Source organism: Mustelus asterias, chromosome 4 (genome assembly GCF_964213995.1).
Source record: "Mustelus asterias chromosome 4, sMusAst1.hap1.1, whole genome shotgun sequence".
Lineage (NCBI taxonomy): Eukaryota > Metazoa > Chordata > Chondrichthyes > Carcharhiniformes > Triakidae > Mustelus > Mustelus asterias.
Window position 1 is genome coordinate 94,825,948 of NC_135804.1, and position 144,179 is coordinate 94,970,126.

At 44.4% G+C, this 144,179-nt stretch overlaps 1 protein-coding gene across 1 annotated transcript; it reads right to left on the reverse strand.

Annotated features, from left to right (window-relative positions):
- Window positions 1-16,136: 16,136 nt before the first annotated feature.
- Window positions 16,137-96,713, reverse strand: las1l (LAS1 like ribosome biogenesis factor). The gene is made up of 13 exons (XM_078211378.1): window positions 96,524-96,713; window positions 90,483-90,608; window positions 88,690-88,759; window positions 85,677-85,758; window positions 70,426-70,581; window positions 68,964-69,010; window positions 58,953-59,062; window positions 54,246-54,331; window positions 52,338-52,550; window positions 49,476-49,623; window positions 46,600-46,937; window positions 45,023-45,170; window positions 16,137-16,684 (listed from the first exon to the last, which is right to left on the reverse strand). The coding sequence occupies exons 1-13, from the start codon at window positions 96,664-96,666 to the stop codon at window positions 16,594-16,596; spliced, it is 1,758 nt and encodes a 585-aa protein (XP_078067504.1). The 5' UTR covers window positions 96,667-96,713; the 3' UTR covers window positions 16,137-16,593.
- Between the last annotated feature and the right edge of the window lie 47,466 nt (window positions 96,714-144,179).

Consider the following 144,179-nt stretch of genomic DNA (forward strand, 5'->3'; position numbering starts at 1 on the left):
TCTCCCCTCAAAAAAGGAGGGAAATGCATATGTGTTGTTGGATAATAACAGTTGGCTAGATGACTAGCTTAACATATAAAGCCATCGGTTCAGGTTTAATCCCTATACCGGCTGTGATAGTTCATGGTGTTCATGTGTTCTACACTTGATGTGGAGTGGTGTCCCTCAAGCTATATAAACAATTGTTCCTCTCTTGTGGTGAGGCATTGCCTGTGGTCCTTCATGCACTATTGCTAATTACCTGCCTTACCTACCTGGGTAAGGACAGGATTAGTCTGAGCATTGATCTCTCCTACAGTTGCATAGCTTCCCAACTTTCACTATTGCAGCCACTTCAATTAGTTTACACAGGGCTGCTGCTGCCCAGGGAACCATATCCTGGCAAGAGTCATAGGATCATAAAGTACAGAAAAGGCCCTTCGGCCCATCAAGTCTACACCAACAAACTGCACTAAATCTACACTATCCCACCCTTGAGTCAGCACCTTCAGGACAGTTGATTAAAACAAAAACACATCTATTTGTTACATATAATACTAATTTTGTAGCTTACATTTTAATACAGCAAACAGCAATGCCTGGAATGATCAGAAATGACCTTTGTTTGTTGATACAAATTGTATCTCTTTTCTTGATTGTAGAAAATTATTTATTAAATGTACAGTTATCATCGGTAGAATAGCTTTATCAAATCTTGCCACAATGTTTGTGACACTGTGTGTCACTGGGAGTAGCCCATGGGTATGTATGAATTTTTACTGGGCACAGTAGTTTGTAGACCTGAATTTTTAATTCATATTCTTCAGATGTGCACACATAGTGTACAGTACTGGCATCATTATTTGTAATGTATTTATTAGGATTAAAAAATATTGTTTCCAATAACAGCCAGATGTAATTCAAAGTTGTTTTAATGCTAGGCTATTTTAATTGGAGAACTAAATAGCTATATCCAGTATCCAGTTGTCAAATTTAATTTCAACCACACCAGAATGTTGTAAATTTGAACTTTATTTAAATATACCTGCTCTAATCATTTGTGCTTACAATATAAGATTTTACATCCCCATTCTCCTAGTATTTCTCATCTTTTCCCCACTTCTGTCCCCTTTCATAGATTGATAGCCCAACCGATATTTCGCTCACTACCAATGCCACTGCTTTCTTCCTTATTGTCAATGACATTCTGTCTCCATTGCAGGAGGATAAAAACAAACAGGGCAACTAATTCCATACAATTGCTGAGGTTAATAATCATTGGGTACGAGTATACGATTGGAAAAAATTCCAGTTTAAGTCGGTACAGTTTGACCTTTTTGTTACGGTTTCTGTGATATTGATCACCTCCAATCATTCCTGCAATTGCCACCATCAAGTAGCTAGTAACTGCAACTAGTGGCTCTTCAATGTAGCGCAAAAGGCTCTCTTCAATACGCCCTTTTCTGAAAAGGGGAGAATTCATTACAGTACCTCTGGGTGTTTTTCACAATTCAGTGAAGAGAGTATGAAATTTCACACACTATTACACTTAATGAAATTGTCAGCTTTTCACTCCCCGAAGATAGAACACAGTGTTCTATCTAGAAACTCAATTGTGAATTCTGAAATTGAAACTAATATTCAACAGGTAAAAATTATAGGACTGGGACTCTCACTACCTCCTCATTGGGAGTCAAGTATTTAACCTTTGGAAAATGAGGAGTGAGACTCCCACGTTTTATTTGAAAACATGTTCTTGATTGTTTGCATTTCTCCAAAACATTATGATTCTTATCCATTTCTTGTATATGTAATACATGTTAATTTCCTGATGTTAGCCCAGCCGTTATTTAACTAAATTCTGTTCAGTTGGACTAGGTCACTACACTCACTGAGTACCATAAATAAGTATAAACTGCCAATTAAAACCAGTGATAGCTTTAATGGAAGCAATATTTTTTAACCTTTTTGCCTGCATAACCTAGTTCTTATGATGATGTAGAGGGCCCCTCTCCTCTGTAAAAAAAAATCTGAAAAGTGTTTCTTAAAAGAAACATGGCTAAGTTTAAGCTACAGCCTCTCATTTTAGTTGAATTGAGCAGAATATCAGACTGCAAATCTGTGTCGCCTCTTCAAACATTTTTTAGGATGACCATTAAAGATTTTCAGTAATTAAAAATTAATTTGGAAAGCAATAGTCTAGGCTCTCAAATATTACTGCACAAAAAAAGCCCTGTATAAAACTACTTATAAGAATCCATAAGAAGTTCTGTATAGGTTTGAAACTGTCTGGTGAAGGCTGACAAATGGGATGCTGCAGCTTTTAGCAACATTGTGGATAATCAGGATGGGATTTTCTTCTATTAGATTTACATAGAGCATTTTGTATCCTCACCCGCCTGCCCTGTTCTTTGCAATGGTTCAGAAATCTAACAAAGGAGCAATCATTCAACTTTCCTAAACAATTTAGGAATCTTTTGCATAAGGAATGTAGGGTCTCTTCAACCAGTTGCAAGAATGATGGTCATCGGTGCAATGAGCTACAGCTAAATCTGGATTATCAGAGAAACACCAATAAAATATTTTGAGTGACATTAAGTTATTCCTGGTCACTGCTTTTGTTGGCTGCATCTTGTCTATTAATGGGAGAATAAACTCAATGACTTCTGTTTTTCTCCCTGTAAAAAAGACTTGTAAAAATTATTTGGCTTGATTAATTGCTTTCGCTTTGCTACGTATCTGGGGTTTGTACACTTCCCCAGATGTGATCTAAAATATGTACCATATTCAATGAAACTTGTTTGAAGAGATCATACAATTTGTTGTAGATATACTGTGCTTAGCTTGTGTACAGATAGCTTAATATTGTGTGAAAATATAAATAGTATATATAAATACATATATTTTATTAGATTAGTCCAGTTGTTTTATTGATCTAATTTTTGTTCTGTTCCTTACATAATGAACATGTTGGCTTTTATCTGTAGTAAAACAAAAAACTCTTTGGGTTTGTAGTCCCAAACAAAATGTAAGTCTTAATGACAAAATGTGTCTCTGTCACTTTGAGAATTAAAAAAAGGCAAATGTGTTTTTAAGCACGCTATATAATCAGTACCTTTTAATGTGCAACATGTATGGATAATGTGTGATAAATTGTGCCAAGTGTTGAATGGTATAATTATGCTTTTAATTTTGAACATAACTAACTCTAGCTGATACTTTGTGTTAACAGATGTAACAAAGCTGCTATGACTTAAAATCATCAATTTTCATACTGTTGGAACACATCTTACGTATTTTGGTTTTAGTTACTGTCTAAGCAGCTTTTGTACAATGTAAATTGATTTAAAATGGGTGCATTCATAAGATAAGTCACTACAGTTTATGTACACAAATACTGCACAGCAGAGCAATTCTTTCAGTATGTTTCTAGTGGCTAGTTCTAAATGAAATCATGCTGTCAATAGCTTATTAGTACATTGGTACCAATGCTATAGCTAAAATTGTCCTTTATCGGCTATGCTATAATGTTGTGCAATACCTTTCTCGTGCGAGACTCCATCTCGCCCAACAGCAATGCTAGACCTGTAATGTTCAGTATAGCTTAAAATGCTGTGTACAGACAAAACCCATTTTAAAAGTACAACTCCCTATAGTACTGTATGGTGTTTTCCACACTTGTACAAAAAGCAAACATTTTTCACAGCCACCAGTACAATTTACGCAAGTCCTTGAGAAAGCACTGCAAGATCAACTATCTCTTCAACATTAACATTTTTGCGCGATATGTATGTGGAGTTGCAAATGTCTTCTTTGACATTAAAGTGGCCTTTAAAACCAATTTTTCATTAACCGTTGATTTTGCAGTGTTGCCTTCATTGGATCTGTAGAGTTAGAAGTGAACAGAGAGATTTTACTTTGAAAGTGGTATGAATATGAAGTGTATATTCAGGTAATTAATATTCAGATTTTTGACGAGTGCACTCTAGGAGTAGCAGGGTAATGAAATTGATTTATGTGCCTTTTCAAACAGGATTATGGACACAACTTCAGATGGGTTGGTATTTCTGTGCATTGGAACGTGTTCCATATCAGGTGTGCAATTTAAGAATGTTTTAAACTTAGTGTTTAACGTTTGCATGAAGGTTATAAGTACCAAAAAAAACCTGCCCTATACAAACGTTCATGTTTATTATTAGTGCCAAATGTAACCAATTTGTAGTAAACAAACAAAATTTACTACACAACTTATGTTACATGTATTCAATAAAAGTTACTTTCTAGAAATATATGTTGATTTCTTGCATTAGTCATTCTACGGGGAAGATGAAGTTAATATTTCAGCATATCACTTTATATTTGCCGTTAAGTAAACAGAGGCTTTATCATGACTTTTAAAGGATTTTTTTCATGAGATCTGGACATCGTTGGCAAGGTTAGCATTTGTTGCCCATCCCTAATTACCCTTCGACTGAGTAGCTTGTTAGGCCATTTCAGAGGGCAGTTATAAATCAGCCACATTACTGTGGGCCTGGAGTCACATGTAGACTAGGTAAGGATTTCCTTCCTTAAAGGAGTGAACCAGATAAAAGCAAATTACTGCAGACGCTGGAATCTGAAACAATAACAGAAAATGCTGGAAAATCGCAGCAGGTCTGACAGTGTGCGCAGCAAGAACAGAGCGAACATTTCAAGTCTGGATGGCCCTTTGGGGAACTCGGACGAAGGGTCATCCAGATTCAAAACATTAATCCTGTTCTCGCTCCACAGATGCTGTCAGACCTGTAGAGATTTTCCAGCATTTTCTGTTTGGTTGACTGAACCAGATGTGTCTTTAGGATATTGCTGATTGTTTCATGGTCACCATTTTGGAGACAAGCTTTCAGTGAACTGAACTTAAATTCCACCAGCTGCCATGACGGGATTTGAACACTTGTCCCCAGAGCATTAGCTTAAGACTCTGGATACCAATCCAGTGACAATTATCACTATGCCACCATCTGCCCAATTGCACATACATCTATTACAATTAATTATTTGCTTATAGCACAATGATGAAAACACAAAAATGAGTACATTACAAGACCCTTTCAGCCCATCCCTCCCAGGTTTTCCTCATAGCATCTAACAGCCTGTTCAGTTACTAACATTTTTGCTTCTACCATCTTACGTGCAAAACCTTTTGCATGATTTTACTATTGAATCCGTCAGTTTGTACCCTCTTGTTCTTTAATATGTGTGGTACCCTTTATTTCACCTACTTTCAAAGCTGAAAAAGTGAAGTGCCCTGCTGGGGAGAAGCAGGGAGGCAGGTGCGTGCTTGTATTTTGTGCTGCCAGCCAGCATGCCAGTTTCTCAGCTCCACCCCATCCCCAGGCTATGTTTCCCCAGAGGCTGGTTGAGGGAGGGATGGCAGGGCTACTCACCCACAAGCAGTGTGTCAACCAATTAAGCTAATTAAAAGTCTATTTTCTGAAGCCAACTCATTTCAGTCTGCCTCCATATCTAGTAGTGGTCAGGGAACAGGGCAGCTTCCTGAAGTCAGCCTCTCTGGCTAGTCCCCCTCCAAAATGGTGACCTGATGCTGTGGAGGTTTTTTACTTTAAAGTTATAAAAGTTGAAGACATATCCATCTTAGAACATAGAACATTACAGTGCAGTACAGGCCCTTCAGCCCTCGATGTTGTGCCGACCAGTGAAACCAATCTAAAGCCCATCTAACCTACACTATTCCAATATCATCCATATGTTTATCCAATGACCATTTAAATGCCCTTAATGTTGGCGAGTCCACTACTGCTGCAGGCAGGGCATTCCACGCCCTTACCACTCTGAGTGAAGAACCTACCCCTGACATCTGTCCTATATCTATCACCCCTCAATTTAAAGCTATGTCCCCTCGTGCTAGCTATTACCATCCGAGGAAAAAGGCTCTCACTATCCACCCTATCTAATCCTCTGATCATCTTGTATGCCTCTATTAAGTCACCTCTTAACCTTCTTCTCTCTAACGAAAACAACCTCAAGTCCCTCAGCCTTTCCTCATAAGACCTTCCCACCATACCAGGCAACATCTTAGTAAATCTCCTCTGTACCCTTTCCAATGCATCCACATCCTTCCTATAATGCGGTGACTAGAACTGTACGCAATACTCCAAGTGCAGCCGCACCAGAGTTTTGTACAGCTGCAACATGACCTCCTGGCTCCGAAACTCAATCCCTCTACCAATAAAAGCTAACACTCTGTACGCCTTCTTAACAACCCTATCAACCTGGTGCCAACTTTCAGGGATCTATGCACATGGACACCAAGATCTCTCTGTTCATCCACACTACCAAGTATCTTACCATTAGCCCAGTATTCTGTAATCCTGTTACTCCTTCCAAAGTGAATCACCTCACACTTTTCCGCATTGAACTCCATTTGCCACCTCTCTGTCCAGCACTGCAGCTTATCTATGTCCCTCTGTAACCTGCAACAACCTTCCGCACTGTCTACAACTCCACCGACTTTAATGTCATCCGCAAATTTACTAACCCAACCTTCTACGCCTTCATCCAGGTAATTTATAAAAATGACAAACAGCAGTGGCCCCAAAACAGATCCTTGCGGTACACCACTAGTAACTGAACTCCAGGATGAACATTTCGCATCAACCACCACCCTCTGGTCTTCTTACAGCTAGCCAATTCCTGATCCAAACCGCTAAATCACCCTCAATCCCATGCCTCCGTATCTTCTGCAATAGCTTACTGTGGGGAACCTTATCAAACGCTTTACTGAAATCCATATACACCACATCAACTGCTTTACCCTCATCCACCTCTTTGGTCACCTTCTCAAAGAACTCAATAACGTTTGTGAGGCACGACCTACCCTTCACAAAACTGTGTTGACTATCCCTAATCAAATTATTCCTTTCTAGATGATTATAAATCCTATCTCTTATAATCCTTTCCAAAACTTTGCCCACAGCAGAAGTAAGGCTCACCGGTCTATAATTACCAGGGTTGTCTCTACTTCCCTTCTTGAACAAGGGGACAACATTTGCTATCCTCCAGTCTTCTGGCACTATTCCTGTAGACAATGATGACCTAAAGATCAAAGCCAAAGGCTCTGCAATCTCCTCCCTAGCCTCCCAGAGAATCCTGGGATAAATCCCATCCGGCCCAGGGGACTTATCTATTTTCACACTTTCCAGAATTGCTAACACCTCCTCCTTATTAACCTCAATCCCGTCCAGCCCAATAGCCTGTATCTCAGTATTCTCGTCGACAACATTGTCTTTTTCCTGCGTGAATACTGATGAAAAATATTCATTTAGCACCTCTCCCATCTCTTCAGGCTCCACGCACAACTTCCCACTACTGTCCTTGACTGGCCCTAATCTTACCCAAGTCATTCTTTTATTCCTGACATACCTATAGAAAGCTTTAGGGTTTTCCTTGATCCTACCTGCCAAAGACTTCTAATATCCCCCCCTGGCTCATCTTAACTCTCTCTTTAGGTCCTTTCTGGCTAACTTGTAACTCTCAAGTGCCCTAACTGAGCCTTCATGTCTCATCTTTACATAAGTCTCCTTCTTCCTCTTCACAAGAGATTCAACTTTAGTAAACCACGGTTCCCTCACTCGACCATTTCCTCCCTGCCTGACAGGTACATACTTATCAAGGACACCCAGTAGCTGTTCCTTAAACAAGCTCCACATTTCAATTGTGTCCATCCCCTGCAGTTTCCTTCCCCAACCTATGCATCCTAAATCTCTCCTAATCGCATCATAATTTCCTTTCCCCCACCTATAACTCTTGCCCTTCGGTATATACCTATTCCTTTCCATCACTAAAGTAAACGTAATCGAATTGTGGTCACTGTCACCAAAGTGCTCCCCTACCTCCAAATCTAAATCCTGGTCTGGTTCATTCCCCAGTACCAAATCCAATGTGGCCTCACCTCTAGTTGGCCTATCTACATACTGTGTCAGGAAACCCTCCTGCACACATTGGACAAAAACTTGACCCATCTAAAGTACTCTAACTATAGCTTTTCCAGTCAATATTTGTAAAGTTAAAGTCCCCCATAACAACTACCCTGTTACTTTCGCTCCTATCCAGAATCATCTTTGCAATCCTTTCCTCTACATCTCTGGAACTTCTCGGAGGCCTATAGAAAACTCCCAACAGGGTGACCTCTCCTTTCCTGCTTCTAACCTCAGCCCAAACTACCTCAGTAGATGAGTCCTCATCAAACGTCCTTTCTGCCACCGTAATACTGTCCTTGACTAACAATGCCACACCTCCCCCTCTTTTACCACCTTCCCTGCACTTACTGAAACATCTAAACCCTGGAACCTGCAACAACCATTCCTGTCCCTGGTCTATCCACGTCTCCGAGATGGCCACAACATCGAAGTCCCAGGTACCAACCCATGCTACAAGTTCACCCACCTTATTCCGGATGCTCCTGGCGTTGAAGTATACACACTTCAAACCAACTTCCTGCCTGCCAGTACACTCCTGCGATGTTGAAACCTTATCCATGACCTCACTACTCTCAACCTCCTGTACACTGGATCTACAATTCAGATTCCCATCCCCCTGCTGAATTAGTTTAAACCCTCTCGAAGAGCATTAGCAAATTTCCCCCCCAGGATATTGCTACCCCTCTGGTTCAGGTGTAGACCATCCCGTTTGTAGAGGTCCCACCTACCCCAGAAAGAGCCCCAATTGTCCAGGTATCTGAATCCCTCCCTCCTGCACCATCCCTGGAGCCACGTGTTCAATTGCTCTCTCTCCCTATTCCTCTCCTCACTATCACGTGGCACGGGTAACAAACCAGAGATAACAACTCTGTTTGTTCTAGCCCTAAGCTTCCACCCTAACTCCCTGAATTTCTGCCTTACATCCCATTCCCTTTTCCTACCCATGTCTTTGGTGCCTATGTGGACCACGACTTGGGGCTGGTCCCCCTCCCCCTTAAGGATCCCGAAAACACGATCCGAGACATCACGGACCCTGACACCTGGGGGGCAACACACCAGCCGTGAGTCCTTCTCGTTCCCACAGAATCTCCTATCTGTCCCCCTAACTATGGAGTCCCCAATAACTAATACTCTACTCCTCTCCCCCTTCCCTTCTGAGCAACAAGGACAGACTCTGTGCCAGAGACCTGTACCCCATGGCTTACCCCTGTTAAGTCATCACCCCCAACAGTATCCAAAACGGAATACTTGTTATACAGAGGAACAGGGGATCGCTGCTCTGACTGCTTCTTACGCCTTCTAGCCGTCACCCACGTATCATAATTTCTAGGAGTAGCTACCTCCCTGTAACTTCTATCTATAGCTGCCTCTGCCTCCCGAATGATCCTGAGTTCATCCAGTTCCAGCTCCCTAACACGGTCTTCAAGGAGCTGGAATTGGGTGCACTTCCTGCAGGTGTACTCAGCCGGGACACTGGTGTCCCTCACCTCAAACATCCCACAGGAGGAACATTGCACTGCCTGCACTGACATCCCTGCTACTTCCCTTACTAAGAAACAAAAGAGAGAAAAAAAACTTACCTGCTCTCACTCCGAATCTTTTTTTTTAGGTTAGAGGAGGGGGGAGGGTGGGGGACTCTACCCGTGTAGAGTCTCGGGTTACCTCCCCGTTCAAATTTATTGGGCAAAAAAACACCTTCCCAGGCCTCCCCGCAGCCTACTTCCAGTTTCCCGTTTAACCGAAAACAAAACTCCGCTAAAAAGGTAAAAAAAAATCACTCTTGCCTTTAGCCACTACTGACACGAATCGCTCCCTCTCTACTTTGCTCCGGTGGAACAATGAGCTTGGGGCACCGTCCTCTCACTTACCTGGAAAGGCAGCCTGCTACTTCTTTAGTGGCTCATGAAGCTGGCAGTCAATCGGTGGCCTTCCACCACTAAAGATGGTGTAATCCAAAGCCTGCGGGGAAAGTCTTGCCCTATGCTTCTTCATAACAATCTTCTGCTCTGACAATTGGCCTTGCACCAATGCTATGGTTTAGGTGGTTCGTTTATGTCAATGACAAAAGTACAATACTAGGATCAAAAGAGATTGGGGATATTAGCATAGATTGAGAATTGGTTAAATCCACTTTGATAAATGCAGGTAAACAGGCTGAGTCAGCATGGTTTTGGGAAGAAAATCATTTAACAAATTTATTGGAGTAGTGTGCTGTGGATAGATATACACATATTTCCAGAAGGCATTTTAAAAGATGCCACAAATGTTATTTTGGAAAATAAAAGCTCATGATGTAGGGGTGTAGTACATTGGGATGGAGAGAAGATTGGCTAGCCAACAGAAAATGGTAGACACAAATAGGTCATTTCTGGATGGTGTACCACAGGGATCAGTGCTGAGGCCTCAACATTTTATAATTTATATAAATCATAGAATCCTACAGTGCAGAAGGAGGCCATTTGGCCCTTCGAGTCTGCACCGACCACAATTCCACCTAGGCCCTATCCCCATAACTCCATGCATTAACCCTAACTAGTGCCCCTGACATTAAGAAGCAATTTAGCATGGCCAATCCACCTAACCTACACATCTTTGGATTATGGGATGAAACCGGATCACCCGGAGGAAACCCACGCAGGCACTGGGAGAATGTGCAAACTCCACACAGACAGTGACCCAAACCGGGAATCGAACCCAGATCCCTGGCACTGTGAGGCAGCAGTGCTAACCACTGTGCCGCCCCAAATGACTTGAATGAAGGGACCAAATGCATGGTTACTAAATTTGCTGATGACATAAGAATAGAGTCATAGAGGTTTACAGCATGGAAATAGGCCCTTCGGTCCAACTTGTCTATGCCGATCAGGTAGGTAGGAAAGTAAGTTGTGAAGTGCACGTAAGGAGGCTACAAAGGTTAAGTAAGTGGGCAAAGATTTGGCAAATAGAGTATATTTTTTGGAAAATGGGCCATTGTCCATTTTGGCAGGAAGCATTATAAAAAGCATATTATCCGAATGGTGAGATTGCAGACCCAGATGCATAGGGTTTTGGGTATCCTAATACGTGAATCGCAAAAGGTTACTATGCAGGTACAGCAAGTAATTAGGAAAGCTAATACAACGTTATCATTTATTGCAAGGGAAGTTGAATGCAGAAATAGGGAGGCTATGCTTCAGTTATACAGAAAGCTGCAGATGCTCAGTTGTTGAGCATATTTAGGATCGAGTTTGTTAGATTCTTCCAATACTAAGAGATGTTGGGGAGGGGAGGGAATGGCTGGAAACAGAATAAATGTGAAAATTCAACCATAGCTTGGACTGAATGGCAGAGCAGGCTGCTGTTTATGTAGCTTGACCAGAGCATATTAGTCACAAAAGCCTCAGAATTGCATTAACTGAATAAACGTTTTTGTTGATTGCCGCACTGCAAAAACTGGACATTCGAGCCTCCGCACTAGCAAATTTATTTTGCAAATTAGATTTCTCAATTTAACCTCTGGGACACTGGTGGAAAACCAGCATGATAGCCAACCTTGATTCTTGAGCCACCCAAATACAGCTTGCTAACCTGATGTTAACTAATACTTGCTTTTCTTCCAGCAGTTCTTTAGTCTCTCCCCCCATTTATATATTTCAGCATGTCATCTTTCATCGAAGTTGTAGAGTACAATATTAGGCTTTCCATTGCCAAATTGGAACGTCTTGGCCTCAAACCTCAACAGGTTGTCAAGAACTCCCTTCTGAAACAATGATGACCGCTGTTTAACAGGAAAATTACACGGTGATAACATTTTTGCCTAATTGTTTTCATGAATTAGTCAATTAAAACTAATGGACCTTAGTTGGCCACTTTTCACGCAAGTAGAATTTTTTTTTCTCAAAGGCAGCCGGGAGTGTAAAACCGGAAGTAGGCCCCAGTAAATATTTTGAGTCGGAGCAAGGGAGGCAGCGAGTGGAACGCGAGACTGCGCAGGCGCCTGACGTCAGCCAGTAGCACGCGGAAGGTTTAAAAAACAGGCCACTCTATCCAGAGGGCAGCGTTGTAAGAGGGAGCAGAGTGGGACGGCTTTGGCTCAAACAGGCTTCGGCGTGAACAGGCAGAGGCGAGGGTAGGTTCCGGTAAGTTGTTTTTGATTCTTCAGAGTAGAAAGAATGCCAGGCAGGATGTGGGAAGTCAGGGTGACCTCCGGTGTCCCTGACAATGACACCTGCAGGAGGTGCATCCAGCTGCAGCTCCTAACAAACCTCGTTAGATAACTGGAGCAGGAGCTGGATGACCTCCGGATCATTCGGGAGAATGAGTAGTTTATAGATAGTAGCTTCAGGGAGGCAGTTACGCCAAAGTCACAGAGCACAGGTAATTGGGTTACCGTCAAGCGAGGGAAAGGGCAGGCAGAGCAGGGTTCCCCTGTGGCCATTCCCCTCCTCAACAGGTATACCGATTTGGATACTGTTGTGGGGGATGCCTTACCTGGGGCAAGCTGCAGCAGCCAGATCTCTGGCACTGAGTCTGGTTCTGCAGTGCAGAAGGGAGGGTGGAAGAAGAGGAGAGCGGTAGTGATAGGGGACTCCATTGTCAGAGGTACAGACAGGAGGCTCTGTGGTCATGACAGAGACTCCCGGATGGTTTGTTGCCTCCCGGGTGCCAGGGTCAGGAATGTCTCTGATCACGTGCACAGCATTCTGAAGTGGGAGGGTGATCAGCCAGATGTCATGGTACACATCGGTACCAATGACGTAGGAAGAGTGAGGAGGTCCTGGAGAGAGTATAGAGAAGTTGGTAGGAAATTAAAAAGCAGGACGCCGAGGGTAGTAACCTGTGCCACGTGCCAGTGAGGGTAAGAGTAGAATGCTCGGGCGGATGAACACGTGGTTTAGGAACTGGTGTAGGGGGCAGGGTTTCAGATTTCTAGATCATTGGGACCTCTTCTGGGGCAGGTGGGACCTGTACAAGAGAGACGGGTTATACCTGAACTACAAGGGGACCAATATACTTGCAGGGAGGTTTGCTAGTGTTATTGGGGAGGGTTTAAACTAGATTTGCTGGGGGCTGGGAACCAGAGTGCCAGAGCAGACAGTGGAGCGGGGGTGAAAATAAATGTTAATAGTTCATGCAAAATCACAAATAGAAGGGTTGTGTGCGGTGGTAATAATCTTCTGAGGTGTGTCGATTTCAATGCCAGGAGTATTGTGGGGAAGGCAAACGAGCTGAGGGCGTGGATTGACACATGGAATTATGACATTATAGCCATTAGTGAAACTTGGCTACAGGAGGGGCAGGACTGGCAGCTCAATGTTCCAGGGTTCTGATGTTTCAGACGTGATAGAGGGAGAGGGATGGCATTGCTAGTCAGGGAAAATGTTACAGCAGCGCTCAGGCAGGACAGATTAGAGGGCTTGTCTACCAAGGCCATATGGGTGGAGCTGAGAAACAGGAAAGGTACGACCACATTAATGGGGGTGTATTATAGACCACCCAATAGTCAGCGAGAATTGGAGGAGCAAATCTGCAGAGAGATAGCAGACAACTGCAGGAAACAAAGTTGTGATAGTAGGGGATTTTAATTTTCCACACATAGATTGGGACTCCCATACTGTTAAAGGCCTAGACGGGTTAGAGTTTGTAAAATGTGTTCAGAAACATTTTCTAAATCAATATATAGAGGTACCAACTAGAGAAGATGCAATATTAGATCTCCCATTAGGAAATGAGTTAGGACAAGTGACGGAAGTGTGTGTAGGGAAACACTTTGGTTCCAGTGATCATAACGCCATTAGTTTCAACTTGACCATGGATAAAGATACATCTGGTCCTCAGGTTGAGATTCTAAACTGGAAAAAGGCCAAATTTGAAGAAATGAGAAAGGATCTAAAAAGCGTTGATTGGGACAGGCTGTTCTCTGGCAAGGATGTGATTGGTAAGTGGGAGGCCTTCAAAGGAGAAATTTTGAGAGTGCAGAGTTTGTATGTTCCTGTCAGGATTAAAGGCAAAAAGTGAATAAGAATAAGGAACCTTGGTTCTCGAGGGATATTGGAACTCTGATAACGAAGGAGAGATGCATGACATGACATAACAGGGAGCAAATAAAATGCTTGAGTATAAAAAGTGCAAGAAACTACTTAAGAAATCAGGAGGGCTAAAAGAAGACATGAGGTTGCTTTGGCAGACAGAGTGAAGGAAAATCCAAAGAGCTTCTACAGGTATGTTAGGAGCAAAAGGATAGTGAGGGATAAAATTGGTCCTCTTGAAGACCAGAGTGGCAGACTGTATGGAACCAAAAGAGATGGGGGAGATACTAAATGGTTTTTTTGCATCCGTATTTACTGAGGAAACGGGCATGGAGTCTGCGGAAATAGGGCAAACTGGTAGGGAGGCCATGGAACCTTTACAGATTAAAGGGGAGGAGGTGCTCGCTGTCTTGAGGCAAATCAGAGTGGATAAATCCCCAGGACCGGACAGGGTATTCCCACGGACCTTGAGGGAAGCTAGTGTTGAACTTGCAGGGGCCCTGGCAGACATATTTAAAATGTCAGTATTCACGGGGGAGGTGCCGGATGATTGGAGGGTGGCTCATGTTGTTCCGTTGTTTAAAAAAGGTTCCAAAAGAAATCCGGGAAATTATAGGCCGGTAAGTTTGACGTCAGCAGAAGGTAAATTATTGAAAGGAGTACTAAGAGATAGGATCTACAAATATTTGGATAGACAGGGACTTATTAGGGAGAGTCAACATGGCTTTGTGCGTGGTAGGTCATGTTTAACCAATCTATTAGAGTTTTTCGAGGAGGTTACCAGGAAAGTGGATGAAGGGAAGGCAGTGGATGTTGTCTACATGGACTTCAGTAAGGCCTTTGACAAGGTCCCGCATGGGAGGTTAGTTAGGAAGGTTCAGTCGCTAGGTATACATGGAGAGGTACTAAATTGGATTAGACATTGGCTCAATGGAAGAAGCCAGAGAGTGGTAGTGGAGGATTGCTTCTCTGAGTGGAGGCCTGTGACTAGTGGTGTGCCACAGGGATCAGTGCTGAGTCCATTGTTGTTTGTCATTATATCAATGATCTGGATGATAATGTGGTAAATTGGATCAGCAAATTTGCTGATGATACAAAGATTGGAGGTGTAGTGGACAGTGAGGAAGGTTTTCAAAGCTTGCAGAGGGATTTGGACCAGCTAGAAAAATGGGCTGAAAAATGGCAGATGGAGTTTAATGCAGACAAGTGTGAGGTATTGCACTTTGGAAGGACAAACCAAGGTAGAACGTACAAGGTAAATAGTAGGACACTGAAGAGTGCAGTAGAACAGAAGGATCTGGGAATACAGATACATAATTCCCTAAAAGTGGCATCACAGGTAGAAAGGGTCGTAAAGAGTGCTTCTGGTACACTGGCCTTTATAAATCAAAGTATTGAGTACAGGAGTTGGAATGTTATGGTGAGGTTGTATAAGACATTGGTGAGGCCAAATCTAGAGTATTGTGTGCAGTTTTGGTCACCTAATTACAGGAAGGATATTAATAAGGTTGAAAGAGTGCAGAGAAGGTTTACAAGGATGTTGCCGGGACTTGAGAAACTGAGTTACAGAGAAAGGTTGAATAGGTTAGGACTTTATTCCCTGGAGCGTAGAAGAATGAGGGGAGATTTGATAGAGGTGTATAAAATTATGATGGGTGTAGATAGAGTGAATGCAAGCAGGCTTTTTCCACTGAGGCTAGGGGAGAAAAAAAACTAGAGGACATGGGTTAAGGGTGAAGAGGGAAAAGTTTAAAGAGAATATTAGGGGGGGGCTTCTTCATGCAGAGAATGGTGGGAGTGTGGAATGAGCTGCCAGATGAAGTAGTGAATGCATATGCCCTGTTTGTGAACAGAATTCCCACTCACCTGAAGAAGGGGCTTGGAGCTCCGAAAGCTTGTGTGGCTTTTGCTACCAAATAAACCTGTTGGACTTTAACCTGGTGTTGTTAAACTTCTTACTGGGAAAATCAATACATTTGTGGATTAAGCTGGTCATTTCTCCCTTCTACATATTAGATTTGCAATTTTCCCAGCGGGAAAGAAAGGGTGAATCCATACCTGCTTGTGGCAAGGGAAAGGGCGGAGAAAAAAACGTTTAAGAGGTACTTTTCTCTTAGGTGAAAAATGAGCATGAAGAATAAAAAAATGAAACATACGCAAAAAAAAAAGACCCAGTTAACTGTCGGGGTTTATTTTTGGCTATATAAAAAAATATGGTAGCCTCTTACCAGTTTACATGCATATCACATTGCAGAATTGTATAAACACAATTGATTGAGTTTATGAAAGGAACTTCAACATTAGTTTGAAGGGAACTGGTTTTAGGGCAGATCATAACTGGTGAAATATCATTTCATTCTACCCAGTTTACCAATTCCAAACCTGAGACTGCCAATGAAGAAAATCTTTATTGAGAGCCTATCATAAATAAGCTTGAACAGAAATGGGAAGTATTGGAAAAATACAACAGGCATGTGAGCATCAAGGAAGAAAAGGCAAGTTCATGTGGAGACTCTTCAACATTCGATACATGCATGTGCAACGACAATGGCGCACATGTTTAAGGGAGAGGAATAATAAGTCTCAAAATGGAAAATAATGAAACATTTGAAAATAAGTTTTCTTCGCTAGAACAATTTCAATCCAGCTTTCAGTCTGTGCAGGTCATTCTGCGTCCACCATAAACCTTCCGCGTCGGCATAAGGTAATCCTGTGGTACTGTAAAGGGAAAAACAAACATTTTTAAGTTTGCCATCAGAAACACAAGTTAAAGGATAACATGCATGCACACGGATCACAGCTACTCACTCCCATTCTGAGCAGAATGAGCTGATCTCAACTGCATGCAATACCTGGGGTAAAGGAGGAAGAAATAGGGTTTAAACAAAAACTTGCAATCCAGTGACTCCCATTTGAAAGTGAATCTGTAGAACTCAACCTAGCACAGGATTCTCCAAAGAATCAAATGGAATGTAGATCGACTTAGAACATAAAAAAAATACAGCACAAACAGGCCCTTCGGCCCACAAGTTGCGCCGGTCATGTCCCTACATACCTAGGCATATATATAGGCTTACCTATAGCCCTCAATCCTATTAAGTCCCATGTACTCATCCAGAAGTCTCTAAAAAGACCCCATTGAGTTTGCCTCCACCACCACTGACGGCAGCCGATTCCACTCACCCACCACCCTCTGTGTGAAAAACTTACCCCTGACATCTCCTCTGTACCTACTCCCCAGCACCTTAAACCTGTGTCCTCTCGTAGCAGCCATTTCAGCCCAGGCAAAAAGCCTCCGAGAATCCACCCGATCTATACCTCTCAACATCTTGTACACCTCTATCAGGTCACCTCTCATCCTTCGTCTCTCCAAGGAGAAAAGACCGAGCTCCCTCAACCTATCCTCATAAGGCATGCCAACCAATCCAGGCAACATCCTTGTAAATCTTCTCTGCACCCATTCAATCATTTCCACATCCCTCCTGTAATGACGCGACCAGAACTGAGCACAGTACTCGAAGTAGGGTCTGACGAGGGTCTTATAAAGCTGCATCATTATCTCCCGACTCCTAAACTCAATCCCTCAATTGATGAAGGCCAGCACACCATACGCCTTCTTAACCACGTCCTCCACCTGCGAGGCCGATTTAAGAGTCCTATGGACCCGGACCCAAAGGTCCTTCTGATCCTCTACACTGCTAAGAGTCTTACCCTTGATATTATACTCCTTCATCCCATTTGACCTACCAAAATGGACCACTACACATTTATCCGGGTTGAAGTCCATCTGCCACTTCTCCGCCCAGTCTTGCATCCTATCTATGTCACGCTGCAGCTTCTGACATCCCTCCAACCTATCCACAACACCACCAACCTTCGTGTCGTCGGCAAACTTACCAACCCATCCCTCCACTTCCTCATCCAGGTCATTTATGAAAATGACAAACAACAAGGGTCCCAGAACAGATCCCTGGGGCACTCCATTGGTGACCGACCTCCATTCAGAAAAAGACCCATCTACAACCACTCTCTGCCTTCTGCAGGCAAGCTAGTTCTGGATCCACAAGGCAACAGCCCTTTGGATCCCATGCCCTCTCACTTTCTCGAGAAGTCTTGCATGGGGGACCTTATCGAACGCCTTGCTGAAGTCCATGTAAACCACATCTACCACTTTTCCTTCGTCAATGTGTTTAGTCACATTTTCAAAGAACTCCACCAGGCTTGTAAGGCATGATTTGCCTTTGACAAAGCCGTGCTGACTACTTTTAAGCATACTAAACTTCTCTAAATGTTCATAAATCCTGTCCCTCGGGATCCTCTCCTTAGACAGGTACCTACACCTGTGAAATCACAGCTTAGCCAAGAATCAGTGCTTTCAAGACAGGAGGGAAGAAAATTGATAAAGAATAGGTATAACACCAAAACTATTAATTCCCCAGTGTGCTCTCCAGGGTCAGTGGCTCTTTTTGAAATATGACCTAGACTTGGGTATATACAACAAAATTTAAATTTTCAGATGAGACAAATCTCAAATGTTGTAAACAAGGTGATGAATAGTAACAGACAGATTGGTGAAATGGACTGACACATGGCCAATGAAAGTTAATGCAGAGAAGTATGAAGTGACATTTTGGGAGAAGAATGAGGACAGACATATAAACAAAATGATATTATTAAGGTGGTGCAGGAACAAATCTTTGAAGGTGACAGGATAAGTTAAGAGGGCTATTTAAAAAAATATGATTCCTTGGCTTTATTAATAAAGGAATATAGAGTACAAGAGCAAGGAAGTTGAGCTAAACTTTTAAGCACTAGTTAGGCTTTAACTGGAGTATTAATAAATACTTCAGAAATATTGTCAAGGCTTGTGAAGATGCAGAAGAGATTTGCTAATAAGGTATCCTGGATGAGAGATTTCAGTTATGTGGACAGAGTGCAGGTTGTTCTGGTTACAGCAGACTAGAAGTTTACCAGATTTGAAATCAAAAAAGGGAGAGATTTGAAAAGGAGAAACTGACCCAAATTTTTCAGTTTCCAGATCATCAGAGGCCAGAAGATTCTTGTCAGGACCCAGTGGAATTCCTGATGAGTAGACCTAACCGGTGTGATGATAGTGCGCTATTGATATATGTTATGTTTAAGGGGAATGTTTTAAAATTCAGCTTTTTTTCTACAGGTAGTCAGTATGTTTAGAGGGAATGCAGCTCAGATGCTGGGAGAACAGGATAATTATTCATTTTAGCCATGTAGTGTTGACTTGAGAGAGCTAATGAATTTTTGTTTATAGATTTCCCCTGAGGTTTTTGATTAGGTCAATTGACAGGGTCATATAATAATGTGGTTAATGGGAGGAGCTAGATTTGTAGCAGAAGAAAAACAGCTTTCAGTTCTGGCTGGGGTTTGTTTAAAGACAGAGGTCTGCAAGCTGCTCTGAAACTCAAAACCTCTCAAAGCTTCCAGGTTGTCTACACACCTTATAGCAGGTATATTTATGGCTGCTAACTGTATTTAAAGTGGAATATTAAGTCTGTAAGAGAGTGCTGCTTATTTGGAACTGAAACAGTGATCAGTTCGAAATTGAAGTTGTTTCCTTCCATTTGTTAAATATTGTTCAACTGTTAATAGTTGAGATGTTTCCTTTGTTAGAGTTATATTTAAAATGTCTTATGAATAAAACTTCTTTTGATAAAAAATCCCTAATTTTGTCAGTGGAAATACTCTTGGAGCAAAGCACCCTACCCTCACATTGATGCCAAAATAGAAAAGTTGTTGGGGTCTAGTGTGGCTTCATAATGTACCTTGGGATTTGGGTCCATGACCCTCACACAGGGAATCTGCCCAGAATATTTCAACTTCCTATGGGCATTTCCCCTGCTTCCTGGGACCCTCCATGAATGTCTCCAGCATGGAGTTAGAGTCGAAAACTTCGGACAATTACATGGTACTTACCTGGTTACCTGGATAGTTAAGCCACCACCTATCCACACAAAAATTCAAACTTGGCCTTTAACCTAGTGCTGTAAAAAGGGAGTATGTTCAGATTTCTTCCAACTCTACTCTTCAATGCAGTTCCTCAATGCACTAACTTTTTGTGGAACCATACTCAGAAGGTCCGGGTAGAAGTATACAGCAGTGTCAAGTTGGGGCACTAAATGATTGCAATGGCATCATTTCCCCTGCTCGAAAGATCCAGGCCACTGTTTCCAGTGGCAGAAGGATCAGTAGACAGAGGATACAGATTGATGGTGGTTGGAAAATGAACCAGGAATAACACAAAAAAAAACGCAGGGCGTTTGGATTATTTGGAATGCATTGCCTGAAAGAGTAGTGGAAGCAGAATCAAAACTTTTGAAAGTGAATAGAACATAAAATTGAAGGGAAAAAAATACGAGGCTACAGAGAAAGAGCAGAAGTATGGGATTAATTGGATAACTTAGTCAGCACAGGTATAACTGGCCTCACTGCCACCTTCAAAGCTATATTTTTCTGCGATTGCAGTTACATCCACTCAAAAGGATTGTAATACTTACCGTAGCTGGCCAAAATCCTTCCTTATATTTGCATTTACAATTTCTGGATCACCATCACCAATAAGAGGAGGGTGCAGGTTTGAGATGAGTAGCAGATTGGAGTTATCCTCACCTGACTGAAGACTAGAATACAGAACTGAACCCACTCCAATACAGTGTCCCCTTCTCAAACCCTCAAACTGTCCAGCTGGAGCTCAGAAACACCGGATACCATCACTCACCGACAAAGTGAATATAAACATACATTGCACTAAAGCTTCCCAAGAGCCAAATCAGCTGCTTCCCAGGGACTTGCCACAAGTGGTGCCAAAACATGACATGAGAAGGGCATCACTGTCCCATCCGTGACAAATTACGTTCAGCAACTTAGCAACAAATTCCTAGTATAACAGGGATTTTTCAGCTGAACCAAGGTCATAAAATACAAGATGTTGTACTGACAACTCAAGCTCTAAAACTGGACAGGCTGGGCTGGAACACCCTGTAGGAAATTATTTTGCCTCAAGACAGTATCATCCTTCACACCATCATTAAAAAAAACACTTCCAAGTTTCCAGAAGTGGCAACTGGGCCGTCTAGTTCCACAACAACAATAGAAGTGGACCTCCACAGCTTCAACACTTTGTGTGAGGGTGCTAGGTCAAAGTAATCCACTGCACATACTGTACTTTATAAAATTGCTGATATGGTCAGATGATTACTGGTGAAAATATGGCATCGATGCCAAACTCCAACATGCATTCATTGTCATATCCCATGAAAGACCAACAAAGTTACCAAGATCCCTCCAAACTCAATCGCTTACCCAATAAGCCAACTGCTAGTTGGACAACCAATGCAGCCAATCACAACTATACCCAGCCTGGTTTTAACTTTTATGGGAAGGCAAAAGTATAAGGGTAATGCTACTTGACTAGTAATCCACAGGAAAAAGCTCTGGGAACATAGCTTCAAATCCCACCACAGCAGCAGATGGAATTTAAATTCAATTAATAAATCTGGAATTAAAAGCTGAACTAATGGCTACAGAATCATTGTCAATTGTTGTAAAACCCATTTGGTTCAGGGAAGGAAATCTTCCACCCTCATCTGGTCTGGCACACAAGACTCCAAACTCACAGCAATGTAATTACATCTTAAATGACCTCTGAAATAGCCTACCAAGCCACTCTATTGCCTCAAAATGATACGAAGTCTAAAGGGAATAAAACCTGAACCGACCACCCAGCATTGACCTCGGCACCGGAAATGTCAATGGCACACCCAGCCTTAACAACCCTGCAAAACATCTGGGGCTTGTGCTAAACTTGGGAGAGCTATCCAAAAGACTGTTCAGGCAATGACTGACATAGTCAGACTCACGGAATCATACCTTACAGACACTGTTCCACCAACAGGACAAACCTCCCAGAGGTGACAGCACAGTGGTGTACAGTTGGTAGGGAATTGCCCTGGAAGACCTCAACACTGATTCTGGACCCATGAAGTGTCATGTCAGCAGGTCAAATATGAGTGGAAACCTCCTGCTGTTTACCACCCAGGGTCCTCGCTCAGGTGATGAATTAATACTCCTCCATGTTGAACACCGCTTGGAAGAAGCACTGAGGGTGGCATGGGTGCAGAATGTACACGAGGTACTCTAGGGGATTTCTATGTCCATTACCAAGAGTGGCTCAGTAGCACCACCACGAACTTAACTGGCAGAGCCCTAAAGGACATAGATGCTAGACTGGGTCTTCAGCAGGTGATGAGGGAACCAAGAAAGAAAAAACTACTTGATCTCATCCTCACCAATCTACCATTACTGTCATGACAGTAATGGTAGAGATGACCACTGCACAACCCTTGTGGAGACAAAGTTCCATGCGATATTGAGGAAACCCTCCATCATGTTGTTTGGCACCTTCATTGTGCTAAATGGGACAGATTTCAAACAGACCTAGCAACTCAAGACTGGGCATCCAAGAAGCACCAAAGGCTATCAGCAGAATTGTATACAAACACAGCCTGTGACTTTTATGGTCTAGAAAATCCCCCACTCTACTATCATGAAGCCAGCGGATCAACCCAGGTTCAATGAAGGTGGCAGGTGGGCATGCCAGGAACAAAGCCAGCTATACCTGAAAATGAGGTGTCCAACTGGTGAAGCTATAGCAGAGAATCACATGCGTGCCAAACAGCAATAGACAGAGCTAAGTGATTCCACAATCAATTGGTCAAATCTAAGCTCTGCAGTCCTGCCGCATCCAGCCATGAATGGTAGTGAACAATTAACTCCCTGGAAGAGGACACTCCACAAATATTCCCATCCTCAATAACATGGCAACCCAGCACACCAGTGCAAAGTTGAGGCTGAAGCAATTACAGCCATCTTCAGCCAGAAGTGTCAGATGCATGATCCATCTTGGCCTCCTCAAGTCCCCAGCACCACAAATACCAGTCTTTAGCTAATTCAATTAACTCCACATGATATCAAGAAACAGCTGAAGACACTGGTTACTGCAAAAGCTACGAGCCCCGACAACATTCCAGCAATAGTACTGAAGTCTTGGGCGACAGAACTTGCTGCGTCCCTAACTAACTTGTTCCAATACAGCTACAACACTGGCATCTACCCAGCAATGTGGAAAATTGCCCAGGTATGTAGTCACTACAAAAAGCAGGACAAATCCAATCTGGCCGATTACCACCCCATTAGTCCACTCTTGATCATCAACAAAGTGAAGGAAGGTGTCGTCAACAGTACTGTCAGGTGGCATTTACTCAGCAATAATCTGTTTACTGACACTCAGTTTGGGTTCCGTCAGGACCACTCAGCTCCTGAGCTCATTACAGCCTTTGTCCAAATATGCACAAAAGAGCTGAATTCAAGTGACGAGGTGAGGTGAGAGTAACTGCCCCTTAACATCATGGCCGCATTTTGCTGAGTGCAGCATTAAGGAGCCCTGGCAAAATTGGAGGCAATGGGAATTGGGGAGGCCCTTCCACTGGTTGGAGTTAGACCTAACACAAAAGAAGGTGACAGTGGGTGTTGGAGGTCAATCATCTCAGTCCCAGGACATCACTGCAGGAGTTCCTCAGTGTGTCCTATGATCAACCATCTTTAGCTGTTTCATCAACGACCTTCCCTCCAACACGAGATCAGAATAGGAGATGTTCACAGATGATTGTGCAACACTCCGCACCATTTGTCACTCCTTAGATACTGAAGCAGGTGTCGACAGTATTCAAGCTTGGGCTGAAAAGTGGCAAGAAACATTCACATCACATAAGTGTGATGACACTGTGCCTTTAAGAAATGTATTTTAATCATGTTTTGTTGCAAGTTTTTTCAAGGAGTTCCTAGCATTTTATTTTGGTGCCATCTTGTCTGTAGCCGGTGTCCTCTAATTGTTACTGAAACAATATAATGGACATCCTGTTGATTTTTAATCTGAACTAATGCAGTGTGCTGGGGTTTTATGATCCCTTTGGAATTGCTGGGTGGAGCTTGATTGACAGGTCAGTTGCTGCCTGGGGGCAGTTTTCCCCCCCGCACAGAAAAGTCCAAGGTTTTTAGTTTCGGTTTAGTTGCTGTTAAAAGCTAGTTGATGAAGGCAGTATGTTTCTCTCTCTCCAGAAGCATGCTGAAAGTTCCAGGACTGGGAAGCCTCAGATTTATTGCAACAGTCAAAGGACCAATTCATAGCAAGTGTTAAAAAGCGGCAAAATTCAGCATCATGTGAGCATATTGCTTTTTGTGCCAAGTCTGGAAAGGGGTGTATGTTTGTGGGATGTTGCTTGACTTGGAACATCATAGTTAGATTTGATTTATCATTAGCTGTTTTGATTTATTAGTTGGCTAGATGTTAAGGTTTATACTCTATCATGTTTGATTCGTGCAATTGGTAAAAGTTGTGCTAAATTTTTAAATTATATTTTAACTGTGTTTTATAAACTTTGTTTGATAAAAGCGTCCTAATGGGTCACTCGAATCAAATGTAACTCTCCCTGGAGTGAAACATCTTATGCTCACCCATGCCAAATCCAAGGGTAAAAACTTAGGGTCGAGGCTATCTTCATAAAACACTTTGGAGTTTCTGGCCTGAGTCATAACACAAGTTCAACAACTTGTATTTGCTTCTGCTTCCTCCATAAACCGTTTTTTTAAAAAAAAAACAGGGTCCTCCTTTAATTAAAAAGGTTCCTTTTTTGTGGAATGTAATTTTTGGTCAAGTAAATGAACCAGACAGCATGAAATACCATGTGACAAGTCTCAGTAGCTTCCAATACGTACAGAAGGCAGAGGTTCCGTCTTCTGGTTTCTCCTAAACAATGCTGTATCTGTTTTTCTATGAAATAATATCCATTTCACTATTAATAGTATCAGAAACTGCATCAAGTTGATCTTTCTCTACACCCTAGCTATGACTGTAACACATTCTGCACTCTCTCGTTTCCTTCTCTATGAACAGTATGTATAGCGCGCAAGAAACACTGTATTAATACATGTGACAATAATAAATCAAATCAAATTTCATTGTCATTACCTGAAGCCAAATAAAAATACTTCTAATGTTAAAAGCTAAATACTGCAGATCTGGAAATCTAAAACAGAAACAAAATGTTGGAAATACTCAGAAGCATCAGTGGAGAGAGAGGAACAGAGTTAATACTGAGTCGTAACTCTCCTTCAGAAATGTAGAAATGTGGTGTGTTTTATGCTACTGAAAAAGGAGAGGGGTTGGGGGGGGGGGGGGCGGGTGGAAGAGAAGGAATAGAATAGAACAACAAAGATGTCATGGCACAAAAGGAAAAGGGAATGGCAATGGTTCTGCCAGTATCCAATCTAACTGGCTGGACATTGCCTCCCAGCAACTGCAGGCCACTCGGTAGAGGGATAATCCCGCATAGTGGTCACCCAGTTGCAAAAGGCATTTTTAATTTAAACTTTAAAAGAATTGGCCTCCAACCCTACTTGACACTGTATCCCCCTATTGCTTTCAAACGTGTGGGCGTGCGCACGTGCATCTCCCAATCCACCCATGATCCCTTAATTGGATGACAAAACCACCCTCTGACCATTAATTGGCCACTTTTGGAAAATTATGTGTGACTGTTCTCCCACAGTGCAGGTTTCTGACTCACATTGAGCCTGATGGTTGGGTTCAGAAACCTGCAGAGACAAGTCTTCCCATCTTCTTGTTCAATCCACCTGGTTATAACCCCCAAGATCAAGTTCACATTCTCAACCCTGCTGCACACCATGTTTGTGGTTTCGTAGACTCTTCTCACTAGCCACACTGCAATCTAATTTACATCCTCACTGCTTGCGTCCCTTTCCTAGTCTCATTAACTTGCACTTATGCATGCTTCATTATATTTGCAACTCACCAACCCAATTTACTAAACGTACACAGGTCACATTGTGTCTATTTTTTAAAAATACACTGTCTTTCACATCTTCAGCACATCGCAAAACATTTCAAAACCATTTAATTACTTTTAATCTGTAGTCACTTTTAAACAAATATTTTAGCCAACATGCGCACAGCAAGGGTCTCACAAACAGCAAAGATGATAAAATGACAAAATAAATTATTTTCATCGACTTAAATTAATGCCTGTTCTTCTCCAAAATTGTGTCATGGATTGTTTTTTACATTCACCCTAACAGGTACAAGAGATCTCAATTTAACATATCACTTAAAAGGTATCACCTCTGACAACGTAACACTGCTTCAGTGCTGCACCAAGGCAATACCTCAATCACTTAATAGACAACTGGATGCTGTGATGATGAGGGAAACTCAAGGTTGCAACTGCCCCTCCACCTACGATTATTCATCTTTCTCATCCATTTAGCTTATGATTATTTTTTCCCATTTTGTTTTGTTCAGTTTTACCAGGACACGCAAAGCCAGCTTTTAAAAAAATGTTCACATCATCTTGTGAACAGGACATACAAAAATATTGCCCTGAAAACACAGTTCACCCAACTGTCATGTACTTTCCACAGAAGCGAGTGATCTTCTGAAAGATAGTTAAATTAGCCTTTAGGTGAATTTGCAGGAAGCAGCTGCTTCCGATGTTTTGTCGAGTGCTAAGTAAAAGAAAGCTTTAAACTCATAGTTAACTACTTCCTTCAGGAACAAGCCCATTTCACCCATTATCAAGTAATATTTTAAACTTTTCTTTGCACCAAAATAGATGTATTGATTTTAAATTGAGTTTTCTCACCTCCCAGCTTCTCTTTTGAGAACCCATATTCTTACTTTGTCCACTAGCAATCCCAGCCCTCTGATATCACACCCAAGAAACAATTATTCAATAAAGAGGGAAACTTCACAGGCTATTTGACAATAAAGGGTATTAGAGCCAGGTCAGATCCTGCCTTCATGCAACATAGGAACAGAAATAGGCAAATTCAGCCACTTCAAGCTTGCTCCACCATTCAGATTATGGTTGATCTCTCCTTGGTCTCAAATCTACTTCCCCACCTGTCCCCCATAGCCAGTGACACATGCACTTCCCATGTGTCACTGGATGGATAATCCTTTGTGCACAGTCCCAATGAATCTTCAACGATTCAACTACCAAAGCCCCAGGCATGTTCAGACCAGCCATAGATTCAGCACTAATACACCTTCTGAGATCAGTGAAACTAGTAACCTTTCTTCTATGTGGTTAGACAGCACAACGGGTTGCAATTTCATACCACCCCTCAGGAAACCTTTAAATGTTTCAGGAGCAACTTGCAAGATATGCTGACATTCAGCATAGTAGTGAGGGAATGCTACACTGTCAGGGATGCTGAAAGAGCCATCTCTCCTCTCAAGCGAATAGAAAAATTACAGAGCATTACCACAACCAACTAATACTTAGTCTCTGTCATTTGTGGGGCCTTGCTATGCACAATTTAGTTGCCATGTTACTCTAAATTACAATAGCGATTAGACTTCAGAAATATCCTATTGGCTGTACAGGGCTTTGGATTGAAAGGTGTTATATAAAAGTAATTTTTTTTTTAAACTGATCTTAATGCAAGTCTTAAATTGAATCAAATTGTTTATAATTTTACACGGGTATATTCCTGGATAACTGCACAAAAGTACAATTGCAATTATGGACTTAAAAGCAATTCTAGTTTTATGAACTTTCATCGCAAGACAACACTTCAAAAATGTCGAATTGCATTGTATTGCCACTACGTCAACTTCTACAAGAGCAAATCCCACAGAACATAAATTAAGCAATGACAATGAATGTAAAAGTACACTTTTTAAGCAGTCAAAATTAAATAACTGCACATGAAGTCTTATCTGAACCAAAGGTATCATGTATCTTGTCAGCGCCAACAAAACTCATTTCGTTCAAAAAGTTGAACTCAAATGGCCTTTAAAAAGTTGCGTCAGGAAAGCCTGTTAATGGCAGAGGAAAAATCCTAACCACTGATCACTTCAATCTCAAGACTGAAGTATTAACCACTGGATTGGTTCCAGACTTCTACCTCCAGTCCCCAAGCACCTACTCAAACAAGTTCATTAATCATACACCCTGTGATTTATTCACGTGAAAATAATTTCTTACTTCCACTATAAAAAAATCCCTCATGCCCCCGTCCCACAGAACATTATACTCCAGCAGAGTTCATATCTTGCCATTTGTTTAAGGCCCAAGTCATGAACTATATAAACCTTCTGATCTGCTGTGGGTGTTCTCTGCGGTGACACCCAAATATTCCCTCATCCTCCACTTCTGGATAATATCTCATGTTTAATGTGGATGGCTGGACATCCTAACTGTTTCTTGCATGGAGTGCTTTGGTAGATTTTTAATCACCCAGGATGTTGGTTCCCTTCTCAAAAGGTTCTTTCCATCCACAATCCCAGCTGAAACTGAAATCTTAAATCCAACAGAAAGCTCAAAAGCCATCTAACCTTGCTACGTTTCATTAATTCCCCTGTTCACAGCAACGTGTCTCTTAACTCCAGGCCCGATTTGGTTTCTTCACACATTCATTGAAGGCACCACTGCCATCCATCCCATGCTCACCTCTACCTTAATACCCTGTCGTAAGTAGGTAATGAGCAACAGTGAAGGTAATTAGACAGTAAAACATCCTGGCCAATTACCTCTCATCTCAATCTTGCCCACACAGCATTCTCTCCCCCCTCAACTTCTCCACATCACAACCAAATGCTGCCAACTGCTCCTCTGTAAGGGCCCACTTCCTGGGACCTTTCATTCCACAACTCAAGATTCCAAAGAATAAAATGTTCAGAGTCTCTGCCTTCACCATCAATTCAGGCAGTGAGTTCCAGGCGCCCACCACCCTCCGTGTAAAAATCATTTTTCGTCATGTCCACTCTACACCTACTTATCTTGAATCTATGTCTCCTGGTTCTAGAATTCTCTACTAAGGGAAACAATTTTATTCTGCCCACTCTTTCGCAATCCCTCATAATTTTGTACACCTCTATCAAGTCACCCCTCAGCCTTCTTAGTTCCAAGGAAAATAATCCCAACCTATTCAATCTCTTCTTATAGCTACAGTTTTCTAGCCCTGGCAACATTCTTGTAAACCTCCTATGCAATCTCCAGAGGAATAATGTCCTTCCTGTAATGTGGTGACCAGAACCGCACACAATACTCCAGTTATGGTCTCACCTGTGTTTTATACAATTCCAACAATATATCCTTACTTTTATAGTCTATAGCTCTGCCAATGAAGGAGGAGAGCATTTCATATGCCTTCTTTACAACCTTGTCCACTTGAACTGCTGCCTTTGTACCAGTGTGCTTGTACGCCAAGATCTCTCACTTCATCTACCCCTCTTAGGATATTCTCATTTAATCTGTATTCCCTATAACTGTTTGACCTCACACTTCTCTATGTTAAAATCCATCTGCTACTTTACCACTAACCGATCGATATGGTTTTGTAGATTTATTCTTGTACACCAATCCCCTTGCAATAAAAGTCGACATGCCAATTGCCTTCCTAATTGTTTGCTGCACCTGCATGCTAATTTTCCACATACTTTGTACATGCACATCCAAGTCTCTTTGGACATCAATACTTACAAGTTCACACCTTTTAAACAATATTCTGATTTTCTACTCTTAAAACCAAAGTGAAAAACCTAACACTCCAATGCATCATACTCTATCTGCCATCTTGTTGTCCACTTACCTGTGAATAGTGGAGACCCACAACGATCAGTGCTGAGGCCTTGGCTGTTTACAATCTATTTAATGACTTGGATGAAGAGACAGAGAGTAGTGTGCCAAAGTTTGCTGATGATACCAAGCTGGGTGGGACATTAAGCTGCGGGGTGGACACCAGCAGAGTATAACACATGGGAGGGTGAAGTTGTGAAGCTGGGAGGCAGTGAATTGCCATATTCTTGGCATTCACCATTCCTGCTCCCAGGAACCATGCTTCCCTACAAATATCAGGACTATAATCTTCATCCCATTCAAATGTCATTGTATTCAAAACACCACTGCTTGCTACCTGTCTTAAACCAAGTCCTGGTTACGCATCACTCCTGTACATCAAAACTTCATTTACCCTGTTCAGTTCCGAAGAAAAGTCACTGACTCAAAACACTTTTTTTTCTCTCCACAGATGCGGAGTTTTTCCACCACTTATTTTTATTTCAGATTTCCAGCACACTCGATATGTTGCTTTTATTGCCCCTTTTACTCACTGTCCCCGAACACTCACCAGGTCCAAAATCCATGTTCTCATTTACAAATGCATCCATAGTTTTGTCTTGGCTTTTGTAATTTCCTCCAGCCCTCGCCAGTCCGAATTGCAGTCTTCAAGCTCCAGTCTCCTCTTTATTCCTACCGTTGTTGGCAACAATATGTTCCAATTGCCTCAGTTCCACTCTCAAACACTCCTTCAAACTCCTCCGCTTTGCTGTTTCTCTGAACTTAAATATACTGCTAATGCTCAAATGGGGCAATTTCCTACCAGGAACCAACAAGAACAAGTGGAATGCTGGTTTTACATCATGAATTAAAAGAAATGTAATATTTGACAGGGTGTAAGAGTAGCATTTCCCATCTGATCAGTTAGGTTAAAACAACCCCTGATGTCTGGGCTTACACTTGTATAATGGCCCTTTCTCACATCCTCAAGAAGTATTTATATTCTTTTTCTTTCCTTGCCAGAAGGCATTGCTTTCTTCCTGGGATAGGATCCAAGTTCATGTGAGCCTAATCAGTGGCACCAACACAGCTGAGCTCAAGCTTGTCCAAGGAAAAAGAAAATGTGCTCATATTGCACCTTCCACGCCCTGGAGATATCCTAAAGCACTTTACATTTCTGTCAGCAAAAATATCAGCACACTATTGAAAATGCAGTTCTGTATTTTTTTTAATTGCATAAAGATATTTGCAACTTTTATCAACGATTCACATTTGTTCATTCACTCACTTGGTCAAGGTTTTAATTTACTATCTGCTCATTGATACAAGGTTTAAGCAGATGAGCAATAGAAAATAGCTATACAAAATTTCATGTTGCATTCAAGCTTCATATACAATTAAAGTACATAATCTATAAAAATACTCCAGTGGAGTTTAAACTTTACAGCATCTATTTGCTCACTGGCATCGTCTGTGGGATCTTGCTGTGCAAACTGGCTCCCACATTTGCCTATGCAACAATGGTGACTACACTTTAAAAATAATTTACAGGTTGTGGCATCCTGAAATGGAGAGGAACTACATTAAAATGCCAGTTATATTTTTCTTTCTTTCCTGCCTTTTCCTACCACTGCCCCTCACAATGCAGTTTCAGAGGACACTTCTACACAATCAGCATGTACAAACGTAAGTGCGTGTACACGAGAAACTTCGATATCTGAATGACCCATTATATTAGGGCATTTTAAAAAAATTGCTATGCAGGGAGTTTCAATGCAAGTTACAATACATAATCACTAAAGTATCATGTGAGTGTACCTTTAATAAAGGTTTTTCTTAAAAAATCATGCAGCGATATCATTGGGGGTGGAGCTAAACTGTAGCAGTCAGGTGATAGGGCTTTCAGTTTCATTTATGACAGGTGATGAGAGTTCTTTCCTTTGGGCTTTCAGTTTTGTTTTGAGTGTGTTGTTGGAAGCAGTTTAGCAGCAAGCTAAGAAGCAGTCTCTTTCTCTCCCTGTTCGGTTCTGAAACTATTCTCAGTTAGCTGAAGGAGAGGCTTATTGCCATCCTGCCTTAAAGAAGCTGTGTTTTGGGAAACAGATTCAACTACAACATTTTCTGAGTTTCTTCACAAGGGATTTTCAGCATTCAAACCCAGGAGGCTGGATAACAAGTGGGCATTAACCTATGCTGTATTGTGCTTAATTGGAGGGTTGTGTGTATTGGATGTTGGCTTTGGTCGGAACACATTAGAGATATTCCTTAACAGTTATACATTATCGTGGTTGTTGTGTTTCTTGCTTGTAATTGGAAACGTTCTTGCTAATTGTCTTACTATACACATCAACAATATTCTTAATTAAACTTTGTTTTTGATAAAAGCTTTTTGTGGGTCCATTGAATTACACCTGAGGTGAAACCTCTCATGCTCATCCTAGCCAAATTCAACATAAAACGTTACAGGTCAGGCGAGCTTCATAGAACACCTTGAAGTATCCAACCAAGCTTGTAACAAAAGGTAAATTTCTCACCTTTAGAAGGATTCACATTATGAACCTTGTTGGGTTGCTCATAAAGATGTGCACCACATGGAGCTAGCCAACACAATTGAGGAAAATCCCTCAAGTTCATTTTTCCAGATAGCCAAGTAACCCACCCATTCCTTCATGGAGCACAAATAATTTTGTTAATAAATGGATTGTCTCCTTTTAATTATTTTCAAAAAGCTTTTACATAATCTAGCTTGATACTATTGCAGTTGAGTGATCAGACACACTACCTGTACCTAGCATGTTACCACTAAAGCATGTCGCTGCCAGGGAGCATTAGGGACCACCAGTTGTGACCATCTCACATTTTGAAAGGTAGATTAGGAATTCTCCTCTACTTCCTGGCCATTATTAATCCCTCAAATCAATATCACCAAATCATATCATGTTTTATCTGGTCACAATCACACTGCCGCTTTCAAAGCCTGCAGTGCACAGATTAACTACCATGTTTTCTATATTACAACAGTCACTACACTTCACAAGTACATCATTGACTGTAAAGCGATTTAAGACATTGAGATCGTGAACGATGCTACTTAAACGTAGTTTTTTTTCTTTTTATATTACTCAAGATATCAAGAATTGAGTCAAGTTTGTAGTTTAGTGGCCATGTTGCTGGACTAGTAATCCCAAATCAGAAAATAATACAGAAAATGGAAGTGCAAATCACACCATGATTTCAGTATTAATTCATTTTTAAAATTCCTGAGATAAAAAGCTAATTCTTAAAAAAGTGAATATAAAAACTGAACTGGTTCATTATCATCTTTTAGAGAAGGCAGTTTACCCAGTCTGGCTAATGTCAAAACCCTCTGTAGTCACCTAATAAACCTTGCAGTTGTGCCAAACCCATGCTCAAAATTCTGGGATTCTTGTGCAGGAGAAAAAGGTTAAAAACTCAATATTATGGGCAAAACAGGAAATGCAGTGGTTGGAATTGCGTTTTGTAGTATCTATGATAATCTATTTCAATTAAATTGCTTTTTCTATAATTTTAATAAAGATATTAGCCTGTTAAAAATAGGCTTAACCGTTTGCTAAAATAGCAAATACTGATTTTAATTCAGATTAGTATTTGAATACATTTGAATGCAGACCTACAGGTTGAATGATCAACCTACCCAAATAAATGGATATTTTTGCTACTCATTGGAGATAGAATCCTACAATGCAGAAGGAGACCATTCGGCCCATCGAGTCTGCACCAACCACAATCCCACCCAGACCTTATCCATGTAACTCCACGTATTTACCCTGTTAATCCCCCTGAAACTAAGGGGCAATTTAGCATGGCCAATCCACTTAACCTAAACATCCAGGGACTGTGGGAGGTAACCAGAGTACCCAGAAGAAACCCACGCAGACATGGGGAGAATTTGCAAACTCCACACAGACAGTGACCTAAGCCAGGAATCAAACCCAGGTCCCTGGTGCTGTGAGGCAGCTGTGCTGTGCCACCGTGCTCCCCCAAGTACTCCAGACATTATTGACGAACACCAGGAATTCTTACACGCTAATTATTCCATATAGCTGGCTGTCTCATATCCTGTATAACTACTCTATGTGTTGTCAATGTGAGACGTACTTAGCATATCCAGCCAATGTGGCTTTTCTGGATCGGTCAGCTCTCAGGCCAGCCTCAAGTGATGGCCACTACTGTTTTGAATAGAGCTGTTCCATAAATAGAGGATAGAGATGGCACCAGTCCGGGACTCCTCAGACCCAGCATAGCAGCAAGATAAAAACTGACCTACAAATTTGATGGTAGGGGAAGGAGAGACTTGGAGGTGGGGGAGGTAGTCAGAAGAGAGCCTGGGAGGGGGTAGGATTGTTACACAGTAGGGATTCAGAGTATGTCTGTTCAATACGGGATTGTGCAAGCATCAAGGACTGTCTGGAAGCATGGACCTTAAAAGAGCTACAAGAGTTTTATCATAGATATATGGAAATCAGTGCAGGATCGACCATTCAGTCCCTCAAGCATGCTCTGTTATTCAACTAGATCATGGCTGCTCTTTCACCTCAATGCCATTTACCTATACTATCCCATCTTGCTCATTATCTTGAACAACTGGAATTCTATCCATTTCCACCATGAACATACTCAATATCTGAGTCTCAACAGCCCACTGTGGTAGGGAATTCCAAAGATACACCACCCTCTAAGCGAAAAGATTCCTCCTCATCTCAGTCCCAAATAAGAGACTGTCTCCTCGGTTCCAGACTCAGCAGCCAGGGGAAACATCCTTCCTACATTTACCCTGTTGAGCCCTGTAAAAACTTTGTATGTTTCAATGAGTCATCGCTCATTCTTCTAAACTCTAGAGAATACAGGCCCGGTATTCTCATCAGACAATCTCACCACCCCAGCAATCAATTGGGTGAACCTTTGTTGCACTCCCTTCAATGGCAAGTATATCCTTCTTTAGGCAATGAGACCAAAACCACAAATGATACTCCAGGAGCAGGCCAACTGCTCTGCATTTAAGTCCTCCTACAATAAAGACCATCATTGCAATTGCCTTCCTAATTGCTTGCTGCATCTGCATGTTAGCTTTTGGTGACTCACGAACAAGGGCATCCAGGTCCTCTTTTGAAAAATCAACATTTCTGAACCTCTCACCATTTTAGAAATACTCTCCTTTAGGGTTTTTCTGACCAAAGTGGATAAACTCCACATTATATTGCATCTGCCATATATTTGTCCACTCACTCTCTGATCCAAATCCCCTTGAAGCCTCCTTGTATCCTCCTCAACTCAGATTCCAACCTAGTTCTGTCATCAGCAAACTTAGGAAATATTAAATTTTGTCCCCACATCCAAATCATTGATACAGATTGCAAGCCGCTGTGGTCCCAAATATTGATACTTGCAGTACCACACTAGTCGCTGTCCGCCAAGCAGAGAATGACCCATTTATTCTTACTGTTGTCTGTCCGGTAACCAATCCTCAATCCACATCAATATATTACCTCCAACCCAGCGCATTCTAATTTTGCTTACTAACCGCTTGTGTTGAACCTGATCAAAAACTATCTGAAACTTCAAAAACATCACATCCACTGTTTTCCCCTTAGCTATTCTGCTAGTTAACCCCTTAAACAACTCCCAAGTGGTCTGTCAAACATAATTTCTCTTTCATAAACCATGTTGAGTCCGTCCAATCCTATCATCGTTTTCTAAGTACCCAGTTATCCCATCCTTATAGACTCCAGCATTTTCCTACGACTGATGTCAGGCTAACAGGCCTATTTTTGCTCTCACTCATTTCTTAATTAATGGGGTAACATTAACTACCTTTCAATCTACAGGAACTATTCCAAAACCTGTAGAATTTTGTCAAATGAGCACCAACGCATCCACCAACTCTACACGCACATCTCAACACTCCGGGTTATAGATCTGGTCCAAGAGATTGATCAACTTTCAGGTTGACTCTCAAATGGAGGGCAATTAGGGATGGGCAATAAATGCTGGGCCCAGCCAATGACACCCAGATCCCATAAAATGAATAAATATAAAAGTCCTATTAACTTCTGTGCTAATTTTTTTACTAACAATATATTTTTTTCTGGTCCTCAGTCTCACCAGTCCCTTGGTTCTCTGGTAAAAAGTTCAAGGAGCCAGACTTTAGTAAAAGAACATTACAGATAGAATGATGTGATAGACATAGTCTTTTACCTGAGAAACTCGTACTGGCCTCATTGACACTGGTGATGCTATTTGTATGGCTACCTTGTACCACACCACCACCCCCTCCCTCGCCCTCAGTCCTGTCAACCCTCACTGGCCTTCTCAGCCTTACCCCCATTGCCTGCTCCTCTGGTCCCAACAATCACCCACCACGTTCTTCTAGCCCTGTGAATCCACCCCTATGGTCTGGCTTCACAAGTCACATCTCCCACACCACCCACCTTAGTAAATTCTCCCCACTCCCCCACCACTACCAAGTCATCATGACAGATTACAATTCTTGTAATTCTTCTGGTTTTGCATCACCGCACTGCAAACGGAACGGCAAACAGGATTTTCCTCATTCATTTGAGCAACAGCAGAAAAGAACCTTTGTACGGCCAGCATAAAGAAAGGAGCAGGGAGTTCACATACAGGAAGCCTGCTAAGCTCCAATTCCTCTTATGAAACAGGAAATAACTGCTTCTGCCACTGAATACAAGATAGAGACAAAACAATGACAGAAAAACATGAGAAACTTTTACCCCGGATACTCGGTTGTTCTGTAGCTTTTAAAATTGGATAGGTATCGGTGAAAGTGAGCATTGTTTTTTGAAATCCTGAAACTAAGGCCCATGAACCCAGGCCCATGAAATTCAGTTTCTTCAAAAATTAAATACTCATCATTACCAGGAACACAACTCAATGTTGCAAAATAGAGAGGTGAGCAATATAAAGCTGGGTTTGACAACAGTTTTTTATGTTTCCAATGTTTAACCAAGAAACAAGAGTGAAAACAAATCATTCAGCCACTTGAGGCTGCTCCAACATTCAGCGAGATCATGACTGATCTCCGTCTGAATTCCATTTCCCGCCAATTCCCCTTAACCCTCGACTTCCCTATAGTTTGAAAATCTGTACCTTAGCACTGAATATATTCAATGGCTCAGCCTCCACAGCCTCTGGGATAGAAAATTCCAAACATTACAACCAAAGAAGAAATTCCTCATCGCCATCTTAAATGGACAAACACTTATTCTGAAACTATGTTCCCTAGTTCTAGATTCTCCCACCAGGGGAAAGCATCCTCCCAGCATCTTCTTTGGAAAGCCCCCTCCGAATCTTAAATGTTTCAATAAGATAACTTCTCAATCATCTAAACTCAATGAGTATAGGCCTAACCTGCTCACATTAAATCCCCTTCATCCCAAGAATCAACCTAGTGAATCCTTCTATGAATTTCCTCCAAAGGATGTATATCCTTCCTTAGGGGGCAAAACTCTATATGGTATTCTAGCTTAATTTCACCAATGCACTGTATAGTTGTGACAAGACTTCCCTACTTTTATACTCCATCCCCTTGCATTAAAGGCCACCATTCCATTTGCCACCCAAATTACCTGCTGTGCTTGCATGTTAACTTTGAGATTCATGCATGAAGATGCAGATTGCTCAGTCCCACAACATTCTGCAGTGTCAGTCCATTATATTACTATTGTGTTTTTCCATTCTTCACGCAAAGGTGGACAACTGCAATTTCCTAGATTATATTCATCTGCCAAATTTTTGACCACTGACTAAACCTATCTATTTCCCTTTGCAGACTCTTTGTATCCTTCTCATGACTTCCTTTCCACCTTAATATCAGCAGCACATTTGGCTACAATACAATTGATCCCTGATCAAACACAATTTCCCTTTCATAAAACATGTTGAGTCTGTTTGATCCTATTTCAATTTACTAAATGCTCTGCTATTACTTCCTTAACAATGGATTCCCAGTGTTTTCCCAGCGGCTGATATTAGACTAACTAGCCTATTTTCCATCTTCATCCTTTTGTGAATTAAGATGTTATACATTTACAGTTTTCCAATCCGCTGGGACCTTTCAGAATCTAGGGAACTTAGGAAGATTACAAACAATGTTTCCACTACCCCTGCTGACATTCCTTTATGTAGACCACCAGGTCCAGAAGCATGTCATCTTTTATTCCTTTGTTTTGAAAGTAGTTTCACTCTAGTGATAGTGATTTTCTAAAAAATTCCTCTTCTTTTGCTCCTCGATATTCTTTTACTCCTGGGATGCTGTGTGTCTTCCACTGTGAAGACAGATGCCAAAAGCTCGTTCCAGCCTCTGCCATTTCCTCTTTTCCCATTATTAATTCCTCAATTTCATATGCTAAGAAGTTAATGATCTTTTTGCCTTCTTTTTTCCCTTTTTCTATATTTCTAGACACTCTTACCATCTGTTGTTATATTTCTTACTAGTTTACTCTTATACTCCAAGGGGAAAAATGCTAATAGGTTAGTAAGATTTTTAAACCATTAGACATTTATACACTAAGACACTGACAGAACTACCAACATCAAGTTAAATGACTTTAAAACAGATTTATAAGCTAACAAGAAAGTAGTTTACACACATGAAATGCAGTAAGAGTGATTATGATTAAAAACATATGCTGATATTTTGAATGTATTAAGGCGTCGTATTCAGTGTTCGCCGTCTGGTCGAAAGTGATGACGAGAAACACACAACAAAAACATCCTCCGGGGCCAGCATTTTTAACCAAAAATGTATTTTTAAGAATCATTGTTCACTTTAGCCAAAGGCAATTTGCTGCAAAGCATCATGGTAAAAGGCAAAGCCATATTCAGAGAGAATGTTAAAGCCTTGAGAGTATGTAAGTTTTATCAGTAGAGTTTCTAATGGAGAGAACATTCTGAACACTTAATCAGACTTTATGAATAGGGTTTATTCACTGTCCAGATAAGATGAATGTATGCCTAGACATCGAGACATGTGTTAATCTGGTTTGGCAGTGATCTGTAGAAGAACTCATGGGAATATACCCTTTGAACTTTGGGGTTGGCGTCTGGTTACTAAGGGATACAGGCAACTGGTTTAGCCAAGACAGGAGTTAGCATCCAAATTCTAAGGACTAATAAAATGCCATTGTGCCAAAGGGTAAAATGGGCAGCACAGTGGTTAACACTGCTGCCTCACAGCGCCAGGCTCAATTCCGGCCTTGGGTCACTGTCTGTGTCGAGTTTGCACTTTCCGTGTCTACGTGGATTTCCTCCGGGTGCTCAGGTTTCCTCCCATGGCCCAAAGATGTGCGGGTTAGATTGATTGGCCATGCTAAATTGACCCTAGTGTCAGGGGGATTAGCAGGGTAAATGTGTGGGGTTACAGGAATAGGGCCTGGGTGGGATTGTGGTCGGTGCAGACTCGAAGGACTGAATGGCCGCCTTCTGTACTATAGGAATTCTATGATTCTAAAATGCGATTGGCTAAGGTATATGACAGGTATAATTGTTGATTTATGTACATGGGAGGTGATTGATTTAAAGCTCATGAAAGGCAGGATGTATTGATAAGAAAACCTATAATTGATCGGTTTTGAATTATATATGCCAGATTTCAATGGAGAGGTCTAGCTGCTCTATCTTGGAGCTGTCCCAACCCTTTAGTGATTTCTCCTGGTGGCCACGGGTCAAAATAAAGGTTACGTCTTTAAACAGAGACACTGGCTTTGAGAGTATTGGATTGTCTGAGATTCCTGACGATATCCGGCCACCTCGAAAACCCCAACAACATTCTCTAATTTCTCTCTGCATTATTTTTGTCATCCTTTGTTGGTTCTTAAAATTTACCCACTCTTCTGCCTTACCATTAATCTGTGCAACACCGTGTGCCTTTCTTACCAATTTAATGCCATACTTATTTCACTCAGTTAACTACAGATGGCTCACATTCTCCTTTGAGCTTTTCTCAATGAAATATCTTTGTTGAAAGTTATGAAGTACCTCCTTAAATGCCTGCCTTATCTTTTAATCCATTTTCCCCAGCCATTGTAGCCAACTGTGTTTTCGATCCTCTATAATTGTCTGATGCAAGTTTAAGACAGTAATTTCAGACCCAAGTTTCTCATCCTAAAACTGAACATGAATTTCTTCTATCATGTTATGATCACTCTTGCGTCAGAGAGGATCTTTTGCTATTGTATCATTAATTACCCTGTCTCATTACACATTACCAAATCAAAAATAGTCAGTTCTCTGGTTGGTTCCACAATATATTGTTCTAAGAAACTCTCAAATATTGACTTCATCTTCCAGGCTATCTTTGCCAACTTGATTCATCCAATCTATATGGACATTAAGATTGCCCGAGATTATTGCAGCATTTGTTTTACAACTCCCCATTATTTCTTAATTTTTATTTTGTCCTATGCTGGAGCTGCAGTTTGAGGGCCTATAAACTATTCCTACCAGTCATTCTTTCCCTCATGTCTTATTTCCACCCAAACTAATTCTACGGCCAGAATCTTATCACCATTCACACTGGCGGGATTTTCCCATCCCACTGCAGTGAATGAGGATTTGGCTAGACGCCAAATTCTCTGACCTCATTGCAGCAGAAGCATGGCATGAACGGCAGGCAAGATTGTGCCCTATGTCTTGATTTTCCAAGTCAAGATTATTTCTCATTTACTGTACTGATATCATTTATTAGAAAAGCAACTCTAATCCTTTTCCTTTCTTTCCAAAGTTCCCAACCTTGGTCACCTTGCAACCACATCTCCATAATGCCGGTCATATCATGCCCATTTATTTGAATTGATGCTATCAATTCAATCTAATTATGAATACTGAGCGCATTCAGAAAAAGAGCCTTCAATTCTGACATTTTAACCAATTTGCCTTACTCTGATCCTATTTGCTGGTACATGTTTGTATGCTCTGACCCATCCTACTGCACTTCGGTTATTACCTAAAACCTACCCTATCCCTTCTCTAACTTTCTAAATGTCCCCTCCCCCACCCGACTATTTAGTTTGAAGCCCTCTACAGTCCTAGGTCCCTGGGCCTAGTGTGGTTCAAATTTTTGTTTTCATTTATTCATGGGATGTGGGAGTCATTGGCCAAGCCAACATTTGTTGCCCATCCCAATTGCCAGACCAAATAAGGACACATTCGTGAACCTGATTTTTTTTTTAAATGACAATTGAGAATGGTTTCATAGTCACCATTATTAAAGCTAGTTTGAGATTCCAGATTTATTAATTGAATTTAAATTCCACCAGCGGCTGTGGTGGGATTTGAACCAATTTCCCCAGAGCATTAGCCCAGCGACATCACCACTGCCTCCCCTAAAGCGAAGGTCATCCCAATAGCAGAGCTCCCTTTCCCCAGTGCTTTGTGGATCTAAACCCATTTCTCCCACACCAGTCTTTGAGCAGCATATTCAACACTCTGGATTATTACCTGAGCCATGAACAAATTGGCATAAGTAAATAAGATCAGAGATTACATTGTTTGTGGTTCTACTTTTGAATCTAGCCCCAGGCTGCTCACATTTCCTCGGTAGAACATCTTTCTTAGTTCTGCCAAAGTCATTGGTATCAACATGGAATCATGACGACTGGATCTTTCCCCTCACTCAACATTCTTCTCTGGTTCCAGCTAGATATCCTTAATGCTGGCACCAGGCGGTAACACAGCCTTCAGTTCTCATACACTCACCTGCAGATAAGTGTCCATACCCTAAACTATATTGCCTCTGTCACCTCACATTCCTTTTTATTCCTGTCACATGAATAGCCCATTGTACTAGGGTGTTGTAATCAGTTTGTACATCCTCCCTGCAGTCCCTGTTCTCATTCACAATGTCCAGGAGAATTGTTAACCTGCTGGGCCATGCAAGGGTTGAGGCTCTTCTCCTGTTACCTTTTGGATACAGTAAGAGTTTTAACAACACCAGGTTAAAGTCCAACAGGTTTATTTGGTAGCAAATACCATTAGCTTTTGGAGCGCTGCTCCTTCCTCCTTTGAAGGAGCAGCGCTCCGAAAGTTAATGGTATTTGCTACGAAATAAACCTGTTGGACTTTAACCTGGTGTTGTTAAAACTCTTACTGTGTTTACTCCAGTCCAACGCCGGCATCTCCACATCATGATCTTTTGGATACTCATACTCATACCTGCCTCACTTGTAGTCACACCTTAACATAGACAAAATGGGAAGGCGTGACTGCCTCCTGATGCACTGTGATGCAGACTCAAGCTCATCATTAGAAATATCACTCAGCTATTTAATGTTGCATCAAGCAGTTTAACTAGTTAAACTATAAATGCAATACTGTACTTGTACTTCCCAGTATTAGTTTAGGCAACTGATCCAGTTTAGAGAAGAAAATAAACATTAAAAATCAAGGATCATCTATCTGCACACCTAATTAATGCTTCCAAACTTCATTTCTTACTATCTCATGTGCACTCTTTCAGACCATCTTTTGTTCTATAAAAGACCAAAACAGCACCTCTTCCCCCACTCACCAAATTCCTAAGTACAATACTTTGCTCTGCTGGCCTCCGTGCTACCTAATGTGTTAGCAATACATCCTTGTTTTATACTAGCTAAAATGCCAGACTGTGTTGATTGGGAAACCAATTTAGGAGAAGACGATGGCATTGTACAATCAGTAGACTAGTAATACCAATGCACAGGCTAGTACTCTGGAAACATGGGTTCAAATCCCAACCCAGCAGCTGGTGAAATTTAAACTCAATTAATAAACTGGAAGTGAAATCTAGTCTCAGTAGTGTTGACCATACCAACCATCATCAATTGTAAAATCCTACCTGGACCACAAATGCCCTTCAGGGATGGGAATCCGCCATCCTTACCTGATCTGGCCTACATGCAACTCCAGGCCTACGACAATGTCTTTTAACTGCCCTTTGAAATGGCCTGAAAGCTACTCAGTTCAAGGACAACAAGGGATGGGCAACAAGTGCAGACCTTAACAATGGCACCCACATCCCATGAAAGAATAAAGAAAAAAGGTTCTAATTAATCAGTGGCAGTGCCCAAAACAATTACTGCAGCAGAAATGGATAAGACATGTCAAGACTCTATGGTTCATACCAATCACAATGCACAGTTGCAGGGACAAATGTCAGCTCAGGCTTAGTATCATCATACGGTTAAAAACAAGTTTTGTATATTATCTGAGGAGGTAGTGCAAGTTAAATGTTTGCTTTACAAACTCTTGTTACAATCGCCGTAGAGACCAATAGCTTGTTAAAAAAGATATCCAAATTTCCAGTGACTAACTGGAAGGATCACATGACAAAGTTTTACGACTTCTACTGTAATAAACTTCTATTGTAGATTACAAAAAGGATTCCCCCATTTAAAACAACCTAAAATTCCCCTCCATAGTTCATCTGCTTACTTTACTTTGTCCCTTAAGAGCAGACGTCATTCTCCAGGAACCAGTCCAAAGCCATTCTCAGCTCCCGATCGCTTGCTTCCTTCTCCAGCTGGATAACTTCTAATACTCAAACTCATTTTCACGGCAAGAGGTACCCTGGAAAAATCCTCCCTTTAGCCAAAGCTAGGCCACCTCTCACTATCTCTCCCAGAATTAAACAAAGTTTATTTATGAGCATTTATAAAGCCTTAGAGACTAAAAGTCTATCCACCATCAGCATTGCTGTGCTGATCATTGTATGCAGGTATGAACATCTCACACCTTCTTCCCAGTAAGGCAACCTGGGTTCCCCTTTAACAACTAAGCCACTCAAGTTTTTTATTGGGCAGAATCCAAGACAAATTACATGATCCCATTCACTCCTCCATTTTACCTTAAATTAAAGGATGTGATGATACTGCACTATTAATATTTTGTGTTAAGGGGGGACTGCTTTAAGAGGCAGTGTTTTCTACAGAGTCAGTTTGTCTGGAAGGAATGTAGCAGATGCTGAGAAAGCAGGATAATTACTCAGTTTAGCCATGCAAGTGTTGATTTACTAGAAGGCTAGTAATAAAAGTAATAAGCTGAGTTAGGTAAACAAGGACAGAGTAATGTGATACTAGAAATGGGAGGATCTAGCCTTGTTGCAGAAAAACAGTTTCATTTTCAAGAAGGGTATTGCTGACTGCAGCTGATTAAAGGCAGAAGTCCGGAGGCTCTCCATCTCTCTGAAGAGACCTCTTTCAAAGCGCCAAGGCAGTTATCCAAAAAAGCAAGTATGCCTGAATTTACTAACTATTTTTAAGGAGAGGTTTCTCTATAAGAGAAACATTGCTCAATTGGAACTGAATAGTAATAAATTAGAAGAGGAGTTTTTTTTTTCATGTTTAAAGATTTTTCAACGGTTAAGGGTTAAACTGTTTCATTTTGTTAGAGGTGTATTTAAACTGTGTTATGAGCAAAGTTTGTTTTGATAAAAAGGATCTCCAATTTGTCAGTGGAATTACTACTGGAGTACAAGCATCCTTTCCTCACAATAATGCCAACATAGAAAAATTGTTGGTCCAGCCTAGCTTCATAATATACCTTGGGGTTTCGGATTTGGCACCCCAACAAGAGACAGCTGCAAAATAATCTTAGAAACTTCATATTTTTAAACTATTTCCTAATCAAGCTATAATTTAACTCATTCCATAATTTGTAGCCCAAACTTACAAGCCAACAATGTTTATTCTACAAAAGTCTAAGACATTGCAATAGGACTTGGAATTCCCCAACATGACTCCTGGACCTACTTTATGGACTATAAATGAATCACGGGAAGCAAGTAGTCACTTACTATAGTGATCTTTGGATTGAGCATAAGAAAGGTATCGGAGGCCAAAACCTCAACACCATAACAAGGACCTTAATTGCAGGAAATGCACTTATCAGCTTTCCCTCCAACACTCCAGGATACGTTAGCTCACTATTGGGGTATAGTTACAAAAGCATATATAGCCCTCTGGCACCCAGTAGCATGTCAAGCAACATGAACAAATTTGCTTCCACAAACTCCACTGTTTATTTAAAATATTATTGATGTACATGATTTCATACTGGGAGCTAATCTAATGCTGATGTTCAAATAATGTCAAACTGGGACACAAGGTTTAAAGATATTCCATCAATTATGGGAGATAACCTTGTGATCTAACTCAGGGATTCATTATCCTAATTCTACAGTTTCAACTATTCAACCTACGAACACAATAAGGAGTCACCATGTTTAAACAAAATATTGCACATGAACCAACAGCTCTGTCTTCAAGCTGCCCACCATTATCATCACCATGTTTCTTGCCACGGATTTACAAGTTGTTAATGACAATAGTAACTAGATTTGATCATTTACCTTATTGCAGTATTATGCTCTAGGTTGTCCTCAGTTATTGGTTGATGCAATACAGGCATCATGGTGTAATGGTCTACAAAAAAGCAGTTTGGATCTTCTTTTTGGCCCGGTACTTTACCTAGGGGGTAATCCTTCCAGGAGGTTTGATCTGCAAAAAAAAAAATCATAACTTTACTGTAGGACTGCACAAATCAGCCAAGCACAGAATTGGGAAAAAGGTATAACTGACAGGAAACTTAACACTAAAGCTGCCTTTCCTGGGAAGATTTATTTTGTACTCTTGAATGCAGCAAGCTATCTTCATCCCATTATCCCTGCTGTAGCTTTTAAGCACCATAGAAAAACAGACAGCATGCCCCAAAAAATTCACCTCCTCAATCAAACTTGTATAAAGGTCAATGAAAAAAAAAGGAATGGCGATTTCCAGTTAGAAAAAAATACATTCACAATTCATTCTTTTTCCTATCCTCATGAAGATTAATCATAGTTCAGTTCCATAGATACTTCCAGCGCTGTCATTCCCAATATGCAAAAACAGTCGATTTTGTTAGGAAGCCTGACCAGAGAGCGAATCACGACTAACTCTTCACCCAACAGACACAGATTCTTGTATCAGTCAGGAGACAGCAGTCAGAAACAAGAGCCCTGGATGATTTCCCGACTAATCCCGAGGCGCTATCATCAGTTGGACAGCTGTCCTGTCTGAAATCAGCAAATTCAGCTGTGATCAGGCTGAACCAGACCCAAGGCCTTCTAGCAATTATAAATTAATACTACACTGAGCAGCATTTCAGCATTGGGGAAGGCCAATTAACATTTTAAGTGATATAAATATAGACGTATTTTTCCTTTAATTACAAACTTGATTGCCTGCTCACAGTTAAAAATACTTTAACATGATTAACATTCAACATTTAATGACAAACTACTTTGCCACACACTCAATAATAAACCTTGCAAGGAAAGGCTAGCACTGCCAATTTCATTTTAAAACCAATGTTAAAACTGAGCAATTTGAAATAAAAACATGATATTGACAATATTCCATTAATTTTCTATCACTAAAATGACAACCTAGAATTAGGATGAAATCAATCTGTTGCATCTACAAAGATTTGGGATTTAAGTTTTAAATACAGCAACTATATCAGTGGGTCTTTAGTTGGGAAAATTATTAGATTGAGTTCAGCAAGGAGCACAGTGGCATCGCTCGAGTTTAATTTCCTCTGGAAACACTGCTCAATGTTTACATAAAATTCCTTTGTGACTTGTTATTGTGGTCATTAATTTGTTTACTCAAACTGAACAACTTCAGTAATTATTTCATGCAAAATGAGCCCGGGGCGTCACAACCTCCGAAGCCACAGATGTGTGAACTATAAAAATAACACATCTGCTCTTGAGGTTGGTGCAGTGTTTCAGTCTATATTTTCCACACTATATTCAACCAGGGGGGTTTTTGATGTAGTCACTAAGTACCTAAATTCCATTCACACAAGCATAAAATCGACAAAAATAAAACTATTTGAATTATCAACATAAACTTGAAATAAAAGAGTTTCAAAGTATTAGCATACCTGTGCATAGCTGCCAATCTGATCCCTCCAGAGCTTGAATCTTCTCAGTTAACATCTCAAGATCGACTGTTTGTACCAATTCCTCTCCAGAGGTCGGGGCCATCACTGAGTCAGTGTCCTTTCTGAACTCTGTGTGCACCATACCAGATAACTGGCTTGGAGACTCAATTCCACTCTTCAATTGCAAGTTTTCCACAGTGTACACTGGTAGCTGGCTATGACCAACCGGAAAGTCAGATATACTGAATGATCCTGGTTTCTGATTGTATATAGAACACAGCTGGAGTAGTTTCTGTTGTGTCGCAATGGGCAATGGATAGACCATATCAGTTAAAATCCTGAAATTGTACAATAAAAATCAGGTTTTATTTTGCTTACTTCTGTATCAGGGTTCTAAAACTATGTACAAAGTTATAAGCTGGCATAACTAAAATTGCAACCTAGTAGACCTTTGCTGATCTGCTATAAAAAGGGTTTCAGATATTAACAAAGGATTAGTAAATTACAAACAAAAAGAGTGTAAACTCACGATTAAGGACAAAAACATAAAGACTGAATAATTAAAAGATCTATTTTTCCATGGAAAGGGATATTATGATACAAAAAGTGACAAAGCCAAGACTGGTTTTTCAAATAGATTCAGAATTCCTTTGAGGTGGAACACCACATTAATCATTTTTACATCCAATATTCCAGAGGAATTTTACATTTAGCACATTATGCCTGACTAGTTCCTCCAAAATAAGTTACATTTTTCCTATTGCCCTGCTCCATACCTTTATAAAGTTGTTTTCTTCAAAAGTACACCTGTCCTCTGCCTTTGATGTTTTAAAATTTAAATTCTCTAGTTGCTGATTCACTGATCAATGAACGTTTGTTCTGATTTATTTCATAAAGGCATCTCTATCAGATCTTCTCAATCTTATTTCTAATGAAAAGAGCCCCAGATTCTCTAATCTTTCCTCCCCACCAAAGGCTATCATCCCTTAAAATCATGCGAGTGCCATGGTGTCAATATCATTCCTGAAATGGATACACTATTCTAATTGCTGCCTAATCATGGATTTGTATATTTCAACACTATTTCTTTCCTTTTATATTCCATGACTCTTTTGAGAAATTAAAATCCCACGTTTAAAATGAACAGTTTCACCAATTTCTCCTTCCATTTTTACGATGTGGATATCAATGGCGACACGGTGGCACAGTGAAGTTAGCACTGCTGCCTCACAGCACCAGGGACCCGAGTTCAATTCCCAGCTTAGGTCATTGTCTGTGTGGGGTTCGCATGTTCTCCCCGTGTCTGTGTTGGCTTCCTCCCACAGTCCAAAAAGACGCGCTGCTTAGGTGCATTGGCCATGCTAAATTCTCCCTCAATGTACCTAAACAGGCCTCGGGGTGTGGCAGCTAGGGGATTTTCGCAGTAATTTCATTGCAGTGTTAATGTAAGCCTACTTGAAACACTAATAAATAAACTTTTTAAAAATCCTGCCCACAACAACCTCTGCTCTTGTATTTCCTTTTCAAGCTTTAGTATTTACCACGTGTCTCTTTATTTTGCTTTGCAAAATACATCACCTCTCATTCTCCCAGATTTAATTTCATCTGGCATTTAATCTGTTCAATCTGCTAATCAATACCCTTTTAAATTTAACCAGACTCCCAATCATTCATACAAAAAAAATCAGTAATCGAATCAGACAGATCTGTAACCCCCACGACTTGCCTGGGTTTGCAAAATCTCACTAACTGTCCTCGCTGGAGACAATACACACTTCTTTAACCTGTGCTTGGCCCTCTCTCCACTCACATTGTCTGTACCTTTAAGACTTGATTACCTGTAAAGACTCGCATTCCAACCATTATCTTGTAAATTGAGTTTGTGTCTGTATATGACCAGTTTGTGAACACAAGTCCTCACTCACCTGATGAAGGAGCTTGAGACTCCGAAAGCTAGTGCTGCCAAATAAACCTGTTGGTCTTTAACCTAGTGTTGTGAGACTTCTTACTGTGTTTACCCCAGTCCAATGCCGGCATCTCCACATCAAAGGTAAAGTCACCATAGTCCCAGATGACCATAGGCTGCTCTTCCCTTTGAGGGGGAAGAGCCGGTTGGTGGTGATTTAATCTGAGGAATACTGCATCTCAGGTGAGGGGCAAGGTTTGGAAGACAGGCCTTCATGAATAACCTTAGCAGGTACAGGAAATGAACTCGCACTGTTGGTGTTGCTCTGCATCACAAACCAGCTGTCCAGCCAACTGAGCTAAACAGACTGATATGTAGTTTATCATTTACTACATTTTTGAACGCAGGTATTCAATTTGTAAACCTCAAGTCGTCTAGCATAATCTTCATAAGAAAATATACATTTGAATGATTTTAGTCACATCTTTTGTCAATTCAATTCAACCTCCCCTTGTTTTAAAAAGCTCCAAGCAGGGATGAGTATCTTTTCCATGTGAGAGCCAATCTTTTCAGTACTATTTCCTCATCAGTTGTCATCCTATCTAACTGCTCCAGTTCCTTCTCTTGCACTCTTTTTTGCCCACAACCAGAACGTTTTGTGCAAAGCACCTACTATAAATTTCAGCCAAGCATTCACAATGACTTTTTTTAAATCATCTATTACTTTTTTGCTATCCTTTACATATCAGGAACTTTACAAGTTTCAACCTACCTTCCAATCTGCCACCTTACCCCCCAAACTGTTTGTGTCCTTTCTACATTCATGGCAATTTTCTTTTATATTATTAGTTCTGGTTTTGTCAAATCCCTCATTTTGGTTTAAGTCTGTCTGTCAACGCAAAGCATTCACTGACACATCACCATTACTTCTTGCAGAGAAAAAAAAGAACCAAGAGCAATTTATACTGACTGTTGAAGAAGATGAGGTGTAGCCTGGCATGGTGCTGCAAGGCAGGCTTCTAGAAGATCCTGCCAGTCCAACGGACATCGAAATAAAAACAACTGCCACATGCTTCTTTTTATTTTCTGGCTTCGTGGTAAACCTTTGAATGTTTTTCCTACACAGAAAAAGCACAACACAATAAAAGCGATGATAGTCAAATCCTTAAACTGCCTTTGAAAGGAAATCACAAATGCAGCTGCTGGAAAGTTACTTTCTATGACTGAGTGACCTGGAGGGGAACCTCCAGGTAGTGAGGTTCCCACATATCTGTTGCCCTCGTCCTTAGAGATGGTAACAGTCATGGGATTGGAGGTGTTGTCTACCGAGTCCCTGCAATGCATCCTGTAAGTGGTGCACACGGCTGCTACTATGAATCGAAGGGGGAGTGTGAATATTTGGGGGTGAGGTGCCAATCAAGGTGACTGCTTTGTCCTGGAAGGTGTCAAGCTGCTCGAGTCTGACAGTATACCACCACACTCCTGACTTGTGCCTTGTAGATGGAGGACAGGAGTCAGGTGGTGAGTTACTCACCACAGAATTCCTAGTCTTTAACCTGCTCTTGTAGCCACAGTTTATATATGGCTCGTCCAGCTCAGTCTCTGGTCAATGGTAACCCCAGGATGCTGATAGAGATGTGGGGAAATTCAGTGATGGTAATGCCGTTGAGCGTCCAAGGGCAATGGTCATTACCTGGAACGCGAGTGCCATGAATGTTACTTGCCACTTGTTCCAAGCCTGAACGTCACCCACGTCTTGCTGCATATGGACACTGACTGCTTTCATATCTTTGAATGGTGCTGAACATTGCGCAATCAGTAAATATTCCCACTTCTGACCTTAAGAAAGGTCATTGATGGAGCAGTTGAAGGTGATTGGACCTAGAAAACCACAGAGGAACTCTTGCAGTAATGTCCTGTGTCTGAGATGATCGACCTCCAACAACCACAGCCATTTTCCTTTGTGCAAGGTTTGACTCAACTAACAGAGACCCCCTCCCCACCCCCAACCACCGCACCCCCTCGAATCCCTCAAATCCAGTTTTGCAAATAATAGCACAAGTGCTGTAAAAACACTGCAGGTCTGGCATCATTTGTGGAGTGAGATACAGTGTTAAAGTTTCAAGTCCAATATTTCTCTTCTTTGGAACCCCGAGTTCTGAGGAAGAGCTATTAGACTCAAAAAGTTAACTCGATTTCTCTCTCCACAGTGCTGCTGGACTTGCAGAGTTTTTGGAGCCTATTCCAAACAATTGAATGCTCAGCAGTTTAGCCTCATTACTTGCTGATCCTTCTAGTTTACTCTTTCTATCACTTCCCAATTCTTAAGGCTCCCTATAGTAACAAGTGGCCCGACTGAAGCCTGAATCTTACAGCATTATTGTTTACAGTACTAGAAGACCCTAGGATTTTTAGATTGTGGGCAAGGCAATTTAAGCTTCCATTTAAGGAGCATGATGCTTAATAAATCCTGACATTACACAGAATAAAGCAACTGAGATATTACTAGTTAACTGCAATTCCATATAATATTACATGTGTTACATACGGGGAGACAATAGTGTAGTAAAGTCACAAGACCAGTAATCCAGAAGGCCAGGCTAAGGCTCTAGGTATAGATGCTCAAATCTCACCATGGCAGAATCTGAATTCAATTAATAAATCAGGAACTGAAAGCTAGTTTCAGAAATGGTGACGAGGAAACTATCAATAGTGGTAAAAACCCATATGATTCACTAAAGTCTTTTGGGGGGTGGGGGGAAGAGAGAAAGAGATCTGCCTTCCTTACACTATCTGACTATGTGGGGGTAGGGCCTGGGTGGGATTGTGGTCGGTGCAGACTCGATGGGCCTAATGGCCTCCTTCTGCACTGTAGGGTTTCTATGATTCTATGACCTCCATGTGACTCCAGCCCCACAGAAATGTGGTCAACTCTAAACTGCTTTTGGAAATAACCAAGCTCAAGGACAATTAGAGATGGGCAACAAATGCTGACCGTGTCAGCAACGCCTACATCCCATTAAAGAAAAAAAATGTAATTGGGATCTTGAACAATCCAAAAAAATTTAAATCCTTCTTTCTGCTATTAAGCTTTGTGCCAATTATAGACTTCTGAAATGACATTCTCCCAGAAAAAAACGCTGAATGCATCATTTACCTACTTACTTTCCATTACCTAGGTCCTCCTGTCCATATTTTTTAAAATGTCAGGAATTGCAAACCCTGATGTCAATCAGCTACAAATCAATACACAACATTTTGAGTTATTAGGACATTAGGAAGCATGATAACTGATACAGCTGCACCACAAATCCAATTGAGTCGGCTCCCACTTGGTTCTTTCCTCCTCACAATAGCTTTAACACTCTTGAGGGAGATTTCCACAGGCACAGCGAAAAGAACTTCAAACTCCACTTAAGTAGCCATTATGCATGAGTGAACTCACTGAGTATCCATAGCTATTTACTGCTCATGGAGGGCATCACAGATATGGCAAATTCTGATCTTATCTCATGCATTACAAGTATTTTCCAGCTAGAGTAATTGAATAGCAAAATTGGCCATTTTTTTTTCCTTCTCTAGCCAAGGAACAGAGGACACTGATAACAGAGCATCCTACTGGCACCACACTGGAGATCTGGTAGCACAATACAGACTAGGAAACAATCCTGAGTCTGCTGATATACACACTGTAATTGAGCAGTAGGTATGTGGTGTGCGCGGTGTTCGTGGAGCGTGCCTGCATGTGCAGAAAAAGAGTGCAGGGTGGTGGGGAACAGTAAAACATGAAAGAAACTTACGTGTTCTATTGCAAGAAAGGCAAGAAAAGTACCTGCTTTTGCATTGGCTGCTAGTATCTCTGTAATCCAGCCCGTAACATACTGTATCCTCAAGCCTGAGGCGTCACAGCAATGCTTCAACTCAGTAAACAACTTATCTAGCAGCATTGGTGTGAAATATCGAGAGTGGAGGCACTTTAAAAGAGGCTGCCAGAAGCGACAGAACGTTCGAGGAACTCCAGGATTTGACAAATCTACAAACTCTCCTTTAACAAAAATAAACATTTAAAGTTTAGAACAATGCTGAAACAAAGTCAAAGATACAATATCTAGATAATAGATACAAAGAATGAAGTACATCTTAGTTCTATACTTTTCTCTTATTCTTCCTTCTAATGCTAATTTGCATTAATTTAGGAATTTCTTTTTCAAAAACCATATAAAATACACATGCAAAGAACAAAGGACATCAAATAAATGATTTGTAGAAATAATCTGTCCATTTAGGCATTACTCACTTCAAGACTTGGAAAATTTGAGTGACAAAAGGTTTGCAAGTCTAACTAATTTACATTGAAGTAACTTCATAGCTAAACCACTTCACATCTAACCGAAAAAGGCAAAAATAAATTTTGACCAACACTATGTTGTTGCATTGGCAACTATGGAAGTTGAATTTGTGCTCTGTTGGGCCTGCCACCAAATTAAATGACCGTTCTTAATCTAGATGTAGGCTAGGCTAGGGTGGCGCAGTGGTTAGCACTGCTGCCTCACAGGGATCCGTGTTTGATTCCCGGCTTGGGTCACTGTCTGTCTGGAGTTTGCACATTCTCCCCGTGTCTGTGTGGGTTTCTTCCGGGTGCTCCAGTTTCCTCCCACAGTCCAAAAATGTGCAGGTTAGGTGAATTGGCCATGCTAGATTCTCCCTCGGTGTGCCCGACTAGGCGCTGGAGTGTGACGACTAGGGGATTTTCACAGTAAGTTAATTGGAGTGTGAATGTAAGCCCACTTGTGACTAACAAATAAGTAAATATATTTTAAAAAGGCTAATTGTGGAGTGCAATTCAAGCTGAACATCACCCTACATCAATGGACTTCCATGCGTACATTTTAAAGTAAGAATTACAGAAAACTTGGTTGGCTTTCTTCTCCTAAACTTAGGACAGTATTAGTTACCCCAGATCAGATCAAACAGCACAAAGTGGGATATTCTAAATCAGCATGGTTTAAAACTATGTAGTACAGTAACGCAACTCACTGAATCATTGGGAGCCAACCGCTGATTGAAGAACCAATAAGGATACAGATCATTCAGCCCATCAAGTCAGTGCCAGCTCTACATAAAGCAATCCAATCAGTTCCATCCCCTAATCTATCCCATTAATCTTTGTTTCCCTACAGGCACTCGGCCCACCTCATTCCCCAAAACTAGATCCAGCAACATCTCCTTCCTAACTGGAACAAGAACATACCTATTCTGGGTCCTAAACACATTTCATCCCCCTTCTCCCTCTCTATACTCTTACATTATTCCAATCAATATTTGAGTAATTAAATTTCCCTAATATCACCACTTTATATTCTTGCACAACTCCTTGACTGCCCTGTAAATTTTCTCCCCCATCTGGCTTTCTCTGTTTAGTGGGCTGTAGAATATCCCCAGTGACATGGTCATATTTTTCTTACTTCTCAACTCTATCCAGTTGGATTCTGACCTTGCCCCCTTGTCTTCTCCACCTTTTCTGAACATGTTGTATCCCCGTGTATCAAGTGCCCAATCTTCACTATTTTTAAGCCACATTTCCATTATTGCCATTACATAAATATGCCTAAATGGCTATTTACACTTGAAGCTCACCAATTATCACTTCTGGTACAATAAACATTGCTTTTCATTTTAACACAACCCTCTGCCCAGATTTCTATTTCAGTAGGATATGCAACTGAATCTATTGCGTTACCTGGGCACTCAATATTTAAAAATTTCAGCTGCTCCTCTGTGGGAATAAGGAACCCGTCATCCAAGAGTGCTTCCACCATCAACTCTCTGTGAATTTTCAAGAGAACCATGTTACAATTTTAGTTTCCATTCAATCAAATTCCTATTCCTAAAAGGCAATTTCCCACATTAAGATGCAAATCTCTTTAAACAACTTAGTATACTGCTCAAAATATGATCAAGACAAATTTTTTCAGTGAAAAGCTGTCTGAAAACAATCATAAAAATTCCATTCTGAAGTGTCATAAGACCCAAGACATTAATTATTCTTCACTCTCTCCACAGATACTATCTGAACTGACCTGTTTCAACTGTTTTTATTCATATTTAGAGCATCTGCAGTATTTTTGATTTTTAAAAAAATTACATTTATTGTTATAAGCAAAACAAACAAAGATATTTCAGGAAAGACTGAGCTGTTTCCAAATAGACTAATTCACAATCAATGATGAACTAAGTTCATTCTCGTTCTGCAGAGTCCACTGTTTGGAGGAATAAGGTTGCAACATTAAGAATGTAGCAAACTATATAATCTCAAAGCAAAGATATTTTAATAAAGTAACCTATTTGATCTCATCCCAAATATTGTATCAATCTACTGTTGAATCATTTTGAATTGAATTAAGTAACTAGATGCAGCAGTGATTCTCTGCTCTTTACAGAAATTTGAATGCAATGAGATCAATCTATCTGTGGCCATTGTGGCTGAAAGTGGAATGCTGGTTATGAGCCAGAAGGACTTTGCAGATCTTTAACATCCATCCAAACTACTTGAACACACAGGGCCAGGTTTTATATCTCACCTGACTAATTTAAACTTTGTAACAGTTGTGAAGAATGAAATACACTACATTGAAAGGAAAGCTTCCATTTTGTACTGAAATGTTCGTGTGTCAGTCAAGACTCCATTGGTTTCTTGATTCAAGTCCCAATCCAGGACTTGAGCAATGAAAATTGATTCTACATTCCTGTGCAGTACTGAGTGAATGCTGCACTGTCTGGGTGAGATGTTAAACAGAGACCCTGCCTGTCCCCTCAGGCAGATGTAAAAAGAGCAGCAGGGGAGTTATTCCCAGTGTTCTGGTCAATATTTATCCCTCAATCAACGTCAGTGTCTTGTGATGCAGTGGGTAGCCTCCCTACTTCAGAGCCAGAAGCTCCAGGTTAGAGTCCACTTCAGGATTTGATAGACATGGAAGGTGTATTCATAACCTGGCCAAGCAAGTTGATTGTCAACCTGTAAATCCTCCCAATAAGCTTGTGGTCAGCAATGCTCTTTGTGGAGTGCTGCCGCTCAAGCAATAGCCTCAGCTGACAGTTCAGTTCCAAGAAAGATTGACTCAGAAGACATGCAATTATGTGTTTTCTCTGTCTCATGCATCTCCAAGCATACAGGAAAGGAAGAACATCATAAAAATAGATCATGGTCATTTTCACATTGCTGCTTCTGGGAGTTGTGTACAAATTTGCTGCTGCAGTTCCTATATGCTTCATTAGCTGTAAAGCACTTTGAAACACATTGATTATGAGAGACACTATATAAATGCAAATCTGGCATCCTTTTCTTAGGGATTTACTTAGAGCAAATTATTACAAATTTTCCAACTTAACAGTCAGAATAACATAATTATTTCCTTTACCACATAAACAAGACACCTGGCGAGCCCCATCTATTTTGATAAATCTATATATTTTTCCGTAGGGTGCAGTGCCACCAAACTGGGATTCCCCAAGATAGTTTTAAGAGTTTCTCTACTGCAAAATGCATCACTGAGTTAAAGGAAATCCATACCTGTAGAGGCAGGATGCAAATTTAACGAAGAATTTCTTTTTAACATGTAAAAATACATGTATATCAGAGTGAGATGGGACAGGATTTGATATAGACTCCCTAAACTACATCACTAATGAAATTCAACATTTAGGTAATTGAAAGGTTTAGTGGTTTCAACTAAGCAACAGAAAAGGAAGTTCTTTACCACCATGATACCAGAGGTTAGCTCAACTGTAGTTTTTTTGTTTTTCCATTCTATCATACTCTTCTGAAATACAAACTCAAATGTAGTGAAGGGGAATGCCAGAAGTTAAGCCTTTGTAGGTGCACATTACTGTAATGACAACAATCTTAGTAAAATGAAGGACATATGAAAGTTTCCCAATGTATATACCTAAACTACAGAGAAAAGCCCAGCAGCATAACGGATTCTTTATTTTCCTTCTGGCTTTGGGTGTGTCTGGCGAGCACGAGCTGTTTGACATTTGGGTTAAGTATTGGTGGTTACAAGCTTATCATTGGTGACGGTAGAAACTGCAGGTTACTTTAAAGTAGCACAGGAGACGCATAGCTTACATTGCTGCGGGAACGGCTTAATAGTGGTTATTCAAAGCCTCAGGCTGAATTTTGGGAAAACCATAACTATTTTTACTGGCATTTAAATCGACCAAAAACTCAGATTAGATCACTATGTACTCTTTCATCTAGCAGCTGCTTAAGATTACTAGCTGAGCTAAATGGCCAAGATAAGATGCACCAGGAAATAGAATAATTAACTGTTTTTCTTATCAAGTCTAACAGAGAAGAACAGTGATGTGAAGATGCTGGTGTTGGACTGGGGTAAGCACAGTAAGAAGTCTCTCAACACCAGGTTAAAGTCCAACAGGTTTATTTAGTGGCCACTCACCTGATGAAGGAGCAGCGCTCCGAAAGCTCGTGCTACCAAATAAACCTGGTGTTGTGGGATTTCTTACAGAAAAGAACAGTGAAACACAACAGTATGCTCAATGCAATTAATTGAAGTCTATTACAGATCTTTAGCATGTATAATGACCTTGTTTTTGACATACAAACTAGAAGAGTTAAAAAAGTTTCAGAAAAAGAGCATACAAATAAAATACCTCAATGAAAATAAGGTTGGAAGATTAAAAGTTTAATCTATGGGTTCAAATTATAAAAGTAAATCAGTGTTAATTAACAGAACAAAGTCCATTGGGGACTGGGAGCGGCAACCAGCAAGCTAAGCGAATTATGACATAGTAATAGGAAAGCTAGAAAGCTGAATTCTCATGTTATTTATTCCAATGAGAAAGAATTCTAACCACATTCAATGGCACTACCATGGCTCAATCTTCCATTATCAACATCCTGGAGGGGTTACCGTTAACCAAAACTTGAACTGGACTATCCATACAAATACTGTGGCTTCAAGAGCAGGTCAGAAGTTGGAAATTCTGTGGTGAGTAACTCAGGTTCTGGCTCCTCAAAGCACATCCACCATCTATCAGGCACAAGTGTGATGCAATTCTTTGAACTTGCCAGGATGAATGCGGCTCAAACAACATGCAAAAACCTTTAAAACATCCAGGACAAACCCATGACCTCCACCACCTAGGACAAGTAATAAGTCTCTCAACACCAGGTTAAAATCCAATAGGTTCATTTCGAATCTCAAGCTTTTGGAGCGCTGCTCGTGATTCCAAATAAACCTGTTGGACTTTAACCTGGTGTTGTGACACTTCTTACTGTGCCCACCCCAGTCCAACACCGACATCTCCACATCATATCTAGGACAAGAGTGGCAGATGCATGGGAACACCACCACCTGCAAGTTCCCCTCAAAGCCACACGCTATGTTGACTTGGAACTATCTCACCATTACTTCACTGTCACCGACTCAAAATCTTGGAGCTCCATCTCTAACAGCATCATGGATGCATCTTCACCATGTGGACTGCAGCGGTTCAAGATAGCGGCTCATCACCACCTTCTCAACGGCAATTAAGGATGGGCAACAAATGCTGGCCTAGCCAGCGACACTGGCACCTTGTGAAAGAACATTTTTTTTAAAAAACACTGCAGTTTAATTCAGTCTTATTGAGCAATTGTCGTATGGCGGTGTGAGGACCTCATCTGCAGAATGACACGCTGCAAACTTTGAGGTGACCATTTTGAATCTGGAACAGGGGAGTTAAAATGAGACAGACAACAAGGAAAGAAAATAAAGGCAAAAGAAAAAGCAGAATGGAAGACAAAAGAGGCAGTTACAGAATGATGAAAAAATATATGTTTCACAGGAGTGTAAGAAAAGCAAATATAATTTTCTAAAGAGAGGAGATATTTTCTCCAGTGAGAATCCCCAAGCCTTACAGATACCTACAATGTTGATGCTTAACCTTTGTGTAATTCCAAAGCTCATTTCAATGGCAACCAGAAACGGATGCTCTAAACAATGCATCAAATTGTTGTTTCACTGAATGTTCACAGGTGCTCTAGTCAATGCATCAAACAACAGGTCTCGAGAATAATTGAGAACCAAAAATTAAAATTTTGATGTAATACCACCGAATAAAAAGCCAAAATGATAACTCTGTTCCTCTGTCCACAGGTGTTTCCTGACCTGAGTATTTCCAGCATTTTCTGTTATTTCAGATTTACAGCATCTGCTGCAATTTGCTTTTGTATCAAGGTTAAACATATCTCATCTCAGAAAAGGGATAACATCCATTTTAAAACTCATGGGAGGTATAGGGACAGGGGGCAGAGGCAGGCATTGTATAATTGAAGTGTTCTTTTCCATCCCTCCCTCTTCAAGACGCAGTTCAGTATACAACTACAGCAAATTACATTTAATGTCTGTTAAGTATCACCATAAAACATCCATTTCTAATGTACCTGTTCTCCCAAGCATGTTTTTTAATTTGTGATAAAATCCATTCAACTTCAGGACTTGGAATACTCCAGATTTTCTTTGCTTTGGAAACTAATTTCTGTTCCACCAAAACCTAGGAAATAAAAACAAATTTTTAAGTGAACTGTCAATTTTTAATGAGACAGAGTCCAGGTTAATCTGTTCAAACTGGTTAACTGCTTTCTGGGAAGAAAAATCGACTTGAGGATAAAAAACAGAAGTTTCCTCTGGGTTCCACCAAAATAAAACTACAATTGCTGGCTTGGGGGTGGGCATTACCTGTCCATCAGGTGGTGCATCAAAGTGGCAGCACACCCATCTGCCCAAGTGGACATTCAAAATTGTAATGTGAATTCTAATGGTGAGGATATAGGGGAAGCAGTGGTGTAGTGGTATTGTCACTGGACTAATAATCCAGAGACACAGGGTGATGCTCTGGGGACCTGGATTTGAACCTTACCATGGCAGTTTTGAATCCAATTTGAATTCAGTGAAACAAAAATCTTTCTAATGAAACCATTGTCGATTGTCGAAAAAACCCATCTGGTTCACTGCTGTTCATTAGGGAAGGAAATCTGACGTCCTTACTTAGTCTGGCCGACGCACAACTCTAGACCCACAGAAATGTGATTGACTCTTTACTGCCCTCTGAAATGTCAAGCCTCTTGATAATATCCAACTGCTAAAATATCTCAATGGAATAAAACCTGACAGATCCCCAGCATCATTCTAAGCACCAGAAACAATAAATTCAGCCTCGTCCCTCAAAGGCCTCCTTTCTATGCGAGGCTGACATAGTCATACTCACACCTGAGTGTCCCAGAATCACCATTCCTGCCCTAACAGCAGGAGAGCCCTAACAGAAGTGGTAGCACAGTGGACTACAGTTGGGAGGGAGCTGCCCTGGGAGTCCTCGACATTGACTCCCGACTCCATCCAGCAACCTCCTGATTACTCCTTCAGATGAAGAATCAGTACTCCTCCATGTTGAACACTACTTGGAGGAAGCACCGAGTGCTTTCAATGTCCATCATCAAGACTGGCTCAGTTGAGCACTAAAGGACATCGCTGTTAGATTGGGTCTAGCAAAAAGTGGGAAAAGTATGCCTAACCTCATCTTAACCCGCCTGCCGCAGATGCATCTGTCCATGATAGTATCGGCAGGAGTGACCACCACACAGCTCTTGTGGAGACAAGTCCCATCTTCACGTTGAGGGTACCCTCCCTCGTGTTGTGTGGCACTATCGCCATGCTAAATGGGATAGATTTCGAACAGATCTAGCAGCTCAAACTCAGGCATCCACGTGGTGCTGCAGGCCATTAGAAGCAAAATGGTATACAGCCACAACCTGTAACCTCATGACCCGGCACTCTACCATTACCATCAGGCTAAAGGATAAAACCTGGTTCGACGAAGAATGCAGGAGTGCATGCCAGGAGCAACACCAGGCATACCTAAAAAATAAAGTATCAACCTGGTGAAGCTACACCACAGGGATGCTTGTGTGCCAAACAGCAAGAGCAGCAGTAATAAACAGGGCTAAGCTATTACACAACCAGCAGATCAGATCAAAGCTCTGCAGTCCTGCCACATAAAAGTTTTTTAAAGTTTATTAGTCACAAGTAAGGCTTACATTAACACTGCAATGAAGTTACTGTGAAATTCCCCTAGTCGCCACAGTCCGGCACCTGCTCAGGTCAATGCACCTAACCAGCACATCTTTCAGAATGTGGGAGGAAACCGGAGCACCCGGAGGAAACCCATGCAGACACAAGGAGAACGTGCAAACTCCATACAGACAGTGACCCAAGCCGGGAATCGAACCCTGGTCCCTGACATTGTGAAGCAGCAATGCTAAAGAGCCGCCCCATTCACATTCAGTCATGAATGGTGGTGGACAATTAAAGAACTCAGTGGAGAAGACTCCACTAATATCCCCATCTTTAACGAAGGGGAAGCCCATCACAACAGAGCTGAAGCATCTGCTACAATCTTCAGCCAGAAGTATTGATTGGATGATCATTTTAGACTTCTTCCCGAGTTTCACAGATGCTAGTCTTCAGCCAACTCAATTCACTCCACATGATATAGAAACTAGAAACAGGAGCAGGCCATCCAGCTCTTCGAGTCTGCTCAGCCATTAATTTCGATTAAATTCAATATCTTGATCTCCTCTTTCTCCCCCCATATCCCTTGATCCCTTTAGTCCCTAGAGCTACATCTAATTTCTTCTTGAAATCACATGTTTTGGTCTCAACTACATTCTGTGGTGGTCAATGTGTTGAATTCACCACTCTCTGGATGAAGAAATTTTTCCTCACCTCAGTTCTAAAAAGTTTATCCCTTATCCTCAAACTATGATCCCTAGTTCTAGACTCCCCTTCCATTGGGAACATTCTTTCTGAATCTACCCAGTCTAACCCTGTTAGAATTTAAAAGTTTTTTTTTTACATAAAGAAACAGCTGAGGATACAGGATACTGCAAAAGGCTATAGGCCCTGACAATAGTGCTGGAGACTTATGCTCCAGAATTTGCCATGTCCCTGGCCAAGCACCTCCAGTCCAGCTACAACACTACCAACAACCTGACAATTGTAAAATTGCCAATGTATGTACTATACACAAAAAGCAAGACAAATCCTACCTGATCAATCACCACCCATCAGTCTATTCTCTTTGATTTGATTTATTGTCACATGTATTGGGATACTGTAGAAGTATTGTTTCTTGCGCCCTATACAGACAAAACATACCGACCATAGAGTACATAAGGGAGAAGGAAAGAAGGTGCAGAATAGAGCGTACAGTCTTAGCTAAGATGTAGAGTAAGATCAGCTTAATATATAGCAGGTCCATTCAAAAGTCTGATGGCAGCAGGGAAGAAGCTGTTCTTGAGTCAATTGGTACGTGATCTGATTTTTGTATCCTTTTCTCCACGGAAGGTCGTGAAAGAGATATGCCCAGGACTCATGGGGTCCTTGATTATGCTAGCCGCTTTTCCAAAACAGCAGGAAGGGTAGAAGGAATTAATGGATAAGAGGCAGGTTTCCGTGATGGATTGATTATATTCACAATTCTTTGTGGTTTCTTGCAGTCTTGGTCAGAACAAGAGCCATACAAAGCTGTGATACATCCAGAAAGGATGCTTTCTAATGGTGCTTCTGTAAAAATTAGAGAGAGTCGTAGCAGACATGCCAAATTTCTTTAGCCTCCTGATAAAGTAGAGGCGTTGGTGGTCTTCCTTAACAATAGCATCAGCATGGAGGAACCAGAACAAGTTGCTGGCGATCTGGACACCTAGAAACTTGAAGCTCTTGACCATTCCCACTTCATCACCATTGATGTAGACAGGGATATGTCCTCCACTACGTTTCCTGAAGTCAATGACCATCTCCTTTGTTTTACTGACATTGGAGGGAGAGATTATTGTCCTCTCACCAGATTCTCTATCTCTTTCCTGTACTGTGTCTCATCATTGTTTGAGATCCAATCCACTACAGTGGTATCATCAGCAAACTTGAAAATGGAGTTGGAGCGGAATTTGGCCACACAGTCAAGTGTATAAGGAGTATAGTAAGGGGCTGAGGACACAGCCTTGCGGGGCAGTGGTGTTGAGAATAATCATCAGTAAACTGGTGGAAGGGGTCATCAACAGTGCTTATCAAGCAGCACTTGCTTAGCAATAACCTGCTCACTGATGCTCCGTTTGGGTTCCGCCAGGGCCAACCAGCTCCTAACCTCATTACAACCTTAGTTCAAACACGGACAAAAGAGCTGAACGCCGAGTAGAGTGTGACTGCCCTTGACATCAAGGCTGCATCAAGTGTGGTATCAAGTTGCCTTAGCAAAACTGGAGTCAGTGGGAAGCTCCTTACTGGTTGATGTCATACCTAGCACAAAAGACGACAGCAATGGTTACTGGAGGTCTGTCATCTCAGCAGTAGTGTTGGAGGCCAACCATCTTTAGCAGCTTCATCAATGGCATTCCTTCCATCGTAAGGTCAGAAATGGGGATGCTCACTGATGACTGCACAACGCTCAGCATCATTCACCACTCCTCGTATACCAATGTCGTTGTGTCCAAATGCAGCAAGATCTGTACAATATCCAGGCTTGGGCTGACAAGGAACAAGTAACATTCAGCCCTCACAAATGCAAGGTAATGACCTTCTCCAACAAGAGAGGATCTAACCATTGCCCGTTGAAATACAATGGCATTGTCATCGCTAAGTCCACCATTATCAACATCCTGGGGGCTTACTATTGACCATAAACTGAACTGGACTAGCTATATAAATACTGTGGCTACAAGAGCTAGTCAGAGGCTACGAATCCTGCAATAAGTAACTCACCCGATTCCCCAAAGCCTGTTCACCACCTACAAGTCACAAATCAGGAGTGTGATGGAATATGCTCCACTTGCCTGGATGAGTGCAACTCTGACAACACTTGAGAAGCTGGACACCATCCAGGACAAAGCAACTGACTTGTTCGGCACCCCATCCACAATATTCACTCCCTTCACCACCAACGCTCAGCAGCAGCAGGGTGTACCATCTTGAAGATGCACTGCCAGAACTCAAAGTTCCTTAGACAACACCTTCCAAACCCACGGCCACTACCATCTAGAAGGACAAGGGCAGCAGACACATGCGAAAACCACCACCTGGAAGATCCCCTCGAAATCACTCAACATCCTGACAAGAAATAATATCAGTGTTCCTTCACTGTTGCTGGGTCAAAATCCTGGAACACCCTCCCGAACAGCACTCCCTACACCACAGACTTCAACGGTTCAAGAAGGCAGCTCACCACCACCTCAGAGACAATTAAGGATGGGTTTTAAATACTGGCCTCGCCAGCAACATCCACATCCCATCTGCAAACTCAGATGGAATTGGTAACATTTTAGACAAAAGGAGCTGCAACGGCATCTTTGATTTGCCATCTGGTTACCATCAATTGGTTTCAATTTTAAAAACAACAATTTTTAAATCCTGAAGAAAAGGTTTGACAGAGTAGTGGTGAATGGCTACGCAACAGAGAGTAGTGGTTAACAGTTGTTTTTCAGTAAGGTTTATTGTGGAGTTTACAGATGTTGGTGTTAGGATGCTGCTCCTCCTGATCTGTATTAATGCAGGGCACAACTGCAAAATTTGCAAATGCCACAACATTTGGAAATAATGAACTGAGGGAAGGATAGCATTAAACTTCAAAAGGACAGAAAAGATTGGTGGAATGGGCAGACAAGTGGTAGATGAAATTTAATGCAGAGAAGTGTAAGGTGATATATTTTGCTAAGAACATGGAGACAATGTAAAATAATGGGTACAATTCTATAGGGATGCAAGGACAGAGTGCATATGTGCATAAATCATTGATGGTGGAGAAAATGGCTAATAAGGCACACAGAATCGTGCAGTACACAAAACTACTGGCAGAAAAAAGCAATTAAGTTATGATGAACATGTATAAAGCACGGGCTCTGAAACAAATGGAGTAGCAACCATTTCTGGACATCACACTTTAGAAAGGATGTGGTGGCGAGAGACAGAGAGAGAGAGCATGTGCGCATGAGAGGGCAGAGAAAATTCACAAGAACATTTCCAGGGGTAAGGAACCTCAGTTACATAGAAGTTTGGACTGTTTTCCTTGGATGCGGGAAGGTTGAGAAGCAATTTGTGGAGGCATTCGAATCACAAGGGGACTGGACAAAGCAGATGGAGAAACTTTTTCCATTAATAGAAGGATTGAGAAGCTGAGGGCATAGATTTAAGGCAATTGGTAAAATAACCAATTCCAACATGATTAGAATCTGGAATGTGCTAGCTGAGACATGAGGACATTCACGACATTCAGAAGGGAATTAGATCATTATCTGAAAAGGAAGAAAATTGTATGGCTAGAGGGAAAAGGTGGGGTGAATGGCACTAGGTGAATTGCTCTTGCAGAGAGCTAGCACTAACAAAAGGCTGAATGGCCTTCTGTGCTGCAACCACTGATTCTATTTCTGCTTTGATTTTTCTTAATACATTGCGATCAAGTATGGAGACAGGATTATATAACAATTGCTTTGCATTTCACTTCATAAATATTGCTGGAAATCCTACTACGTTATCAGCCATGATGATCTTCTTGGTCAAGTAATGCATCAAAAATGTTCACTGCCTAAATTTTGCTGAGATATCAGAGAGCTATCCAGATGTTTGTGCTCCAGTGTCAGCCCCTTCACTGGATGAAGAGGAAAGAAATGGCAAATTCGTCATACAATTTTTTTTGAGTTGTAACAAGATGCCAGTGCGCTATTTGAAAGAGCTGGAAGTTTACTTCCAGGGGTTTACTTCCTGCTCTATCAAATGCCTGACAGATAAAGCATTATGCAAATCAAAGTTTGTTCTCTCCTATTATTTCCTCCCTCCCTTTGCCTTCTTTTGTTCCATTGCTTCAAGCAGGGTTGACTGGGTGCATACAGAGGAGTGTAAACTCTAGGTTGAGAAATTTTCAAAGTCTATTCAGACTGCTCTAAAATCGTTCATATAAAAAGCAACAACTATAAAAAGGTAGTTCAACATATATAAAATTCATACTCTCAAGCTTTCATAGAATCCCTACAGTTCAGAAAGAGGCCATTCGGCCCATCCTGTTTGCACCAATTCTCTGGCAGAACACCTTACCCAGTCCCTATCCCTGCAATCCCATGTACTTACCCCGCAAATCCCCCTAACCTACACATCTTGGGACACTAACGGCCAATCAGCATGGCCAATCCACCTAACCTGCACATCTTTCATTTTAATTCTTAGCTTATGTTACATGAAATTCAATGGATAGATTTTATACTTGATGCAATTAATTTTAGATACAAATTAAGCCATAAAATTAAATGAGATACAACAATTCATGTACATGGAATCCAAGAGCTTTAATTAGTATTGCATCAATAACAGCACATTTCCTTCCCAAATTTATAATCTTCTAAATACAATCAAAAAAATTCTTCCAACCCTACACACCAATTACCAGCTGCACCCAATTTATTTTTTACAGCATACACATTACACAGAATCCAAGATTAATACTTAAATACTCAAAACCACCGAACACAATCATTCAAGTACCATTTCAAGCATTTTTTCTTAAAGACCCAGAAAATGAAAACTTTTTTTGGCATCAGAAATGTCCACCAGGGGCATTTTTAAAAAAAATGACCAATACATGTTCGGTCTCAATTTACAACATTTCACAATTGTGCTTACAAAGTCTAATGAAAGCCACAAGCTTATAAAACAGTCATTTAACAGTTCCTATTAACCTGGGTATTAATGCGAGAAAATATAAATCTCCAGGGTAATTGTTACATTTCTACTCTTGCGTTAAAAGAAAATTAAATATGAATTAACTTTTGGTAATTCAAGCCAGCAATTTGAATTTAAAAAATTAAGTTCATCATGTAACAAAAGATACGTATTAAAATGAAAGCTGGAAAATTAACTACCTTTTACAGCAAATGCTTTTTACATTAACAATTTTAGAGCAGTCACTCTGAATAAAGTTTGGGCACAATTCTTAACTTACACACTCTTCCACATATATCCAGTTCACGCTACTCAAAGGAGTGGGACCAAAGAAAAGACAAAGGGAGAGAAGGAAAAAGTAGAACGGAGGAAAATTTAAGTTTACATTTCTGTCAGGTATTTGAAAGGGCATCATGAAAACTTCCAGCTCTTTTTCAAATAGTGCAGTGGAATCTTTAAATATTCTCTTGAGGTTGAGCTGAAAATGCAGCATCAGTTCAACGTCCCATCCAAAGAATGGCACCTCCTATAATACAATACTGTCTCAATGATGAAAGAAGTGTCAGCCTTAATTCTGACAAAAGGCTAGAACCCATCATCGTATGACTACTGAGCAAAGTTAAAAGAAAAAAAGTTAATTCTGTTTTCGATTTTATACAATTGGTAAATAAGGTAAATTTAGACTACCTCAAAGTACATGAAGAAAGCAGATATATAGTTACAGGTGGAAGTTAGTGAACAGCTTTACATCGACAAAGTAATTAATGTCTGAAACATGGAATGGAATGAACTACTTTGCAAGATAAGAGGCAAAACAACCTTCTGAATCAGGCTTGCCAGCCCCAACTGAATCAAGGTAACAATTGCATTAAGTTTTTCCTGTTTCACAGCAATTCCTATTTACAAAATTAAAAATATTCCTCCCACCATTTGCGGGTTTCATCCTTTGATAAGGACTCTTCAAACAAAAACAGGTACTTCATATTATCAATAACTTTATAAATACTTATGTTAAAACAGTTAACTCAGTACTGAATTAAGTACGTGATTGAATAACCTGCAGCTGAGCTCTCATCAAAATACCCTTGGAATATTCATAAGTCAAATGCACGTCAAAGCACAGAATTTGCCCTGACAATTTTGGCAACTTGGCTCAGTCGCTAGCATTCTTATCCAAGTCAGTAGCTTGTAGGTTTGAGACCCACAACAGAATGAGGTCAGGGACTAGGCTAATACTTCACAGGACTGAGGGAGTGTTACATTATCAGAAATGTCCCAGCTGCCTGTTCCAGTCATTTAGCTGGATGCTAAAAGATCCCAAGGCAAAGTTTGAAAAAAGGAGAGTTCCCTTACTCCCCTGCCAACACTCCCCCATATCTGTTTCTGATTGAATTGGTTGAGCTAGTCATGAAACTCAGCTGTTTCCTGGATCTTACAGTGCCCAGTTACTGACATTGGGCTGGAACTTATGGCTGCAAATATCCAAGCGGAAATCCTGCTTTTTTGAAATTAACAAGTTATTAAGCTTGTTAACAAATTTAGCACGTCCACTACGACTCTCAATTTTTTATAGATACACCATAGAAAGCATCTTATCCGGTACTATCACTGTTTTGGTATGGCTCCTGCTCTCACCAAGAGTGCAAAAAGCTACAAAGGGTTGTGAACGTAGCCCAGTCCATCATGCAAACCAGCCTCCCATCCACTGACTCCATCTACGCTACTCGCTGCCTCAGGAAAGCAGCAAGCATAATCACGCACCCCAGATGTACTCTCTTCCACTTTTTCTCCATTGGGTAAAAGATACAAAAATCTGAAAACATGTACCAATAGCCTCAAGAACAGCTTCTTCCCTGCTGTCAGACTTTTGAAGGGTCCTATTATATACTAAGCTGACCTTTCTCTTCACCCTACCTGTAGCTGCAACACTATACACTGCACTCTATCCTTTTCCCCAATGTACTTCATGAGTGATATGTTTTGCCTGTATAGAGTGCAAGAAACAATACTTTTCACTGTATCCTCCCAGCACATGTGACAATCAATCAAATTTTAAAAAAATCAATCACCTGCAATATTTATTTACCCACTGCATTTCTCAGGCATCGGACATGAATAAGTTTGGGAGTGAGTGTTTTACAACAACGACATGGCAGAACAAGTCTGCAAGAACAGGCCTGTCACCGGGACCATGGCTGAACCGAGCAGCAGATTCTGCTGAAGATGGCAGCATCTGTATTTTTTTTTTAAACCCTTTGAAACCTGTCAGAGTAAAGAAAAGATTGAAAAAGCAGAGGACCTTTAAATTTGTAACTGTCCATGTTAACAGCATAACCCGTCTGACACACGATTTCCCAGCCTAGACTCCCAATTGAAAGTGGAGTACCCCATCACACTGCTAACTGGACACCTTTCTGCTGGATGGTCACTAACTGGCTATCTGATGCTTGATTCAATGAGTTGAGATGGCAGAGGTTGGAACAAACGGCCCACTGACTTTCTCTTCCCGCCACCCCACCAAAAAACAAAATCCAGGCCGTTGTTTCTTGCTTCACTAAGTCTATGTCATCATTTGTTTAAAAAGAACTGTACATGTATTCCTTAATCAGCCCATTTCTCTTCCTCTGAACCAAAAGCTACACATTAATTCAGATTTTGTAAAAGTGAACTGGAAACACAAATCCTTCTCGATTAGATACCTGGAATTGTTCTTTCTCAAAGGACGTCAGCAGTTCTCTGGCTTTTTCTGTGGGGAAAAAGGGGGAAAGCTTTGTGCATGTGTTTCATATTGGCATTGCAATCAAATATTTTATCACGGTACATGGATTCAAATTCAGTGATCAAATTCAAAACTGTTATATTATCCCTCCATGGATAAAGATACCATTCGGTGTGGTACTATGCAGGTCTTAACTAAAAATCCACAAGTTTGCTTCCTAGACTTGACCTATTATAGTCACAACAGTAACAGGGTGTTGCTGTAACTGTAGCTGGTGCTCAAAGGGGCAAGATAAACAAACAGGATAAGCCAGGATTCTTCCTCCTATTTGCTATTCAAAAGACCAGGTCAAAGAATCACAACTGTATATCTAAAAATCAAATGAGAGCAATATCAGATTCAAGGGTAACTTCCTCCCAGACCACAGACATGTGAGTTGCACAAATCTATAATCTAGCCTAGGAATAGGCAAACCTTTTGGGTGGAGGTCCACAAATGTACACTCGGGAAATGAACAATTATCAAAATAAACTGACAAATAAAACTTTGTTATATCATACAATAACAAAACCAAAAGCACCCTTTCCCACCCTCTTGGCTAACTGTGAATGCCATTTGTCATCCCTCTTTACAATGGCATCATCGTCTGCTGTTGTTCTTTTTCTCTCTCCACAGATGCTGCCTGACCTGCTCAGTACTTGCGGCATTTTCTGGTTTTATTTGTTTCCAGTATCCACGGCATTTTGCTTTTGTCTTGCCCAAATGCTGCTTTACTGTGACCCACAATATGATTGTGCAAGAACAACCAAGAGAAAAACAGTAAAGAAAACATGGAGAGACCAAAACATATCTCAAAGGCTGTTGCCACATTTTGGGATGAGTGCAGTGATCAGTGCCCTCTTCTCTACCTCTTATTCCTGGAACTGGGATTTAATAACCTCATGACACATAATTAAAAGAGGTGTTGTCAAGTCTATTTGCAATATGTTTCACACCCGTTAGGTAATATGATCTTTTATTTTCAATTTTCTCACAAAAGTAACCGAAAACCACTCGCTCTTCACTTTCTATTATAGTCATCATTCTTCTTCTAAAACTCTACACCTTAGAAGGAGAATATGATTTTTCAGTGCAAAATTAGAGTGATCAGTACTGAATGTCAGTGAAGGGTGATAGTGACTTAGAGCCAGTGAGGTTGCCAAGTATAAAATCATATTGTATACATCAATTAATAAGTAGAATGAGCAGTTTGGCATAGCACATTAAAACCTGCAGATGTCTACAACTGCAACATATTGGTACTTGTCCTTTCTTCTTCAGGAAGAAAATTGGGGGACTAAAAGCATAGTTTCTGACCAAATCTAAGCAATAATAAAACACTTGCTCATACATGTAATTGGTTAATAATGAAACGCTCATTTTTAAATCTTTCAAGCACCAACCGTATAACTCCTTCTGTTTCAGTTCCTCCTGCATTTTCACTTCATCATCAGCTTCCTCCTCTTCCTGCGAATCCACAATCCAGTTATCAACAAGGTGATTTCCCAATTGCCGGTTCCAGAACTGCTGACGTAACCACTCTAAAACAAACTCGCAACCTTAGGAAGGAACAAAAATCACTGCTCAATTCATTGTGCTTACATACCCACTACAGATGGAACAATATAAAATTACAATAAATATAAGTGATCACATGAAAATTTAAATTTTATTTTGTTAGATTGGAGGAAAAGTCTTAAGAATTATTTTAAACAAAGTTTTCTAAAAATGTGACGACGCACCAACAACAATTTGCTTTTCTATTGTATATCTGGCACAGTAAAACACAAGAACAGCAATGACAAGCAGATACATAAAACTTCATATTAAATCAGACCAATAAATTGTATTCTAGTGTTATTCTTGCAAGAGAATGAATGTTGGTGGTAATTAAAGTAAAGAAAATTCTGTTAAGAGGTATAGGATGTACAAGGCACAGTTTCAAAATTGGCAGATAAAGTAAAACTTACACGTATTATGAACGGAACAGAATAATTGGACTGTAGAAATTCAAACAGAAAATCGACAAGTTGGTGGAACGAGTGGACAAATGGCAGATTAAATTGAATGCAGGAAGCGATGCATCTTACTAGGAAGAACACTGAAACAATATAAAACAACAGGTACAATTCCAAAAAGGGCTGGAGGAGCAAAGGAAAAACATTAAAGCTGGCAGGAACATGTTGAGAAAGTGGTGAATAAAGCATAGAGGATCATGCACTCCATAAATAGGGACAAAGGGAACAAAAGCAAGGAAGCTATGGAACACTGGTTCAATCACAACTGGAAAATTGTGTCCAGTTCTGAGCATCACACTTTAGGAAGGATGGCACCCTCATTAGAGAGGATGCAGAAAAGTTTCAAGAGAACGATTCCAGGAGTGATGAATTTTAGTTGCTGAGATAGATTGCAAAAGTTGGGACCATGCTCCTTGGAGAAGGTTGACACATTTGATAGAGGTACTCAAAATCATCCGGGGTTTGGACAGAATAGAAAAAGGAGAAACTGGTCCCTTTGATGAAAGCATCACCAACGGGAGGTCACGGAAATAATTGGCAAAAGAAATAGAGACAGGAGGAAAACATTTTTCACAGTGAGTAATTAAGATCTAGAATGTACTGCCTGAGAGTGTGGTGGATACAGGCTAAACCAAGACATCAAAAGACATTATGATTTTTATCTGCAAGGAAAAACTGTTCAGGGCTTCAGGGAAAAGGCAGGAGAGTGACACTGGGTGAATTGTTCTTTCGAAGGGTCAGCACAGAATTGACAGGCCAAATAGCCTCCTTCTGTGTTGTAACCATTCTACGATTCCTATACAAGTCTTGAAATTAGTAACTGGTAACTCAAAGCACCATACAGCACAAAAAAACAAACTAGCTACAATTTTGGTAAGAGAGCATTAACAGCAGAGCAGTGCCCTCTGCTGGTATCTGCTTGCTATTGCTTTCAATTGTTGAACAGTTTGAAGATTTTTTTTAAAATCCAGAATTTGCAATCTCTGAATGATCAGACCCCAGATGTACCTGAAACCCCACCCCGGTCCTCAAGTTCTGAATTGTCACGTTTCAGAAGTCTGGGCCACAAATGCCGTGCAAGGTAAATAAATAGGAGCTGAGCTTAGAATCAATGGGAAGTTTTGTCTTTTTCTTAGCAGATACTGTTTAAAAATATGTTACGTTCTGAACTAGATATTCTCTCAGATTCAGTAGCATCAGTCACTCCCACAAGTAAATCTTCCCGTCAGAGAACATAATACACATGTTCTGCAAAAAGCAGCTACTGTAATGTTGCACACGCTGTAATGTATATTCGCCTGCCTTTGAAGAAGGCAGACTGAAAAGCACTTCCGAGCAGACTCTTGTATTTTAAAGAAGATACCTGATGAACAGAAAACAAAGATGTGATCTTACTGGCAGTAGAAGTGCAGGTTCAGTTTCAAGTTAGCCATTCCACAATTATCCCAGGTCAGTTACCTGGGAGGTTCCCCCTCATTGTTCCACTGGAGCAAGCTGAGAGGGAGTGATTGGAGGCAGCAGTGCTGGTGAGAGATTAATTGAATTGTTTATTTATTTAATTAGTCAGCTAGTGTGTGTTTTATTTTGGGCTTTACTTTTGCAGCAGTATTTTAAGTTTAAAGTGAAAACTGGAAGTGGGCTGCTAAGGAGTCTGGGAAGGGTTTTTTAAGCGCGTGAAGTATAAAAGGTAGGCTGCAGTATACAGTGGGCAGCGTCGGGAGCGGGTAGTGTAGTGAGTGGGAAGCAGAGTGTGAGCTATAAGGCTTTGGCTCACAGGGCTTAGGCAGAAAGGGCGAGCAGGGGTGAGTTTAATTCATTTTTGCTGTTTCTACCTGGTACTGGCAAGGTATCTAGAGGGGATGGGTGTGCAGGTAGTGCTATGTTCCTCTTGCACTATGTTTGAGGTGAGGGACGACAACAGTGTCCCTGCTGATTACATCTGTGGGAAGTGCACCCATCTGCAGCTCCTCCAAAACCGTGTTAGGGAACTGGAGCTGGAGTTGGATGAACTTAGGATCATTAGGGACGCACAGGTGGCCATAGACAGAAGCTTTAGGAATACAGTTACTCCAAGGAATGAAAACAGATGGGCGACGGTGAGAGGGGCTGGGAGGAAGCAGTCTGTGCAGGGATCCCCGGTGGTCGTTCCCCATAGCAACAAGTATTCCGCTTTGGATACGGTTGAGGGGGATGACATACCAGTGGTGAGCCGCAGTGAGAGGATTTCCAGCACTGTGTCCGTCTCTGTGGCTCGGGAGGGTAAGGGGCAGAGCGGGAGGGCAATAGTTATTGGGGACTCGTTAGTTAGAGGGATAGATAGGAGGTTCTGTGGCAGCAAGAGAGACTCACGGATGGTATGTTGCCTACCGGATGCCAAGGTCCGTGACATCTCAGACCGTGTTTTCCAGATTCTGAAGGGGGAGGGGAAACAGTCACAAGTCGTGGTACACATTGGTACCAATGACATAGGTAAGAGAAGGGACGGGGATTTAAAGCAGGAATTTCTAGAGCTGGGCTGGAAGCTGAGAGCCAAGACAAAACATGTGGTCATCTCTGGTACGTTGCCGGTGCCACGTGATAGCGAGTTGAGGAACAGGGAGAGAGTGCAGTTAAACATGTGGTTGCAGGGATGGTGTAGGAGGGAGGACTTCAGATACGTGGATAATTGGAACACATTCTGGGGAAGGTGGGACCTGTACAAACAGGACGGGGTGCACCTGAACCAGAGGGGCACCAATATCCTAGGAGGGAAATTTGTTACAGCTCTTCAGGGGGGTTTAAACTAATTTGTCAGGGGAGTGGGAAAAGGAGTTGTAGTCCAGAAGTCAGTGAGGGTGGTGAGGTATTGGGGAAGGTATCAGGTTCAAGGGTGGGTACCGGTAGACAGGAAGGTGGGTTGAAGTGTGTCTACTTCAATGCAAGGAGCATCCGGAACAAGGTAGATGAACTTGGGGCATGGATTGGTACTTGGGACTACGATGTTGTGGCCATTACGGAGACGTGGGTAGAACAAGGACAGGAATGGTTGTTGGACGTTCCGGGGTATAGATGTTTCAGTAAGTGTAGGGAAGCTGGTAAAAGAGGTGGAGGAGTGGCATTGTTAATCAAAGATAGTTTAACGGCTGCGGAAAGGCACTTCGAGGGGGATCTGCACACTGAGGTAATATGGGCTGAGGTTAGAAATAGGAAAGGAACGGTCACGTTGTTAGGAGTTTACTATAGGCCCCCAAATAGTAATAGAGATGTGGAGGAAGAAATTGTTAGGCAGATTATGGATATGTGTGGGGGTCACAGGGTAGTTGTCATGGGGGACTTTAACTTTCCAAATATTGATTGGAACCTTTGTAGGTCAAATAGTTCGGATGGGGCAGTTTTTGTGTAGTGTGTGCAGGAGGGTTTCCTGACACAATATGTGGATAGGCCGACAAGAGGTGAGGCCACATTGGATTTGGTACTGGGAAATGAACCGGGCCAAGTGTTAGATTTGGTTGTGGGAGAGCACTTTGGAGATAGTGACCACAATTCGGTGTCTTTTGTTATTGCAATGGAGAGGGATAGGACCGTACGGCAGGGCAAGGTTTACAATTGGGGGAAGAGGTAATTATGATGCGTTTAGGCAAGAATTAGGGGGCATAAGTTGGGAACAGAAACTGTCAGAGAAAGGAACTGATGAAAAGTGGAACTTTTTCAAGGAACAAATACTGGATGTCCTTGATAGGTATGTCCCTGTCAGGCAGGGAGGAAATGGCCGAGTGAGGGAACCATGGTTCACGAAAGAGGTGGAATGTCTTGAGAAAAGGAAGAGGGAAGCTTATGTAGGGATGAGGAAACAAGGTTCAGATGGCTCGATTGAGGGTTACAAGTTAGCAAGGAATGAGCTGAAAAAGGGGCTTAGGAGAGCTAGGAGGGGACACGAGAAGTCCTTGGCGGGTCGGATCAAGGAAAACCCCAAGGCTTTTTACTCTTATGTGAGGAATAAAAGAATGACCAGGGTGAGGTTAGGGCCGGTCAAGGACAGTAGTGGGAACTTGTGTATGGAGTCAGTAGAGATAGGCGAGGTGATGAATGAATGCTTTTCTTCAGTGTTCACCAAGGAGAGGGGCCATGTTTTTGAGGAAGAGAAGGTGTTACAGGCTAATAGGCTGGAGGAAATAGATGTTCGGAGGGAGGATGTCCTGGCAGTTTTGAATAAACTGAAGGTCAATAAGTCCCCTGGGCCTGATGAAATGTATCCTAGGATTCTTTGGGAGGCAAGGGATGAGATTGCAGAGCCTTTGGCTTTGATCTTTGGGTCCTCGCTGTCCACGGGGATGGTGCCAGAGGACTGGAGAATGGCGAATGTTGTTCCTCTGTTTAAGAAAGGGAATAGAAATGACCCTGTTAATTATAGACCGGTTAGTCTTACTTCGGTGGTTGGTACATTGATGGAAAAGGTCCTTAGAGATGGGATTTACGACCATTTAGAAAGATGCGGATTAATCCGGGATAGTCAGCACGGATTCGTGAAGGGCAAGTCGTGCCTCACAAATTTGATAGAATTTTTTGAGGTGGTAACTAAGTGTGTTGATGAAGGTAGGGCAGTTGATGTCATATACATGGATTTTAGTAAGGCGTTTGATAAGGTCCCCCATGGTCGGCTTATGATGAAAGTGAGGAGGTGTGGGATAGAGGGAAAGTTGGCCGATTGGATAGGTAACTGGCTGTCTGATCGAAGACAGAGGGTGGTGGTCGATGGAAAATTTTCGGATTGGAGGCAGGTTGCTCGCGGAGTGCCGCAGGGATCAGTGCTTGGTCCTCTGCTCTTTGTGATTTTTATTAATGACTTAGAGGAGGGGGCTGAAGGGTGGATCAATAAATTTGCTAATGACACCAAGATTGGTGGAGTGGTGGAGGGCTGTTGTAGGCTGCAAAGAGACATAGATAGGATGCAAAGCTGGGCTGAAAAATGGCAAATGGAGTTTAACCCTGATAAATGTGTGGTGATTCATTTTGGTAGGACTAATTTAAATGTGGATTACAGGGTCAAAGGTAGGGTTCTGAAGACTGTGGAGGAAGAGAGAGAACTTGGGGTCCATATCCACAGATCTCTAAAAGGTTGCCACTCAAGTGGATAGAGCTGTGAAGAAGGCGTGAAGGTGTGTTAGCTTTTATTAACAGAGGGTTGGAGTTTAAGAGCCGTGGGGTTATGCTGCAACTGTACAGGACCTTGGTGAGACCACATTTGGAATATTGTGTGCAGTTCTGGTCACCTCACTATAAGAAGGATGTGGAAGCGCTGGAAAGAGTGCAGAGGAGATTTACCAGGATGCTGCCTGGTTTGGAGGGTAGGTCTTATGAGGAAAGGTTGAGGGAGCTAGGGCTGTTCTCTCTGGAGCGGAGGAGGCTGAGGGGAGACTTAATAGAGGTTTATAAAATGATGAAGGGGATAGATAGAGTGAACGTTCAAAGACTATTTCCTCGGGTGGATGGAGCTATTACATGGGGGCATAACTATAGGGTTCGTGGTGGGAGATATAGGAAGGATATCAGAGGTAGGTTCTTTACGCAGAGAGTGGTTGGGGTGTGGAATGGACTGCCTGCAGTGATAGTGGAGTCAGACACTTTAGGAACATTTAAGCGGTTATTGGATAGGCACATGGAGCACACCAGGATGATAGGGAGTGGGATAGCTTGATCTTGGTTTCAGATAAAGCTCGGCACAACATCGTGGGCCGAAGGGCCTGTTCTGTGCTGTACTGTTCTATGTTCTATCCAGTCCCACTTTTTTTCCCTATAGATTAATGCTTGAATTTTTTTTTACTTTATGAGTATGCTTACATTAACACTGCAATGGAGTTACTGTGAAAATCTCCTGGTCACCACACTCCGGCACCTGTTCGGATACACTGAGGGAAAATTTAGCGTAGCCAACGTCCCGAACTAGCACGTCTTTCGGACTGTGGGAGGAAACCGGAGCACCACGAGAAAACCCACGCAGACACTGGGAGGACGTGCAGACTCTGCACAGTAACCCAAGCCGGGAATTGAACCCAGGTCCCTGGCACTGTGAGGCAGCAGGGGCCCACTGTGCCACCGTGCCAAATTGAGATGCTATCCTGAAGTGGATATTTCTCCTGTTCCTCCTCTCCCTCATAAAAACCTTACTGGGAATGTTTGGCACTGGATTGGTCCATTATGCTGTACTTCCCCAAGCCTGTAATGACAGGTTTGGAGGGGCAGCCATGTCAGGACAACTGCATGATGCATCGTCACTAATGGGGAATTTTTCCCAGGGCTGGGCATTCTATCGGCTGCCTGTTCCACAAGAATGGACAACCAATCACACTACAGCCTCAAAAAAGAGCTATTTTGCAGACTTGTCAACATTGTCCTGCCACTGGGATGGCCACCCATTACAAGCAGAAGCTGAAAACAAATTACTGCAGATTCTGGATTCGGAAACAAAAATGGAAAATGCTGGAAACTCTCAGCAGATTTGACAGTACTGGTGGAGAGAGAATAGAGCTAACAATCAAAGTCTGGGTGGCTCTGGTCACAGTAAGAAGCCTCACAACACCAGGTTAAAGTCCAACAGGTTTATTTGGTAGCAAAGGCCACTAGCTTTCAGAGTGCTGCCCCTTCGTCAGGTAAGTGGGAGTTCTGTTCACAAACGGGGCATATAAAGACACAAACTCAATTTACAAAGTAATGATTGGAATGCGAGTATTTACAGGTAATCAAGTCTTAAAGGTACAGACAATGCGAGTGGAGAGAGGGTTAAGCACAGGTTAAAGATATGTGTATTGTCTCCAGCCAGGACAGTTAGGTGAGATTTTGCAAGCCCAGGCAAGTCGGGCTTGAACAACGCTCTTGAACAAATATATCTGCAACAGGCTCGAACAACGCTCGATAATCACCAGGCAAGAGTGTTCTCTTCCTGTTGGGGAACACTTCAGCGGTCACGGGCATTCGGCCTCGGATCTTCGGGTAAGCATTCTCCAAGGCGGCCTTCACGACACACGACAGCGCAGAGTCGCTGAGCATAGACTGATAGCCAAGTTCCGCACACATGAGGATGGCCTCAACCAGGATCTTGGGTTCATGTCACACTATCTGTAACCCCCACGACTTGCGTGGGCTTGCAAAATCTCACTAACTGTCCTGGCTGGAGACAATACACATCTCTTTAACCTGTGCTTAACCCTCTCTCCACTCACATTGTCGGTATCTTTAAGAACATAAGAAATAGGAGCAGGAGTAGGCCATCTGGCCCTTCGAGCCTGCCCCGCCATTCAACAAGATCATGGCTGATCTGAAGCGAATCAGTTCCACTTACCCGCCTGCTCCCCATAACCCCTAATTCCCTTACCGATCAGAAAACTATCTACCCGTGATTTAAACATATTCAACGAGGAAGCCTCCACCACTTCAATGGGCAGAGAATTCCAGAGATTCACTACCCTCAGAGAAGAAGTTCCCCCTCAACTCTGTTCTGAACCGGCCCCCACTTATTTTGAGGCTGTGCCCTCTTAGTTCTGGTTTTCCTTCTAAGTGGAAAGAATCTCTCCACCTCTACCCTGTCTAGCCCCTTCATTATCTTATATTTCTCTATAAGATCACCCCTCAGCCTTCTAAACTCCGAGTACAGACCCAATCTGTTCAATCTCTCCTCATAAGCTACACCCCTCGTCTCCGGTATCAACCTGGTGAACCTTCTCTGCACTCCCTCCAAGGCCAATATATCCTTTCACAAATAAGGGGACCAAAACTGCACACAGTACTCCAGTTGTGGCCTCACCAGTGCCTTGTACAGTTGCAGCAAGACCTCCCTGCTTTTATATTCTATCCCCCTCGCGATAAAGGCCAACATTCCATTCGCCTTCTTGATCACCCACTGCACCTGCAGACTGAGTTTTTGCGATTCGTGCACAAGGACCCCCAGGTCCCTCTGCACAGTAGCATGATGTAATTTTTCTCCATTTAAATAATATTCCAATTTACTATTGTTTCTTCCGAAGTGGATAAGACTTGATTACCTGCAACGACTCGCATTCCAACCATTATTTTGTAAATTGAGTTTGTGTCTTTACATGCCCTGTTTGTGAACAGAACTCCCACTTACCTGACGAAGGAGCGGCGCTCCGAAAGCTAGTGGCTTTTGCTACCAAATAAACCTGTTGGACTTTAACCTGGTGTTGTGAGACTTCTTACTGTGTTTACCCCAGTCCAACGCCAGCATCTCCACATCATGACTCTGGTCACCCAGACTTGAAACATTAGCTCTGTTCTCTCTCTACAGATGCTGTCAGACCTGCTGAGATTTTCCAGCATTTTCTGTTTTTGTTGCAAGCAGAAGCTGCTAGCTCACTGGAGAGAGCCTCACTGAGACAGGCTGGAAGTTACTGGAGCCCACTGACAGAGCCGCAGGCATTAAAAGATGCGATCCCTAACCAAAACTGGTCTAGCAGAGGGGTTGCCCCTCCTTCCCAATGCACCTGCCGCCCTGGAATCTGTTCATTTCTATGCTGAGCGTAGTGAGGGTACTTCCATCTTGACGTGCCCTTGCAGTTCCTGACCTGCCTCAGCAGTGGTTCCCCTCACCCAGAGTGTCGATGCAGAGACTATTGACCAATACCATTCCCCTGAGCATTCCCCTCCTTTTCAGGGCAGCTTATGCAGAAGCAGCCAAGCAGAAAACCACCTCCTGAAAGATTACAGTGACAGTCTCGCTGCCATGAGCCACAGAACCTTGTGGGAATAAAGTCGACAATGCAGAGCCCAGAACTTTAAGATGAGGGTCCCATACTTTACAGAATGTATCAAATTTAGCTCAAAGTAAACAAGTCAAGAATTCCATTGGTAAACATTCCAGAATGGTTTCATGTCAAGTCTGAATTGACATAATCCAAGAGCAAAGAATATTCTTCCGTGCTGCAAATGTTAGGAAACTGTACAGCTTTTTCCCCCATTCGTATCACTGATCATTTTGTCACATTTGCTGTTTTTAATTTCAGATTGTCAGCATTTGCAATTTCTTCTCTTTTCAATATTTTAAAGACATTTGGTCTGCTGCAGATTGCTGCCCACAGTTAAACTCTTTCCAATCACAAACATAATAATGTCCTTCTCCTTCAAAAATTGATCCCTTCCCTATTTTCGTAACAAAAGGGATATTTAATAGACCCCAAAGGCAATATGCTGAAAAAGAAGCTGATTTTGTTATTGAAGAACTACAGTAATGTTAATCTACATGGTGTAGGACTCCAAGATCAAAAGGAGTAACTGAGGAGTTGCAGTAGGTCGGCAAATAGCGATGAGGTCACCCCAAACCTTGCTGTAACGTTTTTTGATTGCTGAAACACAAGGAAAAACAGTCGTCTGATATTGTCATGTGGCTATTTGTCACATGTAGGCACTTGGAAGACCAAACCCAATACTGTTCCCCAACTCCAAAAAATATATCTGCAACAGGTAGCAATCACATGAAGAAATTCTATATCGGAACAGGAGCAACAAAGCTAACTGTTCATTCTTTAGTAACCACCATGGCAGAGATCATTACAGAAAGGAGTCAAACCAGGAAGATTCTGCCATGTATGTCAACGTTCTTCCTGACTAAGCTATCAAAGAGCTCTCGTGAAAATTGTGTATTTCTTTGCTTTCTGTTTTAATGAGTTAGGCAAATAAGGAAACTATGGTAACATGAGAACAAAGAACAATACAGCACAAGAACAGGCCCTTCGGCCCTCCAAGCCCGCGCCGCTCCCTGGTCCAAACTAGACCATTCTTTTGTATCCCCCCATTCCCACTCCATTCATGTGGCTATCTCGATAAGTCTTAAACGTTCCCAGTGTGTCTGCCTCCACCACCTTGCCCGCTAGCGCATTCCAGGCCCCCACCACTCTCTGTGTAAAATACGTCCTTCTGATATCAGTGTTAAACCTCCCCCCCCCCAAATGCGGCAGAACCAACGTTCTATACAACTGCAACATCAGACCCCAACTTTTATACTCTCTGCCCCATCCTATAAAGGCAAGCATGCCATATGCCTTATTCACTACCTTCTCCACCTGTGACGTCACCTTCAAGGATCTGTGGACTTGCACACCCAGGTCCCTCTGCGTATCTACACCCTTTATGGTTCTGCCATTTATCGTATAGCTCCCCCCTACGTTAGTTCTATCAAAATGCAGCACTTCGCATTTATCTGGATTGAACTCCATCTGCCATTTCTTTGCCCAAATTTCCAGCCTATCTATATCCTTCTGTAGCCTCTGACAATGTTCCTCACTATCTGCAAGTCCTGCCATTTTCGTGTCGTCCGCAAACTTACTGATCACCCCAGTTACACCTTCTTCCAGATCGTTTATATAAATCACAAACAGCAGAGGTCCCAATACAGAGCCCTGCGGAACACCACTAGTCAAAGGCATCCAGCCGGAAAAAGACCCTTCCACTACCACCCTCTGTCTTCTGTGACCAAGTAAGAAGTTTAACAACACCAGGTTAAAGTCCAACAGGTTTATTTGGTAGCAAAAGCCACACAAGCTTTCGGAGCTCCAAGCCCCTTCTTCAGGTGAGTGGGAATTCTGTTCACAAACAGGGCATATAACGACACAAACTCAATTTACATGAATAATGGTTGGAATGCGAATACTTACAACTAATCAAGTCTTTAAGAAACAAAACAACGTGAGTGGAGAGAGCATCAAGACAGGCTAAAAAGATGTGTATTGTCTCCAGACAAGACAGCCAGTGAAACTCTGCAGGTCCAGGCAACTGTGGGGGTTACAAACAGTGTGACATGTACCCAACATCCCGGCTGAGGCCGTCCTCGTGTGTGCAGAACCTGGCCATCAGTTTCCACTCAGCGACTCCGCGCCACCGTGTGTCGCGAAGGCCGCCCACCCGAACATCAGAGGCCGAATGCCCGCGACCGCTGAAGTGCTCCCAAACAGAAAGAGAACAGTCTTGCCTGGTGATTGTCGAGCGGTGTTCATTCACCCGTTGTCGCAGCGTCTGCATAGTTTCCCCAATGTACCATGCCTCGGGACATCCCCAATCCCCAAGTGATCAAGCCAGTTCTCCACCCATCTAGCCACCTCCCCCTTTACCCCATGAGATCCAACCTTTTGCACCAACCTACCATGAGGGGCTTTGTCAAACGCTTTACTAAAGTCCATATTGACGACGTCCACGGCCCTTCCCTCATCAACCATTCTAGTCACTTCTTCAAAAAACTCCACCAGGTTAGTGAGGCATGGCCTCCCGCTCACAAAACCATGCTGACTATCGTTAATGAGTTTATTCCTTTCTAAATGCGCAAATGAGGTTTAAACGTTGTCAGCAGTCCAGAATTAGCTATAACAAAATGGTTCAAATATTTTCATTTTGCCTGCCATTTTTTCTTCTAGTACCTCCAGATCAAAAAATAAATAAATCCTTCATAAAACAAAGTCATATCACCATTAAACTGCTCCACATTTCCCATGTCTCGGGTTCCCAGGAATGGAATTCATGAGATTTGACATTGTGTCGCTGTCAGGAACCCTGAATGAGTAGGCTAACTGAGTAGCAACTACAACTCCAAGAATGCGTCAAAGTCACCATGTAAGTACTCTGGCAACACCCAAAATGCCGTTTTTCTTTCAAATCTAAAACAACAGATTTTAATGAACAGTGTTTGAAACACAATTCTTATGTTTGAAAGCATGACTGGCATCACTTACAACATGCAAACCCTAATGCCATCAAAAAATGAAAAGATAGTTAACACAAAATCCCAGAGAAGTCTTTGGTGATACTCATGACTTTCCTCCCTAAATAAACACAGAACAAAGCAAACAATGAACTTTTGAACATTGTTTGAGGTAACTGGCAGGAAGGTTAAAACCATACACAAGACCAAACACCAATTTCTACCCTAAGGTCAGGCTCACTATAATGCTTTGAGATCAAAAAGCCTGGCAAAAAGGTATTTGGAGACAGTCTATCAGCAAAGAGGCCACATACTCAGTACTTGAAGATTCCCAATGACACGTCATATAAAATACAAAGTCAACAAGTTTTAACGCCACATGTGGAATTGAATCTCATCTCATGGATCTAAAAAAATCATGGGGTGATTTTTGGTCAGAGCTCAGTTAGTGGTTCTCAGGTAGTTAAATAGTAGGGACACCACAACTCTCCCAAAGGCCAAAAACAGGAGTGGAGGAAGAAAAAAAAATACATTGCAGCTGGTAGTGAGAATGTGGATTCGGGAACAACTTACAACGACCATCCCGACATCTATTTAAATACAAGAGCAATTGCTTCAAATTTAACACTGCAGCTGTAGTTAGAAAAAACATATCAATTAATGTTAAATATAGATCAAAGTAATTCTGTTCCATTTTGAAAACTGAACTTCAAGGTTAAAGCCATGGGAGCAGCTTTCTTTGGTCTGATTTTCATGTTGTGCTATGCTTCATCAATTGATCGTCAATAGCAAATTGATCTCACTTTCCTGAGATAGGAAGGGGGACTAAACAAGACAGGATTCTCATTCCTGATTACTACTTTCAGTGCAAGGCTCAGTTTATGGAATACATAACTCATGGCTACCCTGGAACAAAGTATTCTTGAAGGACTTTAATGAAAGGATTCAGCATTTTAGAATAAACCAAGGCGGCAATTGCAATATAATAAGTAGCTCCTCATTCTCCCAGGGTATTTCTCTTCTTTAACTTGTGCTCATCTTCATTATAATCTGAATTTGCTTATGGGATGTTAATTCTATCAGTGTTTCCCAAACATTTTTCCACTGTGACCCCAATTTGAAGTTTGAAAAGGGTTGTTATCGCAGTGAAAGTAGGAGCACAAGGGGCAGGGATATCAGTTAAAGAACAGACAGCATGTATTTCCCCAAGTCCTGTTTTGCAGGAGGCAGCAATGGGGTCTTGAAGTTCCTTTCATCAGACCACAGACCCAGGCAAGAAGCACACATGTCGCGGGGCCTCAGAGACGATCCCAGGACTGTGTCATCCAAGTCTCTGCTCAACCATTGCTGCCAGAGGAGAGGGAGCTTGTGACTACAATTGCTCGTTCCACATCCCCCATTGGGGTCACAGACCAGTTTGGGAACCCCTGCTGTAACTTCTTCCAGTTTCAACAGAAGGTCATTGATGCTAAACTTGGTTTCTCTCTCTCTCTCTCTACAGATATTGCCTCATGTGTCAACTGTTTTCATCATTCTGCTTTTAAATTTAAACTGACAAGTTTAACTGCTCAAGCTTTCAATACACTGGTTGGGCTTCAGCTGATAAAACAGCCAAATTGAAGCCATACATGTTAAAGGACTTGGAGATGGTGCAAAGGAAGTTTACTAGAAATGGCATCAACCCCAAGACTTCAGTTGTGCGCAGAGTTTAGAGAAGCTGCAACTGTTCTTAGAGCAGCAAGGATTAGGGAATTTAATATGTATATACAAGACAGGTCAAGACCCTCTGATCCTTAAGTCAATCCCACACATTCATGACACTCCCTACTACCTGGATGGGTGCAGCTCCAACAACACTCAGAAGCTCGACACCATCCAAGACAAAGCAACCCACTTGATTGGCACCCACATCCACTCCATCCACCACCAACGCTCAGTAGCAGCAGTGTGTACTATCGACAAGATGCATTACAGCAATTCATCAAAAGATCCTTCGACAGCACCTTCCAAAGCCATGACTACTTCCAGCTAGAAGGACAAAGGCAGCAGATACATGGGAACACTGCCACCTGCCAGTTCCCCTCCAAGCCACTCACCATCCTGACTTGGAAATATATTGACATTCCTTCGCAGTCGCTGGGTCAAACTTCCAGAATTCTCTCCATAACAGCATTGTGGGTCAACCCATAGCACATGGACTGCAGCAATTCAAGAAAGACAGCTCACCACCATCTTCTCGAGGGCAATTAGAGACGGGAAATAAATGCTGGTCAGCCAGCGACACCCATGTCCCACGAATGAATAAAAAAAAACCTTGTTTCACAGCATAAGCACTTTTTCTCTTTGGTCCATTTGAGTGATCAAAACTAGTTCATGAAATAATAGTGCACAAACAAAAATTGAGTTTGTACAGAATACAGTAGATGAAACTGTTTCCAATGACAGATGGGTCAGCAACCAGAAGTTGCATATATAAACTAATTGGAAAAAGAACCACAGGAGATATGAGGAAGATCTTTTATGGACCAAGTTCTGATGATCTGGAATGCAGTGCCAGAAAGGGAACTTGAATGGGAAATATTTGCAGGGCTATGGGGAAAGAGAAGAGTGGGACCAGCGGGATAGCTCATTCAAAGAGCTGGCACAGACATGATAGTCCAAATAGCTATATTTTGTGCTGCGCCATTTCGTGATCCCAGATTTTCATTACTCACACTGTCGACAGTTCCCAACAATATTAAAGATCAGATACTGATAGCACAGATAACAAGAATCTAACGTCATTCCTTCAGAGGTGAAATGAGGCAGCGCAAAATGCAGATCTGCATCCTACTCTCCTCCAATGGGAACCACTGACAGCGAAGAGCAAGGGAAAAATGGTCATTACAGACAAAAAGGTGGCAAGACAGGAGACAAGTTCATCAGTTTCTGCTTCAGCAATACAGAGGATTTTTATTACCTTTTCTGCACCATGATAGCGTGGGGAGTTTCCTATGAGTCAGGTCATGGCGTAGTTTTATTATCCACTCTGGTATATTCATCTAAAAAGTAAAAGGGGAAATTCCTGTGAGCATTTTCACATTAGCCTCCTATTTAGCACCTAAATTGGAAACAAATTCTATTTACAAGTAAAATACTGCAGATGCTGGAAATCTGAAATAAAAATTCTGGATAAACTCAGGAGGTCTGGCAGCATTTGTGGAGAGAAACAAAGTTAACGTTCTAGATCTAAATGACCCTCCTACAGAACTGAAGCAAGGTAGAAATGTACAGAATGATATAGTTGGAAAGGGGGCGGAGGAGGTGGGGCAGACTAGAAGAACAGGATGGGTCAGAGCAGAGAAGATTATGGATAAATTTGCCCTGGACACAAGACCAAGGGGAGTGGTGCCATAAGGGATGGAGAGTGCTAACAGTGATAAAATTTGAGATTGCAGAATGCATTAGTGGGAGCAACTGAAGAGCCAGGGACTGGCAGCCAAATGGGGGAGGGTGGGCTTGTGGTAGGGCAGGCCAGAGAGCTGAAAAAACCAACAACAAACTACAGGGGGCCCGAAGGCTGTAGCATGCCTAATCGGAAGAAGAGGTGTCGTTCTTCCCATCTGTGTTGGGCATCACAGGAGCATTACAGCAGGCCCAAGATTGACATGTGGACATGAGAGCAAGATGCCAAGTTGAAATAGCAAGCGACCAGAAGGTTGGGGTCATGCTTGTGGACTGAGCGAAGGTGTTCCACAACGAGGTCACCCAGTCTGCATTTAGTCTTCCCAATGTAGAGGAGACTACTGTAGATGCTGGAATCTGAGACAGATGCTGTCAGACCTGTTGAGTTTTTCCAGCACTTATTTTTTGTTTTTGTGTAGTGGAGACCACATTGGGAGCAGCAAATATCAAGAGTTCTTCTAACAAATGTTGTGCTCTTGGTTCATAGAGAGTGAGACTATGCAAAATCATTTTATTAATCTTAAATCAGGACTGAATTCTAACTCAAGTCTCAGAGAGGAAACACCAAAAGCTTACCGTCTGCACTACCAAGGTCCTCAATTCTACTTACCCCACTATCAACAAATAAGGGAACAGGTTGGATTCTTCACTCCTCAAATCATAGAAATCCAACAAATGCAGAAGGAGGCCATTTGGCCCATCGATTCTGCACCAACAACAACCCCACCTAGATCTTATCCCTGTAACCCCACATATCTACCCCACTAATCCCCTAAACTACACATCCAGGGACACTAAGCGGCAATTTAGCGTGGCCAATGCACCTAACCTGCACATTTTTGGACTGTGGGAGGAAACCGGAGCACCCGGAGGAAACCCACGCAGACACAGGGAGAACATGCAGACTCCACACAGACAGTGATCCAAGCCGGGAATCGAACCCAGCTCCCTGGAGCTGAGAGGCAGCAGTGCTAACCACTGTGCCATCGTAAGTCATTAATCTTAAAAGGAAATCTAACATCTTCTGGAGAGGGGGAAAACAAAATGGGAGCCTCCTGAAGGTCTTTACTAAATTGGAGAAGAGCGCAGTTAGGGTGAAGACCTTTTTTCAAAAGATTCACAAGAGTAGATTTTTTTTAACATTATAGTAATGAACCAAGTCCAAAACCTTAGGTGAAAAGTCACTCTCCTGATGGTCAGTAAGTAGTATTCAGCCACAAAGACCAGGAAGTCCCAAGTTCAGGTGAGATGGGGATGTAGGGTGCAGGTGGAGAGGTTAACCTTGAAGGGCAAAAGGAAAGTGAAAGACGGTCTCTACCTTGGGAGATGTAGAAATCCATGAGTACATCAGATTTGGTGTTCAGTGAGAATGAAGAATGGGAGTTTAAAGAGGCAGTTGGATCAGATTAGCTTCGGCAAGAAACCAGTGAACAAAACTCAGAATGAACACTTTTCTTCAAGCATTCACAACATAGAAAGCACAGCAGAGAAACTATATCAACCGCACATACATTTCATACATTAAGTCCAAATAATTTATGCATTACCTAACTGTGGTTGTGTAGAATAACGTGCAAAATGCCTGTGGAATGCCAAGTGGACAAATACTGTAGCTATTACTTTCATCCCTTCTGTCAATAGTCTAAGATTTACAAGTTATAAATCTTCTCTCATTTTAAACATTGTCAACCATTTGACAATTTTGAACACAGTTTCCATTCATAGAATTTGGCAAATGTGTTCATCGAACTAAGCAGCCAAATACTGAGAGACCTCCACAGAAAACAGTTCACAGAACAAATTGCGAACACATACATATCAATGCACACATTTTAAATAAAATTACATATCCCTATTTATCATGTGAAGAACCAACAAAGTGGATAAAATGGGGGGAAAAGAAATGCGGCCAACAAAATGCAAACTAGCCCTGACAAAGTAAGATCGCTAGGTCACAAGTCACTTGGGGAGAGGAAAAAGGGACACAATGAGTAGAGGAGAACCAACAAATCAGCAAAGCACGTGGGCCAGGGATCAAATTGCAGATAAGTGATAACAAGCAAAAACAGCAATCTAGCAACGCTATCTTTTGTTATAGAATAGATTCTCTGTGATTCATTGACCACATCAATAGTACTACACATTCATCAGTATTTCAATGAAAGTACTATCAATCACTTTTCAAATCTTTTATTGTAAATTTCATTCCTTCCACAAAATGTTCTCCCCTCCTATCATAATTTAACCATTTGAGTGCAGACATAAGGCCAAATATGGCAAACATTTCAACTAAGCCTGTTCTCACTACTTACGCAAACATACATTCAGGAACCACGGGGGAAAAAAAAGGATTGGGTGTGGAAACTGGTTTTTGTTTCCATCCTTCCTAATCTAGCAGTGTTGAGGACAGCCTGCAGTACCTCAGTTAAATAAATCAAGCATCAGAGAAACAGCCAAAATTGTATTGAATTTATATCAAATGGTTATCATGCAATGTTTATGAGATGCAAAACTAATATTTTACTCACCTCATTTGCCAAACGTCTCAGAGGCACAGCAATATTCTTCTGCTTCCTCTCAGTAATCAGATTAACAAATCTAAAAAAAAAGTTAATAATCCAACATTGTTAACCATTCCAGTTACTAATATTAGCTGCAGAATTTGATAAACGTTAAACATTACTGCAAGTATGTTAATCCAAACTAACCAACTGTCATAGAATCTGCTTGCAATGATCAATGCTTGTGGTAGTCATGTAGATGTAGCAGTTAATATTAAAATTACAATTTCAAAACAGATTTGAATTACAGGCTTTACTTTCAAAGTAACGTTGCCCCACTTCCTGTCCATCTGTTCAGTTTGCACTGCAGTACTACACAAGAATAGAAAAGTGTAAAACATCATGAGCAGGAATTTTTGGATGGTGGGTTTTCGATCCTGTTATCTGAAGAGTCTACAGGGAGCGCATCTCTAGGATCCGAGCTGCCGTGCAGCCATTTAACGCTCCACAAAGCAATAATTCCCATCTGGGGTGGAAATCCCATTTGAAGTGAGCCGACAGCCGATCCAATTGGTTTACAGCTCCGTGGTCCCGGTGGTGCCAAGTTCAAGCTGTGGCCACTGCTGGGACTTACAGCCAATTCTGAAAGAAAAGAGGTTCTTAATGACTCCAACCAAGTCTTGCTACCAGCAGGTCTTCGTTGGCAGGTCCCAATGAGGGAGGTTGTGGAAGGTAAGAAGAAGGTTAGTCCTGGTGTGAGGTTGCCTACGGAGGGCACAGATGCCTCCTTTTGCTCAACACCTGCTGTGTAGTAACAGCTACTGGACTACCCAGCTGGCATGGGCCTCCCCGTGCCACAGGCCTCCCCCCTGCCACAGGTAATATCGTGGTGAGAGTGCGATGAGGAACGAATTCAGGCCCAAGGATGAGAAAGCTACCTGATACCTCCGCCACCACTGTAAAATGGGAGACTGGCCAGGGTGGGCTACAGGCAGGCATTTTACAAAGGCCCGCCTCCCCTTACCACCCTCTAACTAGCAGGCAAGTGACTGTAAAATTTGACCCGAGAGTTTACTTTCCCACAAAAACATTCTATTAATTATACAAGAACTCTACAGAACTGCAAGGAAACCTGGAATGTTATTGCTTTGTAAGTTAAATGCTATGATTTATGAATTTACTGTTTAGTCTGGTTTTCTTTTAATGTTACTTCCTAAACTTTTGATTCATAGCTTGTAGCTTCAAACACATTATTAGAGCTGCATCTGTCAGTTGGAGAGAAGCAAAATATTAATTTCCAATATATCCACCAATCAAAATCACTGTTTTTTTCTTCAGGCTATAGTAGTTTTGGATCATTTTGTGCCAAAGGTCTGTTCACTTGAAACTTGGGGTGGCCTATGGATCCAGTCATTTCCCCCACGCACACAAAGTTATTGCAAGCGCTCAAAGTGAAACAGACAGTCTTCTCCTTAAAAAGCACAAAAACTGTTGAAATAGTTGTTCCCAGTCAAGAAAAAGGATTGTGGGATAGAATTAGTCCAAGAGCTACTGAAGTAGAAAAGGGAGGAATTAGCCAAGATTGCCTCTCCTAATTGACCAGTGATTCCAGTTCGGATTACACATGCCCGTCAAGGTTACAGGTTCAGCTTTACATTTGGACAAATTATCAAAGGGCTACAGGACCAAGAAACTGTATCCCAAGCAAAGAAACAGCGCTTGCAGAAAAGAAGGGAAAAAACTGTATGGAAAAAGAGCACAAAAAGCTAATTTCTAAAGGGAACCTCAACATGCCAAGTAAGTTCACACGCAAACTTTACCTGACAAGGGCAAGCCCATATGTAAGGATCAGTTCACTGGACGCCGTTTCCCCAGCCTCATCCTGAAGTTTACACTGCATCAGGGCTTCAGTACACTCCACAGCAAGCGGGGTACTACCGCCATATCTACAAAACAGAAAGAAAAAATACAAACACCATCAAGTATCACAGAGTAAAACACCACCAATGAACAACACGAGGCTAGGGGGAAAGATTGGAACAGTGGGATAAGTTTCAGATCACACGACTAAATATCCGACAGACAGAATGGGTCGAATGGCTTCCGTCTGCACTGGAAATATACACAATTCCAACAAGCAGCACCAGTGGCAGATCATTGCTGGGGCTTCTTACACTGCCTACACAGACAAAGGATGCAGGTTCCATGTTGTTTAAAGTTTAACTTTATTTATTAGTGTCACAAGTAGGCTTACATTAACATTACAATGAAGTTAGTGCGAAAATCCCCAAGTCACCACACTCCAACACCTGTTCGGGTACGCTGAGGGAGAATTTAGCATGGCCAATGCACCTAACCAGCACATCTTTTGGACGTGCGAGGAAACCGGAGCACCCGGAGGAAACCCACGCAGACTCAAGGAGAACATGCAAACTCCACACAGACAGTGACCCAAGCTGGGAATCGAATCTAGGTCCCAGGTGCTGTGAGGCAGCAGAGCTAACCACTGTGTCACCGTGCCGCCCAGTAGTCTCCTGACGTTTAGTTTTCATGATCATTTTCAAATCCTGCCCAAACTTCATTTCATCTGTGAAAGTTGAAAAGCTGACGTGTATGCCAAACAAAGTTTTTGCTCAAATTAGAGGGAGGTATACAGTGGTGATGCCCAGGGGTCTCCAATCTTTCTGAAGAGAAAAGTCAGAGATGGACCATGGGAAAGAAATCAGGAGTAAAGTTGATGCAGTTTTCTAGCTCAAATGTGAGAACATGAAATGGCACTGATACAGTGTGATGTACCAGAAAGAGAGGGGGGGAGCCCGAACTGAAACAAAGACTGTTCCATACGTCCAGAAAAAAGTTTAGGCCTTCCTCTTTAGTGATGCAGATTTTGAGCAATTAGATAGGACCAGGAAACGATAAACTACTGGAAGTGGTGAAGAACATCAGGAACTTAATCAGAGAACACAGCTTTACGGCTATTCAGAAGACGCAGCTTTAAGGTTACTAACAAAAAAAGCCGGAGAATAAATTTTTTTTTAAAATAACAACTCTAAAATTCACTATCTGAAAGGATGGTAGAAGCAGATTCAACAGAAATAGTTAAAAGAGAATTGGATAAATATTTGAAAGAAAAAATGCAGGGTTATGGGAAAAGAACACAGGAATAAGACTATTTAAATAGCTCTACCAAAGTACTGACACAGGGACAGTGGTCAAACAGTTCACTGGCATTGAATATACGATGTGGAGATGCCGGTGTTGGACTGGGGTAAACACAGTAAGAAGTCTCACAACGCCAGGTTAAAGTCCAACAGGTTTATTTGGTAGCAAAAGCCACTAGCTTTCGGAGCGCTCGCTGCTCCTTTGTCAGGTGAGTGGGAGTTCTGTTCACAAACAGGGCATATAGAACATAGAACATAGAACAGTACAGCACAGTACAGGCCCTTCGGCCCTCGATGTTGTGCCGAGCTTTGCCCGAAACTAAGATCAAGCTATCCCACTCCCTACCATTCTGGTGTGCCCCATGTGCCTAACCAATAACTGCTTGAAAGTTCCTAAAGTGTCTGACTCCACTATCACAGCAGGCAGTCCACTCCGCTATCACAGCAGGCAGTCCATTCCACACCCCAACCACTCTGAGTAAAGAACCTACCTCGGACATCCCTCCTATATCTCCCACCATGAACCTTATAGTTATGCCCCCTAGTAACAGCTACATCCACCCGAGGAAATAGTCTCTGAACGTCCACTCTATCTATCCCCCTCATCATCTTATAAACTATTAAGTCGCCTCTCATCCTCCTCCGCTCTGAAGAGAAAAGCCCTAGCTCCCTCAACCTTTCCTCATAAGACCTACCCTCCAAACCAGGCAGCATCCTGGTAAATCTCCTCTGCACTCTCTCCAATGCTTTCACGTCCTTCTTATAGTGAGGTGACCAGAACACAATATTCCAAATGTGGTCTCACCAAGGTCCTGTACAGTTGCAGTATAACCCCACGGCTCTTAAACTTAAACCCCCTGTTAATAAACGCTGACACACTATAGGCCTTCTTCTCGGCTCTATCCACTTGAGTGGCAACCTTCAGAGATCTGTGGATATGAACCCCAAGATCTCTCTGTTCCTCCACATTACTCAGAACACTGCCGTTGACCCTGTAAGCCGCATTCAAATTTGTCCTACCAAAATGAATCACCTCGCACTTATCAGGGTTAAACTCCATCTGCCATTTATAAAGACACAAACTCAATTTACAAAATAATGGTTGGGAATGTGAGTCTTTACAGGTAATCAAGTCTCAAAAGGTACAGACAATGGGAGTGGAGAGAGCGTTAAGCACAGGTTAAAGAGATGTGTATCGTCTCCAGCCAGGACAGTAGTGAGATTTTGCAAGCCCAGGGAAGCCGTGGGGGTTACAGATAGTGTGACATGAACCCAAGATCCCGGTTGAGGCCGCCCTCATGTGTGCGGAACTTGGCTATCAGTCTCTGTTCAGCGACTCTGCGTTGTCGTGTGTCGTGAAGGCCACCTTGGAGAACGCTTACCCGAAGATCAGAGGCCTCTGATCTTCGGGTAAGCGTTCTCCAAGGCGGCCTTCACGACACACGACAACACAGAGTCGCTGAACAGAGACTGATAGCCAAGTTCCGCACACATGAGGACGGCCTCAACCGGGATCTTGGGTTCATGTCACACTATCTGTAACCCCCACGGCTTGCCTGGGCTTGCAAAATCTCACTACCGTCCTGGCTGGAGACAATACACATCTCTTTAACCTGTGCTTAAACCTCTCTCCACTCCCATTGTCTGTACCTTTAAGACTTGATTACCTGTAAGACTCGCATTCCAACCATTATTTTATAAATAGAGTTTGTGTCTATATATGCCCTGTTTGTGAACACAGCTCCTCACTCACCTGAAGGAATGACACTCCGAAAGCTTGTGCTACCAAATAAACCCGTTGGACCTTAACCTGGTGTTGAGAGACTTCTTACTGTGCTTATCCCAGTCCAACGCCGGCATCTCCACATCATGTATATATTCCTGACACCCGAATCAACTTATCTACTTGGAACTCCGTTACCGCAGGAGGCTCCTAGGTGGACAGCGGAAATGCTTTTGGAATGCCCTGAAACACATCTCTGAAGAGCTCAAAGTTACCCGCCAACTTATGGGAGATGGGAGATTCTGTCTTGGGGCCGAGTCTGCGTACAGATCACACATTGGACTTACCAGCCATTTCAGAAACCCATAGAACCGGAGTGAAAGAACGTCAACCTTGCTACCGAGGGACTCCTGGTGGTGAGGGAGTGTATGACAGCCTGAAATTCTTAAACTGACATTTAAGTCAATAGCTTCAATTTAGGCCTTAGAGTAAATAATCACATAAAATAGTAAGCAGTATAGAAAATAAATCTGGGCACAGTAGCACAGTGGTTAGCACTGCTGCCTCTCAGTGCCAGAGATCCAGGTTCAATTCCAGCCTTGGGTCTGTGTGGGGTTTGCACATTCTTCCCTTGTCTGCGTGGGTTTCCTCCAGATGCTCCAGTTTCCTGCCACAGTCCAAAGATGTGCAGGTTAAGTGGATTGAATATGGTAAATTGCCCCTTAAGTTTCCCAAGGTTATATACAGGTTAGGGGAATTAATGGGGTAAAATACATGGGGTTACAGTGATAGGGCCTGGATAAGAGTCACTGCAGACTTCATGGGCCAAATGGCCTCCTTCTGCACTGTAGGGATTCTATGATTCAGTAGTTCAAACTATGCAAAGAAAAGAGGCACAGGTTCAAACTGAAAAGATATATTCAGTATGGTCAGGAAATTCCTTTAAACACAAAGAATAAAAATACAGAAAGGACTCTCAGATGCACTAGTGGACGTGGAGCACGGCATAAGATGCTGGAAATACACTCAGATTCATAAGACAGAGCAAGGCAGGTTAACACTGCAAATGTAAACATCATGTGGAGATGCCGGCGTTGGACTGGGGTAAGCACAGTAAGAAGTCTCACAACACCAGGTTAAAGTCCAACAGGTTTATTTGGTAGCAAATACCATAAGCTTTCGGAGCAATGCTCCTTCGTCAGATGGAGTGGTCTCTGTTCTCAAACAGGGCACAGACACAGAAATCAAATTACAGAATACTGATTAGAATGCAAATCTCTACAGCCAGCCAGGTCTTAAATGCACAGACAATGTGGGTGGAGGGAGCATTCAACACAGGTTAAAGAGATGTGTATTGTCTCCAGACAGTACAGCTTGTGAAATTGTGCAAGTCCAGGAGTCAAGCTGTGGGGGTTACTGATAATGTGACATAAATCCAACATCCCGGTTTAGACCGTTCTCATGTGTGCGGAACTTGGCTATCAGTTTCTGCTCAGTGACTCTGCGCTGTCGTGTGTCGTGAAGGCCGCCTTGGAGAACACTTACCTGAAGATCCAAGGCTGAATGCCCGTGACTGCTGAAGTGCTCCCGATGTGGAGATGCCGGCGTTGGACTGGGGTAAACACAGTAAGAAGTTTAACAACACCAGGTTAAAGTCCAACAGGTTTATTTGGTAGCAAAAGCCACACAAGCTTTCGAGGCTCTAAGCCCCTTCTTCCTGAAGAAGGGGCTTAGAGCCTCGAAAGCTTGTGTGGCTTTTGCTACCAAATAAACCTGTTGGACTTTAACCTGGTGTTGTTAAACTTCTTGAAGTGCTCCCCCACAGGAAGAGAACAGTCTTGCCTGGTGATTGTCGAGCGGTGTTCATTCATCCGTTGTCGTAGCGTCTGCATGGTTTCCCCAATGTACCATGCCTCGGGACATCCTTTCTTGCAGCGTATCAGGTAGACAACGTTGGCTGAGTTGCAAGAATAGGTACCTTAAGGAGAACAGTGACCACGACACCACACAACCCTGCCACAGCAACCTCTGCAAGACGTGCCGGATCATCAACACGGATGCCATCATCTCACGTGAGAACACCATCTACCAGGTACATGGTACCTACTCTTGCAACTCGGCCAACGTTGTCTACCTGATACGCTGCAAGAAAGGATGTCCCGAGGCATGGTACATTGGGGAAACCATGCAGACGCTACGACAACGGATGAATGAACACCGCTCGACAATCACCAGGCAAGACTGTTCTCTTCCTGTGGGGGAGCACTTCAGCAGTCACGGGCATTCAGCCTTGGATCTTCAGGTAAGCGTTCTCCAAGGCGGCCTTCACGACACACGACAGCGCAGAGTCACTGAGCAGAAACTGATAGCCAAGTTCCGCACACATGAGGACGGTCTAAACCGGGATGTTGGATTTATGTCACATTATCAGTAACCCCCACAGCTTGACTCCTGGACTTGCACAATTTCACAAGCTGTACTGTCTGGAGACAATACACATCTCTTTAACCTGTGTTGAATGCTCCCTCCACCCACATTGTCTGTGCATTTAAGACCTGGCTGGCTGTAGAGATTTGCATTCTAATCAGTATTCTGTAATTTGATTTCTGTGTCTGTGCCCTGTTTGAGAACAGAGACCACTCCATCTGACGAAGGAGCATTGCTCCGAAAGCTTATGGTATTTGCTACCAAATAAACCTGTTGGACTTTAACCTGGTGTTGTGAGACTTCTTATAATGTAAACATCAACAGCAAAGAGTTCTCTCCATCCAGAAACTCACAATTCATTTACAGCTTGTTTTATTCACATTTCAGCATTTGCATGTTTACACAGAACGGTAAAACAAGTAGAATGATTGATTAAAAAGCTGAAAAATACATCTGAGTTTGTGTTAAGGTAATGAAGGTCGGCCTCTCTCACCCACAACTGGGGGATCTCAGGCCCCCCCCCCCGCCGACCCTTTCACACTGCGCCTACCTGCACTTCCAGGCAGAGATCCTGCCCAGCGCATACCGCTGCAGCTTGCTGTCCCTGCTGTACAGGTACTCGATCACCTGGTCCCACTCGGCCCGGTTGAACCAGGCCACCCCCTGGCCGCTCCTCCGGCCTCCCGCCACCATCGCCGCCGCTCTCAAAGCCCCACACGCGTGCGCGCCCGCTCAACCACGGGATTGGCAGAGCCGCCAGCCAATCAACCCCTGCTCCGGCCGCTGCCCCGCCCTATCATCTCGCCGGCTAGCCAATGGGAGTGAAGCAAGGTGGGGGGGGTGGGAGGGGAGTTTATAGCGGGCGGTTGGAGCGGCTTGGAACTGTGCAAGGCCGGGATTGTTCCGATGTGAGCGCTCCGCTCCATGAACAAGGGTTCCGGGGCTGAGGCGAACAGAGAGAACTGGATACGATCTTACCAGCTCGCCGCACCCGTCAATCAGCGTGGCGAGCCGGGAACATAGATATGGTGAGACGCCAAAAACAGAGCGGCACAATGATTAACACTGCTGCCTTCATAGTGTCAGGGATCCAGATTCGATTCCCAGCCTCGGTCACTGTCTGTGTGGAATTTACACGTTCTCCCCGTGTCTGCGTGGGTTTCCGCTGGGTGCTCCGGTTTCCTCCCACAGTCTGGGCGATGTGCTGGTGCATTGGCCGTGCTAAATTCACTGAGCTGCCAAACAAAGTTACCACCATGAATGATAAAATCCTTCTCATTTGGGTAGGAGGTCTGACTAATGGTATTTAGCAAACTCTTAGTTTAAAAATCCATTCTAACATGTGGTGTGAACAGCTCCAGACTGTTTATTAGCTTCAAAATGTTTCAAAATTGAGGTGATAAATAAATAAAAGGACACAATTTTAATGGATTTTACACCTGGCATCCCACTTAATCGTCTTGACAGTCTAAATCGCTTTCCTGTCTTTGAGCATTAACCAACCCTTTGTAAGCTAAAGTTTAAATTCATAGAAAAATCCTCTATTTTTAAACATACCCACACTGTCTTTTTCTCTTTGGGGAATAATGTGGAAAGATACCCAAGCTGATTATCAGTCTGTTAAACCATGTTGAATACTTCTTCCGTGGCCAACAAGTTCTGGCTTTGGACTCAAGCCCGGAGCTTCTGGTAGGGATGCTACTACTGTGCCACAAGGCTGTAAAATTCATCAGATGAAGCCTACCTTTCTGAACTAAATAGGTACAAGTCTCAATTACAGAGAGATCTGATAAATGTTTTCAAAATTATGAAACATTTTAAAAGGTAAGTGGTGAAAAGTACTCAGTTTAGTGAATCGGCGTGAAAGTGGAATAGACTAATGGTAGAATAGTAAAGGAATAAACTAGAAAAACATTTTTCATATTAAGAAATCTGGAATTAAGAATCTACTGATGACCGTGAAACCAATGCCAATTGTCAGAAAAAAACATCTGGTTCACTAATGTCCTTGAGGGAAGGAAATCTGCCATCCCAATCAGATTACCCAATCTGGCCTACATGTGACTCCAGAGCCACAGCAATGTGGTTGACTCTCAACTGCCTGCCAAGGACAACTGGGGTGGGCAATAAATGCTGGCCAGCCAGCGACGCCCATGTCCCATGAATGAATAAATAAAAAATATATATTTAAAGGATTAATAGAACATGGAATGTTTTATCACAAGTGCCAGTCTAAGCAGAGGCTGTAATGTTATTTAAAATGGAATTTAATATTAATTCTAACTTTTTGAAAAGAAAGGATATGGTAAATCAAACAAGGATCCCTCTGTGGTGGCATATACATTGTGAGCCAGATGCCATTCCCCTGTTGTGAATTTTATTGATCATATACATTGTTTTGGCCTGAATTTGAACCAGGAAACTCTCGAAAAATCTAATTACACTACAGGAGTCCATCAATAAATCCATCCATTTTTAATGATGGAACTTGTACAAGTTAAGATGACATATTTCTCTTATCAAGCCATGATCGCAATTAGTATTTAACCACCAACAGCAAGTGGAAATACTGAACTGAGAGTCAGCTGGACTTAGTTGGTAGCATCGACATCTGTGAATCAGAGAGTTGTGATTATGAGTTCCACAACAGAACAGCGGGCAGCGTCAGGAGTGGGCAGGGGAGTGAGTGGGAAGCAGAGTGAAAGCTGTAAGGGCTTTGGCTCACAGAGCTTCAGGGGGAAAGGGCGAGCAGGGGTGAGTTTCTTTTTTTTAATTTCTAATTTACTTTTCTCTGTGTACCTTGGTAGAAAGGGTGAAATATGAGTGTTAAGCCAGTGTGTTGTTCGCAGTGCAGTATGTGGGAGGTCCTGGAGGCACCTGGCCTCCCGGACATCCACATCTGTGAGGGGTGTGTCGAGCTGCGGTTCCTGAGGGCCCGTGTTAGGGAGCTGGAACAGCAGCTCGAGGATCTTAGGCTGTTAAGGGAGAATGAGGAGGTGATAGACAAGAGCTATCATCAGGTGGTCACACCAGGGCCACAGGAGGAGGCCAAGTGGGTGACGGCCAGGAAGGGTAAAGCTCGGGTGATTGAGAGCACCCCGGTGGGTGTGCCCCTACACAACAAGTACTCCTGCCTGAGTACTGTTGTGGGGGACAGCCCATCTGGGGGAAGCAGCAGTGGCCGTGTCTCCGGGGTGGAGTCCGGCCCTGTAACTCAGAGGGCTAAGGAAAAGAGGAGGAAGGCAGTGTTAATCGGGGACTCGACAGTCAGCGGGACGGACAGGCGATTTTGCGGAGGCAGGCGGGAGTCTCGCATGGTGGTCTGCCTCCCTGGGGCTAGGATCCAGGATGTCGCTGGGCGAGTCCCAGAAATCCTGAGGTGGGAGGGAGAGGAGCCGGAGGTAGCGGTACATATTGGTACCGCTGATGTGGGTAGGAAGGGGGAAGGGGTCATGAAAAGAGAGTATAGGGAATTAGGGAGACAGCTGAGAAGGAGGAAAGCAAAGGTAGTAATCTCAGGATTGCTGCCTGTGCCACGGGAAGGTGAGGACAGGAATGGAGTGAGGTGGAGGATGAATGTGTGGCTGAGGGACTGGTGTAGGGGGCAGGGATTCAGGTTCCTGGACCATTGGGATCTCTTTAGGGGCAGGTGTGGCCTGTACACAAAAAACGGGTGGCACTTGAATCCCAGGGGGAGCAATATCCTGGCGGGAAGTTTGGCTAAGGCTACTGGGGAGAGTTTAAACTAGATAGGTTGGGGGGAGGGGATCAAAATGAGGTGACTGAGAGTGAGGAAGGTAGCTCGCAAACAGAGATGGGTTATAGGCAGTGCAAGAGGGCGGATGGACAGGGAATAGAGAGGGGGAGAGCTCAGACCAAAGGATTGAGATGTGTTTACTTCAATGCCAGGAGTATAGTGAATAAAGGGGATGAGCTCAGAGCGTGGATCGATGCCTGGAAGTGTGATGTGGTGGCCATTACGGAGACTTGGATGTCTCAGGGACAGGACTGGATACTGCAGGTGCCGGGATTCACATGTTTCAGGAAGGACAAGGAGGGAGGCAAGAGAGGGGGTGGAGTGGCACTGCTGATCAGGGATAGTGTCACAGCTGTAGAGAAGGTGTATGCTGTGGAGGGATTGTCCACCGAGTCTCTGTGGGTGGAAGTTCAGAGTGGGAAGGGGCCGGTCACTTTGCTGGGAGTTTTCTATAGGCCGCCCAATAGTAACAGGAAGGTGGAGGAGCAGATAGGGAAACAGATCCTGGAGAGATGCAGTAATAGCAGAGTTGTTGTGATGGGAGACTTTAATTTCCCAAACATAGATTGGAATATCCCTAGGGTAAGGGGATTGGATGGGGAAGAGTTCGTTAGGTGTGTTCAGGAGGGTTTCCTGACACAGCATGTGGACAAGCCTACAAGAGGAGAGGCTGTACTTGATCTGATACTGACCAATGAACCTGGACAGGTGTCAGATCTCTCAGTGGGAGAGCATCTTGGGGATAGCGATCATAACTCTATCTCCTTTAGGCTTGCATTGGAAAAAGAGAGGATCAGGCAAGCTAGGAAAGTGTTTATATGGAGTAAGGGGAAATATGAAGACATTAGGCAACAAATTAGAGGAGTAAATTGGAAGAAGGTATTCTCGGGGAAATGTACTGAAGAGAGGTGGCAGTTTTTCAAGGAATGTCTGTCTAGAGTTCTACAGGACAACGTTCCGAGCAGACAGGGAGGTGTTGGTCGGTTAAAGGAACCGTGGTGCACGAAAGCTGTGCGAGACCTAGTCGAGAAGAAAAGGAAAGCGTACAAAAGGCTCAGAGAGCTTGGCGAAGATAGGGATTTAGAAGAGTATACGGCTTGTAGGAAGGGACTAAAGAAGGAAATTAGGAGAGCCAGAAGGGGCCCCTACGGAACCAGTAGAAATGGCAGAGGTGCTCAATGAGTATTTTGCCTCGGTTTTCACAGAGGAGAAGGACCTGGGTGGATGTACTGCGGGCGTGCGGTGGACTGAAAGGATTGAGTATGTGGACTTTAAGAAAGAGGTTGTGCTGGAATCTTTGAATGGCAAGAAGATAGATAAGTCACTGGGTCCGGATGGGATGTACCCCAGGTTACTGTGGGAGGCGAGGGAAGAGATTGCAGAGCCTCTGGCGATGATCTTTGCGTCGTCGATGGAGACGGGAGAGGTGCCGGAGGATTGGAGGATTGCGGATGTGGTTCCTATTTTCAAGAAGGGGAATAGGGATAGCCCAGGTAATTACCAACCGGTGAGTCTAACCTCAGTGGTTGGTAAACTGATGGAGAAGATCCTGAGGGACAGGATATATGAGCATTTAGAGAGGTTTAGTATGCTCAAGAATACTCAGCATGGCTTTGTCAAGGGCAGATCGTGCCTTACGAGCCTGGTGGAATTCTTCGAAAATGTGACTAAACACATTGACGAAGGGAAAGTGGTAGATGTAGTTTATATGGATTTTAGCAAGGCGTTCGATAAGGTCCCCCATGCAAGGCTTCTAGAAAAAGTGAAAGGGCATGGGATCCAAGGGGCTGCTGCCCTGTGGATCCAGAACTGGCTTGCCCAAAGGAGGCAGAGAGTGGGTATAGATGGGTCTTTTTCTAAATGGAGGTCGGTCACCAGTGGTGTGCCCCAGGGATCTGTTCTGGGACCCTTGCTGTTTGTCATTTTCATAAATGACCTGGATGAGGAGGCGGAGGGATGGGTTGGTAAGTTTGCCGACGACACGAAGGTTGGTGGGGTTGTGGATAGTCTGGAGGGATATCAGAAGTTACAGAGGGACATAGATAGGATGCAAGACTGGGCGGACAAGTGGCAGATGGACTTCAACCCAGATAAATGCGTCGTGGTCCATTTTGGTAGGTCAAATGAGATGAAGGAGTACAATATAAAGGGAAAGACTCTTAGTACTGTAGAGGATCAGAAGGATCTTGGGGTCCGGGTCCATAGGACTCTAAAATCGGCCCCGCAGGTGGAGGAAGTGGTTAAGAAGGCGTATGATGTGCTGGCCTTTATCAATTGAGGGATTGAGTTTAGGAGTCCGGGGATAATGATGCAGCTATATAAGACCCTCGTCAGACCCCACTTGGAGTACTGTGCTCAGTTCTGGTCACCTCACTATAGGAAGGATGTGGAAAAGATTGAAAGGGTGCAGAGGAGATTTACAAGGATGTTGCCTGGATTGAGTGGCATGCCTTATGAGGATAGGCTGAGGGAGCTCGGTCTTTTCTCCTTGGAGAGACGAAGGATGAGAGGAGACCTAATAGAGGTGAATAAGATGTTGAGGGGCATAGATCGGGTGGACTCTCAGAGGCTTTTTCCCAGGGTGGAAATGTCTGCTACGAGAGGACACAGGTTTAGGGTGCTGGGGGGTAGGTACAGGGAAGATGTTAGGGGTAAGTGATTCACACAGAGGGTGGTGGGCGAGTGCAATCGGCTGCCGTCAGTGGTGGTGGAGGCAAACTCAATAGGGTCTTTTAAGAGACTCCTGGATGAGTACATGGAGCTTAATAGGATGGAGGGTTATAGGTAGGTCTAGAAGGTAGGGATGTGTTCGGCACAACTTGTGGGCCAAAGGGCCTGTTTGTGCTGTAGTTTTTCTATGTTTCCATGTTTCTAGAACGTGAACTCATAATGTAGGTCGCAAGCCAGTGATGACGAGATGCTATTTTCTGTTTAAGTTCCTGGCTGGTATTCCAGTAGGTGAAGTTGAGATGGAGATGTGGGGCGGGGGGGGCGGGGGACGGTGCGGGGGGGGGGGGGGGGGGGGGTGGGTTGGGAAGTGGGGTGGGGGTGTCACTGTTTTATTGCTGTTGGAGTTTCTTACTTACTTGTTACATTTTTTTCCATTTTAGGCTGTAAAATCAAAGAGTACAACATAATTTGTGTGACAGCTTCTGAGGGAAGGGGAAACAATCTAGTTTTTGAGATAAGGTCACACTGAATTTAGGTACCAGGTATTATTCTTCTCTGAAAAATTCAGTTTATATTTTTCCTAAGCTGCTGGTGGATGTCTCATTGACAAATCCTGGGGATAGTGCCATTATTGCAAAAGAAGCAGATACCATTTATGGAATAATGTAGCTTGGTATCAATAAAACAGAATGACATGGTTGTGTGAGCTACATAGTTGATTTATTTTGTAAATGCAATAATTTCTTTATGAGCCAATTTACTAACATCAGTTCATGTGATTAATGTGATTAATTATCACATTAATTATCCTTAGAGAATCAGCATTGGGCCTCCAATTTCACCATTGCTACAGTCACTGTGTCTACTGAATCACAAAATTGTTATCATCGCATCCCTACAGTGAAGAAGAAAACCATATGGACACTCATGTTTGCATTGGCTCTCCAAATGAGCATTCCCCTGCATTTTCCCCGTACTCCTGCATATTGTTTCTATTCAAGTAATCATACATTGCCCTTTTCAATGACTCATTTGAATCTACCTCGATAATCTGCGTTGTACGGCTCTATGACTCTATGACACTTCCAGGCAGTGCATTCCAGACCCAAACCACATGTTGTGTGAAAAAGTTTTTTCTCATATCACATTTGCTTCTTTTGCAAACCACCTTAAATCTGTGCCCTCTCATTCTTAATCCTTTTACGAGGAAAAACAATCTCTCTCTATCTACTCTAGTAGGTACAGGGGAGATGTTAGGGGTAAGTTTTTCACACAGAGGGTGGTGGGCGAGTGGAATCGGCTGCCGTCAGTGGTGGTGGAGGCAAACTCAATAGGGTCTTTTAAGAGACTCCTGGATGAGTACATGGAGCTTAATAGGATGGAGGGTTATAGGTAGGTCTAGAAGGTAGGGATGTGTTCGGCACAACTTGTGGGCCGAAGGGCCTGTTTGTGCTGTAGTTTTTCTGTGTTTCTATGTTTCCATAGCCTCCACATGATTTTATCAAATCTCCTCTCAGCCTTCTTCTCTCCAAGGAGAACAGTCCTAACCTCTCCAATCTATCCTCATAACTGAAGTTTCACATCCCTGGAACCATTCTTATAAACCTCTTCTGCACTCTCTCCAATGCATTCACATCCTTCCTATAGTGTGGCGCCCAGAACTGTGCACAATATTCCTGGGGTTTAACTAGTGTTTTGTACAAGTGATGCATAACTTCCTTGTTTTTATACTCTATGCCCTATCAATAAAGGCCAGAATGCTATATGCTTTATTAACTGCTCTCTCCACCTGTCCTGTCACCTTCAATAATCGATGCACATATATACCCAGCCAGGTCTCTGCTCCTGCATCCCTTTTATAATTTTGCCCCCTATTTTGTATTGTCTCTCCATGTTCCCCCTACCAAAATGCATCACCTCACACTTCTCCGCATTGAACTTCATCTGCCACCTATCTGTCCACACCACCAATTTGTCTATGTCCCTTTGAAGTTCTATATTAGCCTCTTCACAGTTTACAATACTCCCAGGTTTTGTATTATCCGTAAACTTTAGAATAGACAAATTGGTGGTGTGGACAGATAGGTGGCAGATGAGGTTCAGTGCACACCAAGATCTATATCATTGATATACATCAGGGAAAGCTAGCATCCCAATATCTACTCCTGGGAAACACCACTACAAACTTTACTCCAGCCCGAAAAATATCAATTGACCATTACTCTCTGCTTCCTATTATTCAGCTAATTTTTTTAATCCACATTGCTACTGTCCCCTTTATTCCATGATCTATAACTTTCCTCAAAAGTCTGTTGTGTGCTACTGTATTGAATGCCTTATGAAAGTCCAAGTACATCACATCAACAGCGTTACCCTCATCAACCCTTTCTGTTACCTCCGCAAAAAATTCCTGCAAGTTAGTTAAACACTATTTCCCTTTTAGAAATCCATGCTGGCTCTTCCTAATCAACCCACATATTTCCATGTGCCGATTAATTTTATCCCAAGTAATTGTTTCTCGAAGTTGCCCACTACTGATGTTAATCTGACTACCCTGTAATTGCTGGGGCTATCCTTACAACCTTTTTTGAACTAGGGGCACAACATTTGCAGTTCGTCAGTCCTTTGGCACCTGCCTTGAGTTGAGAAAACAGAAGATGCAGATGGAATTAAAGAAAGACAAATACAAAACCTATATATACAGCACCTTTCATGATGTTTCAAATTGCTTAACAGCCAATTTTGATTTATAGTCAGTAGGATGATAAAGGCAATGTTATCAATGGTGGAGCAGGCTCAAGGGGCAAAATATCTTATTCCTGATCCTAATACATATGTTTGTATGTCATCGATGTGGATCGATGTGATGAGCTTTTGTCATCCATCATTATCTTGTAAACATAGGTTAGAATCATGGCCACTGTTTATTTTGTTGCTAATAGAAGTCTACTCTGAGCAGGCTTTGAGGGATGAAATTACCAGAACAGAAATGTGCAATGGACTCACAATGAATCAGTAACGTGTTTTATCCTATACATGATCCTGAAGAGATGGGAACCGATGGAGGAAGTCAGAGGGAAGTACAATGGGGACAGAAGCAAAAGGCAGCAAAGGGAAACATGAAAGGCAGAGAAACCAAAGACAAAAATCAAAAGGGCAACAGTACAGAGTACAGAGACTGTGGAGAACTCAGTGAATGGGTCCAGTAAGGCTGAGAGAAATGAAACACAGGGAGAGTGTACAAAACATGTCAGGACAGATGGTCTGAGGTGTGTTTGCTTTAACGCAAGGAGCATGACAGGTAAGGCGGATTAATTTAAAGTTTGGATTACTACGTGGAACTATGATGTTGTGGTAGTTACGGAGACTTGGATAAAAGAAGGGCAGGACTGGCAGCTTAGCATTCCAGGATATAGATGCCTCAGGTGAGATAGAAAGGGTGACAAAAGAGGTGGGGGATTTGTTTTACTGATTAGGGAGAATGTCACAGCTATGCAAAGGGAGGACACCTTGGTGGGATCATGCAGTGAGGCCACATGAGTAGAACTTAGGAAGAGGAGCAGTGCAATCACACTGCTGGGGTTGTACTACAGACCTCCCAACAGCCAGAGTGAAGTGGAGGAACTGATATGTCAGCAGATTATGGGAAGATGTAAAAACAAGAGGGTTGTTGTGATGGGTGATTTTAACTTCCTCAACATAGACTGGGATTCCTTTCGTGCCAGGAAGGGGCAAAGTTGTATTAGTGTGTCCAAGAGGGCTTTTTGAGGCAATACATAGATAGTCCAACTCGGGAAGGTGTTATCTTAGACCTGGTCCTGGGAAATGAGCCCGGACAGGTGATTGATGTCTCAGTGGTAGACCACTTTGGGAACAGTAATAACTATTCCATAAGTGATACTTGTAGAAAAGGATAGAAGTAGTCCCACAGTGAAAGTATTGAACTGGCTCTGCTGCACAGAAGAGCAGGAAAAAGACAAATCCACCCGATATGTGGGAGTCTTTTAAAAGTCAGTTGTTAACAATTCAGGACAAATATGTCCCTGTAAAAATGAAGGATAAAGATGGCAAGATTCGGGAATCTTAGATGGCAAGAGAGATTGCGAGCTTAGTGAAAAAGAAGAAGGAGGCACACATAAATTTCACGAAATTGAAAATGGATAAGGCTCATGAGGAATACAAAAATAGCAGGAAAGAGCTTAAACAGGGACTTGGGAGAGCTAAAAGGGCCCAGGATTAAGGAGAATCCCAAGGCTTCTTGTGCGTATAAAAGGAGGAAGAGGATAGCTAAGGAAAGGGTGGGTCCACTCAAGGACAGTGGAGGGAATTTGTGTGTGGAGCCAGGTGAGGTGGGTGAAGTCCTTAACGAGTACTTTGCATCAATATTCACAAAGGAGAAGGATGTGGTGGATGGGGAGTGTAGAAAGAAGGATCTTTGCATTCTAGGACATGTTAAGGTAAAAAGGGAGGAGATATTGGAGGTTTTGAAAAATATTAAGGTGGACAAGTCCCCAGGGCCAGATAGGGTCTATCCCAGAATACTGAGAGAGGCGAGGGTAGAAATTGTTGAGGCTTTGGCCAAAATCTTTGTATCCTCTTTAGCCACAGGCGAGGTACCAGAGGATTGGAGAGTAGCTAACATTGTTCCTCTGTTTAAGAAGGCCAGAAGAGACAGCCCGGGTAATTACAGGCCTGTGAGCCTTACATCAGTGGGGGGGGGGGGTAATTATTGGAGAAGATTCTTAGGGACAGGATGGACTCACATTATTAGCGTTAGGCAGCATGGTTTTGTGAAGGGACGATTATGTCTCACAAACTTGGTTGAGTTCTTTGATGAAGTGACAAGAAACATTGACCAGGGCAGGGCAGTGAATGTTGTATACATGGACTTTAGTAAAGCCTTTGATAAGGTTCCCCCTGGCAGGCTGATACAGAAGGTGAAGTCATATGGGATCTGAGGTGAGCTGGTAAGATGGATACAAAACTGGTTTGCACACAGAAAGCAGAAAGTAGCAGTAGAAGGGTACTTTTCTAATTGGAGGTCTGTGACAAGCGGTGTTCCATCAGGATCTGTGCTGGGGCTTCTGTTATTTGTAATATATAGAAATGATTTGGAGGAAAATGTAGGTGGACTGATAAGTAAATTTGCAAATGATACAAAAATTGTGGAGTAGCAGATAGGAGGATTGTCAGAGGATACAGCAGGATATAAATTGGCTGGATACCTGGGCTGAAAGATGGCAGATGGAATTTAACCCAGACAAATGTGAGGTGATGCGATTTGGAAGGTCTACTGCCAAAGGAAAGTATACAGTAAATGATAGAGCCCTTAGAAATGTTAGCATGCAGAGGGATATAGGTGTGTGGATCCACAGTCCCCTGAAGGTGGTAACTCAGGTGGACAAGTTGATCAAGGAGGCGTATAACGTGCTGGCCTTCATCGGTCAGGGTGTTGGGTATTGGAATTGGAAGATAATGTTGCAGCTGTATGAGACTTTGGTTAGGCCGCATTTGGAGTATTGTGTACAATTCTGCTCGCCACACTCTCAGAAGGATGTTGATGCATTGGAAAGGGTGCAAAAGAGATTTATCAAGATGTTGCCTGGTTTGGAGGATATGGATTACAAAGAATTGTTGAACAAACTTGGATTGTTTTCATTGGAGCGTCGGAGGATGAGGGGGGACCTGATAGAGGTTTACAAGATTATGACAGGCTTCGATAGAATGGATAATCAGAGTCTTTTTCCCAGGGCCGTAGGGTCAATTACTTGGGAGCATAGGTTGAACATGAGAAGGGGAAAAGTTTAAGGGAGATGTAAGGGGCAAGTTTTTCATACAGAGGGTGAATGCCTGGAACTCGCTGTCGGAGGAGGTGGTGGAAGCAGATTCTATCACAACGTTCAAGAGGCATCTGGATAGATACATGAATAGGCAGGGAATAGAGGGATATGGACCATGTAGAGACAAGAAAATATTAGATTAGCGAGGCATCTGTGTCAGCACAGACTTGGTGGGCCGAAGCGCCTGTTCCTGTGCTGTACTGTTCTTTGTTCTTCTAGAGAGTGGAAAAGACCTTGTGCAGTTCTTCTGGGTTGCAAAAATGAATCTTTTCCCCAAAATGAATTTACTGCACCAAATACACATGGTGACAATATGCAGAATTTATTAATGAGGGCTGAGGCAGTCACCAAAAAGGCCGACACTAGTTATTTATAAATAAATTTATCAGATATTTTGCTATCAAATTAACAATATTGCACAAAGTTGATAGAGTAAAATTTGTACTTTCTGGATTGTTTAATAGTCACAATGGGATCTCCTATCAGGTGCAGACAATCTAACACTGTATTTTTTCTTTGCTACTCTGAATATTAATGACTCAAGTTGCATTCATATATCGGGCGATATTTGTAACCAGATACCAATAATTGGGGTTAAAATTTATAAGTACATTGCTGTGATTGGTGAATTGATTGGTGAATCTTGAAAGAGGGAAAAATATAATGCATGATTGAGGGGGAGGGTTAAGTGGGGAGAGGATTAAGTGAGGCAGAGTGGGTGGGGGATAAGGGACCTCGAAAGAGGAGAAGAACCACAATTTCTCTCCCTATTCTCTCTGCGCTTGTGATCTGGAAATCTGTGAAGGCCCACATACAGTTTTTCCCCTCTTCCTCATGTTCTATCCTCTCTTCTGCAAATGGGGGGAAAGCATGTGAGTGACTGGAATGGCATGTGTTCTCCTAATGCGTGCAGTGCTGCTGGCGAGGTGCGAGGGACAGCATGAAATTAAACTTGAATGAGGGTGGGTGGCGATGATGGGATGGATTGATGGGGATCTGAAGAAATGCGTAGGAAGAGAAGGTGCGAGGGGTGATGTGATGGAGTGGGTTTGACAAAACAGAATGAGGGGTGGGGTGGTGATCATGCACACCACAGGATATAGCTAAATGTGCAATTGTAGTTGCTTCCTGCCCCTGAATCCAAGGGTGCAGCACAGTGCTCCTTCAGCCGCGCTTTCTCAGTATTGGCAGCAGGTTTCTTCCTCCTTTCTCTGGGGAAAGATTTCTCTCAATGCCTCCTCGTTGACCTCAACAGCACAGCTTTTCAAGTTGGTCTTTTAAATATTGGAGTTGAAATCACATCATGAGGGTCTTCATCACACCCACTGTCGCATATTGGACACCAAATCCGCAAGTAAAATGCTGGCGAGCTGGCTGAAAAAGCCATTGGCATACACTGTAACACTACATTCCGCACTCTCTCATTTCCTTCTCTATGAACAGTATGTTTTGTCTGTATAGCGCGCAAGAAACAATACTTTTCACTATGCCACTACATGTGACAATAATAAATCAAATCAAAATGTTAAACTCTTTTCTGGGTATGATATTGGACCTCACTTCACCCGTTCACTGCCAACATGCCTTAATAGTAGGGCCCAAATATCTATATTTTTATAAAATGCAAGTCTAAATTTTTGCATTTATTCTAGCGTCTCTCAAGTTGGAGCATTAGTTTATTAATTTTCAATTACTTTTCCACAGTCAGAGTAAATATCGAAGCTCAAACCATTATTCCAGCTAATACCTTTTCCTGTTCTTCAAGTTTTGAATGAAGCAAATAGTAGCATTTCCAAGGTGCATAGGATTAGATAGGAACAGTATGGAAAAATATTACCCATGTTTGTAAATTGCATGTACAGAATCTGCTATACACACATACAGCCATTAGAGGGCAGTGGAAATGAGCAGCCCAACAAATTTTGCAAACTGATATGTATCAACAGATTGGCGCCAAAAAAAGCTTATTTTTAATCATAAAACTTTTCAGTTTCGGGGGAAAATAAAATAATTTTCACACCAGGAAAAGACTGTTAGGCCAAACACGCAGGGCCTTTCTACATTATGGACTCGATTTTACCATTTTCGGGTGCGAAAACTTGGTAAAGTCGGGCATGAGGTGAATAGCGCGATCCGTGACCGCCTCTTCACCTGTTCCCCCTTTACAAAGTGCCTAAAATGGCCCTGATCGGGACCGCGCCTGATACGGGCGCGACGGCAATTTAAATGTATTTGAATGCATTTAAATTGCTTTACCAGTACTTCCCCCTTTACCATCGCGTTCGCCAATCAGGAATCGGCGTGAATCAGACATGCTCAATAAAAGTCCGATTCAGACGCTCCACCAGTGAGGGTTAGTGAGGAGGTAAGTGCACAGTGTCCGACGGCTCACTGCTGCTCACGGGTGTCCTTTCGTTGCGGCCATTTTCCTCCTCGAGTTGGTGGCGGCTCTGCGAGTGTGTGTGGGATGGGGGGCTGTTGCTCAGCAGGGTCTCCGATGTCCGACTTGCCGTACTGACCCGGGTCTCAGCACTGACCTCGGGTCTTGCGGTGCTGCTGGGTCCTAGTGCACTCAGCTCACTTCCAGCTGAAGGATGTTATACAAAGCCCTTGCAAATTGCACTGAAGCAGCCTCTCAACTTTGCAAGGAGCTGTGATTGTGGGGAGCATGTGGCTGGGGAACTGGGAGAGGGGCTGTGATTCTGGGGACCATGTGGCTGGGGGAATTGGGGGAGGGGCTGTGATTGTGGGGAGCATGTGGCTGGGGGTATTGGGGGTATGGACAGTGACTGTGGATGTGCGAGGGGCAAGCAGTGTTCATTCCATAACCTGTACATGTGTTCCTCTGCATTTCCCCTTCCCCTCTTTCAGAGTGACAAGATGGCTTTTGCAATGCAACCAATTGATCTTGCTGTTCTTTTGGATGCTGCTGGAGCTGAGGAGGAGGAGCTGGAGGAGGAATTACGGGCACAGGAGACCCGGGCCTTACTACTTGCATGAATAGAGGGAAACGATGACGAGAGGCCGGAGGTGGCCACCATTCACCCGGGGGGGTGGGGGTGGTGGTTGCGGGGGGGGGGGGGGGGGGGGGGGGGGGGGGAGCCGGAGAAGGAGGGAGCAGAGACCCTGGCAATTCCATGCACAAGTGTGATTTGAACAGATGTCAGACACCGTGTGCCACCAATGTCTCCGACTCCAAAAGGAGACAGTGCAACACCTGTGCCACCTGTTGCAGGACCTGACACCTAGAAGCACACTCTCAGTGGCTGTCAAATTGACAGCCGCTCTGAACTTTTATGCGATTGGCTCCTTCCAGACCCCGAGCGGAGATGTTTGTGGCATTTCCCAGTCAGCTGTGCATACCTGTATCAAGCAGGTCACAGAAGCCCTGTCTGCCCTGGCTGGGCAGGACATCAAATTTAACCTGGACCAGGCCCATCAGGAAGCCCGGGCTGCACGGTTTGCAACCATTGCAGGGATGCCTGACGTTCAGAGGCCATCGACTGCACCCACGTTGCCCTCAAGGCCCCGCTGCAGAATCCACGGAGATTTGTAAATCGGAAGGGGTTCCACTCCCTGAATGTTCAGCTCGTGTGCGGCCATAATATGACCATCATGCACGTCTGCGCCAGATATCCAGGCAGCGTTAATGACAGCTTCATTGTCAGGAACTCGGACATCCCGGAGGTATTTGAGGAGGAGCCCAGGCTGCGGGGGTGGATCATGGGTGATTTGGGTGACCCGCTTCGGACATGGCTGATGAAGCCCTGTGCGGAGGCCTGTGACTGAGGTGGAGACCCGCAATAATGAGGCCCATGTAGCCACCCGCGCGATAGTGGAGAGGTGCATTGGCCTCCTCAAAATGCGATTCCGGTGCCTGGGCCGATCTGGTGGGGCCTTACAATACAGCCCAGTGATCTCTTCCTGCAGTGTGGTCGTGTGCTGTGCCCTGCACAATCTGGCTCTACAGAGAGGTGAGCTCTTGGGGAGGAGGATGTGGAGGCTGACCAGCTGGCCTTCGCTGGGGAGGATTACCAACGGAAGGAAGAGGAGGAGGAGGAAGATGAGGAAGAACATGCCGAGGAACACCAACTAGGCGCTCGAGGGCTGGCAGCCCAAATGAGGCATGCGAGGGCAGCAAGAGAGGCCCTGATCACCAGGCGGTTCAGTCGCTAGGAGTTTGTGTCTGTGGGTTCCATTCCCCCCCCCCCCCCCCGACCCTCAAATTCCTTCTATCTCCTGCACATTGTCACATCAGAGTGGTGGGCCTGGGTACTCTGTGTTAGCAAGTTTTTTGGTAGACAGGAGGGTGATGACGACTCGCTAAGCACTATGATGCCCTGGTGCAAACTAGTCTGACTCCTTCCTACCTGAGCTCCACATGCACGCTGGCGCCTGGGCCCACGTTTGTGTCATGGGTAAGGGAACTGAAACCCCGACACAGGACTCTGGGGCAAGTGGGGTGGGGGAAGGGAGGAATCGCTTGTGGGGTCTGGGAAATCAATGCCTTTCTTTTCTCAGTGACACAGACTAACCATCAACATGAAGCATCCCTCAGGCACTCATCAATGGAAGAGGACTCATAATTAACACAAGTTAGTCACAGCAGGATGGTGAAAAAACATTTATTTTACAATAAAGGTGTTTAAATAAGATGCTCTAACACAAAAACTTGTGAACAGAAAACATTAAGGTGCTCAAATATCTTTCGAACTAGTGCAGCCCTTCACCCGTGCCATCTCAGTGCAACTACAACTTCCTAACCTATGTGGCCGACCACTACGTCTCAATGACTCCCCAGAATGTACATCAGATGTGGAGGGGGCCGGCTGCCTGCCATGTCCCATGGCCTCTGATGCACATGGCGGGCATCCTCTGGAGGCCCTGGACCTTGAGGGCACTGGCCTGCTTCCAGATGTCTGGGATGTTTCCTCTTCATCCTGATGCCCCGGAGTCAGGAAGTGTAGCCACAGCCACAGTCTCCTGGCTGGAAGGTCCCGGGATGGTCTCAAGCCTCTCCTCCTCCCTCGGGGTTCCTGTGGGCCCCTGGGTCACTCCATGGGACGGCAGTGCTCCTGCAGTGAGCTCCAGAAGCTCTCGTGTCACTTGGCACTGCCAGTCCTGGAGGACCACCTGCGTCCTACCCATGATGGTCGAGCCCTCTGCGATGGCCACTCGAGTCGGGGATTACCTCTCAATGGCCACAACAAGTGCCCTCTGATTTTGGGCCACGCTCTGCAACCCCTCAGCCATGACCTTCTGAGACTGGGCCAGATTCTCAAGGGCTGCTGCCATATCCCACTGTGTCTCAGCGCTGTCCTGCTGGGTCTCCTGCAAGCTCTCGAGCCTCTCAGCCATGGGCCACAGAATCTCGAGAAGCCTGTTCGGTCCCTCAGCTGTGGCCCGCTGTGACTCGGCCGCAGCCCTCTGGGACTCTGCTGTGCCCTGCTCTGACTCGGCCATCACTTGGAGTCTGCCACTCATGGTGAGGATCCCCTGCCCCAAGCTTTCCACTGCAGACTCCACCCTTGCAGTGTTGGCCTGGGAACCATGCAAGACAGGCAATAGCTGGTCTGCCTGAAAGCTTTGGGACTCCTCCCAACAGCCTCGCAGTTGGTCCAGTGTGGCCATCAGTCCCTCCTGCATTCCCTGGCTCTGTTGCTGCATCTCCAGCAGCTGAGGGAGAAGTGATCTCAGAGGCCCAGCATGTAGCCTGGGGTCAGCTGAGTCCTCGCCTCTGGCAGGCCCCCGCGTGCTAGACATCTCGAACGTTCCCTCCTCTACCCAATGTACATCAGCAGATATGTCGTGTTCACCCGAGAGTGACCCAGAAGCTTCAACACTAATTGGACCCACCGACATGTCAGCATCTGGGATGGTGAGTTGTGAGGTGGAAGCTGATGCCAAAACTGTGCCACCCTCGGAGGTCCCTTCACCCATATCCTCCGAGGACTCGTCCGAGCTGTCTGGACCAGGAGGGGGCGGGAGCTGTAGCCGGGGCATGTAGTCCAGAAGGCCCCGGGGCGTCCGGATCTGTCCCTGCAACACAGGACACAAGGTTAAATTCAAGGGAGGGAGAGGAATCCGGGATGCCAAACACATGAATCACATTTCTCCATTGAACATGGAACAAAGAACCAAGAAAATCACATCACAGGAACAGGCTCTTTGGCCCTTCAAGCCTGTAGCGACCAGGCCGCCCATCTGATCTGTAACCCCCGACCCTACTGGGGACCATGTGCCTCTATTCTGCACACTTCCTGAAGACAACTTTATCTGCAGGAAGTGTGTCCAGTTGCAGCTCCTCACAGACCGCATCGTTCGGTTGGAGCGGCAGGTGGATGCACTGCAGAGCATACAGAAAGAGTCTTAACAACACCAGGTTAAAGTCCAACAGGTTTATTTGGTAGCAAATGCCATTAGCTTTCGGAGCGCCCGCTGCTCCTTCGTCAGATGGAATGGAAATCTGCTCTCAAACGGGGCACAGAGACACAAGATCAAGTTACAGAATACTGATTAGAATGCAAATCTCTACAGCCACCCAGGTCTTAAAGATACAGACAATGTGAGTGGAGGGAGCATTAAGCACAGGTTAAAGAGATGTGTATTGTCTCCAGACAGGACAGCCAGTGAGATTCTGCAAGTCCAGGAGGCAAGCTGTGGGGGTTACTGATAGTGTGACATAAACCCAACATCCTGGTTTAGGCCATCCTCATGTGTGCGGAACTTGGCTATCAGTCTCTGCTCAGCAACTCTGCACTGTCGTGTGTCATGAAGGCCGCCTTGGAGAACGCTTACCCGAAGATCAGAGGCTGAATGCCCGTGACCGCTGAAGTGCTCCCCAACAGGAAGAGAACAGTCTTGCCTGGTGATTGTCGAGCGGTGTTCATTCATCCGTTGTCGTAGCGTCTGCATGGTCTCCCCAATGTACCATGCCTCGGGACATCCTTTCCTGCAGCGTATCAGGTAGACAACGTTGGCCGAGTTGCAAGAATAGGTACCGTGTACCTGGTAGATGGTGTTCTCACGTGAGATGATGGCATCCGTGTCAAATGATCTGGCACGTCTTGCAGAGGTTGCTGTGGCAGGGTTGTGTGGTGTTCTGGTCACTGTTCTCCCGAAAGCTGGGTAGTTTGAGGTTGTGCGGTTGTTTGAAGGCAAGAAGTGGGGGTGTGGGGATGTCCTTGGCGAGATGTTCGTCTTCATCAATGACATTTTGAAGGCTCCGGAGGAGATGCCGTAGCTTCTCCGCTCCAGGGAAGTACTGGACGACGAAGGGTACTCTGTCCACCGTGTCCCGTGTTTGTTTTCTGAGGAGGTCGGTGCGGTTTTTCGCTGTGGTGCGTCGGAACTGTCGATCGATGAGTCGAGCGCCATATCCTGTTCTTATGAGGGCATCTTTCAGCGTCTGGAGGCGTCTGTTGCGATCCTCCTCATCTGAGCAGATCCTGTGTATACGGAGGGCTTGTCCGTAGGGGATGGCTTCTTTAACGTGTTTAGGGTGGAAGCTGGAGAAGTGGAGCATCGTGAGGTAGTAGTAGAGGCGGGTACAATTTTATCTTTTAAAAAGCATTTAGATAGTTACATGGGTACGATGGGTATAGAGGGATATGGGCCAAATGCGGGAAATTGGTATTAGTTTAAGGGTTTAAAAAAAAGGGTGGCATGGACAAGTTGGGCCAAAGGGCCTGTTTCCATGCTCTATGACTCTACTCCCATCCCATTCACATAGCTGTAGGGATGACCCTTAAAGGCCATTATTGTATCTGCATCCACGACCTCTCCTGGCAGCGAGTTCCAGGCACACACTACCCTCTCTGTGCAAATAAACGTGCCTTGTACATCTCCTTTAAATCTTGCCCCTCGCACCCAAAACTCGTGCCCCCGAGAACTTGCTTCAATGTGATTGAAGGATTGAGAGGTGCTCACGTCTTGATGGCAGCCCGACCATGCTGTTGCTGACAGCCCACATCTCCCCTTCCCTTGAGAGCTCTAGTGCCCGCTCCTCAAAGGGGGTGAGGACGCGGAGGTCTGGCTCACCACCCCCTGTCTTTGCCCTCTCACGGGTGTTGTGCTCGGTCTTCTCTGTGGAGACAGAAAGAGCCATGAAAGGAATGGTGACGTGACTCCTGCAGAGTATCAGGTGGTGACCCTTAGAGGGCAAGCACAGCAGGGCTCTTGGGGGGATAGGAAGGAGGTGCTTGGGGGTCAGGGGCTGGAAGCATGCAGGGTGCTGGGGATGGGAGAATCTGGGGGAGATTTGGGGGAAGATGGAAGATGGGGTTCAGCACTCACCCTTGCTGCACGGATGAGATCATTGACTTTTTGCCGGCACTGCTTCCCGGTTCGGGGGGGCCAGTGCCCTGGCACTGACCAAGGCGGCGACTTCCTCCCAGGCCGTATTTCCATCAGTCCCCCTTGGTCTGGTCCTCCTGGGGGGAAGAGTGATGCGCGACAATTAAGCACGTGGAACCAAGGCTTCGATATTGAAGGCTTTTATTGTGTAACAATGGAACTACTAACACGAATACACCAGTTCAGACTGAAGGGGTCCTGCCGGAGCAGAGGGTCTTATACCTCGCCACCGGAGGCGGGGCCCCACTGGGATGTGCCATGATAACACTTATAACAGGTAAACACCCTAACCCAACAACATTGTACAACCCCCACAGTAACAACACCCTAGCCCAACAGTAACATAATAACAACCCCCAGTGGTAACCAACGATGGTTCACCACATTCACCCCTCCTTTAAAAACAAAGGCCGGCGGGGTGCAAGAAAAAACAGGTCATATATACAGAATTCACAAGTCCAGACGGTGTGGAGGACCGCACCGACGCTGTGATCTCCTCAACACTGGTTGCGAAACCGGAGCAGGTGCTTGCGGTGGCGTTCTCTCCAAAACAACGTCCGGCTGTCCCCTCAAGGACTCCCGGGCCGGTTGGCCCTGGTGAGGCGATGGTGCAGGGGATCCTGGAACCTTCGGTGGTGGCGCCGATCTCCGAGTCTCAGGCAAGCTGTACATGGGAGTAAAACTGTTATGCACTGGTCCCGGTGCTGACCGCGCCACGTCTGGGGAAGCAATGAGGAGTAGTGGATTCGTGACTGGGGGAATAGGAGCGACAGGAGTTGCTACGTCCCCTGCGGGCGCCAGGTCTCTAATGGAGACAGTGTCCTCTCGCCCGTCAGGATATGCCACATAGGCATACTGAGGGTTGGCGTGGAGGAGTTGGACCGGTTCGACCAAGGGGTCGGACCTGCGAGCCCTCACATGTCGCCGCAGAAGGACGGGTCCTGGGTACGTCAACCAGGCTGGCAATGAGATCCCCGAGGACGACTTCCGAGGGAATGAGAACATCCTCTCGTGGGGAGTAGCATTGGTTGCCGTACACAGGAGGGAGCGGATAGAATGGAGCGCATTTGGAAGGACCACCTGCCAACGGGAGACTGGAAGGCCCCTGGATTTCAGTGCCAGTAGGACAGCCTTCCAGACTGTAGCATTCTCCCTTTCCACCTGTCCGTTACCCCTAGGGTTGTAGCTCGTGGTTCTACTAGAGGCAATCCCGAATGAGAGCAGGAATTGCCTCAAGTCGTTGCTCATGAACGACGAGCCCCTGTCGCTATGAATGTAGCAGGGGTACCCGAACAGGGTAAAAAGCTCACTGAATGCCTTGATGACGGTGGCAGTCGACGTGTCCGCACAGGGGACAACAAACGGGAACCGGGAGTACTCGTCTATTATGTTGAGGAAATAGACGTTCCGGTCCGTTGAGGGAAGGGGGCCCTTAAAATCCACACTCAGCCTCTCAAAAGGGCGAGTGGCCTTGACCAATTGTGCCCGGTCTGGTCGATAAAAGTGTGGTTTGCATTCTGCGCAAATCCGACAGCTTCTCGTCACTGACCTGACATCCTCCACCGAGTAGGGCAGGTTGCGGGCTTTGACGAAATGGTAGAGTCTGGTGACTCCAGGGTGATACAGATCATTGTGGAGGGCCTTCAAGCGGTCCTCCTGCATGATGGCGCATGTTCCGCGCGAGAGGGCATCCGAGGGCTCATTGAGCTTCCCTGGACGATACATAATATCGTAATTATAGGTGGAGAGCTCAATTCTCCACCGCAAGATCTTATCGTTCTTGATCTTGCCCCTCTGCGTGTTGCTGAACATAAACGCCACGGATCGTTGATCCGTGATCAGGGTGAACCGCTTCCCTGCCAGGTAATGGCGCCAGTGTCTGACTGCCTCCACAATGGCCTGAGCCTCCTTCTCCACCGCTGAGTGCCGAATTTCGGGGCCTTGAAGGGTGCGGGAAAAGAACGCGACGGGCCTGCCTGCCTGGTTTAGTGTGGCGGCTAGGGCGAAATCAGATGCATCACTCTCCACCTGGAAAGGGATGGATTCATCCACCGCGTGCATCGTGGCTTTCGAGATGTCGCTTTTCAAAGCCTTGAAGGCCAATTGGGCCTCCGGCGTAAGTGGGAAGGTCGTGGACTTGATGAGCGGACGAGCTTTGTCCGCGTAGTTGGGGACCCACTGCGCATAGTACGAAAAGAACCCGAGGCATCTCCTCAGTGCTTTCGTGCTAGCGGGCAAGGGAAGTTCAGTAAGTGGGCGCATACGGTCTGGATCAGGGCCAATGACCCCGTTTTCCACCACGTATCCGAGGATGGCTAACCTGCGCGTACAGAATACGCACTTCTCCCTGTTATAGGTCAGATTCAGGCGAGATGCGGTGCGCAGAAAGTGTTGGAGATTCGTGTCGTGGTCCTGCTGGTCATGGCCGCAGATGGTGACGTTATCCAGGTACGGGAAGGTAGCCCGCAACCCGTTCTGGTCCACCATTCGGTCCATAGCACGCTGGAAGACCGAGACCCCATTGGTGACACCAAATGGAACCCTGAGGAATTGGTATAGACGACCATCCGCCTCAAAAGCCGTATATTGTCGGTCCTCTGGGCGGATGGGGAGTTGATGGTAGGCGGACTTAAGGTCTATGGTAGAGAACACTCGGTACTGCGCAATCTGATTGACCATATCAGAAATGCGCGGGAGAGGATACGCATCCAGCTGCGTATAACGATTAATGGTCTGACTATAGTCGATGACCATCCGAGGTTTGTTCCCGCTTTTGACTACCACGACCTGCGCTCTCCACGGACTAGCACTGGCCTGTATGATCCTTTCCTTGAGGAGCCGCTGAACCTCAGATCTAATAAAGATCCGGTCCTCAGCGCTGTAACGCCTACTTTTAGTAGCGATGGGCTTGCAGCCTGGTACCAGATTCTTAAAGAGGGATGGTGTAGTGATTTTCAGAGTGGAAAGATTGCATGCGGGGCGCTTTGGGCAATTTGGAGGCTGCGGCTGATTCCCTACTGCCAGTGAAGGGAGTGGCCCACCGTACTGTAGGATCACACTCTTCATGTGGACCATAAAATTTAGTCCGAGGAGAATTGGCGCACAAAGGTGAGGTAACACAAGGAGCCTGTATTGCTCGTAAATTGTGCCCTGTACCTCAAGAGTTACCATACATCGTCCTTGGATCGGTACAGACCGGGACCGTGATGCCATGGAAATTGTCTGCTTGGCAGGGAGAACCCGGAGTCCACACCTTTTAGCAGTTTCAGGGTGTATGAAACTTTCGGTGCTCCCACTGTCAAACAGACAATTCACAGTTCGACCATTTACCTTTATATCCATCATGGAATTCTCAAGCCTGTGGTGCTTAGTCTGGTCCAGGGAGATCGACGCCACCGTTGGCCCCTGGGCGTCACTGCATGCCGCCGATGTTGATGCTGAGGACCCCTGCTGGTCGCTCCTAGTCGTCGTGGACCATGATGGCCGCCCCCATGAATCGCACGTGGGCGAGGGCGCCAAACGCAGCGACTCCTGGTGGTCTTCCTCCTCCTCCGTCAGCCACGATGGCACCGTCCTGGGTTCGCACGTGGTCGGACCTCGTGGGTACTGCAACGCCAAAGGAGATTGTCTCCGTTCTGGAGGGTTACAAGCTGCACTGCCGTTTTTAGACTTCGACCTGCAGACTTTACCGTAGTGGCCTTTTTTACCGCACTGGCTGCAGATAGCCGTTCTTGCCGGACACTGCTGCCGTGGATGCTTGGCCCCACCACAAAAATAGCATCGCTGGCCACCTGGAGCTGCCGCCGTCGTCGGATCGATCTGGGAGCGCGGGTTAGCGGGGCGAGGAGGGAGCTGAGCTTGCTCCTGCCACGTTGACTGCACGTGGTCCTCGGGGTACAGCGCCAAGCTCTTCGACGCCGCCTCCAGCATCCCAGCCATCTCCATTGCTTGGGTCAAGTCGAGGTTCCCCTTTTCCAGCAATTTAAGCCTGATGTACGAGGACCCTACCCCTGCTACGAACGCGTCTCGGGCGAGGTCGTACATATATTGTTCGGCTGATACGTCTTTACAATCGCAACCCCTGGCAAGCTGCAGGAGCTCATTGGCGTAGTCCTCCATGGTTTTGCCCGACTGCCGACGTCGTGTAGCGAGGAGGTAACGAGCGTGTATCTCGTTGGGTGGTTTCGTGTATCGTTTCTTCAGGAGCTCGACGGCCCTCGGGTAAGTGGGAGCCGCACGAATCGCGAGATAAATCGTGTCGCTTACCCTTGCGTGGAGGACTTGGAGTTTGTCACTGTCTGTAGTGATAGCTACAGAGGCTGCCAGGTAGTCCTCGAAACACTTCCACCAGTGGTCGAAGGTGTTAGCGGCACCGACCGCACGTGGGTCCAGCGCCAGACGATCTGGTTTTAAGATCTGTTCCATACTCTTTTTTCTTGTACAGCTGAGAGTTTTCTGTTACACAATAAAATTGATGCGCGACAATTAAGCACGTGGAACCAAGGCTTCGATATTGAAGGCTTTTATTGTGTAACAATGGAACTACTAACACGAATACACCAGTTCAGACTGAAGGGGTCCTGCCGGAGCAGAGGGTCTTATACCTCGCCACCGGAGGCGGGGCCCCACTGGGATGTGCCATGATAACACTTATAACAGGTAAACACCCTAACCCAACAACATTGTACAACCCCCACAGTAACAACACCCTAGCCCAACAGTAACATAATAACAACCCCCAGTGGTAACCAACGATGGTTCACCACAAAGAGGGTGTCCCGCCTCACCTCTGCTGTATCCAGCAGCCTCCCCAGGTCGCCCTCAGAAAATTGGGGGGCTGGTCGTGCACACATTTTGTGCAGGAATGCCTGCCTGCCTGTCCATTCTTGCGTTTTTATGGAGTTGCCCTCATTAGGGCAGATCAGCTGCAGGCAGTTTGACAGAACATTCCAGCAAGTTACATGCAGTTTGCTTGTTAGCATTGAGGGGAAGGCAAGTGAGCACTTGCAGGTGTGCTGATGGGGAGGGGGGCGGGTGGTGGATCAGTGCCTCAATGATTGGGAACAGGGGAGAGAGAGGGAGGTGTTACACAGCCATTGGAGTCCGGAGGAGATGGGGGCCTTGTGCGGGAGAGTCTGGGGTGGGGGTGAGGGGGATCACCCTGCCTGATATCTGGAGGGGGAAGGGTGGATCTCTCTGCCTGATATGAGTGAGGGGAAAGGGAGGTCTGCTGCCTGAGATCGTTGGGGGAGAGGGGGGGCGGGGAGGTGGCCGCGATCGTTTTGGGTGGCGGGCGGATGGGGGATAAGGGGGTCCGCAATGTTGTGGGGATGGGGCAATGTCTGTGGGGGACAGGGGGAGGCATTATCTGGCCCGGGAGGGACGTGGTAGGGAAGCAGCATTCTTTCGGTTTTTTGTGAGCATGCACAGTTGGAGGCACTGCTCCGATCTGCAGGGTTTCAGGCGCGATAAGCCCCACCCACAGGCTTGTGCAGCGCGATTCAGAATCGCTGATATTTTTTCAGGCAGAGTGCGTAATGGGGGCGCCGGAGAACGGGTCTAAAAGTCGGATCTGAAACACTCCCGGATTCAAGTCCGCCCAGCACTTAGAATCAAAATGGTAAAATTGGGCCCTATGGGTGCATTGAAGCAAGGTGGTCTGATTAGGCGAGACACAAAAACCAAGAAACACACCATGTTTCTCACCTCCCCAGAACGTACCAGCCCTGTTTTGCCAGAAAAATTTAAATATTAATGATATCATTTAAATGTCATTAACGAATCACAGACATTATCATCCGGCCTCACTTACCTTAACCACCTCACCAGTTGAGGTTCTCCCCAGCAGGAATCACAGCTAGTCTCCACCAGTGGGAGACCAGACATGATGGCTTCGTCAGGGGAATCGGAAGCCTTTGAAGATCCCCAGGCAGTCGGGGGCAGGGCTGGGCAGGGCCCATGGGGCAGTGCCCACTGGAAATCCTGGCACTGTCCACTAGGAGCCCTGGCACTGCCCACTGGGTACCCTGGCAGTGACCACCAGGCAACCAGTACCCACCCAGGCACCATTACTCTACTGAGGCAGTGCCAAGGGGATAGGGCCAAAGTGCGGGCAGAGCCTGTGGCGTTGGAGTTATGACAGGGAGGAGGGAATGGAAACTCCGCAGAAAAGGCGATCAGGTACAGACGGGGCCGATCAGGATGGGAGGGAGGGAACTCTGCTGGGATGGTGATCGACAGGGAAAAGGGGGGAATCTCTGTAGATGGGGCGATCGGCAGTGGATCAGCACATGAGGCAATCAGTGAGGGCGAGGACATCCAATGTCCGTAGTGGGGGGGCGGGGATTCGATATCCATAGGGTGGATCCAGGTGGGTGACCACTGCAGGGGGCGATTGGTGAGGTAGGGAGGGTCCCGATGTCCATGGGGCAGGTGGGGGGAGGTGGTAGGAGATCTCTGGAAGATTGGGGCGCCTGCGCAATGGCACCCCAAGAGCTCAGCAGCTGGTTTCCCTGGCAAAGCTCAGGCTTGCCCTGCCCCCTGCTGGCGAGAATTGCATCTAGCACTTTTTTTGCTCTAAGTGCCATAAAATTGTAACTTGCAGCTCACCAAAAAAACAGCAGGTCTGGCAGCACCTGCGGGGAGAATAAAAGAGTTAACATTTCAGGTGTGTGACCTTTCATTGGAACTGATTCTGATGCTGCCAGACCTGCTGAGTATTTCCAGCATTTTCTTGTTTGAATTAGGGAAATTGACACCTTGCCTAACTTACCCTCATGCAGTTCCACAGGAAATTGTTTAGTCAAAAAATGAAAACTCTTACATTAATTCTGATGTGATCAGAATTCTGATCATTGTTTAATACAGAAACCTCGCAGCCTGAATTTAGCCTATTCACTTGCACAGAGTTAAAAGTGAGCCCCATCTATCTGTTGCACTAGCATTGCTCTTTCGCACCAATGGAAACTCTGCTAAGCTGTTGTAATTGCAGTATGATAAGTTTAGTTGGGCAGTTTCTGTTATAAATGCAGACAAAGTTATTTAAGATGTAAATATAAAAAGATAATGTATGACTTTAAAAATGGCACTGTAATAATCTCTATATGCCCTGGTCAAATTATCCTTTTCTTTCTAATCCCACTTCAAATAAAGATTATGCTTGGTCTTGATTATTAATTATTCCCTTGTTGGCACACAATAAAAAAAGAATGTGTCTATTCAAAATATATATATATGTATATGTAAATATGTATTATCTGTCTTGGGTGTTCACGGTTCTCACTGTTCAGCGATTGTATCTGCAGACAGATTTGTCAACATTTGTGATTCATAATGTGAATATGTTTCTCAATACTGGTGATTCACAAGAGATATGTAATTGTGGAGAAAACAAATTAGGCCTTTTGAATGCTGGGCGGAGGGAACCTCGTGAACAATGGCATTCAGTCTTGCTCATGCCATTTCTTTTTAAAGCTTGGACCTTGCAACATCCTGTACAACTTTGTGAACATGTCATGTTGGATCTGTTACAAATTATTAGGTCACAAAGAGGTGGAAAATAAAGGGCCTCAGTTCTCCTGTGCTCCCTTCCAAAAAAATCCAACAGGGCTCATGTGGATCTGTCCAATGTCAGGTTGAAAATAATCATGCGCTCATTTCTGTCAGCAACAGGAAATTTTTAATACCAATTAATTCGCCGCTCCTTCCAAATTTGTCCTGCTTTTGAGATGGGACAAAAATTCAAGTTGCTTCAGAACCACTTCAATAAATACCACTGGGAAAAAAATGTTTTTTTATAGGTTATTGGTTCCAATCCTCAGTGGGATTTTATGATTGGGAGGCAAATGTGTGAAGTGCTGAAAAAAAGTGTTTGTTTTTTCGATCACACCATCTTTGTCAGAGCTCACCACTCATATTTGGGATATATTTCCAGGGGAGGTCAATTTATCTCTTGGGGTGGTTCAGCAATGTGACACTGGGCCAACAAGGGCCATTAGAATTCAATTTATTCCACATTACTCAGATACAGCTCTTATGCTTGCATCTATTTTTAGTAAATGATATTTTTATACTAGAAGGACATCAGGGTGTACAAAACGCAATGAGTTGTAAGGGCTTAATAATGACACACCTCGTCTATTTTGGATCATTCAGTAATTCTACATTTCCATTCACACTACCATGTTTTTATGAAGCGAGTAGGTGCGAAGTTCAGATACTAATTAATGCAGTCAGCTGCAATTTTTCCATGTAAGCTTTTTTTTATTCTAGGATGAAGATTTATTGAAGAGAGCTGTTAGGAAAGAATTGAACTAGAGGACACAGATTAAAATAAGGGGTGGGATTGTCCGGCTGCCTACACCCCAAGGCCGGAAATTCCCTCCCAAGCTCACCAGATCTTTCAATAGTCCGCCAAGACAAAGTGAGTGCAAGGTATTGGATTTCAGCCAAGGCTGTCACCATGAACTTGCTGGGACAATGTTTCTGAATTTGGGAGTGAAGGAAAAAACTAGCTACCTGGCAATTGTGAAAATAGTAAGAAGTTTAACAACACCAGGTTAAAGTCCAACAGCTTTATTTGGTAGCAAAAGCCACACAAGCTTTCGGAGCTGCAAGCCCCTTCTTCAGGTGAGTGGGAATTCTGTTCACAAACAGAGCATATAAAGACACAAACTCAATTTACATGAATAATGGTTGGAATGCGAATACTTACAACTAATCAAGTCTTTAAGAAACAAAACAGCATGAGTGGAGAGAGCATCAAGACAGGCTAAAAAGATGTGTATTGTCTCCAGACAAGACAGCCAGTGAAACTCTGTGGGGGTTACAAATAGTGGAACATGAACCCAATATCCCGGTTGAGGCCGTCCTCGTGTGTGCGGAACTTGGCTATCAGTTTCTGCTCAGCGACTCTGCGCCGTCGTGTGTCGCGAAGGCCGCCTTGGAGAACGCTTACCCGAATATCAGAGGCCGAATGCCCGTGACCGCTGAAGTGCTCCCCAACAGGAAGAGAACAGTCTTGCCTGGTGATTGTCGAGCGGTGTTCATTCATCCGTTGTCGCAGCGTCTGCATAGTTTCCCCAATGTACCATGCCTCGGGACATCCTTTCTTGCAGCGTATCAGGTAGACAACGTTGGCCGAGTTGCAAGAGTATGTACCGTGTACCTGGTGGATGGTGTTCTCACGTGAGATGATGGCATCTGTGTCGATGATCCGGCACGTCTTGCAGAGGTTGCTGTGGCAGGGTTGTGTGGTGTCATGGTCACTGTTCTCCTGAAGGCTGGGTAGTTTGCTGCGGACAATGGTCTGTTTGAGGTTGTGCGGTTGTTTGAAGGCAAGAAGTGGGGGTGTGGGGATGACCTTGGCGAGATGTTCGTCTTCATCAATGACATGTTGAAGGCTCCGGAGGAGATGCCGTAGCTTCTCCGCTCCGGGGAAGTACTGGACAACGAAGGGTACTCTGTCCACTGTGTCCCGTGTTTGTCTTCTGAGGAGGTCGGTGCGGTTTTTCGCTGTGGCGCGTTGGAACTGTTGATCAATGAGTCGAGCGCCTTATCCTGTTCTTATGAGGGCATCTTTCAGCGTCTGGAGGTGTCTGTTGCGATCCTCCTCATCCGAGCAGATCCTGTGTATACGGAGGGCTTGTCCGTAGGGGATGGCTTCTTTAACGTGTTTAGGGTGGAAGCTGGAGAAGTGGAGCATCGTGAGGTTATCCGTGGGCTTGCGGTACAGTGAGGTGCTGAGGTGACCGTCCTTAATGGAGATGCGTGTGTCCAAGAATGCAACCGATTCCGGAGAGTAGTCTATGGTGAGTCTGATGGTGGGATGGAACTTGTTGATGTCATCATAGAGTTGTTTCAGTGATTGTTCACCATGAGTCCAAAGGAAGAAAATGTCATCGATGTATCTAGTGTATAGCATCGGTTGAAGGTCCCGTGCTGTGAAGAAGTCTTGTTCGAACCTGTGTATGAAGATGTTGGCATATTGAGGTGCGAATTTTGTCCCCATGGCTGTTCCGTGTGTCTGGATGAAGAGGATCGCAACAGACACCTCCAGACGCTGAAAGATGCCCTCATAAGAACAGGATATGGCGCTAGACTCATTGATCAACAGTTCCAACGCGCCACAGCGAAAAACCGCACCGACCTCCTCAGAAGACAAACACGGGACACAGTGGACAGAGTACCCTTCGTTGTCCAGTACTTCCCCGGAGCGGAGAAGCTACGGCATCTCCTCCGGAGCCTTCAACATGTCATTGATGAAGAAGAACATCTCGCCAAGGCCATCCCCACACCCCCACTTCTTGCCTTCAAACAACCGCACAACCTCAAACAGACCATTGTCCGCAGCAAACTACCCAGCCTTCAGGAGAACAGTGACCATGACACCACACAACCCTGCCACAGCAACCTCTGCAAGACGTGCCGGATCATCGACACAGATGCCATCATCTCACGTGAGAACACCATCCACCAGGTACACGGTACATACTCTTGCAACTCGGCCAACGTTGTCTACCTGATACGCTGCAAGAAAGGATGTCCCGAGGCATGGTACATTGGGGAAACTATGCAGACGCTGCAACAACGGATGAATGAACACCGCTCGACAATCACCAGGCAAGACTGTTCTCTTCCTGTTGGGGAGCACTTCAGCGGTCACGGGCATTCGGCCTCTGATATTCGGGTAAGCGTTCTCCAAGGCGGCCTTCGCGACACACGACGGCGCAGAGTCGCTGAGCAGAAACTGATAGCCAAGTTCCGCACACACGAGGACGGCCTCAACCGGGATATTGGGTTCATGTTCCACTATTTGTAACCCCCACAGAGTTTCACTGGCTGTCTTGTCTGGAGACAATACACATCTTTTTAGCCTGTCTTGATGCTCTCTCCACTCATGCTGTTTTGTTTCTTAAAGACTTGATTAGTTGTAAGTATTCGCATTCCAACCATTATTCATGTAAATTGAGTTTGTGTCTTTATATGCTCTGTTTGTGAACAGAATTCCCACTCACCTGAAGAAGGGGCTTGCAGCTCCGAAAGCTTGTGTGGCTTTTGCTACCAAATAAACCTGTTGGACTTTAACTTGGTGTTGTTAAACTTCTTACTGTGTTTACCCCAGTCCAACGCCGGCATCTCCACATCAATTGTGAAAATAACAGCTATGTTATCTAAGTTTGTTAACTTAGACTTTTTGTCTCGCCCGCAACAATTCCTGTGATGAGCAAGACGGGGAGAATTTCAGCCAAGCGGTCTCCCATTTAAGATGGAGGGTGGTTAATCTGTGGAATTGTCTTTTTCTGGGAGTAGTGGAGGCAGGGCTATTGAATATTTTTAAAGCTGGGTTAGATAGGTTATTGACTGATAAGGAAGTCTAAGCTTGTAGGGGATAGACTGGAAAGTGGAGGGCAAGATCAAACCAGCCATGATCTTATCAAACGGCAGGGCAGGTTTGAGGGGCCAGATGGCCTGTTTCTGATCCAGATCTTGCCACCTTTTATATATTTGGATGTACATTTGTATATTCCCCTAATTGCCCACTTGATAATCACACTGCCTGCTGTAGTACCAAGCTGTGGGAACAGAAAAGTTCCATGTTGAAGAGACAGTCTGTGCTAATTTAAGTCAACGCAGCCCTGGATTAATATGGAAATTAATTTGATCACTAACCAGTGAATTTTGAAGATACGTGTGTGGTCATTGGGCCAGTGAAGATCAGATCAGACTTGGTTATTCTGAATGATCAAACTGCCTGCTGACACTCAGGCCTGATTCTCCTCAAAAGAAAAACATCTATTATAGAAACTCTCTAGCAAGTAAATGAGATGAAGGGCTTCTAATTGAAACATAAGCTGCCATGAGCCCACTGGGACATTATCCAGCTGCTGAAATTGCACCCTGCTGCTTTTCCACCAACCTATTGGGTGGAATGCAGTTGTTTTGGGTGTGGGTTCCAACAGCAGACTCAGAAGTGGGAAGCACTTCCACTCACAGCTGGAACAACTGACTGCAATTATGTGGTGGCCAGCTAATAAAAGTGGTAGAGACATGAAGCCTGGCCAGTTATGGTGCAAGAAAGGGCAGGGAGTCCCCGAACCTGCCATCAGCTGATGAAGTTAGTGATGCAGGCACCATCAGACATGCCAGAAGTGCCGCTAATGCAGCAGCATTGGCGCTCCAAATGCTGATGGGAATCCAAGATCAGCACTCTGACCTCCAGTCTCAGCCTCGTTCGTCCTGATCTGTGACTAGCCCATGGTCGCACACGCTCAGAGCAGTCAAATAGTGGCTCTGCGGTTCAGTGATGCCTCCTCCAGTCTGCCTGGAAATGGAAGGAGGTGCTCTACCCAACAAACATCATCCGGAGACCCTCCCACCTGACCAGGGAGAGATGCAGCAGAGGTTAGCAGTCATGGGGTCCACGGGCACACGTGGGTGCCACACAGAAAGAAGATTAATGACCTCCACCTCACGGCTAGAATGTGTACGGCAGTGAGATTAAAACATGTGACTGTCCAGAGAGCAACAAGTAACATGTGTCAATGAGGGGAGTGTGTGGGCAGGCAAACAGAAGAGTAAGGCTCTGCAGCAAATGCATTAAGAAGATTGGATGAATGTTGGTGAGGAATTGCAAGGCCATGCTTCCATCATTGTACAAGTGGCGTGAGAGTGGGAGTGTGGATGGGTTACCCAGGAGACCCCATTATCTGTCAGAGGATTCAATGCCGATAAGGGTCTTAGTTAATGAAGGAGCCAAGACTCATTCTCCTGTCTGCAGGAGAAAATTTCACATAATGCCAAAAAAATGGAAAAGATGATAGAGGACTGCGTCAGGATGCTCACACCTGCTAGAGGAGGAGGCAATGCAATTAGCTGGAGAACAGGATGGTGGGACAATTGCTGTCTGTGAAGCAGGAATGTGGAGAGAAGAGAGTGAGGAGGCCAAACCTTGGCATTAGGCACTGGGTAGAAAGCAGATGCATGTCAGGGAGGGATGGGAAGAGGATTGTGAATAACGTGATTCAAATTCTTTGTGTTCTCTAATGCTGGTGTTCACATTCGGGAGAGACTTCCTGTTCAACCATTATGATCCTGCGGTTGATTACATCACATCTTTCCCCCCACACTCTCCACCAATGCAGACACAGTCACCACGGCATGCATGTCATCTCAGTTAGAATCAGGGTCACAATCTGGTGAACACGTTACAGGCAAGCAGGGGCAGCTGATGGAAGCTGAGGCAGTCAAGGAACCTGACAGTCAGGTGACTGTTGGAGGCCAGGCCCATGCTGAACTCCAGGTTGATGGCTGACCTCTGGTCATGGCCACACAAAATATCCTGGAGACTCTGCAGCAGGGAAGTGAACATCTTGTAAAGCTGGCAGAGGCATTGGGCAGATGAAGGAGTCCATCCAGGCCATGACTTCTGCCTTGTCTCAGGTGGGCGAGCACTTGTCTTCTGCCATGGAGAACCTGCTGACAGTAATGGAGAGCCAGGTTCAGCAGACCAGTTATTGGCTGCTGGATATGCACACGGACCAGCATATCATTGCTCTGGTCATGTGTGCATGCAGTGGTGGCCAGTCAAAAGGGGGGATTGAACTATCTGCACTCTGACCTCCAGTCTCAGCCTCGTTCGTGGGTCATTAATCTTCCATCCAGGTGGCCCTTCTCCTCTGCTAGTTAGAGGGTTGATGATGTGGAGATGCCGGCGTTGGACTGGGGTAAGCACAGTAAGAAGTCTCACAACACCAGGTTAAAGTCCCAATGGCCTGGGTGACGATTGGCTGGTTGGGGAGGATTGGGGGCAGCGATCATCCAAGGGGGGGGGTGGTGCGGGGAAGATCGGGGATGGTAATCGATCTTGGAGGAGGAATCAGGGGACACAATCTCTGGAGTTGTGGAGGGGGGGCATTGGCCAGGTCGGGGTGGGGGGCGGGGGGCAGAGGGATGGGGGGAGGAGTGCAATCTCCGGGGAGATTCAAAGAGGGTTACCATTGCACACCAAGTGGGAGAAAGAGAGTCAGCCTTCCACTCTCGGGGGCTCTTCTCAGGCACTCAGAGGATCACCAGCTGCTCCTTAGCCTCTCTGCCAGTGACCCCAGTGCCTCCAGTAACTGGTGTCAAGGATGATGCCCCTGCACCCATGCAGGAGCCCCTCAGCATGGCACAGATCTCCAGGCCTCAGGCAACCAGTGGATGGCCGCCAGCAAGGCAATGCAGAGAACTCTTCAAATGGAGAAGAATGTAAACCAGAGTCTGCTGACCTGCGCAAACTCTCCTCTGGCAACATTGGCCCTCAATCTTTGTGATTTCCTGGAGTCACACCACTTGGATGAATAAATGAAGATGAAGAAGCTTGGAGATGACATCACCAACTGGAAAAGATTGGGAGCCTGAGAGTGACATGGGAGAGTAATTGTTTGGCAAGCACACCCTGATGGTATAAGACTGAACTAATTGCAGTGATCAAGCTTATTGTGTTTGGTATCATATTTATGCAATTGAGGCAATGGAACATCTCACTCAGCAGGTTGTCTCCACCTTAGCTGCAGATGCTCAGATTGTACCATGTCGCAGTGACCATAAGCGTAAAAATTGGCATGGGTGTTCAGACATATGTTGCACTCTTTGTTAGTGTGTAATTAAATAGTCTTGTTCACTTTCTTTGGTGATCTTATTGTAGTGACCTGATGAGTAGTGTCATTTTTTGCAGCATAAGTAGCAAGCCTATATGTGTGAAGGCAGAGTATCTCTGAGATTGGGGTGGCAAGGATAGAGTGGCGTGTTGGCAGCTAATGGTGAGCTGTTTTTGGTTGGAGTTACAGATGCCCTGTGGATGTAAAGCCTTAAGTGTACACAGTGTAAAATCTGTCACTCCCCCATCTCCCCGGAGATTGCACTCCCCCGCCCATCCCTCTGCCCCCCGCCCCCCACCCCGACCTGGCCAGTGCCCCCCCTCCACAACTCCGGAGATCGTGTCCCCTGATTCCTCCTCCAAGATCGATTACCATCCCCAATCTTCCCCGCACCACCCCCCGCCCGCCCCCCCCCTCGGATGATCGCTGCCCCCAATCCTCCCCAACCAGCCAATCGTCACCCAGGCCATTCTCCACTCACTCCCTCATGATGCAGAGTACCCCCCCCCCACTGCCCGTAGAGCTCCCCGGCACCAGTCATGGCCCTGCCTCCTGTCGTGGGCCTGTCCCCTTCTGGCCACGCCCCCTTGGCACTGGAATTCAAGGAGTATTATCTTCCTACTTTGAAATTGGGTTCTGAGCATTTAAAGGTATGTTGTGAAACTTGCTGAGAATTTAAAGGAACGTCTGAACAGTGAAATATTGGATGTTTTGCTAGAGGTCGTATTGATATTGGGCTATGAGGAGATAGTTGATGAGGATACAGAGAAGGGGGCAACATCACACATGTAGGCAACCCCTGACCTGCAGGCATTGGAGCTGCTAACTCTACAGGTCACTTTGGCACGTGAGGCACATAATGATAAGGCTCTGACACGAGGCAGTCATGTGCTGGGTATTCTATGCAGCCCTGAGGGGAGATGTGCCTTCTCTGTAACCCACTGTGTACACACTGTAAATAATGTGAACAAACTGGTTATTAAATAAATATCCTGATACATCTACAGCTCTTCATTGTTTGTATCCAGAGTCAGCACATCCTACAACAAAGAACGTTGCGTTCACCCCCACCACTGTCACAGACCGGTGCCAGCTGTTAGGGTCTGATTTGCAGCTCTTTTCCACCAGAGGCACTATTAGGCCTGTGGCTCTCAACACAACAACTGCACAAAATGTTTATCCAATCAGCTACTTCCAGGCAGCTTCTGGAGCGATAAGTCATCAGCAATTTATTGCTGCAATAGACGAGCCATGTTCAGGCGTGCCTTGGAGTTCATTCTGTTCCACATGAACCTAGCAAAGCAGCGGCGGAGGTGGAAACAGTAACTTCTTCTGAACGTTTGGATTCCCAGAAGTGCAGGATGTTGTTGGTGCCACCCTTGTGGCTAGAAACAGCTGATTTAAAATTTTCATCAGCTTAGTGCAGGGATTTAATTCCCTCAATATACATGAAGCTAGGAATCTCCTGCCCTCCTTTATGGTGGCTTTGGTGGTGGGAGGGCATTTAAACAGGCGGGAGGGGGCAGGTGGACACCCCACCACCTTCCCGCCTCCACCCCAATTAAGTCCACATCCTCAAGGGCCAACAGGAAAAGGAGATGATGAATCCTGTTGGATGGTTCCCTGAGCAGGATGTCAGAGCCATTTGCCGAATGCCTCATCATCAGAACTTCCAAACAAGGCCCAAGGTCTAGCTTGGCTGGTGGCGAGAGAGGCCTTCCCCATCAGATCCTTCCTACATACCCAGAGTCTCACCCCATCCACATGTTGCTCTCGAGGCGATGGTGGTGGGGAAGAAACCATTGTTCCCCACCTTGTGGGTTTTACCTTTGCAAAGAATGTCTGGAGAGCAGTGCACTGGTATTTGTCAAGGTTCATTCCCGAGCAGCCCTGTGATGCAGGACTCTTGTGCTCTATGGGCTGTTCCCAGGGAAGCACTCTGAGACAAATATCAGCTATTGCTGGAGGATCATCTGTTAGTGAAGGACGCTCTTTGGGCTGCCGAAACCTGTTGGTCTTCCTGTGCAAGGAGTTGTCCCAGGCTGAGTGTTGCAGTTTGGCACATTTCAAAGCACAGGAGTACCTGTTGAGGGATGCACTTAGGTTTGGGAAAGCTGTTGTAGAAGCGCAATGGGAAGGTCGCTGTCGAATGTCTTTCAGTCATAATGAACCGAGTGGAGTGGAACCCCCTTGGACTGAATGAATCACTGAATGCAAACAGTGAATATTACATGTATCTCAGTTGTATTGAAGCAATTTGAAGTGCAACCTGTTCTATGTAGACAACTTTTAAATACCTTTGAACCATTTGACTGGATTGAAGCACCTCAGAGTGTAACTTATGCCCTATTTTACCATTTTGATTCGAAGTGCTGGGCGGACTTGAAACTGGGAGTGTTTCAGATCCGACTTTTAGACCCATTCTCCAGCACCCCCATACGCACTCTGCCTGCAAAAATATCAGCGAGTCCGAATCGCGCTGCACAAGCCTGTGGGTGGGGCTTAACGCGCCCGAAACCCTGCAACTCCGATCGGCGCCTCCAACTGCGCATGTGCAGATAAAAAAGATAGAATGCTGTTCCCTCCACATCCCTCTTGGGCCGGATAATGTCTTCCCCTGGCCCCCAAAGACATTGCCCCACCCCCACAACATTACTGACCCCCCTTATCCCTCCATCCCTTCTGCCACCCAGACCGATTGCGGGCCCCTCCCCCTTCCCCCCCCCCACAGCTCTCAGGCAGAGTGATCCACCCTCCCCCTTCCCCCACACCGATCTCAAGCGGAGTGAACCCCCCTCCCCCATCCTCCCAGCCCGGACCCTCCCGCACAAGGCCCCATCTCCTCTGGACTCCGATGGCTGTGTGTCACCTCCCTCTCTCTCCCTTGTCCCCAATCATTGAGGCACTGATCCACCACCCCCCCAACCGCCCCCCTATCAGCACTCCTGCAAGTGCTCACTTGCTTTTCCCTCAATGCTAACAAGCAAACTGCATGTAACTTGCTGGAATGCTCTGCCAAACTGCCTGCAGCTAATCTGCCCTAACATGGGACAGCTCCATAAAAAACTCAAGAAAGGACAGGCAGGCAGGCAGTACAAGAAAAAATGACTACACGACAAGCCCCTCCGTTTTTATTAAGAGCGACGTGGGACAGCTGCTGGATGCAGCAGAGGCGAGGCGGGACACCTTCTTCCCTCCAGAAGGATGCAGATCCAGGGGGGCTAAAGGCAATGCGGCTTGGGAGGCAGTCACCATTTCGGTCAGTTCCATAGCACTGGCTCCCAAAACCAGGAAGCAATGCCGCATTGCTGACCGCATCCGGACAGCAAGGGTGAGTGCTTAACCCCATCTTGCATCTTCACCCAAATCTTCCCCAGATCCTCCCATCCTCAGCACCCTGCATGCTTCCAGCTCCTGACCCCCAAGCACTTCCTTCCTATCCCCCCCCCCCCCCACCACCCCGCAAGAGGCCCATTGCGCTTGCCCTCTCAGGGCCACCACCTGATACTCTGAAGGAGTCATGCCATCATTTCTTTCATGGCTGCTTCTATCTCCACAGGAGAAGACCGATCATTTGATTGAATTTTTTGAGGAGGTAACTAAGTGTGTTGATGAAGGTAGGGCAGTAGGGCGGCACGGTAGCACAGTGGTTAGCACTGCTGCTTCACAGCTCCAGGGTCCCGGGTTCGATTCCCGGCTCGGGTCACTGTCTGTGTGGAGTTTGCACATTCTCCTCGTGTCTGCGTGGGTTTCCTCCGGGTGCTCCGGTTTCCTCCCACAGTCCAAAGATGTGCAGGTTAGGTTGATTGGCTAGGTTAAAAAAATTGCCCCTTAGAGTCCTGGGATGCGTAGGTTAGAGGGATTAGCGGGTAAAATATGTGGGGGTGGGGCCTGGGTGGGATTGTGGTCGGTGCAGACTCGATGGGCCGAATGGCCTCCTTCTGCACTGTAGGGTTTCTATGATTCTATGATTTCTATGTCATATACATGGATTTTAGTAAGGCGTTTGATAAGGTCCCCCATGGTTGGCTTATGATGAAAGTGAGGAGGTGTGGGATAGAGGGAAAGTTGGCCGATTGGATAGGTAACTGGCTGTCTGATCGAAGACAGAGGGTGGTGGTGAATGGAAAATTTTCGGATTGGAGGCAGGTTGCTCGCAGAGTGCCACAGGGATCAGTGCTTGGTCCTCTGCTCTTTGTGATTTTTATTAATGACTTAGAAGAGGGGGCTGAAGGGTGGATCAGTAAATTTGCTGATGACACCAAGATTGGTGGAGTAGTGGGTGTGGTGGAGGGCTGTTGTAGGCTGCAAAGAGACATAGATAGGATGCAAAGCTGGGCTGAAAAATGGCAAATGGAGTTTAACCCTGATAAATGTGAGGTGATTCATTTTGGTAGGACTAATTTAAATGTGGATTACAGGGTCAAAGGTAGGGTTCTGAAGACTGTGGAGGAACAGAGAGATCTTGGGGTCCATATCCACAGATCTCTAAAGGTTGCCACTCAAGTGGATAGAGCTGTGAAGAAGGCGTGAAGGTGTGTTAGCTTTTATTAACAGAGGGTTGGAGTTTAAGAGCCGTGGGGTTATGCTGCAACTGTACAGGACCTTGGTGAGACCACATTTGGAATATTGTGTGCAGTTCTGGTCACCTCACTATAAGAAGGATGTGGAAGCGCTGGAAAGAGTGCAGAGGAGATTTACCAGGATGCTGCCTGGTTTGGAGGGTAGGTCTTATGAGGAAAGGTTGAGGGAGCTAGGGCTGTTCTCTCTGGAGCGGAGGAGGCTGAGGGGAGACTTAATAGAGGTTTATAAAATGATGAAGGGGATAGATAGAGTGAACGTTCAAAGACTATTTCCTCGGGTGGATGGAGCTATTACAAGGGGGCATAACTATAGGGTTCATGGTGGGAGATATAGGAAGGATATCAGAGGTAGGTTCTTTACGCAGAGAGTGGTTGGGGTGTGGAATGGACTGCCTGCAGTGTTAGTGGAGTCTGACACTTTAGGAACATTTAAGCGGTTATTGGATAGGCACATGGAGCACACCAGGATGATAGGGAGTGGGGTAGCTTGATCTTGGTTTCAGACAAAGCTCGGCACAACATCGTGGGCCGAAGGGCCTGTTCTGTGCTGTACTGTTCTATGTATAACACCCATGAGAGGGCGAAGACAGGGGGTGGTGAGCCAGACCCCCGGGTCCTCACCCCCTTTGAAGAACGGCCACTGGAGCTGTCCAGGAAAGGAGAGATGTGGGCTGTCAGGGACAGCATGGTCAGGCTGGAGTCAAGAACTGAACACCTGTTATTCCTCCACTCAATTTGAGGCAACTTCTCGGGGCATGAGTTTTGGGTGCGAGGGGCAAGATTTAAAGGAGATGTACAAGGCATGTTTATTTGCATAGAGAGGGTGGTAGGTGCCTGGGACTCGCTGTCGGGGGAGGTCACGGAGGCAGATATGAGAGTGATCTTTAAGAGGCATCTTTACAGCCACGTGAATGGGATGGGAATAGAGGCATATGCTCCCAGGAAGGGTAGGAGATTACAATTTAGATGGGTAGCTTGGTGGATGTAGGCTTGGAGGGCTGAAGGGCCTGTTCCTGTGATATAATCTTCTTCGTGCTTTGTTCTACGTTCAACGATGAAATGTAAATCAAGTTTTTTGCATCCCGGATTTCTCACCCTCCCTTGCACTTAACCTTGTGTCCTGTGTTGCAGGGATAAATCTGGACACCCGGGGGCCATCTGGCATCGTGGCCCCCACTGCGGCTCCCGCCCATCCTGCTCCACATAGCTCGGACGAGTCCTCGGAGGAAGTGGGAGAAGGGACCTCCGAGGGTGGCACTGTTTTGGCATCAACTTCCACCTCACAACTCACCATCCCAGATACTGACATGTTGGAGGGTCCAGTTAGTGGTGAGGCTTCTGGGTCACTCTCTGGTGAGCACGACACATCTGATAATGTACATCGGGTGGAGGAGGGAACGTCTGAGGCCTCTGGCATGCAAGGGCCTGCCGGAGGCAAAGACTCAGCTGGCCCCAGGCTCCATGCTGGGCCTCTGAGATCACTTCTCCCTCAGCTGCTGGAGATGCAGCAACAGAGGCAGGGAATGCAGGAGGGGCTGATGGTTATATATGGATTTTAGTAAGGCGTTTGATAAGGTTCACCATGGTAGGCTTCTGCAGAAAATGCAGATGTATGGGATTGGGGGTGATCTAGGAAATTGGATCAGGAATTGGCTAGCGGATAGGAAACAGAGGGTGGTGGTTGATAGTAAATATTCATCATGGAGTGCGGTTACAAGTGGTGTACCTCAGGGATCTGTTTTGGGGCCACTGCTGTTTGTAATATTTATTAATGATCTGGATGAGGGTATAGTTGGGTGGATTAGCAAATTTGCTGATGACACCAAAGTCGGTGGTGTGGTAGACAGTGAGGAAGGGTGTCGTAGTTTGCAGGAAGACTTAGACAGGTTGCAAAGTTGGGCCGAGAGGTGGCGGATGGAGTTTAATGCGGAGAAGTGTGAGGTAATTCACTTTGGTAGGAATAACAGATGTGTTGAGTATAGGGCTAACGGGAGGACTTTGAATAGTGTGGAGGAGCAGAGGGATCTAGGTGTATGTGTGCATAGATCCCTGAAAGTTGGGAATCAAGTTGATAAGGTTGTTAAGAAGGCATATGGTGTCTTGGCGTTTATTGGTAGGGGGATTGAATTTAGGAGTCGTAGCGTTATGTTGCAACTGTACACAACTCTGGTGCGGCCGCACTTGGAGTACTGTGTGCAGTTCTGGTCCCCACATTACAGGAAGGATGTGGAGGCTTTGGAGAGGGTGCAGAGGAGGTTTACCAGGATGTTGCCTGGTATGGAGGGGAGATCCTATGAGGAGAGGCTGAGGGATTTGGGATTGTTTTCGCTGGAAAGGCGGCGGCTAAGAGGGGATCTTATTGAAACATATAAGATGATTAGAGGTTTAGATAGGGTGGATAGTGATAGCCTTTTTCCTCTGATGGAGAAATCCAGCACGAGGGGGCATGGCTTTAAATTGAGGGGGGGTAGTTATAGAACCGATGTCAGGGGTAGGTTCTTTACCCAGAGGGTGGTGAGGGATTGGAATGCCCTGCCAGCATCAGTAGTAAATGCGCCTAGTTTGGGGGCGTTTAAGAGATCCGTAGATAGGTTCATGGATGAAAAGAAATTGGTTTAGGTTGGAGGGTCACAGTTTTTTTTTTAACTGGTCGGTGCAACATCGTGGGCCGAAGGGCCTGTTCTGCGCTGTAATGTTCTATGTTCTATGTTACACTGGACCAACTGCGAGACTGTTGGGAGGAGTCCCAAAGCGTTCAGACGGACCAGCTATTGCCTGTCTTGCGTGGTCCCCAGGCCAACACTGCAAGGGTGGCGTCTGCAGTGGAAAGCATGGGACATGGGATCCTCACCATGACTGGCAGGCACCAAGCAATGGCTGAGTCACAGCAGGCCACAGCAGAGTCCAGAGGACCACGGCTGAGGGACTGAACAGGATTCTCGAGGTTCTGCGGCCCATGGCTGAGAGGCTCAAGAGTTTGCAGGAGACACAGCGGGCTACGGAGGCAGCCCTTGAGAACATGGCTCAGTTGCAGAGGGTCACGGCTGAAGGGTTGCAGAGCGTGGTCCAGTCTCAGAGGGCACTTGCTGCGGCCATTGACAGGTGGCCCCCAACTCAGGTGGCCATCACAGAGGGCTCAACCACCATGGGTCAGACGCAGGTAGTCCTCCAGGACAGGTAGGGTCAGGTGACTCCAGAGCTTCTGGAACTCACTGCAGAAGCACCGTCATCCCATGGAGTGACTCAGGGCCCCACAGGAACCCCAAGGGAGGAGGAAGGGCTCAGCCCATGCCGGGGCCTCCCAGCCAGGAGACTGTGGCTGTGGCTACACCTTCTGACTCTCCCCTTCCTGATACCACAGCATCTCAGGCTCGAGCCCTACCTCCGCCCTTGGGGTGAATGGCTGCCACCTCCTACCTCTGGTGGTCATCTCCCTCTACTCTTACAAGTGGTAAGGCCTGGGCCTCCTGTGAAATCATAGAATCATAGAAACCCTACAGCACAGAAAGAGGCCATTCGGCCCATCGAGTCTGCACCGACCACAATCCCACCCAGGGATGCCCGCAATTCTTCCTCCTGCTCCTCCTCCTCAGCTCCAGCAGCAACCAAAAGAAAAGCAAGGTCAATTGGTTGCATCACAAAAGTCATCTTGTCACTCTGACAGGTTGGGGAGGTTGGAGATGGAGAGGAACACATGTAGAGATGCAGGAATGCTGTTGCCCCTAACCCATCAACAGTCATTGTCCATACTGCCCATTGCCCCAGCCACATGCTCCCCAGAATCATTGCTCCTTGAAAAGTTCAGAGGCTGCAGCAGTGCAATTTGCAAGGGTTTTTTGCACATCCTTCAGCTGGCAGAGTGCTGAGTGCACTAGGACCCAGCAGCATCCAAATGACCCGAGGTCAGTGCTGAGACCCTGATCAGTGCTGCAAATCGGATATCAGACACCCTGCTGAGCAACAGCCCCCCACTCACCACACACACTCGCAGAGCCCTGCCCCCGACCCAAGAAACAAAATGGCCACAACAAAAGGATCTTGGTAAGCAGCAGAAAGCCGTCAGACACGAGGCACTTACCTCCTCACTAACCCTCACTGATGGAGTGCCGGAACCAGACTTTTATGGAGCATGTCTGTTTTGCGCCGATTCTGGATGGGTGAACGCGGTGGTAAAGGGGGAAGTGCCGGTAAAGTTGGACATGCAGCCCATTAAGTCAATTTAAGTGCATGCAAATGTATTTAAATGGCTGTCACTTCCATTTCAGGCGTGGTCCTGATCGTGGCCATTTTTGGGCCTTGGTAAAGGGGAAACCGGCGCGAAGGCGGGCGCGGATCGTGCTACTCACTTCACACCCAACTTTACAAGTTTTCACGTCTGAAAACGGGCACAACTTGATGGTAAAATCAAGCCCTTAATATATGTAATGAACCTGAATATTATTGCACTTGGTGTGATATTCATTCGAGAATGTTTGTAATGTTCTTTCAGATATTCTATGAATAAAGTATATTTTTTGCAAAAAGAAATCTAGCCAGCGGAGCTAACTGGCCAACAAAAACAGAAAATGCTGGAAAATCTCTTCAGCTCTCTCAGCATCTAAGAGAGAGAACAGAGCTAATGTTTCAAGTCTGGATGACTCTTCATTAAAGCTCCCCAGAGAGACATCCAGACTCAAACCGTTAGCTCTGCTCTCTCCACAGATGTTGTTAGACCTGCTGAAATTTCCCAGCATTTTTTGTTTTTGTTTCAGACTCCAGCATCCGCAGTAATTTGCTTTTATCTTGGTGAGCTAACCAGCCTACTGGTTATATACTTTGGTAAGGGAAAGAGCGGGCTCACACAAAATTGATCGACAGTAAAAGACCATCTGGTCCATTGAGTCTACCCTCATATCATGATGGCTGGAGAATCATGACTGAACACCCCCTCACCTCCCAACCTTTCCCTCCACCCTTCCCAACCTTCTGCCCACCTCCTCCCTCACTGCAATCCAACATTCCACAACCATATTATATCTTGGGAGAGGCAATGTGTTCAGTGGCTTGCTACTTGCTGGGAAAAGAAGAATTGCCCAACTTTCAATCTATCCCAACTCTTCCAAAATAAACTGGAAAGTTTGCCTCATAAAAATTCTGTGTGAATACACCCTTCTCCTGTCAACAAAGCTATGCAGAATGACACTTCACATTGTCTCTCAAATGGGATTCTTTGTCATCTCAACTGCTTACATTCTGCCATTAGGCTAGTGGGGCCATGACATCAGATGTGCTGAACTAACTCTTAAGGGTTTGGGGCAGAAGTAGAATTGGTTAATTGCAAGGCAGCCTACAAAACCCAGCAGAAAAGTGACCATCAACACAAGATGGCACAGGTCATTAATATTTACGAGTGAGGCAAATGGCAAAAACCTTACATTTTGCATTGTCTGTACTCTAGTAAATTTATATAGACACTATATATGGACATTATGTGGACACAGGTCTTGTATAGTACTGGTAACTAAAGGAAAAAATAACCTTATCTGTGTATGCATCAGAACTGATTACCTAAAATATTTGCCAAATGTATATGCTGCTATTACAGGAAAGCTTGTGTTTAAACTTCAAATTAGAGCTGGCCTCTTATCACACAACCATAACAATTACTGTGTTCATTCAGCAAGTCAAACGTTTTCACTATTTGATTAGCAATAAAGTGTAAAATGCTTCTTTTCCAACCAATTGTAGCTCTTTTTCTCTCTCTCTTGTTTAGCTAGCACTGACTCCTGCTGGGGCTGCAAGATAAAAATTCGAGAAAATCCATTTTTAATTTGTTCTTTCATGGTATCTAAGCATTGTTGGCTAGGCCAGCATTTGTTGCTGATCCCTAATTGTCTTTGAGAAAGTGTTGCTGAGCCACCCTCTTGAACTGCTTTAGTCCATGTGGACTAGGTACACCCACCGTGCTATTAGGAAGGGAGCTCAAGGATATTGATCCAACGACAGTAAAGGAACAGCGATATAGTTCCAAGTCAGGGTGGTCTGAGTCTTGGAGGGGAAGTTGCAGGTGGTGATGTTCCCATGTATCTGCTGTCCTTGTCCTTCTAAGTGACAGACGTTGCAGGTTTGGAAGGTGCTGTCAAAGAAAGCTTAATGTATTGCTACATTAATAAACGCTTTTTAAAAGCCAAAATTTTACCCGCCTCTACTACTACCTCTGGCAGCTTGTTCCAGACACTCACCACCCTCTGTGTGAAAAAATTGCCCCTCTGGACCCTTTTGTATCTCCCCCCTCTCACCTTAAACCTATGCCCTCTAGTTTTAGACTCCACTACCTTTAGGAAAAGATATTGACTATCTAGCTGATCTATGCCCCTCATGATTTTATAGACCTCTATAAGATCGCTTCAGAGAAAACTGACCAGGTGTGGTCGGACAATGGAAGGGGTCTATCCAGCCTCTCCTTATAACTCAAACCATCAAGTCCCGGTAGCATCCTAGTAAATCTTTTCTGCACTCTTTCTAGCTTAATATCCTTTCTATACTAGAACTGTACACAGTATTCCACGTGTGGCCTGACCAATGTCTTGTACAACTTCAACAAGACGTCCCAACTCCTATATTCAATATTCTGACCAATGAAACCAAGCATGCTGAATGTCTTCTTCACCACTCTGTCCACCTGTGACTCCACTTCCAAGGAGTTATGAACCTCAACCAGTCTGCATTCGCAAAACCCAAAACAAAACATCAATGAAAGATGTGAGTCTGTGAGTGGGCAACACTTGCTAAATAATCTTGAATATGCAAAAAGCTACACTAAAATCGATTTAAGATAATCAGCTGAGCTCGTAATCTGGCCGATTCACGCTTGCGAGAAGCAACCTACATTCATATGCAGGGACCTGTTTTCTGCAAACTGACAAAATATATTCAAGTCTTGTGCCTGTTTTGAATTATGCCGGGGCTTGGTGAGTCGTTAGTTCTCTGTTGCTTTCTCCGTGACAACACCATATACAATCAGATTTGATTTGCCACTAATGTCTGCTCCACAATGTACTTATTTGCAGTATGGCTATTATTGTAGGAGCACTGACCAGGTGTGGTCGGACAATGGAGGGGGTCCATGAGCCACTTGTACAGCAGATAGCCCATGTCATTGAGCAGACACCTTCTGGTTCAAAATGGTGACTTCAAGATATTGGGAATGGCTAACTAGGATAGGATGAAAGTGCCATTACCGCAGCTAGGATAGTAGGAATTCACCAACTTGATGTTCTCTGCATGGTCGCACACCAAACTGCACATTTAGTGACTAGAAACCTTTTCCTCTGTCCCCATTAAGAAATGGTTCCTGAGAAGCAAGTTGTATTAAGTGGATGTTTCCTTGCACCACGGGGAAACAAAGTATCTTGGGAGGGCAACTGCCCGGTCCACAAGCTTCTCTTTGCTTACAGAAAAGACAATGAAATCCCTAATCCTAGACTACTGCGTCTTTCTGACTTCCCAGATGCTGCAATGCATGGTGAACAGCGAGATGTTAGCACTGTTGCTGGCTTAAAAAGTTGATGGTCACTTTGACTGGCATAAAAGTTGATGTTCCCATGTTCATATTGACCTTGACAAACACTGGCAGTGCCATCCTTGCCTTACTCTGCTGCAGATCCGGTTTCAGAATGAGGCACAGTTCCATGGCCACCTCCTTGATGAAGCATAACCACTGCAGACACTACTCTTGGGCTCAGGTGCACAAAGGGGAAGTGCTGTCTGAAGACCCTAGGTGGGTAAGGATTCCTGTGAGTGCCCTCCTCCTCCTCCCCCTCCCTCTGCAAACATCTTTTCTTGTCTGCTGGTTCAGCAGCATCTTCTTGCGATGCTGCAATCCAAGAGGAACTGCAACTTTTGACCCATGACTGGAAACCACGGAACTCCTCCCAAAGTTCCAGCACCACTCCCTTCCGACTGAAACAACCTCTGTGAACTCCTCCAATAATACACTGCAGACACTAACTCTGCAGAAACCATCTCACCTGAAAGTTGCCTCGTGATGCCTCTAACTCACCCTTGTGCAGTTGAAACCACGTTCAGTTGTGCATGCTTAAGAGAGGGCATTAACAGACCCATCAAATCCGCATTACAGCGTGCTTCATGTCACAATCTCCCCACACTCTACACTTTGGGCACATGCATTGCACGTGCCCAAAGGCCAGAAGATTAGTGCACTGGGAGTTGAACGGCCTCTGCATGTTTAAATGCTATTTTGAATATGCTAATATGCCCTTTCTGGGTGCGATCTGGTTCGCACCATTAGAAAGGGGTGTGGAGGATCACAAACTGTTTCGGGCTGGGCACAAAACCAAGTTTTAGGCCCACGTGCTATTTT

Excerpts from the sequence above, each read along its gene's own strand:
- las1l (XM_078211378.1), bottom strand. The coding sequence starts at position 96,666 with ATGGTGGCGGGAGGCCGGAGGAGCGGCCAGGGGGTGGCCTGGTTCAAC. Across the intron at positions 88,760-90,482 it reads TATGGGCTTGCCCTTGTCAG|ATTTGTTAATCTGATTACTG; the intron begins GTAAAGTTTGCG and ends CTTTTTTTTTAG. Across the intron at positions 46,938-49,475 it reads ACACCTCATCTTCTTCAACA|GATTTTAACTGATATGGTCT; the intron begins GTCAGTATAAAT and ends GTACAATTTCAG.